Source organism: Aotus nancymaae, unplaced genomic scaffold (assembly GCF_030222135.1).
Source record: "Aotus nancymaae isolate 86718 unplaced genomic scaffold, 86718_ANA_hifiasm-v0.15.2.pri h1tg000011l, whole genome shotgun sequence".
NCBI lineage: Eukaryota > Metazoa > Chordata > Mammalia > Primates > Aotidae > Aotus > Aotus nancymaae.
In genome coordinates this window covers 66,001,350-66,145,528 of record NW_026988422.1, presented here as the reverse complement: position 1 = coordinate 66,145,528, position 144,179 = coordinate 66,001,350, and the positions used below count along the sequence as shown (strand labels likewise).

The following is a 144,179-nucleotide window of genomic DNA, read 5'->3' as shown; positions in this document are numbered from 1 at the left end:
GTATTCCTAGGTATTTTATTCTCTTTGTAGCGATTGTGAATGGCAGTTCGTTCTTGATTTGGCTCTCTTTAAGTCTGTTATTGGTGTATAGGAACGCTTGTGATTTTTGCACATTGATTTTGTATCCTGAGACTTTGCTGAAGTTGCTTATCAGTTTCAGGAGCTTTTGGGCTGAGGTGATAGGGTCTTCTAGATATACAATCATGTCGTCTGCAAATAGAGACAATTTGACTTCCTCCTTTCCTAATTGAATACCCTTTATTTCTTTTTCTTGCCTGATTGCTCTGGCTAGAACTTCCAGTACTATATTGAATAGGAGTGGTGAGAGAGGGCATCCTTGTCTAGTGCCAGATTTCAAAGGGAATGCTTCCAGTTTTTGCCCGTTCAGTATGATATTGGCTGTCGGTTTGTCGTAAATAGCTTTTATCATGTTGAGATACGTTCCATCGATACCTAGTTTATTGAGGGTTTTTAGCATAAAGGGCTGTTGAATTTTGTCGAAGGCCTTCTCTGCATCAATTGAGATAATCATGTGGTTTTTGTCTTTGGTTCTGTTTATGTGGTGAATTACATTTATAGACTTGCGTATATTGAACCAGCCTTGCATCCCCGGGATGAATCCTACTTGATCATGGTGGATAAGCTTTTTGATGTGCTGTTGTAATCGGCTTGCCATTATTTTATTGAAGATTTTTGCATCTATGTTCATCATGGATATTGGCCTGTAGTTTTCTTTTCTTGTTGAGTCTCTGCCAGGTTTTGGTATTAGGATGATGTTGGTCTCATAAAATGATTTGGGAAGGATTCCCTCTTTTTGGATTATTTGGAATAGTTTCAGTAGGAATGGTATCAGTTCCTCTTTGTATGTCTGGTAGAATTCGGCTGTGAACCCATCTGGGCCTGGGCTTTTTTTGGGTGGTAGGCTCTTAATTGCTGCCTCGACTTCAGACCTTGTTATTGGTCTATTCAGGGTTTCGACTTCTTCCTGGTTTAGGCTTGGCAGGAGGCAGCTGTCCAGGAATTTATCCATTTCCTCCAGGTTTTCTAATTTATGTGCATAGAGTTGTTTGTAATAATCTCTGATGATGGTTTGAATTTCTGTGGAATCTGTGGTGATATCGCCTTTGTCATTTTTTATTGCATCTATTTGGTTATTCTCTCTTTTCTTTTTTATTAGTCTGGCTAGTGGTCTGTCTATTTTGTTGATCTTCTCAAAAAACCAGCTCCTGGATTTATTGATTTTTTGAAGGGTTTTTCGTGTCTCTATCTCCTTCAATTCTGCTTTGATCTTAGTTATTTCTTGTCTTCTGCTAGGTTTTGAGTTTTTTTGATCTTGCTCCTCTAGCTCTTTCAATTTTGACGATAGGGTGTCAATTTTAGATCTCTCCTTTCTTCTCATGTGGGCACTTATTGCTATATATTTTCCTCTAGAGACTGCTTTAAATGTGTCCCAGAGATTCTGGTATGTGGTGTCTTCATTCTCGTTGGTTTCGAAGAACGTCTTTATTTCTGCCTTCATTTCATTGTTTATCCAGTCAACATTCAGGAGAAAGTTGTTCATTTTCCATGAGGCTGTGCGGTTCTGGGTTGGTTTCTGAATTCTGAGTTCTAACTTGATTGCACTGTGGTCTGAGAGACTGTTTGTTATGGTTTCCGTTCTTTTGCATTTGCTGAGGAGTGATTTACTTCCAATTATGTGGTCAATTTTAGAGTAGGTGTGATGTGGTGCTGAGAAGAATGTATATTCTGTGGATTTGGGGTGGAGAGTTCTGTAAATGTCTATTAGGTTTGCTTGTTCCAGGTCTGAGTTCAAGTCCTGGATATCCTTGTTAATTTTCTGTCTCGTTGATCTGTCTAATATTGACAGTGGTGTGTTGAAGTCTCCCACTATTATTGTGTGGGAGTCTAAGTCTCTTTGTAAGTCTTTAAGAACTTGCCTTATGTATCTGGGTGCTCCTGTATTAGGTGCATATATATTTAGGATCGTTAGCTCTTCTTGCTGCATTGATCCTTTTACCATTATGTAATGTCCTTCTTTGTCTCTTTTGATCTTTGTTGCTTTAAAGTCTATTTTATCAGAGATGAGAATTGCAACTCCTGCTTTTTTTTGCTCTCCATTTGCTTGGTAAATCTTCCTCCATCCCTTTATTTTGAGCCTTTGTGTATCCTTGCATGCGAGATGGGTTTCCTGGATACAGCACACTGATGGGTTTTGGCTTTTTATCCAATTCGCCAGTCTGTGTCTTTTGATTGGGGCATTTAGTCCGTTTACATTTAGGGTTAATATTGTTATGTGTGAATTCAATCCTGTCATTTTGGTGCTAGGTGGCTGTTTTGCCCTTTGGTTGATGCAGATTTTTCATTGTGTTGATGCTCTTTACCTTTTCGTGTGTTTTTGGAGTGGCTGGTACTGGTTGTTCTTTTCTATGTGTAGTGCCTCCTTCAGGAGCTCTTGTAGAGCTGGTCTGGTGGTGATGAACTCTCTGAGTTCTTGCTTGTTCACAAAGGATTTTATTTTTCCTTCACTTATGAAGCTTAGTTTGGCTGGATACGAAATTCTGGGTTGAAAGTTCTTTTCCTTAAGGATGTTGAATATCGGCCCCCACTCTCTTCTGGCCTGTAGGGTTTCTGCTGAGAGATCTGCAGTGAGTCTGATGGGCTTCCCTTTGTGGGTAACCCGACCTTTCTCTCTGGCTGCCCTTAGTATTTTCTCCTTCATTTCAACCCTGGTGAATCTGATGATTATGTGTCTTGGGGTTGCTCTTCTAGAGGAGTATCTTTGTGGTGTTCTCTGTATTTCCTGGACTTGAATCTCGGCCTGCCTTGTTAGGTTGGGGAAGTTTTCCTGGATAATATCCTGAAGAGTATTTTCCAGCTTGGATGCATTCTCTTCGTCACATTCAGGTACACCTATCAAACGTAGATTAGGTCTTTTCACATAGTCCCATATTTCTTGTTGACTTTGTTCATTCCTTTTTACCCTGTTTTCTCTAATCTTGCCTTCTCGTTTTATTTCATTGAGTTGATCTTCGACCTCTGATATCCTTTCTTCTGCTTGGTCAATTCGGCTGTTGAAACTTGTGCATGCTTCACGAAGTTCTCGTGTTGTGTTTTTCAGCTCCATCAATTCGCTCATATTCCTCTCTAAGTTGTCCATTCTTGTTAGCATTTCGTCAAGTCTTTTTTCAAGGTTCTTAGTTTCTTTGCATTGGGTTAGAACATGTTCTTTTAGCTCACGGAAGTTTCTTATTATCCACTTTCTGAAAGCTGATTCTGTCATTTCATCACACTCATTCTCCGTCCAGTCTTGTTCCCTTGCTGGTGGGGAGTTGTGATCCCTTGTAGGAGGAGAAGTGTTCTGGTTTTGGGTGTTTTCATCCTTTTTGCGCTGGTTTCTTCCCATCTTTGTGGATTTTTCCACCTGCTGACTTTGTAGTTGTTGTCTTTCTGATTTTGGTAATTTTAAGTCTGCTGTGGCAGAACTCATAAACCCCCTGCTCTTCCCCTGAGGTGTTCTGTCCCAGGGAGTTACTGTTTTCTGATGTTCCCCTGTGCGGTTGCTGTTTTCCCTGCCCACAAGGTGGCAGCCTAGTCACACTCAGGTTGCAGAGGCTTCGCTAAGCTGCTGTGGGCTCCACCCAGCTTCCGTGTGAACTTCTGGGTGTAGTTAGAACTGCTTCCGCTATGTTGGCCCGCCCCTGTAGTGACGGAGTCTCTGTAGTGGCGGATTGCCTTGGTACAGAACAGCAGGGTGCCTATGGAGAACGCCCCTCCTCCACAGAGCTGGACCGTCCCGGTTTCAGTTGTGTTTCAGGTCTTCTTGCTGGGTAAGAGGGGACACCGTCTCATCCGATCTGCCTCCGGAGCCGCTGCGTTGGCTAAAGCCGCGGCTCTGAGATTCGTGGCGCTGGCCTGGCTCCCCGTTTCAGCTCCCCTTGCTGGCTTATAGGGGACTCAGACTCTCTCACTTTATACAGTGAGCTGTTGCCTCAGGGTGCCGGCCCAGCGGCTGCGCCGTTCAAGCCAGCGGCGCCAGCGGCGCTGGCGACCCGTGTGGCTTCTCTGCGTGTGAATCTCCTGTTCTGTGGGCAGTAAAAATCAGTCTGGAAATACGGCGTCCACTCACCCTCTGTGCTTTCTCTCGGAGCTGCATTCCCGAGTTCCTCCTAAGCGGCCATCTTGGATCCTAATCAAAAATTTTATATTTTAAAGAGAATTCTGGTGGCAAAAACTTTTGAGAAAATTAAATGTTCATAGTAATATATATAGATTGCCTATTTCAATGACTATAAGGAGGAATTCCCCCCCTTGTATATGTGAGACTAAAAAAGAGATTAATTATTAATTCTAAACATCTCTCTCTTCATATTCACTTTGATCTAGGATTCAGCTGCCATTTTGTCGGCACAGGGATGTAGAGAAGAACCCGGTCTCCACTGTCTGAGTACTGAATATTGAATGAATCCTACATCTTTTCTCTCCAGCTGGAGTCCTAGATATTGGCAGGAGGGGACACGGGATAAATTTTGTTTGCTGCAGCTAATCTTACAGTTCATTAGCGCCTTAGTGACTAGTAATCTCACTTCATTAAATGTGTTTATTTGGTAGTGTCAGCTTTCCTTTTGAAATGTCCTTAAATAATAACCGTGGTCCCTTTAAGGCTGATACTTCACGCAAGTGAAGAATGGAGTTTTGCTGCAACAGGCAATGGGACCATTAGTGCTTTAATCTAAAATGAGCAGCCCAGGGTCATTTGGATATTTCAGATTGAGAGATTAAAGCTCTTATCTTGTGCTGTGAAATGTAATGTAAAACTTGCAGCCTAGTCTTTGGGAGTGCATTTCAGAAGAATTTTTATGCCTTTCCAAATCTAGAAAAAGGTCCTGTCTTGTTTTTTAAATAAATGCAGTAATAAGCCAATGACATCACTGATGATAGTAGGGTGAGAATAAACACATTAAAATAAAAGCAGTGATAAGAGATCTCTTCCAGGCATTTGTGAAGAATGATATAAAAAAGTAGACATCACACACACACAAACAAGTACTTACCTTGCAACAGCTCATAAGATGTAAAATGATGAAATTTGAACACTAAAGTATTAGTGTGGGGTTCATTGTAATATAAGTACTGTGACAGTTATTATAATTATTAATTCTTTAGCTACATTCTCAGTCAAATAAAATATCATATAACCAACTCAAGAGTGCTGTGCTTACCTCCGAAACTCAAAATGAGGTTTAAGTTCTTTTTTTTTTGAGACGGAGTTTCGCTCTTGTTACCCAGGCTGGAGTGCAATGGCGTGATCTCGGCTCACCGCAACCTCCGCCTCCTGGGTTCAGGCAATTCTCCTGCCTCAGCCTCCTAAGTAGCTGGGATTACAGGCATGCACCACCATGCCCAGCTAATTTTTTGTATTTTTAGTAGAGACATGGTTTCACCATGTTGACTGGAGGTTTATGTTCTTAAGATTTGTGTCATAGTCTGAAAGTAAACATTGCATAAGATCTTTTTTGCTCATTTGGAGAGTAATATTTCCTAGATTCCTACTCTTGATGTCACTGACCTCCAGGGAAATCAATTTAACTGATACTTTTGAAATAAAAGTATTCCAGGAAGCAATTTTCTCTCTGTTTCCTGCTGAGGTAGTTTACGCAGACAAAATACATCAAGATATTTTAATAGAAACAAGAAACTACTAAACTATTTATACATTATAATAAATTATTTTGAGAGAAAGTACATTCACTGGTATTCTGATTTTATCTTCTCACATTTGCACAAGCATCTTTTTAAAGATATCACTGAAATTTCTGGCTATATATACATGACTATTTCATGACAACTCTTTCTTTTAATTCAATATCTAAGTCAAATATTTGAAGAATCAGAAGTCTCATTTTTAATGTATATTATACAGAAAAGTTTCAGTAAGTATGTCTATGATTATAGCAGGTTTTCCCTCTTCTTGCATTTTCTCTTTTTTAATATCATCAACAACGTAAGATAGGATAGTGACGGAAGATCTTTTTAATGCTACAGAGAAAAGTTAAAGATTTTCAAGAAACTAAATATACAATGACCAACAAATTGTTAGGACACGAGAGAGTGGGAAACTATAGTTTTTGAGCATTAAACTGACATATTCAAAATAAGGCAATTAATATTTTGATGGATGCCTTTTAATTAGAAATATATTGGTCATTCATTCACTTAGTAGATAGTCAATGAGAATCTACTATGCGTGAGACACTTTTTAAGATCTGGGAATTAAAGAAAGTGTTAAAGAAGACAAAGTATCTGACAGCATTGTAAAAAACAATATTGGAGGGAATTTCTGTGGATAATGTGTAATGACTAGTAACAGAACAATATTCTTGTTAAGCACAACCACACACACAAAAAAAACACCAAACTACAGAGAATTTAAAAATACGTATATACATATATGTTTGAGGACAGCAGAAAGGTAGAGATACAGTGAGAATTAGATGGGCCAGCATTCCAGACAGAGTAAAACCTTAAAAAGGCTCTGATCATATGAAGACAGTTTTGCCCTGATGGTATTTCCTGATTATGGATATGGGTACGAAGCAGAGAATTTATCCACTAAGGGCTGCTACTGGTGTTCAGACTTTGAGCAGAGACTTTGAAGGGTAGGCACGAGAATATAACTGTTTGCCATATTGGTGCATTGTCCATACTCTCAGGCAATATAGGTTGGAAGGGTAAAATCCTAAGAAAAATGGTGGTGAAAAGAAAAGTGAGGCTGTCGAGTCTCCAGAGACAAACAGAATCCTATATCCATCAGGGGCTGAAGGCCCTAAAGAAAACTCCAGGCTCTGTTGAAAACCTGGACAGGCAGGTAATAACAAAAGGAAAACTGAGCCTGATCAAAAGAGCAACCTAGCCACTACTAAGCACAGATTAATGCAAGCGGTCCTCAATCTACAAATTTAGCAAATTGGAAGGCAAATACTTCTCTAAAAGATGATTGTATTGGCATAAAATTATTTAAGCACAATTTCAGATGTAATAAAAAATTATCTCACATGTTATAACACAGGCAGCATGCCCAAAATCTCAGAGAGGTAATAGACAATACATGCAAATTCATAAATGTTGCAGAAATTGGATACAATTATAAAGGACAATACAATTATGATAAAAAATTTTAAGAATACATAATAAACATGAAGATAAAGATGAAATATGGATAGTTTAACCAATAATTGTTATCTTCAAAATAATCAAATGGGAATTTTAGAATGCCAGTATATTTCAATATTTTTAAATCAATGTTATTCAGCACATCAATAGACTAAATGGAAGGAAGATTGTCCCAAAAGATAAAAAATAAACATATCACATTATGCAGTATCTATTCATGATAAAAATGTTCAGCAAACTAAGAATAAACCTGTTTGAGGAAGTCTATGAAAATCTGTAGCTAACATAATGTATAATGGTAAGAGGGCAATGATGTCCGCTCCCTACCTTCCTATAAAACATGATACTGGAAGTCGTATGCAGCAGAACAAGCCATTGAAAATAAATACAATGAAGATGGATTGGAGGGAAAGAAAACAACATTTTCTCCATTCATATGATGCCATGCCTATGTAGAAATTGTAAAAAATATATATTAAAAAGGAAACTAGAACTAATAAGTTATTTTCCTGGTCACAGGATACAGGTTCATTATTCAAAAATTAATTTTGTATCTCTATATTAGTAATGAATGGTTGAAAGTTGATTTCTTTTCAAAAAGTAGCACTTATAATAGCTTTACAAAAACATGAAATCTAATGAAATACATGCAAGATTTTGATGATGAAAACTATTAAGCATTGATGAAAGTAATCAAAATAAATACTAAGTAAATGGAGAGATATACTGTGTTTCTGAATTGCACCACTCCATATTGTTAAGATGCTAATTCTTCCCAAACTAACCTATAGATGTAATGCAGTCTCAATCAAACCTCAGCCCAAATTTTCATATTAGTGTACTAGCTAAGTTTAAGTTTTATAAGGAAAGGCAATAAACTAAAATAGTCAAAATGATCATGAAAAAGAAGACGAGAACTTATTACACCTAATTTTAAGACTTAGTATACTGTAACAGTGAATAAGATAGCATGATATAGTCTTATATACAGAATTAACCCAAAATGGATGATGAATCCAAATATGAGAACAAAAACCATAATTAAAAAAAAAATAACCTAGGAAAAAATCTTTACAATGTTAGATTAGTTGTACATTTCTTAGAACTATGATTCACATACACCAAAAAATGATGAATTTCAATTAATCCAAATTTAAAACCTCTGCTCTTTGGAAGATATCCTTTAAAGAGTGAAACAAAAGAAAAATAAGACAACCGACAAACTGTAAGAAAATGTTTTCAAATCATACATCTTGTAAAAAAAAAAAATTGTATCCAGAATATATAAAATGAACTCAAAAACTAAAAATTTCAAAAACCTCCAACCCATTAAAATAATGTCCATAAAATTTGGGAAGACATGTCATCAAAAATTTATATAGATGGAAAATACAATTTATGACTATTATTAACTATTTGGGAAATTGAATTTAAACCCACAATGTAATACTTATAAATACCTGTTAGAATGGTTGAAAATGGAAAACAAAAGCAACAAATACTGACATACCAGTTGTTAACAAAGATGCAGAATAAATAGAACTCTGATATATTTTTGTTTAAATGCAAAGATGCTAAAACTACTTTAAGAAACTCTTGATAATATTTTTATAACATTAGACCTATATGAACCAGCAATCCCACTCATAGATATTTATCCAAGTAAAATTAAAAATGTATGGTCACTTCCGAAACATGTATGTAAATACTTATAGAAGCATTATTCATTATTAACAGAAATTGATAACAAGTCATATGTTCCTTAGTATTGTAATACACAGGCTGTGATATATTTGAATAATGAATTACTACTCAGCAGCAAATACTGGTACATGCCACATCATGAATGAATCTCACATGCATCATGCTAAGTGCAAGAAGGTAGACTTTGAGTCTACCTACAGACTGCATACTGTATCAGATCCTTCACTTTGGAAAAGACAAAATTATTCAGACAGTAAAAATATTGGTGTTTGCCAGAGAATGAGGAGAAGGATTGACTCTGAAGAGGCATGGAAAAATTTTTTAATAGTATACAACTATTCTATACCTTGATTGTCATTGTGTTTACATGAATATATGATTTGTCAAAAGTTGCAGAATTGTAAATGAAGAAAGGTAGATTCTATTGTATATATCTTAATTTATAAAATTAAAACAAATCTGCATATTTTCTTTGTTTATATAAAATTAATTTTATCAAATAAAAGCATTTGGTAAACATCTATAAATAATTAAAAACATCTCAAAGCATACTATAATTAAAAAGGAACTTCCTTAATCCAATAAAGGGTATCTACATAATACTTTTAACAAATGGCAGACATAATGGTGAACTAGATTAACCATAAAAGAAAGAAAGAAAAAGTTTCACTACTGGAAATGTAGAAGTAAACTTATAATAATTTGCATTTAACATGATGTGTACATAGAAAATAAAGAAAAACTTTGAGTTTTCGTAAGTGATGTAGCAAGGTTTCAAGTTAAATTATAAATGTACAATAATTTTATTTTTGTATAACATTCACAAATAGTAATAAAATTTTTAAGAATTACATACAACTTACAATGTCATCAAAAAGTTTCCAATAGATACCAATAAATATAATAAAATAATTATGAAACCTCTATACTAAATAATACAAATCAACATCAGAAAATTTTAAATATCAAATAATTAGAGAAATATAGCCTATTCAGTTAATGGAGTGTGCAATATTGCTAAGAAGACAAATCTCCATTCATTAATCTATAGAATCTCACTCAAAGATCAAAGCTTTTGGTTTGTTTTTGTATTACATGTGGAAATTAGTGAATTGTAAAAGTTTACATAGAAATCTTCAAAGCCCAGATATCCCAGACCATTGAAGAGAGAAATAAACCTTGGAGAATTACATAGAAGGCATGATATTTATTTAAACTGATGTTAAGCAAAGCTGCAGAAATATAGCATGGTTTATTAAGAACAGACTGTATAGGCACCTCGCCACACATATATGATTAACTGAGATGCAGCGAAGAATGAATGGCCCTCTTAGTAAATGGTGTGGGAAAATTGAATTTCCATTCATACTGCACATCTTGTATAAAAGTCCACTTCAGGTGAATTATAAATATAAATGCACAAAGTGAAACAATATAGATTTTAGACTAAAACATAAGAAAATATTTTTATGACCCCAAGTTGTCAAAGACTTCTTACAAGGAACATGAAATGATAACAAAGGAAAAAAGTAAAAGATCAATGGGACCCTATTAAGAACATGTCATGAAAAGAGAACATTAAAAAATTCGAATGTCACAGATCGAGAGAATATATTTGTACAAAATGCAGCAGACAACTTGTGTTTAGAATATTAAAAGAAATGAATCAATACGAAAAACCAGAGTAATTAGTTGACAAATGAGGAACAATTTAATAGTTGTGTCATAAAACAGGAAATACAAAAAGCCTGTGGGCACATTAAAAAGAGTTTCTCAGTGTAATAAATCATCATGAAAATGGTAATTTAAACCAATAAAGGTACTTCAAATTTCAACCGGAATGAGAATAATTGGAACAGCCTTACTGTCCCTCTGAAACTAAGAATCTGGAAAAGGATATGGAACAACTATTCTCTACTATTGGACAACACACAGCTCAAGGATGTGATTTCTGGGAGATGAGGAAGACTCAAAGCGAGCACTAGAATCTCCTCAGCTTTCTGTTGGAAGGCAATTTCCAGACCACAGCACAGGAATAATCAAGCAGGGTTTAACATAAAGAAACTTAAACGAGGATAAAGCATCTGGGATTTGTAGGCAGGGTACCAGAAAGAGGGAAGCTATGCAGAGAAACAGCTCCCGAAATCAAAATGACTCCTTGATCCTGGAGCTGAATGGTGAGTTTGCATGTTTAGAGTGAAACTGCACAGGGATTGGCAGAAAGCTGAACTATTCCCAGACCTAATTCCAGCTTGGGAGACATACTAACTAGCAAAATTAGAGACCTCATTACATAGCTAGGGCATTCCGTATAAACCATGGGAATGTCATAGCTTCATAATAGGGTCAAATCTGGCCTTGGAGGAGTGTTTCTTGTCCCTGTTGACATATTGGCCCAGATAATATTTTGTGGGGCTTGTTCAGTGTATTATAAGACGTTCAGCATCATCTGTCTTCTACCACTAGGCACCAGTGACAGTCCTCAGTTGTTTCCAACAGTGTTTCCAGATATTGCCAAATGTACTTTGTAGGGCAAAATCAGCCCTAGTCAAGAACCACTGCCCTAGAGTAAAAGTTATCCTAGACCAATCCTATAAAATAAAACTTTCAGGGCCGGGCACGGAGCTCATGTCTGTAATCCCAGCACTTGTGGGAGGTCAAGGCGGGCGGATCGTGAGTTCAAGAGATTGAAACCATCCTGGCCAACGTGGTGAAACCGTGTCTCTACTAAAAATACAAAGCTTAACTGGTTGTGGTGGTGCCACGCCTGTAGTCCCAGCTACTCGGGAGGTGAGGCAGGAGAATCACTTGAACCCAGGAGGCAGAGGTTGCAGTGACCCGAGATCAGGCCACTGCACTCTAGCCTGGTGACAGAATGAGATTCCGTTTCAAAATAAATAAAATAAAACTTTCAACCACAGCTCAAAAAGATCAACTTATCCACAAGATAAGTTATGTCTGTCAATAAAACAAATTTAAAATTAAAAGGAAATAAACAGTATCAAGCACAATACAATATTTATGGAGTCTAGTATTCTTTCAAAATTTACTAAATATGTGAGAAGCAGGAAATTGTGACTGGTAACCAGAGAAAAAATGAGTTAACAGAAGTAGAACAAGAAATAACAGATAATTAAGTTAGCAGGTAGAATTTCAAATAGCTCTTATAAATGTGTTAAGTACTTAAATAACATAAATATAATTAAAAAATTGAAAGTAGATAAAACTCAAAACTTTGAGAGATTAAAAATAAAATACCTAAAATGACAAAAACTACGAATGGGCTTAATAGCAGATTAGACAATAAAGGGAAACTCAGACTACTTAAGGTCACAGCAATAAAATTTATATAATAAAAGCACACAGAGAAAAAATATCAGAAATTAATTAACAGAGCCTCAGTGACCTGGGGGACAATTCCAAGTAGTTATGTGGATTAAGAGTTTCCAAAAGAGGTAGCAACAGAAAAAATAAATCTCAAAATATAGTGGCCATTCTTTTTCCAAATCAAAAACTTACAAACGTCATAGATCTAAGAAGCACAGAAAATTCCAAGTAGATTAAACAAAAAGAAAACCACACCAAAGCATATCATGATCAAATTGCTGAAAACTGGTATTAAAGAGAATATCTCAAATGTATCTAGGGAAAATATGATATATTACATATAGAAGAACACAAATGAGTACAGATTTCTTATCTGAAAGAGTGAAAGAAATTAGAAGAAAATGGAGTAGCATTTTCTATAAATGGTACTGAAACAGTTGGATATCTATAAGAGAAAAAAATGAAACTTGTCTCTTACCTCATATAAAGGAATATAAAATTGTAAATGTATCACAGATCTAAAAGCATGAGCTAAAACTATAAAATTAATAAAAAAAAAAACCAGTCTTATAATTTGGGTATAGGTAAAAATTTCTTAAATAGACATAAAATATATATTTCATCAAAGGAAAAATATTTAAAAAGTTAAAGTTCACCAAAATAAAAAACTGGAAGAAAATATTTTCAATTCATTTATCTAACCAAGATCTTTTGTTCAGAATCTACAAAGAACACTTACAACTCAATATTTAGAAAATAGCTTCATAGAAAATAGGCAAAACATTTGAAGAGATTTCATAAAATATATAAATGTCAGTAAGTATATGAAAAGATGCTTAATGTTTAAGTCATTTATGACTATAATAATAATACTTAATGATTAACACCAACTGAACAAAAATTAGATGTAACTAAAAATATATTTGATAGATAAATTAAAAATACTTATCAAGTTTTAGAAAGTATGGATGCAACTCTAATTCTGACATATTGATGTTGGTGATATAAAATATTCCAATTACTTTGGAAAAGAGTTTGGCATTGTGCTATAATGCTGCATAAATATCTAATATATAACCCAAATATTCCACTTTTAGCTATTTATTAAAAAGTTAAAATAGGTAGCAAAAATATTTGTAAAAGAATGTTGAAAGAAATTTGACTACTATTGGTTCAAAACTGTAAACAACCCAAATGCCCATCAAAAATTTAAAAAATAAACCACACATTGTAGTATATGCTTACAATGGAATACACAGCCACAAAGATGAATGAACTATAGATATTTAGAACAAGAGGAATGGGTAGCAGAAATCTACTGAGTGAAAGAGAAGGAATAAGGAAGTATATACTTCAAGATTGCATTCTATATAGAACTTTAGTAAACACAAAGCTCATCTGTAATGACAGAAAATAGGGTGAAGACCTGTGGCTCAGGTTAGGTGGTGTGACTACAGTGGGTATGGAAAATTTGGGAGGATTATTAAAATATTCTATATTTTTGTTGTGATGGTGGTCATGAGGATAAATATACTCACGAAACTCTATACTAAAAATAATAAAACTGGTTTACATTATTAATAAATGTTATATCATTAACTACTTCAAGTTAATTCAAAAATAGATTATTGCCAACCCATCATAAAGGCTACACTGATGAAAATCAGAACTCTCAAGCGCTGTCGCTTGAAGTACAAATAGATACTTTAAAAATATTTCACAGTACTGTCCCAAACTGAACATATGCATAGTCCATGACCCAATACTTTTATTTCTACATGTATACTCAACACAAACATTTATGTATGTTCACCAAAAGTCATTTATAAAAATGCCAATATCAGCAAGACTTCAAATAATGCAAATATCTGTCAAGAGTAGAATGAATAATAAATTGTGATGTATTCACTAAACTAAATCTGTACAGCAGTTAGAACAAATAAACTGCAGCTATTGTATAAAAATAAGGATGAATCTCACACATATAATATGTCTACTTTCACTCTCTGGACATTTATATAAAGTGAAAAAGTGTCCTAGAAATGCAAAATATCCTACAGTTTGACAAAGTTAAGAAGTTGATTACTTTGGGAGACTAATATATTAATGTGCACAGCAAAGTTTCTGAGGTGCTATGGATTAGTTTTCTAGGCCTGCCATAACAAAGCACCACAGACTGGGTAGCTAACACAACTGAAATCTGAGTTCTCAGAACATGGGAGATAGAAGTCTGAGATCAAGATATCAACATGATTGTTTCTTCTGAGGCCTCTCTCCTTGGTTTGCACGTGATTGTCTTCTCCCTATGTCTTCACACGGTCTTCCCTCTGTATGTGTCTGTGTCCTCATCTCTTAGAAGGACAGAAGTCATATTGTAGTAGAGCCCACCTCTTAATCTCTTAAGAGGTAGTTACCTCTTTAGAGATTCTACAGTATGGTTGCTTTCTGAGATACTGGGGTTTAAGTCTTCAACATATGAAATTTAGGGGAAACATAATTCAGCCCATGACAAAGATGTAGATATCATTTTTTTTGGAGACGAGGGGATGTACGTTGTTTAGCCTACCACAGCATCCATTGTATGTATTGAAATAACCACTCTCTTATGCAGCTAGAATGGTACTAGTTATGTGTCAGAAGATTAATTTTTCATCCTCAGAAGAATTAAGAATTAAGAAAATATCATTTGAATCATTTTCTCTCTTCTGTGGTTGAAATGAGGAACTTTGGTCTGATCCCAAGACTGGAGGATGCATAAGAAATGTTACAGATATTATCACGGCAAAAAAGTTCTGCTTGTAAGAGTGAATGCAAAGTCACTTATGAAATGCCAAGTCTGTGCCAGGCACTCCTATGTACTTTCTATGCATTGACATATTTGAACTTCACAAGAACCCTAACATCATTTTAGCTTTTCACATGAGGAACTAAGAAATTCAGCTATCTACTTATGGAAACAGAATTACTAAGTGGGAGAGCCAAGGTGTGAACCCAGAAAGTGTGGCTCCAAAAATAATACTCTTAACCACCATACTGTTAACACCTGCATCTACTCAAAGTCCGCAAAGATTGGTTTGCCTTATATAATTGTCTGAAGTTGCATTTGATCAAGAATAAATTTCTCAAGCAATTCCTGTTTAATGCTTAGCGAACAGTTCTGTATTGATCACATTTTTAAAAGTAAAGTAAAGCTGCTGCCTCTTCCTGGGTATCCTAAGGATACAATGCCATTTCCACATACTCTAAGCATCTACTTGTTTGATTGGACTCATGCTTTTTTCTCTGTTATATATGACTTAAAGTAAGCTGGCATTTGGTTTGGTTTCAAATTATTTTATTTTATACAAAGATTTCATCTTCCAAAGTTACTGTATGGGGAAGGTATTTTACTTAAATGGTAGTTAGATATTATATTTATTTAAATTTTAAATGATTTTAAATTACTGCCAATTTAATTTTCACTCTACATAGTGTAATTGGTGAACTATGTTACTTTATGCTGAAATCAGTATGAGGGCATGGCCAACGCCTATGGTTTTGATAGGAATTAAACACTAAATGTATTTGTACAAAGGAATCTAATGATTAAAGTGAAAGAATCATTTTCTAAGATTTTAAGAATTAAAAAGAAGCCTCATAGAGATTGATTAAGAATGTGCTTTGCCGAAATCAGACACAGAGGTAAAATTACTACTGTTGTTCTATGGAAATTCTAGACCAGACCACAATTTTTGGTGGTGTGAATAACATTACAATGCATGTCTTGGTTTGGGGATTATTAAAAAAGCTAACTTTGTTATTCTTACTGTTCATCCTTAAGATCTATTTTAACAACTTCAAATGTAAAGCAACCAAATAATTTCAGGATTTTATTGTCACTTTAATTCAGTTTTAAAGTAGTTATTTATTCCAATTTAATGCATAATTCTTATAATTAGGACTTGAATAGGATTTTTATTCTCTACAGCTCTTCATTGCTTTGTTATGTCTAGACATACCACACATCTGCAGTAAACATGTATTTGATTTCTTAATGCTAGTTAGATGTTTACATCACTTACAATGTCTTAGTAATCCATCCATCATAACAATGTCAAGTAAAATTTACAGCCCTGGTGCCACTTCTAGTGACAGCATCATGAAAAGAAGATTAACCACAAGAAACCCATAGATGGCAAAGAAAGTAAGGCTGTTTTCTGTCCAGAACCCAGTCTGGCACATTTATGATTGTATCAGAGTCTTTCTGCAATTGGTGCCAGATAGAAATTTCTTATCTTAAAGCCATTCAAATAACAGAGAAAGGAGGTATCTTGATCTCTATTTTTCCAACACGTTTGTTTGTTTTAAAGAGTAAATAACATAAAACGCAGCTTTTAAATAACAGTTGATCAAAAATAAATCCCAAAGCTTTAGGGGAATTGTGAATTAAATATTGGCATTTGAAATTTGATATTTTAAAAGCTATGATGAAACCCCATCTCTACTAAAAATATAAAAAATTATCCAGGCATGGTGACACGTACCTGTAATCCCAGCTACTCGGGAGGCTGAGGCAGGAGAATCACTTGAACTCAGGAGGCAGAGGTTGCAGTGAGCTGAGATCGCACCACTGCACTACACTCCAGCCTGGGCAACACAGTGAGATTCCATCTAAAAAAAAAAAAAAAAAGAAAAAATCTTAAATTACTTGACAAATCTTATAGATTGTTTGAAGCATTTGTTTTTAACCTATTGACATTTCTGTAACACTATATTTTGCTATGAAAAGATATAGTCTGTACTTGTCCACACCAAGACTGAATTGCTTCTAAAGAAATAAGTGAAAAAGCCACATACTGTATTTATGTATAAACAGGACTATCTTCATCTACCCTATTGACCTTGTTTAAAATACATACATATATATATATGTATATGAGATATATATATATGTATATGAGATCTCTCTCTCTCTCTCTCTCTCTCTCTCACAGATGGTTATTGAGGGAATTTCCAAAGACTAGATTTTCATTTGCCTGTAAATCTCACAATTCTATTTATGAAAGAATTTCCATTATTGTAAATATCAATATTTGCATTTTAAAGGGATTATGCATTGGTTTGGCAATGGGAGAGAGTGACAGCAGGAAGTGAATTGGAAAGACAGTAGGAGAGGGGATACGTTATGGAGTAGAAGGCCTCTGGGATCCTTGAATATGAAATACAGTTTCTTGTTTCATAAGTTCCTCATTAAAGGGACAACATAACAGCAAGACTGGAATGCCCTAGATTGTTTTTTTTGAAACAGTGCCCACTCATAAAAGAGAGAATATTTTTGAAGTAAAATGATGTTAAGAAACTCTTTTTGTTTGAGCCAGTTTGCTACCTGATCAATTTAATCCACACTCAGATATTTGGAAAACATTGATTGAGCAGAAAAACATGTGGTTATGAACTGTGTGATACCAGGTAGAATTTGTAAGGCAAACGAGAGTAGATATTGAAGTAATGCTACAAAAAAAAAAACACCTTAAAATTGCATTGATGTTAGCATATCATGCAAACAACAGGTAATACACCTGTTTTATTCTTGGTATTCATGTACTGGATTTTCATCGGAAACCTCCCTGGAAGTTAAAAAAAAAAATAACTATATTGAAGTGGAATATACAAGCTGTTTAAATGAGTCACCTGTTTATTAGAAGGCCTGAACTGATATCTGGGTACTGCACATAGTCATCAACAAATATGCATTAATCTTACTCTAGTCGAGACCTTGCACAGACATGGTGAGAGACTCAAAGATAAATGTGACTTGGCCTCCCCTATTGCTGAACTTGCACTCTACTTTGGGCCATGAGTCATTCTAAGTGTCACATGTGAGGTATCACATTTCCTATGGGATTTTAGAAAAAAGATTGATCGCTGTGACCTCGGCTGGTGAGGAAAGGCTTTGTGGAAGAAATGAGACTTGACCCAGATGGTGAAAAAAATGGGCAATAAATAATAATAATAATAATAACTCATAAGCTATATAATGTTTTATTGGTATGAAAGCACTTAACTTTGGCATTACCTCATTCATTGCTCACAATGGAGAAACAGCAAGCAAGCAAGTCTGTCACAGACAGGATGCAATTGTGGTTCAAGAACCACAGAGACTACTAGCAGAAGGGAAAGCTAGGGTCAGATAGAAAAGAGCCTTGAATCCAGAAGCCATACATTTTGGACTGTTAGGCTATTAGTTTTTTGGTGGTGTGTGTGTATATATTTTTTTAAAATCAGGTTATATGAAATCTTTGGGTGGATTGAATTGTACAGATTTCTCTTTAAAGTTCAGAAAAATACAGACCATGCACAGTGTATGCTTGTACTCTTCTCTTATTTGGAAAGGCATCTAGGACTCTTCTCATAACTGGCAATTTCAAACTGGAAGCAGCATTTATTCATATAATCTTGTAGTTACTACACATTTTTCTGCCATATAGGAATCATGTATCTATGAAGTGTTTAGCTGTGGAAAATAAATTATTTTTAAAATCCTCTTGGGCAAACCAAGTGTGCTCCATAAACAAATGCCCAGAAAGAAAAAGTTTAGAAGATTAAGATCGTTCCATCAAATGAGAATAGTGCAGTCTTAATTAATATATTCCTTTTCAGAACTGGTTTTACTCCAAAAAAAATGCAGTGAAAAATCTGCCAGTAGAACTAGCAGAGTCAATGAGAAACTAATGAAATGAACTGCACTTAGAATAAAGCAAAGAAATACATAAGAATGAAGAAATAAATGGTACCTGTTAAGAACCAGAGATAATTACCTAAAATTTTCAACACTTGACAAGTATATATGACCCAGAATAACAATGCCTACTGATGTAAGGGAAAGCCTTTGCCTTTCTGAGACACAACAAGTCTGTGTATTTCTTACTCTACTATATATATATATTCCCTGTGGGTATCACTTTACATTGAATAGATGATAAACAATATTTTGGGTCTATATGACACAATAGTTTTCATGACCTCCAAAAACGTGAACTCTAGTCTCTAACCTCTTTATAAATGCTAATTACATCTTCCAGAAATTATCCATGTGATGCCAATACAACTTATCAAGCATATATGTATAAAAGATTAATGTACATGAAACTTAGTAACAGAAAAATTTGGCTATGAAAATCTATTTTTTAAGCTGATTTTTCATAAATGAAAACTTCTGGATAAGTTTTAAGTAAAGTCATCAGTAGGAGATGAATCTTAAGTCAACACACCCATACAATTTTGGTTGGGGAAAGGAAATCCAAAATTTTAAAGTATGTACTGTGTTGCAGGTTATAGTAAATATTTTAGTTTTAGTAAGCACTTTAGAAACCTTATACTCTTTAGTAATCTCACTTTTTTTGAAATGTATATTCATATGTCTATTTTAAAAATAGAGAAATTAAAATTCAGAGAGAGATTCAATAACTTGCTTAAGTTTACACATCCAGTCTGATACCAAATCAGGGTTCTTTTTGGAGATCATGTTTCTTTCTTCCCTATTTTATGGTTCTTCTTTGTCCTATCTCCCCATCCATCCCTCATATAAAACATCAAGTACATAATCAGACACACGGGATACTCATGCTCTTCCCACAATCCCCTGTTTTTAAAATTTATGTAAAAAAAGATGTTAGCTTCATTTTAGTAAGTTGCAAACAACTGCCAATTCCTACAGAGATGTGCATTTATGGCAAAACATAGAGGCTTTAAGCATTGATCCAAGAAAATAACTGGGTACTGGAGACATAAATAGCTACTAGCAGTTGTGAGATATTTGTAAAATGCCCTTTAAAATTATCGTGATTTCTAAGGTATTGCTGATGACTCCTCAAATCTTATTGAGAAAACTGTTTCAATTATTGAAGGATACCAGTGTGGTTTTGCTACTATATGTGACTACAGAAATTGGGGGGCTCGTTTTTAGAAAGTATCTAATTAAACTCCAGAGCTTCTGTATAGCAAAAGAAACAATCATTAGAGTGAATCGGCAGCCAACAGAATGGGAAAACATTTTTGCAATCTACCCATCTGACAAAGGGCTAATATCTAGAATTTACAAAGAACTAAAACAGATTTACAAGAAAAACAAACAAACAAATCCATTCAAAAGTGGGCAAAGGATACGAATGGGCACTTTTCAAAAGAAGACATATATGAGGCCCACAAACACGAAAAAATGTTCATCATCACTGGTCATTAGAGAAAGCAAATCAAAACCACATTGAGATACCATTTCATGCCAGTTATAATGGCAATCATTAAAAAGTCTGGAGATAACAGATGCTGGAGAGGATGTGGAGAAATAGGAACATTTTACACTGTTGGTGGGAGTGTAAATTAGTTCAACCATTGTAGAAGACAGTGTGGCGATTCCTCAAGGATCTAGAAATAGAAATTCCATTTAACAAGCAATCCCATTACTGGGTATATAGCCAAAAGATTATAATTCATTCTATTATAAAAACACATGCACACCACTGTTTACAATGGCAAAGACTTGGAACCAACCCAAATGCCCATCGATGATGGACTGGACAAGGAAAATGTGGCACATATACACTATGGAATACTATGCAGCCATAAAAAACGATGAGTTTGTGCCCTTTGTAGGGACATGGATGAATCTGGAAACCATCATTCTCAGCAAACTGACACAAGAACAGAAAATCAAATATCACATGTTCTCACTCATAAATGGGTGTTGAACAATGAGAACACATGGACACAGGGAGGGGAGCATCACATGCTGGGGTCTGTTGAGGGGGAATAGGGGAGGGACAGCAGTGGGTAGGGAGGTTGATGGGGGGATAACATGGGGAGAAATGCCAGATATAGGTGACAGAGGGATGGAGGCAGCAAACCATATTGCCGTGTATGTACCTAGACAACAATCCTCCATGATCTGCACATGTACCCCAGAACCTAAAGTGCAATAAAAAAAGTAACCCCCACAAAACATGTGTAATTTAAAAAGATAATGCCTTATACAGTGTTCTATAATTCACTGCGTGCTCTCAAGTGCCTTTTCAGATTTGAAACTCAGAAGAACCAGGTAAGTGTCCTATTTTCTCCATTTAGAGAAAACCATCAAGCAAATAAACCACCAAACCTAGATGGGGAAGAGATTGGTCCAGGTGCCCCTTTGGTGAGCGATAAAGTGAGGCTTTACTGTTCTATTTCTGAGTCTTTCTGACCAGGCACTTCTTAACTCTTCCAATCTTATCCTACAACTGAAATGAAAAATACAGAAAATATTGCCCTTGCTCTACCTTTGGAACCACTAGAACAATCCATAGATTTCCTTAGTTATAAGAAATTGTTTTGCTTTGATTTCTACCTAAGACAGGAGAGAGACCACTTTAAAATGTATTCAAGATTATTACATCTGGGTTTTATAGAGCTGTTTTTATTGTCTTTGTCTTCTATTAAATGGGCTTTTGAGAGTGATCAAATTAAATGAAATAATTTAGATTAGTTGTATACATAAAATTCCATACTGAAAATTTTGGGAGACTCAGGAGAAAAATTTTAAGCAAAACTGTAATACTGTTTCCTGATTTCAGAATAGAATTTTACAGAAAATAAATGACTTTCCAGGGTCAATTCTCCATGTTAGATAATAGGATCAATGATCATTTATGATGTGAAATTTAGGATATTTTTAAACCTTCCTTTCTGAGTCCAGTACTTGAGTCAATATTTCATTATCAATAGCAATATGTTTCATTTTTAGAATTATTGCCAAAAATAGATATTCTCTTCTCTTATTCAAATTGCTAGAAATGGAATCTGCTGTCTTTCAAGGGACAATGAGGCTATTTTGGTCCACATGATATTATGTCAAGCCGAAGGCTTCTGTCTTTACCTATTTTAACTCATTTTAATCACTTTGATGACTGTAAAGTCATTTAAAGCAGTTAACTGCAGTGCCCATGGTAAAGTTTTTGCAATCATAGCATGATGTGTAGGTTGGATTTGTGAAGTAAGGTATTAGAGATTGAAATAAAAGGAGATTAACTTTTGTATTAGAGAAAACAAAAGCTCACTGACTCTGAGAAAGAAAAAAGAAACTAGGCAAAATGAACTTCCATTTATAGATTTGTTTCTAAGACTCAGGCTTTTCCAGAATCTTTTTCTTTTCTTTCCTTTTCTTTTTCTTTGTTTTTTTTTTTTTTTTTTTGAGATGAAATCTTGCTCTGTCACCCAGGCTGGAGTGTAGTGCAGTGGCATAATCTCAGCTCACTGCAAACTCTGGCTTACTGCAAACTCCGCCTCCAGAGTTCCAAGTTCAAGCTATTCTCCTGCCTCAGCCTCCAGAATAGCTGGGATTATAGGCACGTGACACCACACCTGGCTAACTTTTGTATTTTTAGTAGAAACAAGGTTTCACCATGTTGGCCAAGCTGGTCTCGAACTCCTGACCTCAAGCTATCTGCCTGCCTCAACCTCCCAAAGTGTTGGGATTACAGGTATAAACCACCGCACCCGGCCTCAGAATTTTTTTCTATAGAAAATTGGTGGAGAAGAGACCACGTGATCCATCCCTTTAGAAAAGTAATATGTATTGAATGTTAAGTTCAATAAAGAAAAAACTAGCATAGTCAGACATATATAGCTATAATTTTAGCGTATTCTTAGTTTGAGCTTCAGTTAGTAATTTTGACATTTCTCAGATTATGAAAACAATATGTAATAATTCAAAAAATTACAAAACAAAACCAACCCACTGTCTCACCATGAGTATATAACCATTTGATATATTTAGAAATTATATACCCACTCATGGATTATGTGGCCTATGAAGATTTTATGATACTTCATTACTCAACATTTTATCATAAAACATTTTTCAAGATTAGACACTTGTTTTTTTCTTAACTTTATCATAAATTATCAAGACTTACATTTTACTTTATACATTGTTACCAGAAAGAGGGCTGGATCCAGATCTCAAGAGAGGGTTTGTGGATCTCATGCAAGGAAGAATTTGGGGAGTCCATAAAGTGAAAGTAACTTTATTAGAGAAATAAAGAAACAAAAAAAAATGGCTACTCCATAGGCATAGCAGCCTGAGGGCTATTGGTTGCTATTTTTATGATTATTTCTTGATCATATGCAAAACAAGGGGTGGATTATTCATGTATTTTCCAGGAAAGGCCTGGCAATTCTGGAACTGAGCGTTCCATTTCTATTGAGTGGCTGGTACTACAGGCAAGTATCACCATGCCAGGCTAACTTTTTTGTATTTTTAGTAGTCACAGGATTTAGCTGTTTTGGCCAGGTTGGTCTCAAACTCCTGATCTCAGGTGATCCACCCGCCTCAGCCTCCCAAAGTGCTGGGATTACAGACATGAGCTACTCTGCTCCTGGCCTTTACAGGTTTTGGTGGGCTTCTTTACAGCATCCTGTATTATCAGTGAAATCGTTGTGACCTGTATCTCGTGCTGACTTTCCGTCTCAAACTGTGCCTAGGAATACCTAGGCCCCAGGGAATGCAGTCTAGTGGATCTCATTCTAATTTTACCAACCCCCTATTTAAGATGGAGTTGCTCTTGTTCAAACAAGCTCTGACACTCTTTTAAAAATGATAAAGCAATATGTAATCACTGTAAAAATCATTCAAATATAGAAGGAAATAAAACATATATTTTTCAAAACAGTAAAGCTGTTAGCTCTGTGTGTGTGTGTTTGTGTGTGTTGTAGGATATCAAAACGAAGGTTGTATCTAAAGTACCAATCCACGGGTCATCATTCCAAAATGAAGTGAGAGATCATGATGCTGAATTTACTAGGAAGGTGTTCAAAGACCATTATGAGACTTTTAACCCCTCACCCACATCAAAGGAAATAAAGGTCAGAGGTTGAAGATTAGAGTAGGGTTATTATATTATTGGAATTGTTAAGGTTAATTTAAAAAAATATTGCAGGTATGTTATGAGTTGTATATTCCCAAATAGAAGAGATAGTTGTTTTTCTTTCCTTTCTTTCTCTTTTGACCTCAAGTCCAAAAGAGAAGTACAGTAATTTTTCTCGTGTCTGATTCCTGCCTAGAAATTCTAATTCAGAAAGATTGTTTGGTTAAGTGTCGATGGTGAAGCAAACAGAGAGGTATCTGTTTCAGGCCTACCCCTTCAGCTTGTTAGGGCAAAGACTGTGTGGACATATATTTTGGACTGAGTATTATCAAATCCAGCCAAGAAAGATATAGGTGCCCAGTAAAATTTGAATTTCAGATAAATAATGAATGTGCTTGTTATAAATATTATGTGTAATAGTTGAATGTAGTTATACTAACAATTATTTCTTGCTTTTTTAAATTTCAAATTTAAGTATTTGTCCTGAATGTATCTGTCAGCTCTACTTAGAGTACATGAGGGCCATTTGTGATAGAGATCCATAGTGAGGTGGTAATAGAGCCTGTCCGAAGAGGTTCTGAGAGGGCTAAACAGACTTAATAGAAGCAAGCCAAAAGCACTACCAGATGCCTAAGGGCTGACCCAGGAGTAAACAACTTATGAGATTTGACCTGCCATTATTATTATCAAAAGAAAGGTTCTAGAAGCCAGAGACATCCAGTACTATGGAGAGCAGTCATTGGCTCTCAGGAAAACCCATGAAGCTGCCCAGGTCAGTTCTCTGTTGTAACTCTATGAGGAAAAAAATGTAGTATGACATTTTGTTCATACAACTGATAAGAAAATAGGACACAAAACAAGAATCATGCAGTTTTTCACATTTTAAAATATTTAAAGTTTTGTTTCCAGCCCAATTTGTATACAAACATTAAAAAATATATGTATATATGCATACATATATAGTAGTCCCAAAGCCACAAAAGAAATGCTGTAGCAGTCTGTAAATGAAGATTATAATCGTACTAATGATACCTTAATCAATTGTCCTCAGGAAATCCCAGGGAAATAAGAGTTTCTTTTTAAAAGGGTAAACAGAGACACAACACATCAGGTTAATTGGAAATCATAGTTATTTATTCTTCAAGCCCTTCTTCAGTTAAAATGTCTTAGATAATTCCCTCAATAATTCCCCAATTTAGGGCAGGATCAACCACTCTGATTATATCCTTGCCTGGTCATATTGTCTATACTACTAGAACAACATTTATTAGGCTGTATTCACATTCACTTCACACAAAGGTTTTAATGGGAGTTAGAAATGACTATGAAGTTCTGATGATGTATGATTTTTATTTTAAAGGATGAGTAGGAATTATTCAGGTTAAAATGAAGGAAGAGTATTTTAAGTCAAGGGAACAGAAATTGCAGAAACACAGAGTATTAAAGGAAAACATTAATCAGAAAAAGTCAAGATGATCATTGCTGTTGAACCACAGTCTGTCTTGGCAGGGAGTTCAGAGGTATGAGATAATGTAAGATCACATTGTGAAGAGCTTCTGTGCAGGACAACTGCCTGTATATTTAATCTCAAATATGATGCAGTGCCCAGTGACAGTTTCAGAAGAGATACATGACCAAATTTGTTGTAACAATATTACACTGATTACTGCATAGAGAAAATGCCAGAAATTGATAACTAGTGGCCTTTATTCTATATTAGACCATATTCTTTTGGTCATTACTGCATTTTAAAAGATAATGTGTATGGGGGAAAGTTGAAAGCAATCCCTCTGAGAACTGGAACATGACAAGGATGCCCACTCTCACCACTCCTCTTCAACATAGGAAGTCTTAGCCAGAGAAATCGGACAAGAGAAAGAAGTAAAAGGCATCCAAGTCAGTAAAGAGGAAGTAAAACTGTCGCTGTTTGCTGATCATATGATTGTTTACCTAGAAAACTCTAAAGACCCCTCCAGAAAGCTCCTAGAACTGATAAAAAAAAATTCAGCAAAGTTTCCAGATACAAAATTAATGTACACACATTAGTAGCTCTTCTATATACCAACAGTGAGCAAGCTGAGAATCAAATCAAGAATTCAACCTCTTTTATAATGACTGCAAAAAATAAAATATAATACTTAGGAATATACATAACCAAGGAGGAAAGACCTCTACAAGGAAAACTACAAAACGCTGCTCAAAGAAATCATAGACGACACAAACAATTGGAAAAATATCACATGCTCATGGATGGGTAAAATCACTAATGTGAAAATTACCATACTGCCTAAAGCAATCTACAAATTCAATGCAATTCCCATCAAAATACCACCATCATTCTTCACAGAATTAGAAAAAAAAAATCCTAAAATTCATGTGGAACCAAAAAGAGCCTGCATAGCCAAAGCAAGACTAAGCAAAAACAAATCTGAAAGCATCACATTACCTGATTTCAAACTACACTATAAGGCCATAATCACCAAAACAGCATGGTACTGATATAAAAATAAGCACACAGACCAATGGAACAGAATAGAGAACCAATAAATAAACCCAAATATTTACAGCCAACTCATTTTCAACAAAGCAAACAAAAACATAAAGTGGAAAAATAACACTCTTTTCAACAAATGGTGCTGGGAAAATTGGCAAGCCACATGTAAGAGAATGAAACTGGATTTTCATCTCTCAAATTATACAAAAATCTACTTAAGAAGGATCAAGGACTTAAATTTAAGACCTGAAACTATAAAAATTCTAGAAGATAACATTGGAAAAACCCTTCTAGACATTGGCTTAGGCAAGAATTTCATGACTAAGAACCCAAAAGGAAATGCAATAAAAAATAAAGATAAATAGCTGGAACTTAATTAAACCAAAGAGCTTTTGCATAGAAAAAGGAACAGTCAACAGAGTAAACAGACAACCCGCAGAGTGAGAGAAAATATTCACAATCTATACATATGACAAAAAACTTATATCTAGAATCTATAAGAAACTCAACATCACTAATGATCAGGGAAATGCAAATCAGAACCAAAATACAATACCAACTTACTCCTATAAGAATGATCATAATCAAAAAATCAAAATATAATAGATGTTGGTGTGGATGCAGTGAAAAGGGAACACTTCTACACTGCTAGTGGGAATGTAAACTAGTGCAAACGATATGGAAAACAGTGTGGAGATTCCTTAAAGAACTAAAAGTAGCACTACTATTTGATCCAGCAATCCCACTACTGGGTATCTACCCAGAGGAAAAGAAGTCATTATATGAAAAAGATACTTGCACACGTATGTTTATAGCAGCACAATTAGCAATTGCAAAAATGTAGAAGCAACCTATATGCCCATCAATCAGTTATATATACCTGTGTGTATATATATACATACATACACATATATATATGGAATACTACTCAGCCATAAAAAGGAATAAATTAATGACATTTGCAGTGACCTGGACGAGATTGGAGATTACTATTCTAAGTGAAGTAACTCAGGAATGGAAAACGAAACATCGTACGTTCTCACTCATGAGTGGGATCTAAGCTATGGGAACGTAAAGGCATAAGAATGACACAATGGACTTTGGGGACCATTGTGAGGGGGGAAAGAGGGTGAGGAATAAAAGACTACAAATTGGGCGAAGTGTATACTGCTCGGGTATTGGGTGCACCAAAAGCTCCCAAATCACCACTAAAGAACTTATGTAACCAAACACCACTTGTTCCCCAATAACCTATAGAAATTTTTTTAAATTTTATAAAAAAGGAAGATGATGTGATTAGGCAGTGACTGTGGTTGAGCACAGAACAAACTCTTTAGAAACTGCTTGCACAGTCAAACACTTCTGTTACCTGCTGGCCCCTAAGCACTTACAGGATTGTGACCCTTAGTGCAGATGAACTGGAGTGATGAGGAGACTGGTTCAGAACTCAGCTCCATCACTTAATAGGTTATGTTACCTTCACAGTTTCTTCATTTGTAACTTGAGGTAAAAATATTGCCTACCTCATGGGATTGCTTTGAGGATTAAATTATTGCTTTGAGGATTAAATTTTTTATTATCATTAAAAATAATAATAATGATGATAACTGCACTCCAAACTGGGTGACAGAGAGAGACTCCATTTCAAATAATAATAATAATAAAATAAATAAAAATAATGATAACAGAGCTTGGCATATAATAAATGCTTAATAAATATTAACTATTGTACTTAACATGATGATACCAATTAGGAAGCTTGAGAAAAATCCAAGTCAGAGATAACTGAATGCTTGGACTAAAATAGAGAGGGGGTGAAGCTGATTAGTTATAGAGATACTTCTAAAATTATAATCAATGGAATTCTAATTAGATATAAAGTTATTCAAAAGCGAAAAAGAAACCATTGAAGTTTAAATTGGATTTATAATCTAATGACAACAATGGTGGATTGATAATCAGATAAGCTGATATTTTCTAGAGAAAGATCTTCCTGTGCACCATGAAATTATAGTGGATAAGCATCTGTACCTCTCTGTTTTTACATAAGGGTTCTCTGTGTGTGATATAATGAGCCACCTCTCTAGATACGCAGATCACAGATGTATTTGTGCTGACATCTTTTAGGTTCATACATTCATCTTAGAAATGTAATGTTGTAGAACCTCACATTATAGACCCAAACCATAGACACCTTGGCCACATTTCATATCCATGTTCAGGCACGCTCAGCTGCCTTTTCATTTACTTTTATAAAATGTCATTGAAATTAGAAGAAGATGACACAGGGTTTTGTGGTTTAAAAGATGGAAAAAGTTAGTGTTTTCTGCTACTTATGTCTTTGGTTAAATTTGTTGTCTTGGAGCAAAGTCAACCTAAACAAAAGCAAAATCTCTGGTATAGACCTTATCTCCCAAATGCTATTACGGTGCTAACGATGTTGGACACTGGGTTTAAGAGGTGGTGAGAAATTGACCTTCCATACCTTCAGAGGCTATTGCTTGCCCACAGGTTCCATTAGTGGTTTTTTTGAGAACTATAGCATAATTAATCTCCATTTATTATTTTCTGTATGAAACATGAGGATGTTAAAAAGAATTCCATGACCTAGATACCTGTTAAATTAGCACAGAACTCCCACCCTTATTCTATAAATAGGGAAAAATAGTGTTGAATTTGGTCTTATTCTGAGATGTAGAAAAGTAAAGTAACTGCTGTCTTTTTGATGTTCCTGTAAAATTCCTAACTGCACAGAGTACAAGGGGTAAAAAGAGCTGCACATAATGAAGGATTAATAATGTTTTAGGCCAGGAGACATGGCTCATGCCTGTAATTCCAGCACTGTGGGAGGCGGAGGCAGGCCAACCACCTGAGGTTAGAATTTCAAGACCAGCTTGGCCAACATGATGAGACACTGTCTCTTCTAAAAATACAAAAATTAGCCAGATGTGGTGGTGCACACCTGTAATTCCAGCTACTTGGGAGGCTGAGGCTGGAGAATCGCTTGAACCCAGAAGGTGAGGGTTGCTGTGAGGCAAGATCATGCCACTGCACTACAGCCTGGGCAACAGAGCGAGACTCCATCCAAAAATAATAATAAAATAAATAATAATACTGTTAATGTTTTGACTCCCCAGGCAACAACTTTTATATGTACATCCCCAGACATTGTTATATTAATCAGTTATTTTAAGATAAAGATGTGTTATCTGATTAAGAAATTACAAGATTTAGAGGATTACCCAGTTAGGAAAAATATCAGCTTTAAGATGAGAATATATTTGGGAAATTACAATTTACTTAGATGTCTGAATAAGTCTTGGGATAAAATATAATGGGAAATCTTTATGTTTGTTTATACTTGTATAAGAAAGAACAAGTATCCATTGCCTCAGATTAATCTGTGGAATAATTGAAGAAAATAAAGCTAAGAAATGAGAATTTTTTCCTCAATGACATGTTTCTGTTTCTTAAAATCTTTAACATAACTGATTCATATTTTCAATTCACCTTGTGGGTGGTAGTTGCAGTTATTTTAGGATTGTCATAGATGTAATTCATGAGAATATGATCATTTTCCTGTTCTGTGGCCATTGCAGATATTATTAGTCAATCATTGTATTCTCATATTGACATTTTACTTTAGGAATCCTCTCACTGAAGAAGGATCAGTTTCCACACCAATGAAACAGAGTTTGCTCAACAGTTGAAACCTAGCTGCTAATACATATATTTTATCAAATCTGAGAGAATATAACAAAAGTTAGCATTATTTTCTATGGACAAAATCTCTACAAAAGGTTTGCAGTGCACCTGGTTTTTAATTATTTGAGGTCCAAGATGTATTTCCCCTAGCATTTAGCATCCTGGATAACCTCAGCATTAAAATTCATAGAATAACTTTTGTTTGAGAACGTATTGATCCTACGCCTTTTTTTCTCAGAGGCATTACAGGCTGATACCATTTACACTCTCATTTGTTTACATATTATAGAACATTGAATGGTTATTTCACATATGAGAAACAGCTAAAGCAACTTGTATGCCTGAACCACAAAGTGATTATTCAAGCCTCAAGTAGTCCTTTGAATGAATCACGATGTACTGAGAAAGTAAAATAAGCTATCCAATTATCAATATTTACTAAAGAGAAAAGCATTACAGGTGTTTCCAGAGAAAAGAATTAACAGGATAAAAATATTGTGGTGATTTTGCAACAGCAAGAGTAGGTGATGTTTCAGATCAATGCTGAAGTATTTATTTAAAAAGATACTTAGAAATCTTCGTGTAATTTCAGAAAATATGTCTTTACAAAGATGGTCTATGACAATAAAACTGGGAAAAACAGACCAGTTTCTCTGTCTAGTCTAATATTTTCCTAATTCTACCTTTTCATCTCCCCATCGAACCTTATCATCACCTGGAAGAGAGGCTATTTTTGATGTGTATACTCTTGTCATCAAGTAAATAAGATGAGTATTAGTTTCCATTGCTGCCTAACAAATTACCAGAAATTTAACAGTTTAAAACAACACAGATTTACTATCTCAAGGTTTCTGTACCTTAGAAGTCTGATTATGAGTTGACCATGTCATCTGTACATTTGAAGTCTGTATATGAGTTGATGTGGAGCCTTACAAGTTTGTAATAAAGATACAAACCAGCTATAACGTGAGACTTGGAGTCTTCTGCTAAGCTCACTGGCTGTTAGAATTCATCTTCTTGCATCTGTATGGCTGAGGTCCCTGTTTTCTTGTTAGTTGTCAAAGACCACTCTCAGTTCCCAGAGGCCACCCATAATTTCTTACTACATGGGATCCACAGACAGTTCACAACATAAGTGTTTATTTACTTTCTTCTAGACCAGGAGAAATGTGTTTCTCTGACTTCTTCCTCTGCAACCAGCCAGAGAAAACTCTACTTTTAAAGAGCTTGTCTGATTTGGTCAGGCTGCAGCAGGATAATCTTTCTTTTGCCGAAAATCATAGCATGAAGACCATGTACATCAAGGGCCGGGAATAGTGAAGGGCATCTAAGAATTTTTCCTACCACAGTGACCAGGCCCATTTAAGGGATCATTAAAAGATGATATAGTAATAATATTTACTCTCAAGTGAAAGTGGCTTGGAGTTTTAGAGCTAGTTTATATTTATAGAAACTGTCAATTCCATAGGTAACTTTCAGTTTCTGGGAAAAAAAATGAGTATTGATATGCAGCAGGTCAAGCTATCATGCTTGATTGTCTCTGTGAACTTAAATTGCTTGACCTGCCTTAATCTTAATTCCCACATTTATTAACTTGGAAGTTAATAATGCTTATCTCAAAGAGTTGTTCCAAGCATACGTTATAAGATTTCCTTTAAAGATTTGTGCAAACCATAAGGAATGAAACAAATGTGAGTTATTGTTATTGTCATCATGTATTATTACTCTTCTTTGAAGCCCTAAACAGCTGTAATATTTGGGCTTGTTTTATTTCATTTATTTATGGAAAAGCATAGCTTTAATTTTCAATTTAAGAAATGTTATGATGTCTGATTTTGTGTAGGCTTTTTCATTTTCTTTTCTTCTTATTATTCTGTTTTTTAATGTAGGAGTTATAAAGGTGCTCCTGTGCTTCTGATGCCAGATTTAGCACACTTCTAGGAGCAGCATTTGTACATCAAAGGATGTTCTTCTTAAATAATCTGCTAATTAAATTAAAGCTGCTTCAGAGCATCCTTTGGAGTCTGGAACTTTTTGATACTGTGTTAGTGTTTTATAATTGAGTCTTCAGAAGGATTTCTCCAAAACACATGGTGAATAGGTGAAATATGGAGTTAAAGTTTGTGTGTATAATAATTTTTATGACAAGAAAATAAATAAGAGAAAAAGATTAGGCATAGGAATAAAGACCTTTTCTTACCTACTATCTTTATTATGAAAAATCACTGAATATGAACATGAAAAGCAAAAGAAAAACAAACTTAGCGAGCCTTTTTAGCTATTGTTTTTGTGTTAGAGGTAGGACTGATATGTATGAATAGTTTTCTAAAGGATCAGAGGAAAGAAGGAAGAATATATCCAGAACACTGCAAACTAAATAATAATCAGCAAAATGGAGTTTCACTGACTTTCCTGAGGGCAAAACATTATAGTAGGAAGGCATGTCAGTCCAATTCAAGGAGGTTTATTCATTAAAATACCAAAAGTAGAGAATTATTAAATTTTGCTAAGTGGTGATGGTCTTAAGTAGGTTTTCTGATATCTCAACTTTCAATTATTAACTTTTACCTAATTTCAATAGCAACATTTAAGTTTAGATGTAATACCCCATCAACAGAGCAAAACCTTGCCCTTAAGCTCTTTCTGGAAATAAAATCTCAGACACTACCTAGCAATTAAATTATTATCTGAGCTTTAAAATCTGCAGCAATGCCTTCTGATGTGGTTTGGATATTTGTCCAGTCTAACTCTCATTTTGAAATGTAATCCCCAATGTTGGTGGTAGGACCTAGTGGGAGGTGTTTAGATTATGAGGGTGGATTCCTCATGGCTTACTACTGTCATGAAGACAGTGAGTGAATTCCTGTGAAATCTGGATGTTTAAAAATGTGTGGTACATCCCCCAGACTCCTTTGTTCCTGCTCTCGTCATGTGACCTGCCCTCCACCATGAGGAAAATCTCCCTGAGGCCTCCCCAGAAGTTGAACAGATGTTGGTGCCATGCTTATACTGCCTATGGAATGTGAGACAATTAAACCTCTTTTCCTTATAATGTACTCAGTTTCAGGTATTCCTTTATAGCAATGCAAGAACGATCTGACACAACTTCTCACAAAAAATGCAATGCATCTAAAAATGTAGTTATTTATGGTTTTATAACCCACATCAGTTCATGTGCACTGTTGCCCTAGAATAATGGGTGATAAGGAAAGTTAGATGAATTTTTTTTTTTGCCTTTCACATGAATTCATTTCTTTCAATTATGTAAATAGTTTTAAACAAAGAACGATACATTTTTATCTAGAGCAAGCATAAAACTTAAAGCACTTAAACATTTTAGTCCCCACTGACTAACTTTGCTACTAAAATAATTTAATACTAACCAAAATAAAACAAAGGGCTGAATAATGCAAAAGGAGGAATTTCCCATTAACTTGTGCTATAGATTGCCCCTAAATATTAATAAACAGAGAAAATGAGAAGAGAGAGAATCTAAGTGGACATGGAATGACAATAAATTCTGACTAAAAATATACACTGAATGTAAGTGGTCTTATTTTTAAAAGTCAAGCACTTATGTAGTAGTTTATAAATAAAAAAGATATTGTAGAAGATAAGATCCAGAATTTGAAGAAAGAGACAGCAGGAAAAAGTATAATCAAGATGGGCAAAGGTATCTTGAGAAAAAATGATGTAAATACTTAAGAGAAATAACCTTCTTAATATGGTACTGCCAGGAAAATCTTAGGCTCTCTTTTCTTTTTGGAGATCATGATTAATGCAATATTTTCATGATGGTATTACAATTATGAGCAGTTATCATCAAATATATCTCAACAGTCTTTGAATACTAGTCAATGTATCCAGCGGATGAATTAGAAGTTGTAGCTAGTAATAGTAATCATTGTGATTTTTCACTCTAAAATCTCTGCCAGCTCATCAAGAACTGTTTGCTCAAGTATCCACATTTTAAACAGTTCTCCATAGTAGATCACAAGATGCTCTTTTATTTTATTTTGAGGTGGAGTCTTGCTCTATCACCCAGGCTGGAGTGCAGTGGCATGATTTTGGCTCATTGCAGGCTCTGCCTTCTGGGTTCAGGCAATTCCCCTGCTCAGCCTCCCAAATAGCTGGGAGTACAGGTGGGCACCAGCATGCCCAGTTAATTTTTTGTATTTTTAGTAGAGACAGGGTTTCACCATGTTGGCCAGACTGGTCTCGAACTCCTGACCTCAGGTGATCCACCTGCCTGGGCCTCCCAAAGTGCTGGAATTACAAGCATGTGCCACCACATCTGGCCACAAGATGCTCTTTTATGAGAAATGTGTGTATTCTGTTTAATGGATTGAACGTATCCAGTACTTATCAACCTATAGATAGATGACAATGAACATAGACAATCTGCTTGTCTATTAAAGCAGTCACTGCATATCAATAAAAGTGTGTGGTATTTGAAGCCATTAGCATTCCCATATTTGACTTTGCATTCATCATGCAATTCATACATCTGTATTGTCCATTCATACCTTTTATTTTCTCTAGAGAAAAATGGAATCAGTACATATGCCAAGGCAAGCAAAGGTCTCCTGACTATAATAATTAATCCCCATCAACAAAACACTTTATACAAACTGAACTGTGGACAACGGCAAATCTTAAATTATAAATTATGTTCTCCTTACTTTTCCTGTCCATGAAATCTCCACAATTCAGGAGACAATAAAGCACTATCAGCAACCAATTGAGAAAAGGGGCACAATCTCCTGAAATACACTTAAAGATGATGACCAGGAAACTAGCAATGCATGCAGATCCATTAAAAAGAGATTCCACGAAAGTTGTACATAAGAGTTAAAGCTCTGGCAATTCTCACTGATGCTGCTTTCCAACAAAATAAATTAAAGCCAAATAGTTAAATCCTGAATTAGAGAAATAATCCATCATTTTGCCAATCCTCCCAGAAAAAAAAAAAGGAATTACTTTCCAGGAATACATTCACTTGTTTGTTTACTATGGCATGGTTCACAATAGCAAAGACTTGGAACCAACCTAAATGCTCATCAATGATAGACTAGATAAACAAAATATGGCACACATACACTATGGAATACTATGCAGCCATAAGAAAGGATGTCCTTTGCAGGGACATGGATGAAGCTGGAAACTATCATTCTCAGCAAACCAACACAAGAACAGAAAATCAAATACTGCCTACGATGATCTCACTCATAAGTGAGAGTTGAACAATGAGAACACATGGACACAGGGAGGGGGAACATCACACACCAGGGCCTGTCGGCGGGTCGGGGGCTAGGGGAAGGATAGGATTAGGAGAAATACCCAATGTAGATGATAGGTTAATGGGTGCAGCAAACCACCAAGGCACATGTCTACCTATGTAACAAACCTGCACGTTCTGCACATGTACCCCAGAACTTAAAGTATAATAATTTTTTTTTAACTTTTATAAGACTATCGTATCAACTAATTTTTTCCCTGTTCATTTCCCCATTTTTTTCTGGTCATACAATAGTAGATGTAACACAAAAATAGCGACTCTCACTCTGCAATTTTTAAAATTTCTGACATATTTTGATTGATAGATTATGACTTTATTTGCACTGGTTGGAGGTCAGTTTGTTTTTCTTTTCTGTAGTACAGAATGAGTCCTGATATATTGTAAAGAAGGAAGGAGGGACGAAAGGGAGAAAGAAAATAAGGTAGAAGGAAGAAAGGAAAGAAGGAAAAAAGGAAGAGAGGAGGGATTTATATAAAAAAGAAGGAAAGAAAAGGACAAAAAGAATCATTTTAGAAAAAGCATACCTCAAGGAACAGAAGGTAAACCCTCTTAATAATTTCATGCTTTACAACTAGTTAAGAATAATATAAATTTGAAAAAAACAAGAACTATACAATAAAAATCAATATTAATTGAAAAGGGAAATCTGAGAAAAAAATAAGGGGATCGAAGGCAAACAGTCTGATTATAGTACTAATATATAAATTTGGAATAATGTGGAAGGAAATTTATTAGGAATTGAAATATACAAAAATGATCTAGTATAGGAACAATTGGTGTCATGAAATAGCTGAACAAAACTGAAACTGATGATGGATATATAATACACTTTATTTGAATTGAAGGAATATTTTAATTGTCATACTAAGAGAGCATATTATGCATCAGAAAATGTTGATGCAAATTCTTCACCAATACCAAGTTTATCATAGTTAAGTTATTGAGCTTCAATAACAAAATATATGTATGCATCTTAGTCAAATAATAGAAAAAAGAAATAAGAGCTACCATGGTGAGAAATTCAGTCTGGCTTTAGATTTCTTCTTTGCAACATTTAAAGTTAGAAGAAATCGGAACAACATCTACAGAGATTATAAAGAAAAAGTTTATTTTCCAAGAATACTGCATTCTGCTAGGAGAATGTTAAAGAACCAGCAATAGCAAGATATTATCAGCTGTTAAAAACTTAGAGTGCTTGTTAGAAAACCTTAAAAGAAGCCATAAAAGGGTCATGACACTCAACGGCAGGACAATGCAGTGAAATATAAAGTAAGATGTATTGGGGAAATAACAACAAACTCACTGGAGAGAAATAGTTATAAATGTGGTCCTCCCAAAACTCATTATCTCAAAGTTTGGAAAGGGCAATATTCCAGTAGAGGGAACCGGTGTCTGTACGGCTTTACATAGTTATAAGTCAAAGGTGAAGGAAACATCTATGCCATTAGGAAAAATGGAATCACTCTTGTCATAAAGGCAGCTTTGTATTGTTAGCCGCGTCTTATTTCTGCCAAGAAAACACAGACCTGTTTGATGATTCTGCTTTCAAGTAAGATACCACAAAGAGGAAACAGACCAGCCTCAGGAGCATCAGATTTGTCTGTTATCAAAACATTCATTTGGACTCAAAACTTCCTTCAATTTCTATTGTCTCTTATAGTAAAATTAAACTAATTATTCTTATTAAAATTGTATTTATAATATAGTCTCATTTGAAGGTATTTATATACAATGTTTATAAATATTGTATATAAATTCTACTTGTCTATTTTTTCTATTTGTCCTTCTGCCTGTATATAAATATAGAGATATGCCTAAAAAAGTTAACATAATCTAACAACAGTAATTTCTAGAATTAAATGCACTACTTTTATATTTCTTTTTATTCTGCATTAATATCATTACAAAAATGTGTATTGTGTTTTACTAATTAGTAAAGTGATTATTTCTCAAGAAATCTTGAAGCAAACATGCAAAGATGGTAGATGATAATAGCAGCTAATTTTGGATGGCTATTATATTTCTTGTTATAAGACAAGCACTAAAAAAAAAAGAATAAAGAGAAAAATCCCTGAGACATAGACGTAAAAGCTATGCAATAAAAAGGCAATCAATGTGTTTAGAAGATGGAAAACAGCAGAGCCAGGGCATGTAAAGTTCTATGTCTAAGGTAAGAATTTTTAATTTTATTTTATTTTATTTTTTTTTTTTAAAGAAAGAGGTTTAATTGACTCACAGTTCCACATGGTTAGGGAGACTTCAGGAAACTCACAATCATGGCAGAAGGCGAAGAGGAAGCAGACACCTCTTTCATGAGGTGGCAGGAGACAGAGTACAGGCAGGGGAAACTGCCACTTTCAAACCATCAGATCTCGTGAGAACTCCCTCATTATCACGAGAAGAGAATGGGAAAAAACACCCCCATGATCCAATCACCTCCCACTAGGTCCCTCCCTCCACAAGTGGGGATCACAATTCCAGATGAGATTTAGCTGGGTCACAGAGCCAAACCATATCAGGTGGGCCGATCCTCAGTGCCCCCGCCCTAATGATGTGCACAGGTGCAAGCTGTTTTGGGCAGGTTTGGGCAATCCTTAGGCACCTGGCAGATATATTCAGGCACCAGTAGCAGGCAGTCTGGGCCTGCTGCTAAGCCTCCTAATGGTTCTTATGTGCACCAACTGCAACAGATGCCTAGGTGGTGTGCTCGGGTGGTGATGCCACAGGGCAAGATGGGTCTGTCTTCAGGTCCATTAAAGGCATATGTAGCCGAATGGCATCCCTGCTTCTGGAGGAGAGGGTAAGTTTGCTTTTAGTGGGAGCTGCCCCAGGCAGGCAGCTCTCAGGCTATGGGGAGCACATATTTTTGGCTCCCTTTGTCCCTAGGGCAGCCTCCCTGGTACACCGCACTGCTCATTCCCTAAAATACAGCACCCTGTTTTGACTAAAGTGCTGGGACTAGGCTGCACAACTAGGTTCAGCCAGTATCAACACGGCAGCCTACCAGGTAGATGCAGGAGAATGTTAGTGGGGCTCCAGAAATGTGTAGATGCAGTTTCTATTTGCAGATGACATGATTGTATATTTAGAAGACCCCATTGTCTCAGCCCAAAATCTCCTGAAACTGATAAGCAACTTCAGCAAAGTCTCAGGACACAAAATCGATGTGCAAAAATAACAAGCATTTCTATACACCAATAACAGACTTAAAGAGAGCCAAATCAGGAACGAACTGCCATTCACAATTGCTAATTTGGAACGAACTGCCATTCACGACTGCTACGAAGAGAATAAAATATATAGGAATACAACTAACAAAGAACGTAAAGGACATCTTCAAGGAGAACTGCAAACCACTGCTCAACGAAATAAGACAGGACACAAACAGATGAGGAAACATTCCATGCTCATGGTTAGGAAGAATCAATATCATGAAAATGGCCATACTGCCCAAAGTAATTTACTGATTCAACGCTATCCCCGTCAAGCTACCAATGACCTTCTTTACAGAACTGGAAAAAACCACCTTAAATTTCATATGGAACCAAAAGAGAGCCTGCATAGCCAAGTCAATTCTAAGCAAAAAGAACAAGGCTGGAGGTATCACACTACTGGACTTCAAACTGTATTATAAGTCTACAGTAATCAAAACAGCATGGTACTGGTACCAAAATAGAGATAAAGACCAATGGAACAGAACAGAGGCCTCAGAGACAATGCCACACATCTACAACCATCTGATCTTTGACAAACCTGACAAAAACAAGCAATAGGGAAAGGATTACTTGTTTAATAAGTGGTGTTGGGAAACCTGGCTAGCCATGTGCGGAAAGCAGAAACTGGACCCCTTCCTGACACCTTACACTAAAATTTTTTTTTTTTTTGAGATGCAGTCTAGCTCTGTTGCTCAGGCTGGAGTGCAGTGGCAAAATCTCAGCTCACTGCAACCCCTGCCTCCCAGCTTCAGCAATTCTCCTGCCTCAGCCTCCTGACTAGCTGGGATTATAGGCATGTGCCACCATGCCCAGCTAATGTTTATATTTTTAGTAGAGACGGGGTTTCACCATGTCAGTCAGGTTGGTCTCAAACTACTGACCTTGTGATCCACCCACATTGGCCTCCTAAAGTCCTGATATCACAGGTGTGAGCCACCGTGGCTGGCCTGAATTGTATACTACGTAGAATAGAAAGTCATTGAAAATAGTGGAGTTACATGATCAAATTTTCCTTTAGAAATATTGTCCTGGCTTCTGTGTGGATAATGAACTCTGGTAATTGAGAATGCCAGATGCAAAAGTGGGGATAAAAAAACACTTAGAAGATTATATTGTAGGGAGAAATAATCCCATCATTTAGAACATGATTAGATTTAAGATATTTTTGGAGGTAGGGCCAACTAGATACAGCATAGGTAAAAATAAAGATGAATAAGGAATGAATTATATATTTTTGGTCTGAGCAACTGATTGTGTCATTTATTTTGACAGAGAAACTTGGTAGTAAGTGGATTAGATGAGAGGAATGTTTGTAACATGTTTTGGAAGTATTAAATTTGATATAACTTTAGACCCTAAGTGGAGATATCAAGAAGATATTGGGTACGTGCCTGGAGTGCAAGAAAGAGATAAGTGTTCAAGATATAAATTGAAGATTTATCCACCTGGACATGGTCTTTGAAATTATAGAATTGGACAAAATTTTCTATACAGAGTGTATAAAATTAAAAGAGAATTAATAACAGAGACCAGCAGCACTAAAATAGTTAGAGCTAATGGTGAAGAAATAGGAGCCTTTTAAAAAAAGGCTTGAAAGATTCTTCAGCAAGGAAGGAGAAAAGCATAAATATGAGCAGGGATGAAAGGCTACAGATAACATGTTTCACTAAGTGGAGGTGGGGTGATATTAAATAGCATAAAATTTTTCTGAGAATTTAATCAGATGAAAGGATATTTGGCTTTCACAAGCTTTTATTTATAGTTACATTGATAAGGTATCATGGCCTTATAATTTCAGTGTATTTTGTGAAACAGTAAACAATTCTCTAAAATAAATGCATAAAAATATGATCATATATCTCAAATTATACATATTTAATCACATATTTTCTGGAAGTTTCATAGTAACAACCTCTGGCATTGCTTATAGAAATATTACATTAATAATTAAATATATTTTTTCTGATATGTGTTTAATTTGAGGAACATCATTAGTTTCATTTTTTAAAAGACAGTAACACAAAGAAAAAGGGGATTGCTTAAATGGCACTAGCCCTAAAATCAATTTTTATAAAATTACAAAAGGTGTTTCTAAATATATCTTATGGTTAAATTTGAACAAATTCATTGAGAATCTTATTCTATTTATATAATTAACTTTTTTATTTAAAAACACTTGTTAAAATTGCCTTATGGATAGATACCAACCCAGATTGTTAGATGTTTGTCAAACAAACTATGACTTCCTTAGCCAAATTGAAATAGTTATCAAGACAGAAATCTTGTGATGCTAAATTTGTGATATTGACACCAAGGCTACATTTGCTATATTCAGGTTGAGAGGGAGACGGCAGAGAATTAACATATAAGTAACTACTCAGTATGCCAGAAACTTTGCATATACAAACTTATTTAATATTCATAGTAGTCTTAGAAAGGGAAGACATCAGCATCTCCATTTCACAGATGAAACATAGAATGTTGGAGCCACGTTTTAACAACCTCCAAACATCACCAGCACCACACTTACAATACACTGTGGAAGCTCAAAACTCTCCAAAACTCTTTGGAAGTAGATAATCTGTGCACACTGGCCCTGACAAAGGCCCAGATCTCTTCAATTTCCTCTGTATGGTTTCTGTTTCTGGTGATGTATACTCATTTTGCTTTGTAAATTTCCAAAATGTCATAGGTTGTATCTTCTCTTTCCTATAAAATTTTTGACACCTTACCATAGAAGGACCAACATATGCTGCTAATAGTCAGATAATAAGATGGGTTTTAACATAACTATTCTTTCTTTTTGCACATATGGATCAAACTTTCTGCAGCCTTATTTTAACATTCCATCTGAATTCACATGTCATTGGAAATAACCTACTGACATAATGTGGAATGTCTGTTCCTTTGTGTGGACAGACGGAGGGCCCCATTCAGACAACTGTGCAAACATTGAGCAGTAACATAAAATAAACTCTTAACATTTTATATGAACACTGAAATCAGTATATTTTGCAAAGTGGTGAGTGAAAGGGAAGTTCAAGAATGTGACTATTTAGACATTTATTAAATAAATACATGGCATAAATGTGAGACATTTCTCTGTTTTAATTAATCATTGACTAGTTGAAGGATGAGATGGGATTCTAAAAGCTGTTGGAAAGAAGGAGAGTGGATTGTGTAGTGACATGGTAATGATCTGGGAGAAGGCTAACAAAAGAGGAATGAGAATGATGGTTTAACACTAAAGGCACGTGCATGTAATGGACTGGGAGTTGGAGAAAGATAGAGCAAAGATGCTTTAGTACGTCCTGGAGTCTACAACACAGAATGTAGAATGTGTAAAGTTCAGAAGTTAAATGGAAAACAAAGCAAAATTAGAAATGCTGACAAAGAAATATACCCCTGTCTCTGCCACAAGGACCATTGATTCATCAGTTCAACAAAACCAGTTGGCACTAAAAATCAGTTAGTAAGATGAATGGAAACACCAAATTAACAGGCACAGAAACACAAGATTGTAACTATATCTACTATCCACATTGCATTTGTCCCCATGGGAGGTCTTCTCAATTAGTGTAGTACTTAAAGTTCCAGGATTGTATCCATGAAGGAAAGAAATAAAATGTTCTGGAATCTGGACGCTCAGTGATAGGTATAAACACAACGGACACATGTATGGAGATGCCATAACTAAATGTGGGTAAAAATGTAGACATCATTCACTATTTGTAAGTGCCCTATTTCATTTTGAATAACATTTGTATTTTTATCCTAAGGCTTCCAAGATGTAACATTATATATTCTCTGTTTATCCCTTCAAACTCATGTCATGCCATACACTTTTTTTATATATTATGCTGTAATCACACTGCTCTTCTTTCAGTCTCTAAAATATATCAGATTATTTAATGAAAGAGGAAGCTTCTCTATAGCATTGAGAAGAAAGGAACTTGAGAAAATACTACATATGTGATCCAGCCTCCTTACTCCTCGGTACAGAGTACCTTGACATATGACCATTGGCATTTCAGTTCTCAAGCAGATGGTGTTGATAGTTGGTTGAAGGACAACCTCACAAAAGAACATTCATGTCCAAATCCCTGGCACCTGTGAATGTGACTTTGTTTGGAAAAAATATCTTTGCAGATGTAGTTAAGCTACAAATCCCAAAATGAGATAATTTTGAATTACCTGAGTGGGCCCTAAATCCAAGATTGAGTATCTTTATAAGAGATTAAAGAGGAGAATACAGAAAGAGAAAAGAAAGAATGTAAAGAGAGAGGCAGAGATGGGAGTGATGTGGCCACCGGCCAAGGGAGCCAAGGAATACTGACCCATCAGAAGCTGGAAGAGGCCAGAGAGAATTTTCTTTTAGAGCCTAGTATCTTGGCACTGCTAACACCTTGATTTCATACTTCCAGCCTCTAGAGAAGTGAGAGAATACATTTCTGTGGTTATAAGCCACCTAGTATGTAGTAATTTTTTACAGTAGCCCTAGAAAAATAATGGTAGAGATGGATGTATCTGGCTTTTGGAATTTATCCATCAAGATTATGTAACTAAGTCTCTGCTCCAAAATGATGCTCAGTAAACAATCATTTCATTGTGTATTAACTAATTAATATTAATATTAGTTAATAGTCTTCTTAGAGGAAAATATACTAGTCAATCAGTAAAATATTATGTTGCTTTTGACATACACAGCAGAATTTGACAAATGTGACAATACTATGGATTTCTAGTTTACTTAATAATCTCCTGTGAATTTGGTTAGCTTGACTCAATGATACTGATTAATGAAAATGTCATGACGCATTAAAGTCTCGGATCTGCAAAATCAGTATGATTACCATAAGAGATGCAAGATTCTGTGTCTTTGGCAGAGATGTTTTCAGGAAGACTAAAAGGGACTATGATATTGTTCACACGGGCCAAAACTGGCATACAAGAGTTTGTGTATATGCTTACTCTTGGCTTCTCTCTACAAATCTTTAATTAGGTTAAAAAAAAAAATTATAAGAAGGTAGAATTTAAGACAAATACATATAGGGATCTGTGGATGCATTTTAACTGTAGAATTTTCTAGTAAGTACGTAATCACAGTAATGTAAAAGGAGCTTCTATCAAAACTGCGTGCAAATGCTCATTGATGTGTCAGAAAAAAACATAAATTTGATTAATTTACCAAATATAATGTCAAAAAATATGAATTTACACATATTGTATTAGCATCAATAAATCACAGAATGCTTTGAATGATTGATAAATCAATACCTACATTTATATGTCTTATATATATGTATATATGTGTGTGTGTAAATGTGTAATATATGAATGAATGTATATCTTTAAATTTCTAACTAGTGTTTTTACAGCTAAAAATGTTTAATATCTTATTAGTTTTTCAGAAAAGGTATATGCTTCAATTGTTATGAGCCTTATAAGATAACCATATTGGGTGTAGGAACCCTCATGGAATAGAGGAGAAACAAGAACTTTGGAGATGCCACAACTAGAAGACCTGCTTCCAATATTAATGACAAAAGAAACTGTATCTTTTCTATTCCATCACATTAGCATCTGATTCAGTCACAATTTGGTTTACATCACTGCTATATATAAAGGTGTAGTATAGATAACTACTTTGCAGGAAACGAAGGCCTATAGACATTTTTTATGTGTGTGTGTGTATATATATATGAATATATACTATATAAACATATATGTACTATACATCATATTTATATATTTATAAATGTATGTTTATAATGTATATACATAAAATATAAATAGATCAATGTTTATGTACATTATATAAAAATATATTTATTGTATATATTATATATTTTTTATTACATAGAATGCCCTAACACTCTTTCTTTATAGAAATTATATAACAACATTAAGAAGAAGGCATGGGAGAAATGAAGGAGAAGAAAGGATAGAAAAAGGATGAAAAAAAGAAAAAAAAAGAAATAATGCATTTGAAGCCAAAGCACCTGTGCTAAGTATTTATAGTCATTATGTCAATTATATAAAATCCTGTCTATATTATTATCATTTTGTGTTGGTAAAGATATTGAGGCCTAGAAATATTTGTGTCCAAAGTCAAAAGTGACTGAGCTGGTTCATTGTTTTGGGACTATGACGCTGCAACATTGATTGGTTTTCATTTCTCTCTTTTGATGCGGAGGAGATACAACAAGTTTAGTCATCCACGAATTAAGTGAAGGCAGTTAATTACACGATGGGATTGTTCTGTTGTTCAAATTTCCCCTTTTGCCATTCCACTAGGGAGTATCTAATATTACCAAGGGTTAATCTCCTTAATTATAGAACAATTTTCTGGACTTTCTACTATAATACAAATAATTTAACTCATGTATTCCAATTGTCATGTTTCATTAAGAAAAAAATGAAGGGCAGTTAATAATTGATACGGTGGAGACCAGGATACAAGTGGGGCAATCAAAAAAATAAATAAATCGTTGGCAGATTAGAATTGTTGCCAATGAACTATTTTGTAGTGCTTGAATACAAATGAGATCTCATTGATAGGAAACCCATTTTTCCATATAATCATTAGAAACATTTCATTCTTCCTTAAAGGATTAAGAAATGTGACTGCAATTTAGTGAATCAGAAGTAAAATAGTTGGCTTATGCCTGTAATCCTAGCACTTTGGGAGGCTGAGTTGGGCAGATCACTTTAGGTCAGGAGTTCGAGACCAACCTGGGCAACATGGTGAAACTCGATCTCTACTTAAAATACAAAAAATTAGCTGGGTGTGGTGGTAGGTGCCTGTAGTTACAGCTACTTGGGAGGCTGAGGCATGAGAATAGCTTGAGCCTGGAAGGTGGAGGTTCCAGTGAGCTAAGATTGTGTCACTGCACTCTAGCCTAGGCAACAGAACGAAACTCTGTCTCAAAAAAAATAAATAAATAAAATAAACTAGTTAATGCAACTATATTCTGTGTAGGAAAAGACATTGCAAAAGACACTATATTTTTTGTGAAGGACTTTATAATACTAATATGCTGGAGATGTTACTTAGTTAAAACGTTTTCCAGGGGAATTGGAGGAGATACATTTTTTTACAATAGCACTATCCTCTGTGGAAATACAACAAAACCAAGGAGAGAGAAAACATGTGGCACGAAGTGGTTATATGATATACACATCACCAACGGGCAAACAGGATGAGATTCTGGTGTTGTGGAATCAACCAGTTGCCTTAAATCCTAACTATGTCTCCTTGTAACTGCATCATCACAAACGGCTTACTTTTTCTCATAAGCATTTTCTGTACCTGTAAAATGGGATTGTTCTGTTGCTCAAATTTCCCCTTTTGCCATTTCACTAGGGAGTATCTAATATTACCAAGGGTTAATCTTGGGAAATATTAATGAATTAATTAACCTTGGGAAATAATCTTAAGGGAAATATTAATGAAATTATTTCAAGGTTCAATTTGACAGTATGTGTAAATCACTTATCACAGAATCAGGGACAATATGTCTTAATTAATGGTGGGCTTTATTATTATCTTAATAATTATCATCACTCCATTCTTCCCTACATGATTCACACTTACTAAATCACTCTAAAAAGTATATAAGGTTAACTATCTTTAATGAAAGAAACTTACTAGGCAAGATATGTACTTTCTGAGTATAGTATGTGAGATCCACAGGTTTCAGGAGAGATATTTCCTTTCTCCAGCTTTCCCTCAAAAAGGTCAATTACACAGAATTGTATTATCCTATGCAACTCTCTGATTGGTGTTAATGGAACAAACTCATGCCAAATTCTTAGCATCTATAACAATTTATATGCTGCCTTAAACTTAGAGCTCTGATCCTTGCTAACTTGCTCACGTTAATCTATTCTATGATTCCATTTCCCTGGATTCTGAATATAATACTTTTTTTTCTTTTACAAGTGAACACATTTGCCTGTTAACAGGGAGGTCAATTAGCTCAAAAGGTTCTATAAGAATATTTAAGTAATAGTAATATTTAAGAATAATAGTAAATATAAGAATATTTACTATTTCATTCTTGATGAATTGGGAATGTGGGTTTTTCAAGTTAAATTGTACATGAGGATGAATAGCTTTAGGCCCAGCAATGCAGGATAAAAGTTTTGTCAAGAGCAACATAAAATTGTACATGCCTGTGCAGGGCATCTTTCCTTTGCCATCCTCTCCTCTCCTCTCCTCATTCTCCATCCTTCTCCTCTTGTTCTCTACCAAGGAAGCTGACATATATGCACTATATCAATGTGTTTGCATGCCTTAAGCTGCAACAGGAAGTTTTAGGGAGGAAGGAGTGTGAAATAGGATTCACCTGTCTCCACTTTAAGGTTGCCTCAACCTGGCTGTGCCCTTAACCAAAGGTCACTAGTCTCTCAAAACAGTCGGCTGTATTTAACATTCTTTCTTTCTTTCTTTGTTTCTTTCTTTCTTTCTTTATCTTAACCAAACCCTTTGGACCTAGAAGCTGACATTTCCACAACTCTTAGTCTGGATTCCTGCAATATCTCTGCTTTCCCTACATTTTGGTCATACCTTTGCAATTTTTTTTTCTTTTGCCAAAAAAGTAAAGCAAACACATTCCTTAAATTAATTCTTTAAATTTTTTCATTTCCATAGGTTTTTGGGGAACTGGTGGTATTCGGTTACATAAGTTTAGTGGTGATTTGTGAGATTTTGGAGCACCCATCACCTGAGCAGTATACACTGAACCCAATTTGCGGTTTTTATTCCTCACTACCCTCCCACCCTTTCCCCTGAGTTCACAAAGTTCATTGTGTCATTCTTATGCCTTTGCATTCTCATAGCTTAGCTCCCACTTATGAATGGGAAGATATTATTTTATTATTTTTTTATTATGGCCATTCTTGCAGGAGTAACGTATTATTGCATTGTGGTTTTGATTTGCATTTCCCCGATCATTATTGATCTTGAGCATTTTTCACATGTTTCTTGGCCATTGCTCTACATTTACAAAATCATCTAATTAGAACAGCAACACTATGAAATAGATACTGGTTTTTGTACCTATTTATTATATGTGGAAATTGAGGCAGTGAGATGTTAAGGAATTTGCTCAAGCTCACATGTCAATAGTGGTGAGGTGGTGATTAAAGTTCAGGCAATCTGGCTCCAGAGCCCAGGTTCACAAAAGTGCTATAGATTTTCATTTGACAATATCCATTGTTATATAATAATTTGCACTCAAGAAACAGATTGTTTAAGACATTTGTTTTGATCATATGAGAAAATGTATGTGATATTGGTAAGTGAAATAAAATTTTACTTTACAAGATGTGTAAACATATAAAATTGAGATTGGAATTTTATATACAAAAGATGTTTCCAGAAAGGGAAAAATACATTATTCATATTGTCTTTGTATTTTATGTGTTTGCTAACATTTCTAAACTAAACTTACATTAATAAAACATAACAATTGTGGCAGTACATTTTGAATATTTCGTAGCACTAAGCAATATAAACAGCACTAGTGGTTCCTGGAAAAATGCCTATAGAGATTATATTAATTTGTTTTTATTGATGACTTTTTTTAGTCCAAAATTATTCTCAATCTTAATCATGGTCTCAAATAATAACAGGCTAGCTAGAGCTGAAATGAATAGGATGGAGACAAGGGGTACACAAAATAAAAAGAAGTTAAACATTCTTTCTAAAAGAAAAAAGAAATTAAAAACATCTGACAAAATTTACTTGTAACAAAGAAAATTTGTCCAGGGCTTTTAGACAAAGATTAACCTATTTAAGGAAATAACATATGTCAATTTTGCTGCTTCGATACACGTCACCAGATTTTACAGGTTTAAGATGTTTGTTAAAGTTGAGGATTGATCTCTTTGCTCTTTCTTTTGTGCCTTCCTCTTCTCTCCTCACCTCTCCCTCCCCTCCTCTCCAGCCTCCTTTACTTTACTTTCCTTCCTTTTCTGTTTCTCTTTGTCTGTTTGTTTTTGTTTTTCTCTGAGACGGAGTCTCTCTCACTCTGTCACCCAGGCTGGAGTGCAGTGGCATGATCTCAGCTCACTGCTTCTACCTCCTAGGTTCAAGCAATTCTCCTGCCTCAGCCTCCTGAGTAGCTGAGATTACAGGCACCCACCAGCATGCCCAGCTATTTTCTGTGTTTTTAATAGAGACAGGGTTTCACCATGTTGGCCAGGCTAGTCTCGAACTTCTGACTTCAAATGATCTGCCTGTCTCGGCTTCCCGAAATGCTGGGATTACAGGAGTAAGCCACCTTGCCTGGCCATTTGTTTATCTTAATGGAAGATTCAATTAGAGGGAAAGGAATAAAATCATTTGCTAGAGAGCTATAACTCTAACATTTTTCTTTCCACCCCCAGAGTAAAATCGTTTGGTTCAACAAACACAAGGACTTAATTATTGATTGAACATTTAAAAAACTAATGCAAAATTATCAAATTAATAAGTGGCAGTAAAAATGGTCCCTTTTATAATAAACCAACAAAGAAATAAAACTCACATTTGAGCTTGGTTGTTTGGTAAATGTTTAGGATTGAGAATATGTCTGTGAGTCATGAATAGATTTTAAAATGCATATTTTTAGAAGAAACATGTTAATGAGTACTTAGGGGTGAGTGGGGGAATAATAAGAGTATATTCTCTCTCTAGAGATAAAATGCTCTTATTGGGCCATCTGCCCATCTTACACTCTAACTCTCAGCCTAGGAAGTGTTCATTGCCTGAGCTATTGCTCAAAAATGCAAAGTGAATTGTATCACTGTCTGCTTAAAATCTGAGATATTCCCTTTGCTTTTTTCTGCTGAGGTTTAATTCCATGGTCATGGCATCCAAAACCATTTATAATCCAGTCTCGGCTGTACTAGTTACCACTTTTTGTGACTCCCTGTCAAGTACCAGTACCTCTTGCTAGGAAAATATCTCAACATTTCATGAAGTAAAACTCTTTACAATTTCTCCCTTTTTCTTTTTCAGATATTATTCTGCTTAGTCCATGCTCCTCACTTGGTAATGACATTTCCCTGTTTGTTTGTTTTCTATTTACAATTTGCTTCTAATTTTTATACATTAGTATCTGTGAGTTTCTCAAGGAAATAGACCACAACCTTTTCTCAGTCTGATTCTTTGCATCCACTACTGTGTGAGGCCCAAACAATTAATAGATATTGGTAGAATTAAAAATTAACAATATAGGCATTTGTTGAAAGAAAATATTTAAATGAAAGGTGCAGCTGTGCAAAATGTATATTTCTCTTCTAAATTGCTTTGAAGTAAATACATTATTTTTCTTAAATTTTTGGAAAATAAGGATTAAAAAAAACCTCTTCTTAAAACCTATTTCTGTAAATATCTATTAGCTATTATGAACAACGTGGCTGCGAGTGAGTTCTTAGCCTGACCAAGATTATTCACAGCCTAATAGGATGTCAGAGAGAACATGCAACAGCAGAGAACCCCCTGCTCATCCATCCATAGGTTATCAATTCGGATGGTGGGTGAAGTTAATCAGATAAGGTGATTTGTGGCTCTTTCTTAGCTTTGTGTTTGTGTTTCATTTCGTTTCCATAAAAATGATCCTTCATATTGAATATCTTCAGTTTTGTGTGTATGCTAATAACTCTCTCGATTTCTGTTTCCTGGACTCAGATATTTCCTACTCATGTTGTCAGTCTTCAGATTCTGGTGATGATATTTCTGGTGCCCACACTGTGACCATATTGCCCTCTCATTAGGGCCTTTGATTGTTTTCTATTTGCTAGGAAAAGGCAGAATAAATTACTTTAATTTATATGTATTTATTCATTTTTTCCTCAAGAGCATAACTCTGAGTTTCTACAGCTTCTTAGTTAATATTGTCATCACTGACTTACATTAGGTCCCTCTAATTCCATTTATTAATTTGCTCATTTCCTTTAAACCCATCTTTACTCTTTTCCTCCCCGACATGCAACCATTCTAGTGTGTTTAGTGTATTAATTTTATTTTCTGTCTTCTAATAAAATGCACATAGATTATATAATGGTGTTTTTTTCAATAAAGGTATTGCTTATTTTTCACTTAGCAGTATAATTTTAACATGTAGCTGTGTGCACATTTAGTACATTCCCTCTACTGTTATGCAGTGTTCCACAGTGAATACCCATTAAGCTTGACTTAATCAACTCCTGAGTGCTGTTTTAATTGCCTCCAATTCTTGGCTATGCAAACAACACTGTGATGAACATCCTGATATGAGTATGTTCTTAGGGTAGCATTTTTGCAGCATGTATTCCAAAAAGGAAAAACGGCACGTCTGAGGATATCTAGAGATATACATACTGATTTTAACGAAGAACTGCCAGATTGCTCTTCAGAATGGCTGCACCACTCTATACCCCCATGAGTAGTACTTGAGAGTTTCCACATGCCCAACATGCCCAGTGCTTGGCAGTATACACTTTCTAATCTTTGCCAATTTGCTGGGTGAGAGTGATACTTTGTTGTCATTTTGCTTTTTTTCCCCCAGTGAACATGGGCATTTATTGACACATTTCCTTGCTATCTTAGTTTGTTTGGGCTGCTATAAAAAATACCTTAGATTGGGCAATTTATAAATAATAGAAATTTATTTTGTAGTTCTGGAGGCTGGGAATCTAAGTTTAAGGTGCCAGCAGATCAAGTGTCTGATGAGGGCTTGCTATCTCTGCTTCAAGGACGGCATCTTGCTGCGTTTTCAAATGGTGAAAGGACAAGTCAGTTCCTTTCATCCTTTTTTAAAAGAGCACTAATCCCATTATAGAGAACCCTGTCCCTGTAACTTAATGACCTCCTAAAAACCTCACCTCTTAATAATATCATGTTGGTGATTAATTTTCAAAATAAACATTTTGGGGGACACATTCAGACCATACCACTTGCCCTTTGACTTCTCTCATCTATAAATTGCTTCTTGGTATTTCTTGCTTATTTTTCTATTTGGATTAAATTTCATCAATTACTGATTATGTAAATTAGAAATTGCAAGTATCTTCTCTTAATCTCACATTTATTTATTAAACTTTTTCCACTAAGAAAAGATGATTAATTTTGCTAATTTATTTATGTTTTTATGTATCTATTTACTTTATATTTGTACTTTTGAAGTTTTATTTTGAAAGGTATTTCCCCGGTGGTTTTCTATTGGAGCTATAGATTTATCTTGACAATTCTATGCTCATATGTAAGGGTTTAGTTTTATTTGCTCCTTAATGAAAGTGTTCCCTCAATGAAATCTACTGAACAGTTTGTCCTTTACCAGTTGTTATGTAGTGCCATTTAAATCATGGAGGATTAATTTCTCAAACATGGAACTTTTTCTAAAATACCTACTGAATTTTATATGTTTATTTAAGTTTTACTGTGTTATTGACAATGGCTTTATTAATATGACTTTGATTATGTTTTTATCACAAGTCTTTGCTTTTTGGTCATTTTTAAAATTAAATGATTTTTTCTATGGTCTTTAATTATTTCATGTAAAAATTGAATACATTTGTTAAAATCTCCCACAGTTATTTTCCCTATGACTGATTAAAGAAATAAACAATGTTAGGACCATATATAAAAGCAGAACTCTGACCTTACCACAATCTGGAGCAACCAACTCAACAAATCAACCCATTATCTCAATAATCAGCCCAGAATCCACCCAGCAATAAGTGAGACTTATGAGAAGTCAGACCCCTATCTCTAGCAAACAATCCAGGAGGGCAAACAATAACCCCTGTGACCGTAGGCCCTAAACGCATGAACTTGATTAATAACTGACAGCTTTCGTATTGTTGTTCCTACTTCTAGCATAGAACCAACTAAAAAAAAGCCAAATATACGCTCCCTAACAATCACATAGGAAGCCCTTCTTCTAGTTAGCTGCATACAGCTTCCCCACACCAACAGTCTTCAATCAGGGCACACCTGAAGCCTTCCGTTTTTTCCACTATAAAGTTTTCCCACTCCTCTTTTGTCTTTTAGCAAAACCAAAGTGATGGTGGCTGACTCCATAAGTATGACAAGCTCTGGGTCAATGTTCTTTTCTTGTTTTTATTTGGTTGGTCTGTCTTTATTTCCCCAGTTATATTAAATTTACGGATTAATTTGGGAAACACTGAAAGATTTATAATGAGTTGCTCCACCTAAGAACATGAAATACAATTTCATTTATTCAGAATATATTTCATTTGCATTGTTTTAAAGTTGTTTTGTTGGTGTAAACTTTTTTCAGTTTAATTTTTTACTTCTATTATTCACATTTTCCTTAATTTTGTTTTTCTGCTTAATTACTTCCTTAGAGGAAAGTTCTGGAACAACCACACCCTATCACTTAGTATTTATTTCTTTTCAGTTCTGGCTGCTGTCTATTTGATGGTATATATTATGTTTATATATGGTCTGGAGGGTTACATCTTCTTGCTGTACTTTTTATTTAGCAGTATACTGCCATCTCTGTTTGTCTCTCAGGATTTTTTTTTCCATGCATTTTATCTTACTTGATATGAAAATCCTACTAAAATTTTTTTCTTCCTCTCTCCCTTTCTTTTCTTCCTTCTGTCCCTTCTTTCATCCCTCTCTTCCTTCCTTTCTTCATCCTTCCTCTTTCCTTCCTTTTTCTTCCCTTTCCCTAATTGCATGGTATAAATCTCTTATTTTTTTGAGTATGCTTTTTGTAAATAATTTTTTAGATTTTATTTTAACTTAAATTGAGATTCTCTGATGTTTATGGTTAATGTGACAATTATATTGATGGTAGTTCCTTCCATCAATATAAATACTAAAAATTCTTTTAATTTTTATTAAAAAATTCTTTTAATTTTTATTCACCTTATTTCATAAATTTGATATCTTCTACTTTCTTTATAATGTTCTTTTCTCCTTTACTTCCACATGTTTGTTAGGTATCCCTCAGAATTCATGCTACTAAATACTAATGGGAGATGATAAATTATGGGTGGAATATGATCCTAGATTGCTTATTTAATTGAGATATAATAAAACATACAACCAAGGAAGTTCTGAGTGTTATGTTAAGCTTTCCTCAAATATTTCCACAGTACATATACTAGGGATATTAATTATATTCCTATAGAACAGGGTCAAGCACATAGTAAGACCTTAAGAATGAATTTATTGATGATTGTATTAGTAAGAGGAGTTTCCTTATTATTATGATCAGCAACTCAATATCACTTTCTCTGGTCAAGTAATAGAGAGAGGTTAAATATGGGCTTCCATCATTTAGCTAATATCATTTATCAAATATTTTTAAAGCCTGTAAGTTCGCTTTTATGACTACATAAAATAATAAATTCATTAGAATCATGTTATTGAATAATATTGTTACTGGTGAAGAGTCTTGACTGCAAGTTATCCAAGTTCTTGGAATTTTCCACAAAGAACTGGACAAAACACACAGAAAAGCAAGGAAAAAAAATGAAGCAACAAAAGCAGAGACTTATTAAAAATGAAAGTATACCTGGCAGGGTGGGAGGGGCCTGAACAGCTCAAAGACCCTAGTTACAGAATCTTCTGGGTTCCAAATATGCCCTAGAGGTTTCCCATTGGCCACTTGGTGAACCCCATGCAAATGAAATAGTGGCCAGCAATCAGAGGCTAAAGTGAAGGTACAAAGTTACACTCCTATGCAAATGAAGACTTTGGCCTTCAACCAGTCTGATTGGTTGTAGAAAGCAACCAATTAGAGGCTGAAGTAAAGTTACAAAGTTACACTCCTGTGAAAACATCTGACTGGTTTGCAAAGGGAGCCCTTCTCGTTCTTTTGATACTTAGGTGTGAAAAGTCAGCATTTTTTCCTTTTGATTTAGTTCTAAGAAGTCAGCATGAATCAGCCTTAGGTTTCCTGCCTCCAGACCCTATTCTCCTGCCGCAATGTCAAATTTTATTTCTGAACATATCAATTTTAAATATGCTATTCAAAAAATATTTATTTTCCAGTGTCTGTTGTTTTCATATTCACTTATTAATGACAAAAAGCTGAAATGTATGCCCAATTTAAACTTTATTTTTATGCTTTTTACATGTAAATTCTTATTTATTTTTTAAATTTAAAGATAACTCATCTATTTGTACTCAGTATGGGTACTCACATGAGCAATGTTCTTTAGCAGCCAGATACCTACAGCACCTAGAATATAGGATAGCAAGAAGTGTTAAAATTTGAGATTGAGAGTCACTTATTTAAAAGCCACATCACAGTTTGTCACAAATCATAACACCTTTTGCCTGTAGCATTTTTAGATGGATATAATATCTCACTTGTTTTAAGATTTTTCTCCTCTAAAAGTATCCTGTGGCATCAATTCACATTATGAACTAATGGCAACAATTTTGTTCTAAATCCCTAAGGGAAAAAGATGTCAGAATGTTGGCCAGGATTCACTTTCCTTTTTTTTTTTTTCTTCAGTCTTCTGCATAGGAGTCTTTTGCAAAATGGTGCTTCTAATGACATATATGTGGGTCTTGTAATGTGAAGCTAAATTTGCTGTCCTATCAAAGTGAAAGCATTTTTTGCACCCTGAAAATTCAAAGGCATTTGGAAATCTCTTGATTGGCTTGGCAATTTATTTGACTCTGCATCAAAAAAACAACCAATCAAAAAAAAAAAAAAAAAAACCAGGCATACTGGGCTGCCAATCTTCACCTTGGGGGTGAAATCTCAGTCAATAAACGGCTCATGTTGGAAACCGTGAGTGACATTTAACTAAGAAGTGCAAAGCGTATCAGTATATTTTTGACACCATTCCTTCCACACAACTGTCAGCAAGTTTAAATTAACACTGGAGGTCTATAGGTTTCAATGATGGATGAAGATGTTTAAGCCACATCCCAGAACCAAAGAAGTAATGACTTTGAAGTTTATTCAGATGCCTATATATTTGTGTTATTTTTTTGGATTTTGCTTATATATCTTCTTATGTCACTATAGACACTGTAAGATTTACATACATTTCTCAAACACAATATGCTACACATTTCCCCAAGAAAGGATTTCAAGTTATTGCTGTCATTAAGTATTATTTGTGCTAAATCATCAATTTTTATAAACCAAAAGCAAAGAATAGTCACCTGAAATGTGTTGAATTTGTATATTATTAGATTACATGACACATGCATTTTATTCTGTAAATGATTTCATAAAACTTTACGTCATTTCATGTCCTCTTCCTCCTTACTTTTCCTAGGAAAATTAGGGGTTGAAATTGTGAGAAACTAATTGTCAGGTTAATGCTGTTAAGACTCAGCAAGGACTGGTTATGTAAAGGGCATGCTCATTGTTAATCATGTCACTTGATGGATACAGTGCCGTGCAAACTACGTTAGTCTTAAAATATTTTCATGTACTGTGTTGAATTATTTTTTCTCACTAGAAATGCTACGATATACATTTTGCTTTAGATTTGAAGTCAGCAAACTTTTTTTTGGTAAAGGGTCAGATAAATATTTTAGACTTTATGGATCAAAGGGTCTCTGTTACAAATACTCAACTTTACCACTCTTGTGCAAAAGCAGCCGTAGACAATATGTAAAAGAAGGAATCTAACTATATTTTGATAAATCCTTGCTTATGAACACTGTAACATGAATTTCATATATTTCTTATGTACCGTGAAATATTTTGATTTAGATTTTTTTAAATAATAAAAATGTGAAAACTACTCTTACTCTTATTTTGTGGTACATATAAAAACAGACAGCTAGATTTGGCTCACAGCCCACAGTTTGCTGACCCCTATTTTAGACATTTATACAAACTGTGCAGTTATCACTTATGCTCATTCAACAATGAGCAGAAGTTCTACTGGTCGGTTCTTACAAAAAAACATAATGTGATTAAGCTATAACTTTATTATTATTAATACTTATAGACAAATTGATATGACAGGTGAAATCATTAACTTTATGACTTATTCTATGTATATGTAATAGGGGAAAATAATGTTTAGAAATTATGTGTGATTTGAGGAAGTCTTAAAAATGAAAAGGCAAAAATTACTTTCCATTTTAGTCCTTTCAAAAAGTCAACTTTCAGTTGTCAGTAATAATGCATTCTGTCTATTCTGAAAGAGGTGATATTATATAAATGATGAATGTTCTATTATGAAATAATTTTTGCTCATAAGGAAACATTTTCTGCTCCTCTAAGATGACATAAAGCAGGTAAAATTTGCACATATATTTGACAATGTGATAACTGATCTTCAACTAATATATAACTGTGGTTGTTGTAACTTGCCCATTGTATTTTTATTTTTTGAAGCATATTTTCAGAGGTCAGAGACAAAGATTTGAGCAGTCTTTTCATATTTAATTATCATAGATATGTTCTTGAAAATAAGTATTTCTACTGACAACTGAAGAGTGACAAGGTTCATAAATTTGAAAAGGAGAGCTTTATTTCCCATACACAGTTGCAGCCTGGAGTGTGGCCATTTTAACAGACTAGGAAGCATAGCCTTTGGCCAGAGCCAGAAGCAGACACTTTCAGGAAGGGCAAAGGGAACAGGAACTTGTACTGAGCAAGGTGGCCAAATATACATATTGAACAAGCTATAAGAAAAATCGTGAATATTTATGGAAGGAGAATCATGTCCATGTGTAATTGAGCTTCTTGCCTCTCCACGGATCCCATGCTAAAAGAAATTATGTGGCAGCCTATCAGAGTGGAGATTTTTGGCCCTCTTATGTCAAAAGGTGAGGTAAAGGATGTGAAAACCCTTACTAAGTATTCTTTATAGACAGGCCAGAACCACTCTGTGGTCAGTGGCAAAAATAAAAAAGAAGAGGCAACATCAGGAAGATGGCTGATATCAGTGGTGAAGTTCTTTTGAAAGGGCTGGTTTCTGTTTAGCCCTTAGGGAAGAAAGGCTGATGGCACTTTGCACAGGATGGGGTATAAAAGGTTTGTCTGACTTCTCCTCGGTCATGACCAAGAACTCAGTTTTCAAGGTTTCTCAAAGGTCCCCTTGGCAAAGAGAAGGTCTGTTCAACCAACTGGTGGTGAGGGAGCTTAGGACTTCATTTTTATTTCTCACTACCTACATAGACTACTGCAAACTAATGTAAAACAACTTTAACCAAAAATTCATTTAAGATTAGAAAGTTGCAAAGAGAATTATAAATTTGCTTTCTGGGGGATTAGGAAATTAAACACAATGGGGAGCTTGTTTTCCTATGGTTGTTTCATTACCATCTTCTCATGGAAAGCATGCTGTAAGAGGAAACTTACTTTGCTCTTTAATTCTGGAGTTAACCAAGCAGATGTTTGACCAAACCATATTTTTTTCTTCCAGCTCAGTAGTTCTTTTATTTGTTAAGACCCTGAGTGAGAGTCCTGTGGAGAAAGAGACATGCAGAGAGTTCCCTCAGTGTTTTATAATGTGGTAGCAGAAGTCCCTTTGAGAAAGAATGAATATCTGATCTTCTCAAAGGATGTAACACCTATGCTGTACATGTAGAAATGAATGGGTATTTTCTAGGGAAAAATGGGGAGAAAGGGCAATTAAGTCATAAGAAAGTGCATCTAAGGCACAGAGGCATGAAATAACAAGTGACATGTAGAATAAAAGCAGTTTAGTGTTTGTATGAGAGCCCACAAGTATGGTTTTATTATTTATTTTATTAAGTTAGAAAGAAGACCATAGGCAACAGTTGCACCTTTATCCTGCAGGCAGTCATTACAGTTTTAAAATGGGAAGTTATATATGACAATTGCACTTCAAGGATATCCTGCTATCTATATATATAGCAAAGATGAACAGAAGTGATGCAGGCAAACCCCAAAATTGGGGTTCAGCTCGGGAAGATTCTGGGTTTTGCTTTGGAAAGAATTCAAGAGCCAGAGACAGTGAAAGAAAGCAAGTTTATGAGAGCAACAGAGTACGGCAAAATGGTTGCTCCATAGAGCAGGGTTATCCCATAGGCAGAGAGTAGCACTGTGGCTTGCTGGCTAGCTATATGTATAGCTACTCCTCAATCATCTGCTAAATAAGGGACAGGAAAGTGGTCCTTTATTATTTTTTTAATTTATTTTTCTATTTATTTTATTTTATTTTATTTATTTTTCTAGGAAAGTGGTGGGGAATCCCCGGAACCAAGAGTTCCTCCTCTTTTAAACCATATAAAATAACTTCCAGGACCTTATAGTGCTGTGGCATTTGTAAATTGTCTTGGCACTGGGGGCGAGGAGGGGTGTCTTTAGCATGCTGATGTATTATAGTTAGTATATAATAAGCACTGAGGCAACTAGTGGTGGCTTTCCTTGTGATCTTGGTTTTCTCTAATTGCTTTATTGTTTCCTGTTTTGACTAGGTCCTGTTTTCATCAGCGGGATCGTAAGTGATGTTCAGAAAAATATCCTGCTGATTACCCACCTCAGAAGGAATCTTTTGCAATAGCAAAGATGATCAAAATTAATATGAATAACATTAGTGATAAGGCAAAAGTGATCAAATTCTAGCTTGCGTTATCAAGGAGTTATCCTGCCATTAACTAAGATAGAGAGTAGAAGAAAAAGATTTTTTTAGAAGGGAGGTGACAGTGGACCCAAATTTTGAATGTGCTAACTATGAGGAAGCTATGAGGCACTGGAGTAAAAGTTCCAGAGCATAGTTGAAATGCATATTTAGAACTCCAGAGAAGATTCTGAGCTAGAGTTATGTAATGGGAATATTAAATTCTCTATGTAACATGTATATATGGATTTATTAAATAATATTGAATATTTACTATGTGGCAGCCCACGCACCAGATACTATCTCAATAAATGAGACAGACAAGGTTCATGCTTTCTGAAGTTTTTAAGTAACTGTATTATACATTTTACAATAATCTTTGCATATACTTTACAAATGTAAACTGTAATAAATGTACACAATGAAAAAATAGTTTTCTTTCTCATCCCATATCCTCAAACACCTCTCTTGTGGGAAAATATTTGCAGTTAAAACTCTTCTTTGCAATTTATAACTATACTTATACATATCCTTATATAATTGTTTATTGAGTTAGAAACATATTTTACAGTTTTCTATACTTGCTTTTATTTTTCATTTAACAATTTAACTTGTTTCACAAAAGCACCTGTAATAGCTTTCTTATAGTTTTTAGAACATAAATTAATCTATTGAATGTATAAATATAACTTGTTATTGAACTAATGCCTTATTAATACAGGTTATTTTTGCTGTTTTCCCATAACAAATAATGCTGTGGCAAATTGTCATGCAGATATAAATTTATCAGTAATATATATTCCTAGAGATTAAATCACTGTCAAAAGGTGTGTTTATTTTTAATTTAATACCTATTTCCAAATTATTCTCCGGAGAGTTCATACTAATTTACACTTACACCAAACATGAACCTGAACTGTTGAAACTTCATCAACACAGTGTTTCCTATAAATTCTTCTATTTCCTTTTTAGGTTTCCTTTTTGAAAAGTGGAAAGATGTATCATATTGTCATTTTTATTTTTATCTTTAAATTATGAGTGACATTGAACATTCTTTCCAAATATTTATATATTGTTTGTGCTTTGTTTTCTTGGAACTACATCGTGTATCCTTTTTCCATTTTTTAAATTGGTTTTTGTTCTTAACATTTCATAAAATGCTCTAATATATTTTAAATATTAGCCTTATTTTAAATACTGTAAGTATTTTCTTGTTTTATAAATTAAAGTTCTCTTCAAAGTTAAAAAATTACTACATATATACTTTTCTTTTATGATTCCTACGTTATCTGCTTTTGGTAAAAAATAATTTCCCACTTCAACATAGTTATTTAAAAAATTTACCAAGTATTCTCTTAATTGAAACTCACAACAAGCCTGTCAGGTTTGTATTAACATTCCAATTGTGCAGTCATTAAACAGAAACTGAGAGAGATAGAGAAACTTGCTTTTGGTCACACAACTATTAAATTATTGAGCTTGAGTTTGCAACCAAACTCTGATTCAGCTCTGGGGAAGTTAACCTGATTCTAAAGAAGACCCACAATTACCTCTTTGGATGATTCTTTCCTTTCTCTTCTGAGAAGACTGCCGAGGCCCTCCATCACCATGGGGCTTGTATTAGTCTGTTTCATGCTGCTGATAAGACATACCAGAGACTGGGTAATTTATAAAGAAAAAGAGGTTTAATGGATTCACATTTCCATGTGGCTGAGAAGGCCTCAGAATCATGGAGAAAAGCAAAAGGCATGGCAGCAGGCAAGAGAGAAAGCATGTGCGGGGGAACTCCCCTTTATAAAACCATCAGATCTCGTGAGACTTATTCACTATCAGGAGAACAGCACAGGACAAACCCTCCCCCATGATTCAACTGCCTCCCACTGGGTTCCTCCCATGACACATGGGAATTATGGGAGCTAAAATTTGAGATTTGGTGAGGGACATACAGCCAAACCATATCAGGGTTGGCTTCTTATGGGAATAAGCAGTGCACTACAGAAAGGAGGCTGCAAAAGTTTCAACCAAGTAACCACAGGAGAATAATAATCTGCATATTGTTTAAAAGGCAAATGGTTTTTATTGATTTAAAAAGAGCCTAAGAATAACTAATGTATTCATTATGTCAACCAATAAGTTCTGAACATGTGTGTCAGCCTATTTTAAATGCTTTTCCTAAGGAAATGTAAATCAGACAGCAAAGTCTTTTATACCTAGAAGCTTTTATTTCAGCTTCCTGTTCATGTGCTGTGCTGCTTTTTCTTACCTTTTTTTTTTGAATAACACAACATGTCTCATTCTTATCATAGGCTTTTTGTGTTTCGTACATAAAATCAAAAGAAGGATTCTGTAGATATTATCTTTTTTCAGTAATATAAATTTTTGTGTCATGGATACTGGGAAGTGCTAACCAGATCCTCTGCAAAAACTGAGCTGTGTATTTCCTTAGCTCATGGTAGCGTGGGCTGATTGCTTTTAGCTGAATCCCCCTTTCAGGTCTTATCCTCAGCCAAACTCAATATTGTGCACCCTTCCTGGGACGGTACTAATATAATGACTGGTGGATGCAGCAGAAGTTAAAAGGCCTGGCCTCTTGGTTTTAAATAAGGACAAGTTTTGAAGGGTAATAGCAGGTCTAAAATTCATCATGGAAGCTAAGTCCTCTATCACCTCTATCACCTTTCAATTTTCCTCTATCCAATCTTGCTTTCTTCAACTCCTCAGAGTCTCTGAGAATCTTCCCCAAATAACCCCTGCACACAACTGTTTCTACCCAATCTACACTTTCATTGCATATTCTACCACAGAGGCAATCTTATTTCAGCCATATGTTCTTTTGTTTTTTGATTCATATTAAAAAAAAATTAATCTTTAGGAGAACAGCAGTATATCTGCCATTTTTTATGTTTTTGAAAACAAAGTCGTATGTATTGACTTTTAGAAGTTTTATTTGAAGGATGAACGTTACTTTAAAAAATACTTTCTTTCTTTCACTGGTGCTTTTCTATAAAAACCTTATTCAAAATGCCCACAGCTCAAGTCTCACAAACTCAGCAATAAACTTTATAATATGAGACCTTCTTGTAAAATTCCAGTTGTAAATTTTAAGATTTTGTCCAGAGCTTAAATTGGCAATTAAAAGTGAGGAAAGAAAAATAGGAACAATAGTCTAAAAATTGAGGCACCCAAAACTAATTAAACAAAGAGACACTGAATTTTTTACTTGAAAGTAACTTGCCTCAAGTTCAACAATTAAAATTCAAGTTAAACCTAACTAGCTAAACTTACTACCACCTTAATTCCTCACTGTTCTCAAAAAATCTATCTTTATAATTTTAGTAATGCTGTTTTAAAGGTAAACAAATAAATCATATAGGCTCAGAGTGTAGAGAATGTTATTCAATTAGTTTATTGGGCTGAGTTTAACCAGTGGAAAGTTGCTTCTTTTTAAGACCAGATTTTTCACAGTATGAGTCTATATAACTAATATTTTGACCAGCAATTACTGAGGCCTTCAATGTCATATAATATTTTAACCATTGGTGAAACAGTGATAAATGAAATTGGCATCATCCCATCATATAAATGTGTGCTCTCAATGAAATGGTCTAAGATCTCCAGATAAAAGGAGGCATTGTAATAAATCTTGATGTTTTATATCAATATTTTAAGGTCATATTCTTTTAAAGGCCAGAACAGTTGAGTAACTGGTATTACCAAGTGGCAATGGTAAGGTGCTCTACAACTCTTAAATGTAGAGATGGTGAAGTCCATTACACATTTACTGAGTCCCAACAGTGAGTCAGGTCCAATTTTCAGCCTCCCTTTTATAATTCAGTACTGTTCAGGCGCTTGTGTCTATTATTATCATTATTCAGCCTCTTTTTTTCAAAACAGAGAGTATGTCTGTATATACTATGCTTACCTTTGACATATTATTTTCATGATAAATAAGCATCAAAAAGTTTCTACAAATAAATTCCATTGTTTTGCCACCTAAAAGAAAGGTCCTGCAAAATAATATGATTATTAATTCAATAAATACTTATTGAGCACCTATAATGTGCCAAATACTATTCTAGATACAAAAACCAAAGTTGTTGCTAGGTGCAGTGGCTCACACCTGTAATCCCAGCACTTTGGGAGGCCAAGGGAGGTGGATCACCTGAGGTCAGGAGTTCGAGACCAACCTGACCAACATGGTAAAACCCTGTCTCTACTGAAAATACAAAACTTAGCCGGTCATGGTGGCACATGCCTGTAATCCCAACTACTCTGGAGGCTGAGGTAGGAGAATTGCTAGAACCGAGGAGGCAGAGGTTGTGGTGAGCCGAGATGGTGCCATTGCACTCCAGACTGGACAACAAGAGCGAAACTCCTTCTAAAATGAAAACCAAAGTTGTCAGAGTCTCTGTTTTCATGGATCTTTGTTCTACTCTGAAAGAAAGACAGTAAATTAAGACATTTCACAGTGATATTGCGATGAAGAGATATCTCAGGGAGATGTATAGAGAAGATTATGGGTTTGTCTGGAGAGTGGCATGAGGTGTGGGTAAGGGTTAACACTGCATTGGGGGTCAGGAGACGCTTCCTAAAGTTCTGAACAGTGTAAAGTATGGCGAAGGGGGACAACTCCTTAGCTATACCCTGTTAATAATCAGTAACATCAAACATTCACACACTTACACTTATGCATGTCTTATAACAAACAGAATTTTTCACACGCTTCTAATGAGACCTTGGTGTTCTCCTCTTTGTTTGATTTGTACCTGTATAGGCGCAACATTTAATTCCTCATATCAAATATAAACTTTGTAATCCACTTCCTTTTCAGTTTTCTTGAGCACCACTAGGTACAAGTTTGTGATAGTGAAAGCAGCCTCTAAAGAACAAAATGAACCCCAGAAGAAAACAGCAAAACATCATGGAAGTTTTTAAACCTACCAGGTCTTAGGAGAGTCCGAGCTTCAGAGAAACAAATCTGCTATATGTCAAAGCGCCATTCACCCATCTCAAGCATGAAGTTTCGGGACATTTCCAAGCTTCCAGACATAATGACCTCTAACTTTTTTAAGTGGATATGCATTTAATGCATAAAATCGGGCAGTATTTCCAGCCTGTGTATTAACTGTCTGCAGCCCAGCTTTTCTTCCACTCCTTCCATTTATCTGCCTTGGGAGTTAAAAGCAAACTTGGAGACAGCCAGATCTACTCTTCCCAGTCGTAACCATTATTGCATTCCTGGACATTTTTGCCTTTCTTGTTCTGCCCTCCCCTCCATCTCTCACCAAAACACAATCTCTGCCTAGAAAGCAATATCTGCATTTTAAGATCTGGTTAACTGTTGCTTTCCCAAAAAAATGCCTCTGACTCCTTTAGTTCATGTTGAACATTCCCTTTTCAAAACCTCTTCCAGCACAGAGAGTCACTACATAACCATGTCACGCATCACAGTTTATTCATGCATTCTCACAGCTAACGTGTATTTTTGTAGAGGAAGATATCTCTTTTCTGTATCAGCCTACCTCCCATACAGAATTCAATAAGTACTTGTTAGGGAATTATTTGATCAGCAGAACTAGACTAAGGTAAATTGTAAAGCAGGTGATGCAATACTTCAGTGTTTCTATGCTCATACTCACCCCACTCTTCTTGCTATCACAAATTGATAGGTTGGCCAAAGCTGGCCTTGCCCCTACATCAGGTACTCTCAAATTCTATCAAGACGTCAAAGTGCGCAAATATTAATAAGATAGTAAAGAGGCAATGATGCAAATGCCGGAGTTCCAGGAGGCAAAAGACAATGACTTTGAGGCAATATTTTCTTTCCCTGCAATTCAACAAAGAAGTCATAGCTCTCGGTACCAACCCAGAGTAACACTTGCAGCTATGCTTCATCATTTCATCTTTTGATGAAACCTTATGGCTGCTCCTGGCAAATCTGTTAGCTGTATGTCATCAAAATATTAAGGTAACCTAAAAACAAAAGAAGAAACCAACAACATAAAAGTTGAATCAAAGAAATGAGTGTTCTCTACCCACTATCTGGTATAAGGAGCTGCCTTGTCGAGTAGGTTAGCCTTTGAAGGGAGCCTGTTTATCTTTTTCAGTTATCAACCTCCTCAGAGGAGCTTTTGATATCTTCCTTGTTTGATGTTCTGATGCCTGCTACAACGTGGACTCTTCTATTATTTTTTTCCTTTTTGAATTTTGCTCTGCAATAAATGAACATTCCACTAACAAAATGCTGTGAGTAATTAATCAATAGAAAGGTGATTAATTAGGTAAATATGCAAGAGACTAAGGATAAGCAGAAAAGGGTCCTTTGAAGGATTCAAAGAGTCTGATTCTGGTGGGTTTCTAATTTTCCCTTCTGCACCATGAATCCCTTATGCTTCCTGAATAATAGGAGGTTAAAAGAATAAAAACATCCTCATGAGTATCAGTATAAAGTGGAAACAATAGGAAATGTCATCATCCTGCCTGGCAATATTCTGGTTGGGAAACTTCATCATCTAATGAGAAAAGCCCTTTGATGGATTAATGTAGTGGGGTTTAAGAGAAATATTCTGATCATTGCAAAATCAGTGAAGATGAAAAATGTGAGCAGGTAATTGAATAGGAAACATTTATATGGCTTTGAAGCTATGCTGGCAAAAAAATTATTATTAAAGTAACCTTTTATTTAATATATCATCACCTATAAGATGTGCTTTGTAAAATTTTAGCTTGGAAGGACTTCCTTTTGAATTGTGTAAAGTTTTGGCAACTGTTTTCATTAAAGGATTTTGTAACTAAAATTGAATATAGTTTCGGGTATATAAATTAAAATGAACCTCAGAGACCACATAGGCAAGCATTTTGTAGCATAAAGACTTTTCAATTAATCACAGAGATAGTTGGTAGATAACCTTCCTTACCACCAGGACTCACCTTCATAATTTTTATATTTTGTTTTATGCAGTATCACTGCAAAAGAAAGAAATACTGAAAAGCTAATTGAGAACACCTTACATAAAATTATATAATACTATAGTTTATAGTCATAAACTAGAAGTCTTTTAGGTATTAAAATGTAATAATTCTTTTAACACCTATTTTTTTTTTTTCATTTATATTCATACCAGGAAGTAGTAATGTCATCTTATCACTGTGGTTCCTGGGGGGCAGAGCTGGGGTAAGGACCTAAGCTCTTTTGTACCCTTTACTCTGTTCTAGACTCTTCTGTCCCCTATCCCTGTGCCATTAGTTTAGGAAGTTGATTGCATTAAATCATGCTCCTTTCCTCATTGAGTTGTTAGTGGTTACTATGTTTAGTATGTATTGCTTATTTTTAAAATTATATTAGAAATTACAGGGTAGAGAAACTCTGCACTTTGGTTTAAATGTATTTCCTAAGTCTTGTTTTTCTTTGGTCATTCTGATTGCAGAAAGGAGAGAATTTAATTTACTGTTGCTATGTTCAGTACTTCATGTTAATGCCCGTTTTTGTCAAACAGAGAAAAGTCCTGAGATACAAAACAGTATCTGGAGAGATTTTGATCTCGTAATTTTTGTCTTCAAGGAGTTTAAATTGTAGTTGCTTTTTTTTCAAGATGAGGTACTTTTCTTCATATACCTTAGTGACATTGAGTTTTATTTTCAAAGAAATTTGAGTACAAAATTAAGTAAAAAATAATACCAGTTAATTTAAAAATAGTGTACTATTTAAACAACAATACAAGTGGAGGTTGAATGGTGAAAATCATGAAAATGATACAAAAATAAATGAAGTTTGAGAAACATTGCCTTGCTTGAGACCACTTAAAATGAAAGACCTAGGCCCATAGAAAACAATAGAAAAATTAACTCAGGGCGATAGGATGCAGAAGCAAGAGATCAGAAAGAACATGGTAGAAGGCCGGGTTACACTGGTAACACAGGTGAAGAGATGCTCAACCCAAGTGAGCTGGGCTTCTGTCGATAATCCCTCCAACCTAAGGCCAAGATTAGAGCCTGGAGCTTTGAGGCTTCTGGCGAGGTCAAGTGAGGAGGGAACTGCAGAGGCTGGGGATAAAGGCCAGAAGATTGCATGTCCTGTAAATAAATAATGAATTCAGGGGGAAGAAAGCCCAAAGGTTAAAATGAAGTACATGGCAAGAAGTAGAATCAGCTACCAAACCAAACCAAATAAGCCAGATCACAGAGGAAAACGTGATTCTATTCTGCTTTTATTATTTTTAAAAAGCAAAGCAATGGCTATTTTTGTAATTTGTGGCAATCCTTTCTTTCTTATTTTGTAATTCTCATGTACTGGAGCCTCATCTTAATGTAGGGAAGTTAACTAGTTTTGAGAACTGTTTTGAAATACCAACTTAGAACTAGTAAGCATGTGTCAAAAATTATCTAAATTTAACATTGTATATGATATAATTATGTGAAGTGTTTCTGGAAAAAAACTATATTTATATTAATAACACTCTAAATAGAATGTATTTAATTTCATCAGTCATTCAAATAAATTACTTAAGATTAAAATAATCTTAAAATAATGCACATCTTAAAATAATAGCTTCAAACCTCTGAAGAAATGATTTAAATAATTTTATTTTGTTAAATGTTTAGTATTCTTTGTTAATGAGACTATAATATCTAGTAAATGGTCCTCAGTTACTAAAAAGTCTCCAAACACTTGATAATTACCTTAATGCATGGATAATTATTTATTTATTTTTAGTAATACTGTAGAAATTATCAAAATATTTAAGTCTCTTAATTAGGAATCCTAGCTACTTGTATAGCTTGTGATATTAAATATGTGACTAGCAAACTCAAGATAAAATGCATGCAGTTTGGAATACATTTCCACCTATCTTGTCACATTCTCTCTGAAATTCAGTTGGAAAAGACAACAATTTCTGTGTGAATGTGTCCATGAATAAAAGCATTTTTAAAACTGACCTTCTGCATGACTCAGAATACTCTCCTTGGCATGGATTTCTGCCATATATCTGTAAAACAGAAACACAGAAGCTCTATCCAAGATGGAACCCCCATGTACACACATTTTTTTACCACCCTCAGTCTTCACCCATGTAATAGCAATGTGTGTCTATAGATCGCTTTTCTTTTAATTTGTCGTGTCTTTTGATTTGTTCAATCATTGCATGCCTCTATGATATAAATATTATATTACCATGTTTTCTAAGGTCACTGATGAAAGGTATTTTATTCATTCTAGCTTCTATTCAGGTTTTGGCATATAGAAGACACTAGAAATAAATGTACAATCAATGAAGCAGTGCTCTGCATTTTAAACTAAAGATAGCTAGCTAAAGTCAAAGAACCCAAGTATTTCACTTGAGTTCACACTGTCCATCTGGAACCCAAACAGAAAGCTGAGTCTTTATTCTTCAAATGCCACCCGTGCTTAAGAGTTTGGGACTTGGCCTCTCCTAATCTTGTACTTAAATCCTGACATGTTTATTTTCCATTTTAAATGCCAATAGCTTTATAAAATGCTTTGACCTACTTTTTTGTTTTTTATAAGCCTCCATTTTAAAACCTATGAAATGATGTTAAAAGCAGTACCAAACTTACTGAATTATTGTGAGAATTAAATAAGATAATACAGGTCAAGCATTTATTCCAGTGCCAGTATAAGGTAATTAAAAAAAAAAAAAATCTTATGCATTGGCTACTATGATTCCACCATATTGGGCTTACTCTTTATATAATGCAATTAAAAAATAAATTGCATTTGAACTGCAAAAAAGAGAAGAAAACAAGAAAAGTTTAGATAAAATTATAAAGAAACAGATATCAAAAATAGTGTTTAAAGTGACAAGGATATTAACACTCAAGCAACTCTCATGTCTTTCAATGGAGGTTTTTTTTGGGGGAAAACAAAATGGAAATGCAGAGAACAAGATTAGTCAGTGGCACTATATACATGAATAAGAACTATATTCAGGAAACACAAAAGATAGGAGCCTTGGAATGAAGGTGAGATTCCTAGTGACACTGAACACATTTTGGCCCTTCTGAGGGCAGCATTTTTAGTTCCCACATGAATTAGGAATAATACTGCCTGAAAACTTCAGTTGTTCAGATCTGGAGTCAGACTGTCTTGATTTGAGCTTAGCCCTAGCAATGCCTAGCTGTGTAATTTTGAACAAGTTACTTAACCTTTCGGTGTTTCAGTTTCCCATCTGTAAAACTGAGATAATAACCTGTGTTTTTAATATTTGCTATAAAGATAAAATACCTGTATTAGTCTGATCTCATGCTGCTAATAATAACATACCTGGCCAGGCATGGTGGCTCACACCTGTAATCCCAACACTTTGGGAGGCCAAAGCAGGAGATGACTTGAGCTCAGGAGTTCAAGACCAGCCTGGCCAAGATGGTGAAACCCCATCTCTACTAAAAATACAAAAATTAGCTGGGCATGGTGGCATGTGCCTGTAATCCCAGCTACTCAGGAGGCTGAGGCAGAGAATTGCTTAAACCTAGGAGGCAGAGGTTGCAGTGAGCCAAGATGATGCCACTGCACTCCAGCCTGGGCAACAGAGAAGACTCTGTCTCAAAAACAAACAAACAAAAAACATACCCAAGACTGGGTAAAAGAGTGGTTTAACTGACACAGTTTAGCATGGCTAGGGAGGCCTCAGGAAATGTAAACTTCATGAGGTAAGGCACTAACTGTAATTTGTATTGTTTACCTTAGTTCTTTGCTTATTTAGCTATCATCTAATATTTGCTCAACAATTATATATTGAATAAATAATTAAATCAAAAGAGAGACACTTAATTATATGCCAAATTCCTTGTTAAACATTTGCCCTCATCCTATAAAGAGTCTCAAACTCCTTCTGCCCTTTTAACAAAAATTGTTCTGAGCTCATTCTTCTATCAGAAACTACATAATAAAGGAATTCACCTAAAGATAAAGAAAAGATAAATTCTTTAAAGAAATTTATCTCTAAGACATGCAAAACTGATATCAGCTGAAATTTCATATCTCCAATTGCACAACCTATTAATTCTTTCTATCCAAAGAAATTGTTTTGCATAAACAACTTCTCCGTGAGAAAGACATACTTATCAGTGGTATTTTTCCCAATCCTCCCAAGGTAGCCATACACACATTATTTAAGTAAAAAGACCACCCATGTTGTAATAAGCATGGATGCATTTATATAATACTTAGCTTATATGAGATACTATGCTATGAGTGGTTTCTTTATATCTCATCCCACACTCTGAATATCTTATACATAAGACATAATTAGCTCAGGAGATGTAAGTCATTTTGCCCAAAGCCTGAGACCTAGTAAATGGCAATACAAATATTCCAAACCTCAGATGTTTGGCTCCAAGTTGCAAGAAACTTGTGACGAGACAGCATCAAGTGCTTGCCTAACAAAGCATAATATCAGGGAGTCATTCTTACCATTAAGATGGAGTGTGGAGATATCTGAATAATGAATCAACCCAAACTTTAACAATGATGTAATTTAAATGTTAGCATACCTAAACTTCCAAAATACTCAATTTCACATCAAAGATATGATACAATGACCTTTTATTATTTTTGCATTAAGTATTTTAGTTAGGATTGTTATGTGTATTTAAAAATAACATGGTCACATGTGTGGTATCCTGCTAGGGTACCTCTCTGAATGAGATTGGTCATTACAACAATTTAAACATAGTTTTCTGGATCACTGAACCTGGTCTCATAGATACCTGGTTCAGCTGTTTTGCCTAAGGCCATTATACTCAGACAGTCTTTTGATGCCTCCAGGGAAGGTGTCAAATGCCAATAGCTGTCACTGCTACTATGACCTGTTTAAATTTTTTAAAAGCCAAGTTATGAAGATTTTCAGTCTTGGTCATAATAGTGACCTTTGGTAATTCTCTTAAGACCTGGAGATACAGAATGTCTGTGACTTTGCCTCACTTCTAGGGCAGGTATATAAGATTGCATTGCATTAAAATTAAAGATTTTGAATATTCAGAAAGTAAAACTTATGCAATTGAAGGTCCTTAATTGAAAATCATGATTCACTTCTCTGAGGATATTTGCCCAAGAAAAAAGTTTCACAGTTACCAACGCTATGGGTTCTGTGTCACGCATCAGACTTCCAAAACTATAATGCATATAACTATACGCAATATTGTAAAGGACAATAATTTTCTTGGCAAGGTTACAACCTAAAAGATGTGGGCTTTGGTCAGAAAGTGCAAAGATTTTTAGTTCACTTTTACAAGCATCTATCTCTGTATCTTCTGGAGCATGTATTACTATATACCAATAATCATTTATGGTATACTTGCTGCAGAGAATAAAAATTGAACTGAAAATTAGCGCTACTATTTGTTTCATAGCATTAAAACATGTTATGGATACTATAAGTCATTGTAGAGGCAGCTGGAATGATTGATGGTAAAGATACCCTCTTTAGCACCAAATTCTGATTTTGCAGAATAATGACAAAAAATAGTACTTCCATCCAGAGGACAGGGTGGGTGACATGGTAGTAAGATTGTCTTGATTTGACTTTGGCCTTAGCAGTGACTAGCTGTGTGATCTTGGACAAGTTACTTAACCTCTCTGTGCTTCAGTTTCCCATTGGTAAAACTGAAATAATAGCACTTATTTTACATGTTTGCTATGAAGAAACATAAGGGTAAGTAACATGATTGAAAAGGGTTTCTTTAGAAGCCTTATAATAAACTCGTCAAAGATCTTTCCTTGTGTCTTACCTGTTAGGCATCGGCTCTTTTAGGTGAATGCTTTGTAGGCCTGAGATAGGTATCTTTAAATATTACCTTCCCACACACCGAAGTAGGCAGCTCCGTCTATAAGTCAATGAAATGGTCAAAACGAGGAGTGAAAACTGTTGTGCTGTGGGTTTTCAGTGGTCAGATTTCTGTCCCAATTTTTGATGTCTATAATTCTCTGTTAAACCATGAAGATGAATAGCCCTACATAACAAGTGAATCATTGAAAGTATTAAGCATCAGAGATAAGCTAATCATCTGATGATTGGAATGAGCTAGTGAGGGAAAAAGCGTTCTCTGTCACAGACCAATGATCCAATAGATAGGCAGATCACTTGGTTTCCAGAGTGTTAGTTCCTTCACATGTTCACTAGAGCTGCCTCAAAGTACAGAAAAAGAGGGCAGCAGTCAGACTACATGTTCAAAGTATTTATACCTATTTAGAGATAGGAAGACAAGGAAGACAAAACAGTTTGCATAATTATTGTTGCATGGAGAAAAATGCTGACTTTTATACAGTTACTTTAAAACTTACTCAAAGAAATGAACTTGAGAAGTTATTGTTAAAAATTTATTGCCCCCCTCTTTTGTCATTCCAGAAGAATTGAGCTCTGCTGCCTCAATAATAGTGGTTCTCAAAGTGCAATGTCAAGACCAGCACTATTGGCATTGTCTAGGAGTATATTGACGCATGTTATTGTTGGGGCAGGCAGTATATGGAAAATGTGTACCTTCTCCTCAATTTTGCTATAAACCTTAAACCACTCTACGACATGTTCTATTTTTTTTTTTTTTTTAATGCATGCATTTTACCCTATCCCACATCTACTGAACCATAAACTCTTGGGCTGGACTCAACAATCTGTGATTCAGCAAGCCCTCCTGGTGATTCTGCTGCACATCAAAATTTAACAATCACGTTTGAAGAGTATGCCTGAATCCAACAAAGCAGGTAATCAGGCCCACTTTCACTCTATAGATTTTCAAGTGGAAATCAACCTCCAATCTATTATTTATTAATTTGTAAACTCTGACTTGAAAGCCCACAGGAAAAGTGTCTCTTAAAACATAGTTCTGTGCTTTAGACAAGAACACTTGTGGATCACGATCACAACAGATGATTCAGTCTCTAGCGCGGGCTAAAAACATATTCAGTGATGGAGTATGTGACTATACGAGTTACAAGTAAAATACTGACCTATTGTTACAGGAAAATCACCAGTAATGTTGGTTCAGGAACAAGGAATTCTCTCTTATGTAATCATCAGAGGTGAATGTTCATTCCATTTCAAGATTTAGGGGCCCAGGGTACTTACATCTTGTGAATATGAGGTTTGTCTTAAAAGAAGTATGTGAGACCTTCACTTATAATTTGTTGGCAAGAACCTAGTCATCTGGGCACATCTAGCTGCAAGGACAGGCTAGAAATCATAGTCACTGACTTATCAATCAATTACAACTCCATTACATAGAAATAAAGTGGGGGGTGTAGGGAGAATTTGTGCAGCTGTGTCAATGGATTTAGGCAGGCAAACAACAGACTCCATGTAAAATATAAAACAAAATGATTAATACTTTAAGCAAAACTGTGAGCAAACTTTTAGAATCCATCTAAATGATTAAACATAGGGCACAACTGGATAATATCCGATATAGCCATATGAGAGTATTATGTGCAGATATTGAACATGGTGTTTATAAAAACTTTTTATCATATATGAAATACTTAAGCAAAAGATATTGAGTAGGCATTATTTCATTAATACAGAACAATTTCAACTATCTAAAAACTGTGCAGAAGGAAACAGGGAAAGGAATTCTATTTTTAAAATTCAAAATATGTTTTTGAGTTTCTACTATGTACCTGGAACTGTGCTAGTGTTGAAGACATAATAGTCAACAAGATAAAACTGGGGACACACAAGAAATAATATATTTTAGCTTATAATAGTAGGAAATAAAACTGTTTAAAACTCATGCCTAGGTGGAGAGGTTAAATTGATTCATTTTTTATGCTCTTTTATATTTTTCGTGTTTTCTATTATAGATATGTCTTACTTTTATAGTTAACATTATAACAAATGCTTTTTTCCTTATAAAGAAAAATGCAAATAGACTTCCATAAAATTAAACTACTACATTAAAGAGTAAGAGAAAGAAAAAGAAGATTATATGAGAAAATCTTTTAAATAAATGCTTCAAATTACTTCCAAGATGCGACCTTAAGCCAATATAGATTTACTGAAGGTTTTTTTCACCTTATATCTGCAGTCTTGAATAATCACAACTGAGCATTTTGCCAGTTCTCTAGAAATTTAGTCTGAAAATAAAATAAGGACATGTTTATGTTCCAAACAGTGTATTTATTCATGAAGAAATAAATAAATGACTTTTTTTCAAAAGAAGATCTTTTGAAAAAATTAAATTTACTATGGCAAGACCCTCACTTCAAATTCAAATTACCTGGAGCGTATTTTTGTTTCCCAGTTAGTTGATTTTCGCCAATATTGCTATCAACAAATTTGTGTAAACTTTAACCATACTTTGCACACCTCTTTTTCTTGGCTTCAGAACTAGGCTTCATTTTCTAGATTGTCTTTCAAAAGATGGTGGCCATGAACTGATCTCTATCTTATGTCAAGTGAGCAGAAGGAACATGTGTTATTTTCAAATAAAACCATATGAGACGCAGAGGAGCCCTCTTTATGCCCCCTTATTTTCTTTCTTCCAGCTGGGTACAGGTAAAGATTAAGACCCTGGTGATGCCAAAGACAGACGATGGAGGAAGTTTCTGTCCCTGGATCACCAGTTGAGGAGAGTCGTCTCATGACCTGACCAGAACATCCTCTTTAGCCTGTATCAATGAGGGTAAACATCAGTCAAACTGTGTGCTTGGCATTTAATTTTCTGACAGCCTAATCTACTCTAAAGTCTCATATAGGTTGTTGAGGGCACATTTGGTATTTGTGGTCATAACTCTGAAGTGAGTCTAACACTGGATATGGGGTGGTATGATCCTCATAAGAGTCTGAAGGCAGGAGAGAATGGAATATTTGTTATGGAAAAAGTGAATTCAATGTGGTTGGAAAATTGTTAGACTGGGAGTGCTGGAGTGAGTAACTAGGATAAGTAAGGGAGCTGTATTAGTCTATTTCATGCTAATAAAGACATATACCCAGGACTGGATAGTTAATCAAGGAGAGAGGTTTAATTGACCCTCAGTTTTGCATGGTTGTGGAGGCCTCAGGAAATTTACAATCACGGCAGATGAAGAAATAAACATCCTTTTTCAAATGGTGATGGAAAGAAGTGCCAAGCAAAAGGGGGAAAGCCCCTTATAAAACCATAAGATCTCATGAGAATGAATCATTATCAGGAGAACAGCATGAGAGTAATTGCACCCATGATTAAATTACCTCCCACCATCTTCCTAGAAAACACATGAGGATTATCAGAACTACAATTCATGATGAGATTTGGGTGCGACATAGCCAACCCATATCAAGACCTATAAAAATAGGAGTTGATGATCAGGGAATGAGATTTTAGTGATTCAAGGTGTAGAGTAGAATCTTAGGGGTAGGTATCTAGGTAAGAAGGAGGAACAGATAGTAGGAGTCCAGAAGGTGATGAATCTGAAAGATCTTCTCTTCAATTAAAAAAAGAACAAACTGATATATTGCAGAGGTGAGTGGAGGCACACTCACTTTTTTGAGCCGAATTGGAATTAAGTTGTGATCGGACATAAACATTTATCTTCATTCTGCTTGGCAGTCTACTAACTTACAGCCATTTAACATCCTAGGACAGTTTCAGTTTGGTGATTCAGAAGGAAGAGTTACTGAATCACACTTCAAAATTGCCTAATTTATATTGTGCTCCCATTGTTCTTAATGATTTAGCTGAAAAGATCTAAACTGTCAAATCATAACAGAAATGCACAACAGTGTAATCAGAGAAGAGTTTTTTTTCTTTGCTTGGAAAATAAAAACCTTATTTCACATTTGTATTTTCCCCAAATCTGTTTGCTGTAAAAATGTAAAACTAAACACAAACCCAGCCTGTTGCTTCTTCCAGCGAACATTAATTGTCTCCAATCATTGTTAGAGCATCTGTTTCACATTTTGACAAGTGCACTTATCTTCTTTTTTCTCTTCATATTCCTCTGGTAAAAATAATGAATAAATTACAGGGGGATGACAAATGTGTTGATAATCAAGATGAAACACAAATGAAGTGGAAGAGGCTGTATTTCTTTACAGAGTTGTAAATTGCTTTCTTTGCTTATGCATTGGCATGCCTGACTTAGAAACTAAAAATACCAACACATGGGAAAATTAACAGAATTGCTCCAACAGAAATTATTTTCCACAGGTGAAATAAATAGGTGGAATTTTTTTCTGACATTGTGTATTAGAGCTGCCTCACAATCTTACAGTAATTTAGGAAACAGGAATTCAAAGGGGATTAAATGATAGTGAATCTAGTACCTGTTAGTTGCATCTGAAAATAATCTTTAAAGATTTGATGGAATTTGGGAGTGTCTAGTTGAAAAGAGAAATCTTTACACTATCCCCAGTGTATCAACTTGTGAAAGAAAGAGCGCTACCCTAGTTGTCAGGAGACTTCAGCTCCATCTCTAGCTCCTTCCCAGCAGATTCACTATGAAAATACACAGTGTTAATATGGCAAGCTTGCTAAGCACTGCACTCCAGGATCATATCAGTGAAAAATAAAAGGTTGGATAGATGAGCAGTGGTCCTCAGTGGTGGCCCACTGACTGAGACTTGCAGAAGTGCTTTTCTGTTTTTTAATGTTTCTTTTCATTGCCTTTAGAAAGGACTGGCTCTCTTTAGTATGCCCATTACTTACTTTCCAACACCTGGACAGTAAGCTAACTGAAGTCTAGAGGTATTTCGTTTGCAGGAATCTAGATTAGATAATCTTTTCACACTCTTAGTGCTCACATATTCTATATCTTCTTTTTTGTCTGTCTGTATTCAGATTATTAATATCCTGACCCCTTTTCTTTCATTAACATTATACTTCTAAATTCGAAACCAGAAAAATGGTTCAGAACATACAGAGTCTACATGATCCATTTCAGCAAGTGCAAACTCACTGACAAGTTATTCCATAGTTATAAAAGAAATATATAAGTTATAAAAGAAATATGTATGTGTGTGTGTGTGTGTATATATATATACCTATATATCTATATGGTCAGGCATGGTAGTTCACTTCAATTGCTTGAAGCCAGGAGTTCAAGACCAACTTTCCAACATGCCGATACCTCATCTCTACTAAAAATACAAAAAGTAGCCAGGCGTGGTGGTGCACACATGTAATCCCAGCTACTCGAGAGGCTGAGGCAGGACAATTGCTTGAACCCTGGAGGCAGAGGTTGCAGTGAACCAAGATCACACCACTGCACTCCAGTGAGAGAGCAAAACCCTGTGAGAAAGAAAGAAGCAAGGAAGGAAGGAGGGAAGGAGAAAGAAAAAAAGAAAAGAAAGAAGAAAAGAATGAGAGAAGTAAGGAAGGAAAGAAGGAGGAAGGGAGAGAGGGAAAGAAAAAGAAAGAGAGAGAAAGAAGGAAAGAAAGAAAGAAAAAGGAAGGAAGAGAGAAAGGAATAGGAAGGAAGAGAGAAAGGAAGAAGAAAAGAAACAACACATACATACATATAACAAATTCTAAGAGGGACAATTCTGTTTAAATATTGAAGCATAATAAAGCCTTGGCATATACTTTATATTAAATGAATATTTAAAAAATACAGTAACCTCTGTTGCAGAGAAAGGCTGTCCATGTACCTGCAATTTCTGTACATATACTTGAAAAATATGCTTTATGAATGGATTTCCATGAGACTGCTAGGCTAAATGTAACAAGCATTGTGCAAACATGAGTTCCACTTTACATATGCAAATATGTGTTGAAACTCAAGTTGCTGTCTTGCATGGATAAACTATGTCCCAGTAGATTTGAATTGAGAAGCAAACGTCTGAAGTAGCGATAAGGAACAACCACAGTAATTAAGAAACTTCTCTGTTCTTAGGAAATTGACACATCCTGTATATGGAAAATTGCCACTTCATAAATATATTATGCAGCTGCTACCATATGGGCTGTTTTGCTACAGCCATTAAGATGCAATTTAGTAAAGATTTGAACTGAAGAAATGAATGTGATATTTGGCCCAAAACATAAACTGAATGTTATTTTTGAATTTATGTAAGAATTTGACTCACTTTCTCTATTGTTTAATATCATTTTACCTTTCTTTGTATATAAAATATTAAAATATTAGTTTGAGTCAGAAGTGAAATGTGTTAAGTTCTATATATTTCATGGTAGATACCTTAAAACTCACAAATTTAATTCTTCCAAAAATGGTCTTGCCTGGAAATAAAGTTTTCAATTTACATGAATTTCTCTCTATATTCATCAAATAGGAACAATATTAAAATAAAATTCTTAAAACATTCTTCATTCTGATTTTTTAGAAAAAATGTTTAATCTGGTTTATTTATATGATGCACTAGTTATTTCCTAAGGAAATAATTTCAGTGTCCAGAAGAAATAATTGTTATCATTGATGCCATTTACTGCATGCTGCACTTTGGTTTCACCAGAAAGCAGACTCTGGGAGAGTTTATTGTTCATAAAGATCATTACGAAATGACCTTAAGATCATCACTAAGGGAGGTAAGGAAGCAAAATTGGGTAGAGAGAGAAGTGTAGCCTTGATAGAAACCCAAGGGCTTCATTTGAAACCACAAGATGGTAGAAAACTGAAATGGCTCTTTGGAGATGTTCCACAGTGAACCAAATGGACCAGGCATTTATAATTCTTCCCCTAGCATATATAAAATATGAGCTGCCACAGAAAGCTGTGCCCAGGGATATTGGAAGTCCTCTGCAGCCCATGTCATCCCTGAAGGAGCTGCAAACTGAAGACTGTTTTGCTGGCCACACTCTCAGCAGCTAGGCAACATAAACCGAGTACTGCCTCTCTATGCCTACCATAGTTCATTCCTTGTGCTGCTGAAATCCAGTGTCTCATAGATGTCCTGGAAGTAACTCTTTAAGTTTTTCATTGATCCTTTCTGCTAGGAGAAATTGAGAGGAGAAAGATTACTAAAACAAGCCATAGTCCCCACAGTCATATCTAGTCTGATAGTCACATGGATACTCATCGCTGTCCTCCTTCATTATTCATTAGATTCTTCTTATGCTCAGTGGAAAAATCTGCTTTGCTTAATGGCTTAGCTGTTGATGTTACCCAGACCCTCTCTGGACTCATGGTCATCATACCTTCCAAAGTCTGTGATTGCTGAAAGTGACTATTGACCATGACAATTTAGGTAAGGCAGCAAAAAGTGCTATGCAGTGGGATTATTTAAATATTCAACATATTCCTCTGCACTATGTAATAGCAGTACTCTCTTATTTTTGATGATTAATATTTATTAATCCCTCCAAGAAGGTGACATGTTTTCCTTATCTGGCAGTTCTTAAACACAGGGACCCCAAAATGTCCAGTTAGAAGTCAAGTTTACCATTCAAAGAGACAGTTGCCATATCCTCTATCTTAGATGTCCACCATTAGAGACCAGGATCTCTAACCCTGCTCGATCTGGTGTTGTGAGAACAGGAACCACATATTTCCCAAGTAGGCCATTAGACCTGATGGTGACTGGGAGCATTGGAGATTGTTGAACCTATACAGTCTTCCTATTGGAGAAAAAGCAGTATATAAAGCTCTTTGATCCAAGATGTACATTGTCTTCTAGAGGATGACATTCTATTCCTAAAAAGCATTCCCTCTAATCTGGAGTTTTGCTTCTGCCTTCAGTAGACTATATTCCAGGGCTCTAATGACAGGCAATGTCTTTTTGCATTATGTGACACGATCAGTTGACATTCTGGCTATGAGTCCTTTTTACATACCATTTTTGCTATAAAGTAAGTTCCTTAGTGTGTTATGACATTATGAAGAATGCCATGTCCACAGATCAAAATGACATAAGCCCTTGAATGTCATGCTGGTTAAGGGTCTGATCACTCCTGGAATTTTGTTCAGACACGTTGAAATGATTTCCTTAGGAAAGAAGTAGTACTTCATATAAATAAACCAGATTAACATATACTCAATTTGTTTTTAGATGGAATGGTGTCATATTATGGGCTCAGTGTTGATCTCTTTTGCTGGCAGGTTAAGCATTCAGAAACACCAATATTCTCTATATGCCACTTAAAGTAGTAAAAGAAATGGTATTAAAATAACGACAGACTTCAATAGTGAATGAGGATTTAAAGTTGACTTTTATTCTTCTGCCATGGTTTGAATATACAGAAGGATAAATGCACCTTCCAAAATTCAGATATTGCCAATGTGATAGCATTAGAGGTGGGACCTTTAAGAGGTGCTTAGGCCATTAGCACTTCTCCTTCATAAATGAGATTAGGTGTCTTTATAAAGGTGATCCATGGAGGCATTTTGTACCTCTTTGTCCTTTCAATTTCTGCCATGTGGAAATGCAACAAGAAGGCCCTCACCAGACACTAGATGTTGGCATCTTGATATGGGACTTTACAATCTCTAAAATCATGAAAAACAAATTTCTGTTTTTTATAAATTATTCATTCTAAGGTATTCTGTTACAGCAGCACAAAACAAACTAAGGCACTTTTCTTTCTTATCTTTCTCCATGTTTCCTCTGAATAAGTGAACTTTTATGTACCAGACCCAAGGTACATTCAGAGTGGACACAAAAACTGTTTGATGAATAAGTGCGTAAATGATAAATTAATCAAATATTTAATAATATAATTGGTATCATGTATTCAACCAATGTTTACTGAATATGTAACATATGTCCCAGTGATAAATACCTTGGATACCACTTTTGGGTATTCAATGCATTTATCATTGTAAGTCTGTACCCTAAGTATACAATCTAATAGTTTACATAGGTTTAGGTATATAAAATATAACTACAATATAAAAATTAATAGAAAATATATACTGTAAATAGATAGCATTATTAATACTCAGTTGTTGCAAGGTTTAACTTGCTTAATGGAATTCAAGAAAGATTTGCTTCACAGAGCATATTTTATTTCATTAGTGTCTGTAAGGAATAGGAGAAAGTAGCTTGCACCTCTGCATGGTCAGCAAGAAGCAGCAACCCATGCAAATGGAGGATGGAAAAGCTTGAGAGGAGTAGGCTAGAAGAGATAATGGAAAAGGTTGAGAGGAGTAGGCTAGAAGAGATAATGAAGAAAGGTTGAGAAAAGTAGGCTACAAGGGATAACCTCAGATATAAAACCCCGTTTATAATTTGAGTTTACTGAAGACCTAGGTTTTGTCTATTTTGATCTCTTTTAGAAAGATTTCTAAACCATAATCCATGGTCAGTAAATATTTGTGCAATGAAGAGCTATTTTCAGAGAGGAGTTTCCTAAAAACGGTCTTACAGGATATTAAGTGTATGGTTTGAATGATGGTGTCCTTTACAAAATTCATTTTGAAACTTTATCCCTGTCATAGTAGTATTAAGAAGTTAGGCCTTTCAGGGAAGTGATTAAGTCACGAGAATGAAGCCCTCAGAAATGGGTTAGTGCCTCACAAAGGGATAGATACAACTAGCTTAAGCCCTTCCTGACCTTTCAGCTTCTACAATGTAAGGACACAGCAGTCACTTCTGATGCCTCACGCCATGTGAGCATGCAGCAAGAATGCCCTCACCAGACACTGAACCTGCTTGCACCTTGATCTTGAACTTCCCAGCCTCCAGAACTGTCAAGAAATAAATTTTATTCTTCATCAATTACCCAGTCTCAGGTATTTTGGTAAGAAACACAAATGGACTGAGACACCAAAAAAACAACCTCATCTGTTAAATTAGTAAGTGTATAGGTTAACTGCCATAGCAAAGAAACTCCAAACTACAGACACTAAAACACAGCAGAAATTTATAATTTTATTACATTCAACAGTCCATAAGTTGGCAGTCCTGGGCCGGTAATTGGCACAGTTCTCCACAACATAAATATTCCACCTCTGGGTTCAAGTTAGCTGAGCCAGTTGTCTCCATTTCCCAGCAAAAAACTGAGAAATGGAGAAGGAAGACAAAGAGTGCAAAGAACAAGCACCTCTTTCCTAAAATATTTGACCCTAACATTGCACATTCCAGTTACATATCACTTGCCAGGACTTAGTTACATGACTTCACTTAGATAGAAAATTGACTGCAAAATGTGGTCTCTAGCTGGTGGTCCTGCTCCCAGTGAATGCTATGTGGGGACAGCACTATTAAAGGATGAACACTGGGGAGAAAAGCAAACTCTGAAATTCAAGATAATCTTATTTTTGAAATATTTAGTTATTTTGATTTTTATATTTCAAGTCATCTATTTCCACCTCATTAAAATATATTAGTATATGCCCACTTGCTCTGATTAATAAGTGAAAAATCGTTCTTGATTCCTGTCTCTCCAATCCCATATTCAAAACATTAATTTTTAAAAAATAAATAGTTCTACTGCTAAGTTATATTCTAAATCTGACCACTTGTTACCTGTATTGCTTCAACTCTAATCTAAGTCACCATCACTTCTCACTTGTAAACAGCTTACTCTGGCCTGGACTCTCGTCGCTAGTTCCTCCCACTGGCTTTACACCCTCCACATAGCAGCCAGATTAATCTTTTTAAAGTTTAAATTAGGTAATTGTTCCTCCTTATTTAAAAACCTCCAATAGCTTTTCATTGCTCCTTGAATAAAATCTACATATATATGTCTTGACTGTACTAAATCAAAAGTGGTATTCAATGTATTTATCACTGGGACAGCATGAACACTAGTCAGACCCCACACAGGTGAGGAGACTACCTGTTGTGGATCTCACCTGCCTCTTAGTTGTTGAATCACAGGGAGGATTGTGGGGTTTCAGGAGTATGGACTGCAGTCACAAAAGTAGGCATTTGGAAGGTTTTGTTTAATGCTTATTATCAAGCAGTATAGGAATATTTCAATGTTTTAACAACTAGCAACCCTAAATACATGCCAGTGAATAGTATTCTACCTCTGAAATTTCCTAAGATCTATTTTCTTTCTTTCTTTTCAATTGATCACCCACTCTATGCCTCGTTTGACAAACTCATCCACAGTGGCATTTTTTCCCTGCCTTTTGAACGTATGAAACTTCTTCTCATGTTAGACATTTTCATTTGCTTACTCTTCTTTCCAAAACTTCTCTCTATCTTCCTATGACTGCCTCCTTCTCATTTTTCAGTCTTCAAATTAAATGCCACCTCTTGGGAGAGCATTTCTCAGGCACATTAGCCTCTACTCCTCTTCACCCACTCTTATCCTCTTCATAGCAATTATCAGTATCAATTTCCTTGCTTATTTAGGTACTGGCAATAAGCTAACAATTTATCTTCCCCTCTCAAAAAACAATTCTTTGATGACTGACTTTCTCAATATTCTATTGCGACTGCTTAAATGTCCTTCACTAAGAAATTTTCAAATATTAATCAGGAATAAATATCTGAATGAACAGATGCTAACCTCAAAGCATCTCTTTTCCTTCCAGCACTGCCTCATATATTTCACTCTCAGTCTCATCACCTTGTTTTTCTTCATCTTGTCTCCCAATTAAACATTTCTAAAAATTTATATTGAAAATTAACCACAGATATTCATGACTAATTAAAAGAAACGAGACAACATACCACATTCCACCCTTAACTTAAAATTCCAACTATTTAAAATCACTTATTTATTTAGAAAACGTTATTGAGCTCCACTTGGAGCCAGTACTCTGCTACATGCTGGGGATACAGAGCTGAATAAGAAATGGTCTTTACCCTTAAGAAATTCACAATGCAGTGGAATGACTGATCTTTAAGCCGATCAATTCAAATAAGCATAGTCAGTACACGGCCCCATTACGCATAAGGTGCTGGGTAAGCCATTGGGGGAAGCAAGTGGTATAAGGAATCAATAAAATTTCATTGATTCTCAGAAGTCATGAGTCACCCCAAGGATATGGAAGGCCAAAAGCACAAGATAAACATGCCTCTCCAAATCCCTCCTTCAACTGGACTGGACTATAGGTGGAAATTTTAAATTAATAAATATTTTCTTATAAGCTATCAAAGATTCTACCTCTAAATTTAAAAAGAAAAAAGAAAAAAACAGGAAAAAAACTACACAAACTGAAACTTTGCACATTTCCAAGGGTGTCTGGTTTAAGCTTCTATGATGGTATTTCCTTTTTTTTTTTGAGACGGGGTCTCGCTCTTGTTACCCAGGCTGGAGTGCAATGGCGCGATCTCGGCTCACCGCAACCTCCGCCTCCTGGGTTCAGGCAATTCTCCTGCCTCAGCCTCCTGAGTAGCTGGGATTACAGGCACGCGCCACCGTGCCCAGCTAATTTTTTTTGTATTAATAGAGACGGGGTTTCACAATGTTGACCAGGATGGTCTTGATCTCTCGACCTCGTGATCCACCCGCCTCGGCCTCCCAAAGTGCTGGGATTACAGGCTTGAGCCACCGCGCCCGGCCGATGGTATTTCTTTTATATCCAACTTCCTGAGAAAAGGAGTTTATTGCTGTGATTTGAGATTTTCACCTTCATATATTTCTGTCTCTTCCTTCTATCATTAATATATGTACTGACCTCTTGTTGCCACCATCAAATCCAAGAGCATTATTTGAAAGACATGTCCTTTAAAATTATTGCAAAGACAGGGCATAAGAATAGACTCAATCCTCCTGACTACAATTTTCTCTTCAAGATCAGAGTTCCGTTGTGAGGCAATGAGAGCTCTGTGCTAGAGGGGAAACAGGTATCTATAAAATTGGGCCCCCTAGAACCATCCACCCAGATAATTTATCATTCTACTCTCACAGAATTGTGGTGTTCCTTTTCCCTGTCACTGCCACCTTGTTACTTTTGTTTTATATATCCTTTCATATTTTCACATGGTCACAACCTTACTGCAACCTTCAAATATTCCAGTCAGCAAAAATATTCAAATATGAACAAAAATGCCTGTTATGAATTAAGCTGGGGGGCAAAAATACCTGCTTTGGATGATGTTATTCTACATTTTATATAGCTTGCTTTTTATTCGTCTATTTTTGTTCTTTCAAATCAAAGTAATGCATTTCAACAGTGCTAAATTATAGGCAAAGACTTGAATTTTTTATTTAGCTGGTAGAACAGATATGGCATCAGCAGCAATAAGTGATCATATCAATGTTACTTAAATAAACATTTATTGACTACTATGAACAGAACAAGATTCCAGTGGCTCTATCTACAATCCATGCCAACCCAAATAGTAGATCTATGAATAACCTAAATTAAAAAGAGAAAAGATCAATGAAGTGGGGAGGGAGGGAGGGGGAGGGGGAGGGGGAGGGGAGAGAGAGAGAGAGAGAGAGAGAGAGAGAGAGAGAGAGAACCACAATACAGTAATATTTTGGGACTATGTATACTATTAAAGAAAATTTTATTTCTTCATCTTCATAAAACCAACTGGCAAAAACTAACACTATCTCTTTCCTAAAGGTCATCCTGTTAGGCCTCAAAGTATTGAAAAAACTTCTCATTAAAAGGAAAGGTGTAATAAGTTTCTTAATTTAGATTGGGTAAAGAAAGTTGTCTCTCTGTTAAATTATCTTTGGACAGACCATCGATTAATGTCGATCAAGTTATCTCCTTCTTTTCTGATAACTCTTTTAAGAACTCTAAATAAAGGCAATGACTAAATCTGCATTGTCAAATAAAGTCTACAAGAAAGAATGTCACCCCTTGTCACCACTGTGAAATCAGTTAGGGTAGCATGGTGGGTGTCAACCCAAGTATGGATAAGTTTGTGTTCTGGACTTGATTGCTGAGAATAAGAAATACATCCACGCTGGGTGTGTGAATTGGAACATTTTAGTTTGCCCTTTATGCCTTGATGGATGTGATTTTTTTTTAGTAAACTATTTAAAAATAAAACGTAATCAGATTTGCAGTGTGTGATGGAATATCTCTCCCAGGTCACAGTTAAAATGACTAAGAGAAAGGGAACAAAAATAATAGCAATTGTATTAATGATGAAAACCAAAGAAAATTACCAATCATAGGCCATAAACTGAACATTTTTAGTAATTATTTCAGCATGATGCACAAGGGTCTCTCATAGTAGCAGCTTTTCTACCTCAGTCTGGTTCCTAGAAGTTTAATCAGGTACAATGACTCTTGAGTGTGAAACTTAGGAGTAGTGGGTATTAACATGCATGCTGTCAAAATGTTCAGTTCTTACCTACCATTGTATGGAAAACGAGAGAGATGCGGCTGAGTGATACTTCTGAGTTCTGTAAGTTGGAAATCAATTATTATGTGTCCCTTGGTAACTTCAGGATACAGAATAAATATAAAACCCACTTCTCAGCTCAGAAACTTAGCTTCTACAGTGTTACTGCAATTATTGAACACATATTTTCTGCTTACCTGAACCACTAATATGAAGAAAAATTAAAGCTCTAAATAATATAAATTGTCTCCTTTATTTTTGTTCTAGAATTAAAATAATTCATGAAAGACCAGTACAGTCTCTGAGAGAAAAAACAAATGCCCATTCCAAATATTGAACAAGTGTGTAGACCTAGTCCTTAAGGATACATATAGTGTACATTTGGAGAGCTTGCCTGTCTTGCATTCATTCACCTTTATCCTAATAAAGGTATTGTGCTTTACCTTTGGTGAAACCATGCTACCTCCACCCTTTGTTTCATTGTCTGGATGAGACAGATCATAGTAATTAATTACTCTTGGGGTTCGCATATAACTCAAGACTATGCTAACTGATATGTCCATTTCTTAGAACACATTGATAGCCCTGATCATCTTTGTGCCCATAAATACCAGGCCTTGACTTTTAAGAAATGGTTGCAGCGAGAAACTTCCCTTTATAAAAAGCAGTTAAACTCTGAGAATGACAGTGCAACACCCGTGGCAGCCACATTTCTATTACTTAGACATAGCCAGCCTGAAAATGGAGTCAATGAGAGGCAATCTAAGAAATCACACTAAATTTTCCTAAATGAGAATAACCGAATATAAAAATGCTTTTTTTTGTTTTGTTTGAGATGGAGCTGTTGCCCAGGCTGGAGTGCAGTGATGCGATCTCAGCATGCAGTGGCAGGATCTCAGCTCACTGCAACCTCTGCCTCCTGAATGCAAGCAGTTCTCCTGCCTCAGACTACTGAGTAGCTGTGTTTACAGGCACGCGCCACCACACCCAGCTATTTTTATTTTTATTTTTTTTTTTTAGTAGAGATGGGGTTTCACCATGTTGGCCAGGATGCTCTCGATCTCCTGACCTCGTGATCCGCCCACCTCGACCTCTCAAAGTGTTGGGATTACAGGGGTGAGCTACGATGCCCGGCCAAAAGCGCTTTTAAAATGTAATTTGTATTCTAGAAATAATCATTAACAACCTTATATGTATTAATAAAAATAATTTGAGGTTCCAGAAAGGTGACTTCCAAAAGAAAAATGTGAAAAAAATATATTTAAGATTGAAAAATACTTCTGGATGGCAAAACCTGCATCTATAAATTAGAAGGGAAGCTTAAGAAATGTTCATATAATACAAAAGAATTATTTATTTTTTATTTATTTATTTTTTTGAGACAGAGTCTCGCACTGTCACCCAGGCTGTAGTGCAGTGGCATGATCTCGGCTCACTGCAATCTCTGCCTCCTGGGTTCAAGCAATTCTCCTGCTCAGCCTCCCTAGTAGTTGGGACTACAGGCACCAGCCACCACGCCCAGCTAATTTTTTTGTATTTTTAGTAGAGACGGGGTTTCAGCATGTTGGCCAGGATGGTCTCAATCTCCTGACCTCGTGATCCACCAGCCACAGCCTCCCAAAATGCTGGGATTACAGGCGTGAGCCACCACGCCCAACCCAATACAAAAGAATTCTTAGAGAAGTAGCCAAAACAGTCCAACTGAAAAATGGGAAAAAAGGTTCACACCAGCTCTTCACAAAAGAGAGTATCCAAACGGCCCGCAGCATATGAAAAAGTGTTCAACATCATTACTTACGAAGAAAACATTCCAACTTCACAACCACTGGAGTGACTAAAATATTAATAAAACAAACACAAAATAAATGCTTTTATAAACTAAAATTATCAAACATTTGTGAAAATATGTATCAACTGGAGGTCTCATATACTTCCTGATGGAGTATAAACTGGGCATCCCTTTGGACATGTACTTGGTGGCTTTTATTACAGCCATATATATATTTACTCCATGCTTTCCTTTTCTAGATTTATACCCAAGAAAATTAAGTGCATATATCCATCAAAAGACATGTGCAAAAATGTGGATAGATTTCTCTATTCATTAAAAAACTTGAAAAAAACTCAAATATCCCATCAACAAAAAAGACATATATTTACATCTTAATAGTAATAACAATTTTAAAAATTGAGCTATTGCTGCACTTAATAACAGATAAATTGCAAAAACATACAGTTTTAATCAAAATAAACCTAACACAAATGAGGACTATATATTGTATTCAAGACAATATTTTATATGGAGGATATAGCTCATAAAGAAGTAAGAGGGAAACTTCTAGCATAATGATATTATGTATCTAATTTGAATTGTCATAATCAAGTATATGTATATGTAAAAGTTGATCAATTTGTGCATTTAGTGTATACTTTGATGAATGTTAATTATATCTCAATTAAAAATAACTAATAAATTATGTACACAAACACAGAGGACATATCTAGAAATGTACATATAATTTCACATGGGGAGAATGAAGCAGGAAAGATATAAACCACAATCAAATCAACAATATCCATTTTATATTTACAATATAACTAGAAATTAATATCAACTCTAAAGAATAATCAAACTATTGGAATTAAAAATAAATCAGTTTTCAGTCACTCAAAAAGAAATCTAACACTGTAATCATAGCATTTTTTTAAAAAAAGGATAACAAGAAGTATAGAATGTGGCCAGAATGAATCAAAGACAAAAGTTATTGTTTCCAAACTTTAAGAAAGACTGAAAATTAAGAATTAAGTACTCAGATAAAACCTTAGAAAAGTGCGATTAAATAAATTTAAGTAAAATCACAGTTAAAAGGCAGGAATCAATTTATTAAAAACATAAATGAAGTTGAAATTAAAAATAAACATTTACTGATTTAAAAATTAGCCAGTAGACACTGCTATGCAATGTCAAAGTGAAGACAAAAAGAATTCTCATCAGATTCAAAAATAGTTAAAAATTACAAAATAATAAAGTGATTTGTCATTATATAAGAACATTTTGATGAAAATGCTCATATCCTAGACATTTAAGTTGTCAAAATGCACACAAGTGTAAATTAAGTTACTTCCAGTCAGATACTTGACATCCTCATCATCCTCAGCAAATTGTTTTGTTTCTTGTTCATCTTCCACCAGTAACTAAGTTTTGGTAATTCTACCCTGTCGTTATAATTTGAGTCTTAAGTCAGTCACCCCATTTTTACTACCACTACCCTAGTTCAGCCTACAGATTTCTCTCACTTAAGCAGCAACAGGCATTTTTCCATCTTCTGATTTGTTCCACATTCCCCCCGCTCTTGAAATCCTCCCTCTCTGTAAATCTTTTAAAACTTACTGACCATTGGTTTCCTAAAATATCAGTCTGGTCATCTTGTTATCCTGAATAAAATTATTTTGTGCTCCCATATACATTTTTACCCTGGACGACATTTAAAACCACTGTCTGTTGTTTCAAGGTACTCTAGGTTTTATGCAACACAGTCACTTGTTCAAGTCCGTCTGAGCCAACTTGATCATTTGTAACTACTATTGATAGCAGGTTTTGATAGATTCCAATATTTAGAAATGAACAATATCTACATAGGCTTTTTCCCCAATAATCTCACTGTCAAACTCCGTGTTACAATGAAAGCAAGTCTCAGAACGAATTCTGTCACATCAACACACCGTTATTAAGGAATAGGAACAAAAAAAAAACGTTATTAAGCTCATTCTGAAAGCTTAGATGAATTATCTGTTCCCTAAGAACCTTGCATGAAAGATTTGAGGCAGATGCAACAAGTAACAAACTTCAGATAACATTTTATTAGGTTCAGCAGAGAGAATCTGCCTTCATCCAAGTAAACAGACTTAAAAGAGTCTCCTGGTCACTCTGAAGGTACTTGCAGGGTATTGATCTTGATGGAGTCTTTCACTGAATCCAAGCAAAGGTACATTGTATCTGCACAATATCTTGAACAACACAAATTTAACCAATGAAAATTTATTTCTATTATTTGTTATGCTAATTAACAGGCTTGTTAGTACTGATGAAAAATAAAACTCATTCTAACACATGTAATAACTGCCTCTGAAATGTGGCTTCTGATTAAAAATTTTCAAATGTGTGTTCCTGATTAGGCTACTTCAAATGCTAACTACCCTCCTGACACTAACTCAATGATTAGAAATCAAACACACATGTATAGCACATTGCTTATACTTAAATATTTAAAATAGACAAGACACTTCTCTTTCCACCGGCACTTCAGATTTTAATTCCTGTGAACACATTATAATTTCTAGGCCTTTTTATGTTCTCAGCCTCAGTAACACTTGCATTCCTCCATGTTTTCCTATAGGGAATTTATAATCAGATTTGCTCTTTTAGGAAGTTTACTTCAATCTGCCAAATTTGGACTAGAAATCCTCATTGCTTTTATTAGCAACCTGCACATGATCATTACAGCACCCTTTGCCAGTATTATATTGTACATATTTGCTTAATTGTATGTGATGTTTCTCTACACTTTTAGGATGGACAAATAGTGTATTCTGGTTCATGCCCAGATTCCTTGTGTATACACCTGTGGGTAATAGCAGGCAATCTACAAGTCTAGTCTATTTCTTTTCATTTATCCTAAATTTATTGTAGGATATTTCAAACTCATTTCTTTTCAACTCAGTGGACAAGTCATGGATCTTAGGATATTTTAACTTTATTTATCCCTAATCCTAATACCAATTTTTATATTATTGCATTATATGAGATAGATAGGTAGATGATGGAGAGATATAGATATAGATATAGGTATGTGTGTATGTATGTGTTTGTATTGAAACCCTATATTAGGCCTAGCAGAGAGAATCTGCCTTCATCCAAGTAAACAGACTTAAAAGAGTCTTCTGGTCACTCTGAAGGTTTTGCAGGATATTGATCTTGATGGAGTCTTGCACTGAATTCAAGCAAAGGCAGATCATATCTGTACAATATCTTGAACATCATGAATTGGTATTTTGTACCAGTATTTATTATTATAATTTTACCACCAATATTCATATATTAACTTTTTTTCCAGTGTTCTTCATTTCCATTTTTTTATCTAGTATGATTTTCTCCCTGTCTGAAGAACTGTCTACAAAATGTTTTTAGGGAAATTTGCCAGTGAAGATCTCAAAAGTTTTGTTTGTTTGAAATGTCCTTGTTTTGCTTGCATTTTTGAAAGATATTTTCAGTGAGTATAAAATTCTAGAATTTTTAGCACTTTAAATAAGTCATTTTTTGTTTCCTGTCATTCATTTTTGCTGAGAAGTTAGCTATCAGTTTTATTAATTTCCTGGAGGCTTTCAAGATTTTTCTCTTGTTTGATTTTCAACAGTGATACATCAATGTATCCAGATGTGATGTTCTTTATATTTATCCTGATTTGTTTGCAGTTTTTAAATTCTGTGGCTTAATATCTGTCTTAGTCTGTTTGGTGTTGCTGCAAAGAAATACCTGAGACTGGTTAATTTATAAAGAAAAGGGTTTATTTACCTCATAGTTCTGTTGGCTAAAAGATTGGGCACCTGGTGAGGGGCTAAGGCTGCTTTCACTCATGGCAGAAGGTAAAGGGAAGGCCGTGTGGGCAGGGATCACACGATGAGAGAGAAACCAAGAAGGGGAGGAATGAGACTTAAAAAAATTAGTGCTAACTATAGTCACCTTTCCCTGCTATCAAACATTAGAACTTACACCTTTTATCTGACTGTATGTTTTGTGCCAGGCTCTTTTTAATAACCAGCTCCTGTGGGAAGTAATAAGAGTTAGAACGCATTCACCTTCCACCTTTCACCAACGGAGGGCATTAATTTATTCATGAGGAATTTGCCCCCATGACCCAAACACCTCCTATTAGGCTCCACCTCCAACACTGGGGGTCAAATTTCAACATGAGGTTTGGAGGGAACAAATGCCCAAACCATAGAATGTTTTTCTTCAGTTGTGAAAAATTCTTGTGTACAATTCTTTTGAATATTGCTTAAAGTCCTTTTCTCTTTCTCCTTTTGGGAGTCTCTTTTTTCCACATTTATCTTATGTTTTGTTCTTTTCTTTTTTTTTTTGGCATATGAAAATTTATTACTACAGTGTTTTCAACATTAAAATTTATGATCTTGGCCTTTCCTTCTTGCCTTTGTATAGGGCCAAAGAGAGACATTACCTACTTTGACAACCTTAAAGCGAACTCCAGGAATATCACCAACAAAACGACCTTTGCGACCAAATCCAGCAACCAGAACTTCATCGTTTTCAATAAAGTTCAAGCAACTATCATTGGGTACAAAGGCTGTGATTTTCTTGCCATTCTTGATCAGCTGGACCCTGACACACTTCCTAATGGCAGAATTTGGCTGCTTGGCTCTTATGTTTTTTTCTAAAATGTTCCATCCATTTTTTCTTCATACTTTATTCTGGGTCTTTTCTACTGACTTGTCATTCTTTTTATTTTGTAAGTGTAAGGTGTATGATATGATATTTTGATATACACAGTGAAATAGTTACAATAGGTAAGAATTTAACATATTCACTATCTCATAGAATTATATTTTTCTTTTTGTGATAGCACCACCTCAAATCTCCTCAGAAAATTTCTAGTGTACTATAGAGTATCATTAACTATATTACTCATGCTGTGTTCCTATTTCTTGATTTATTCATCTGACATAACTGCAACTTTGTATCCCTTGATCTACATCTCACCCCATTCCCATCCCCACCCCTCACCAGTGGTAATCATCATTTTATTTTCTGTTGCTATTTATTCAGTTCATTTTGTTTGTTTGTTTTAGATTCCACATATAACTGGCCTATTTCATTTAGCATAATATCTAATGTCATTCATGCTGTCAATAATGTAGGCTCCTCTTCTTAAAAGATGAATAATGTTCTATTCTAATATATATATGTATAATATATATACTTAATGTTTATATGCTTCAATTTTTTATTACTATGGTTTTTTTTTTTTTTTTTTTTTTTTTTTTTTTTTGAGACAGAGTTTCACTCTTGTTACCCAGGCTGGAGTGCAATGGCGCGATCTCGGCTCACTGCAACCTCCGCCTCCTGGGTTCAGGCAATTCTCCTGCCTCAGCCTCCTGAGTAGCTGGGATTACAGGCACGCGCCACCATGCCCAGCTAATTTTTTGTATTAGTAGAGACGGGGTTTCACCATGTTGACCACGATGGTCTTGATCTCTTGACCTCGTGATCCACCGACCTCGGCCTCCCAAAGTGCTGGGATTACAGGCTTGAGCCACCACGCCCGGCCCTATTACTATGGTTTTAATTAATTCTTTTTCTCTTTCAAATCTGCTCTTAACGTATTTATTAAGCTCATAATTAAAATTATTTCATTATTGTTAATTTTAAAAGATTTTGAGATTTACATAAGTGTTGCAAAGATAGGACTACAGGCTCTCGTATGCCCTACATTCAGTTTCCCTATTGTTAATTACCATAGTATGGTACTTTTATCAGAACTAATGAACCAATATTAATATGTCAATCATTCAATTTTTAAGGTTTTATCATTTCATTATATTTTCTCTTATGTTTTCTGGAACTCTGGTGAAATGCACCTTATAATCTACTTTCCTCAAATGTTAATCATAGTTACGTGAATATCCTTGTCCAATAACTTCAACAATGGGGTTATCTGTAAGTTGATTTCTGTAGCTGTTTTCCGTTTTGTTTGTTTGTTTTTTGTTTTTGTTTTTTTGTATAGCTGGTGTGTTTTTTTAATAATGTCAATCATTTATAAAAGATTTTGGAAGTTCTGGAAAATGTGTTTTTTATCCAGAGAATGTTCATTTGACCCTCCAATATAGTGAAAACTATATTAAACCCAACAATAATTGGACTAATTTCAAGGCAAGGTTCTTTCTGCCTACTTCTGGTACATTTGCACTTTCCAGTGAGTACTGCCTGAAAGTCTTGAGCAATAACTAGGGCTTCTATTATTTGGTGGTTTGGGTACTCGTTGCATTTTTGCAGTTATGTGAGATTGCAGATACTCTTGGTCTGCTTTTGGACGGCTTTCTGTTTGTCTCTTTAGTTCTCTGCCTTGAATCACTTAATTTGCAAATACCTTAAAGAGAAAACTATGGGGCGTTTAGGATTGATCCTTCTTGATCTTGGCCTTTTAACACTTAGCTGCTCTCACTGCACTGAATATCTCATTAGCTTTTTTTAGAGTTAAGCCATTTCTCAAAGCTCTTCTGGCTTCTTTACCTTTTAGCCAAAGCCCTTTGCCTGGATTTCTCCACCACTTGTGCTTCGTGAATTTGCAATCAGTACTAAGAAAAATAGCTCACAGAATGCACAAGTCTTGGCTCTTCAAGTCCTAATTGCCTTGGAAGCTCATTGATATCCTGAAGCAAATTGTTTTCTCTAATATTATACGATCTATCTAATTTTCTCAGTGGGATCATTTATCTACCATAAGCCACCGTATGGGTAAAATGAAAGTCTTTCTTCATCATTCTTTTACTATTGTAATTTGTTTTACTCAGTTAAGGTAAAACAGATGCAGTAAATTGTGCAAAGTCTAAGTACAGAGAAAAAGGTCTTTATAAAAATGTATTTTTATGCAAGCAATAATCAATATTTTAATGTTTTGACCTGGGAGGTACATGTATTTGATGGGAGGGGAGGTACACATATTTAATCTGGAAGTACTTGTACCTCTCAGATCAAAGTATTAAAATATTGATTATTGCTTACATCACAAAAGGCCCCTAGACACCATTCACCATTGTGCTGAGAACGGCTATTTTAACCATAATCTCTAGCTCCATCGATCAATGTTAACTGTTTTTGAATTTCATATAAATGGAATCATACAATATGTCTTTTGTGTCAGTTTTTGTCACATAACAATTTACTTTGAAATTTGTCAATGTAGTTGCATATATCAGTATTTTGCTGTTATTTTTTCTGATGTGTGTTTTTTTCACTATATGAACATACCACAATTTATTTATCCATTCTATCCACGATAGATAATTTGGTTATTTCTGGTTTAAGACTCATGCATGTATCTGCTATTTATAGTCTCACACAAGTCTATTTGTAATCATCAGGCATTCAATTTTGAGGAGTATGTGCCTAACAATGAACATTTTAAAATATGAAGCAGTACATTCATTCTTACTGCAGTAAGATAAAGCCAAAAAGCTATTTATAAGTACCACTGTTTACTATTTTTCTGGAACTGCTAGTCAATATAACTAGGAATGAAACCAAATCAAATATAAAAATATTTCAATAGTGAAGACAAAATGATTATCATTAGTAAGAATAAGATTCCCTAACTGAAACCACAAGAACAAAAAGCAAAAACATCAAAATAATGAATGAACCAAATAAACGAAAGTTTATTCATTAAACGAATAAACAAAAACCTAAAGTAAGCCATCCTGCTTAGAAAACATAAAAACTATCCTAGACACCCAAATTGCATTTGACTATAAAAGAGCAGGAAGAGTTGCCAAAGACCAACTAAAATGAGTGAATAAAACAAATGAAATTGTTCAAATATTACAGTCTACAAACTTAATCTTTTAAAAAGTCAATAGACTTAAGGGCCAGGCACAGTGGCTCATGTCTGTAATCCCAGCACTTTCGGAGGCTGAGGAGGCTGACAGCAGCCTGTGCAACATGGCAAAAACCTGTCTTGACAGAAAAATGGGAAAATTAGGTGTGGCGATGCACACCTCCTAGCTATTCAGGAGGCTGAGTTGGGAGAATTACCAGAGCCTGGGGAAGTCGAAGCTACAGTGAGCCATGATTGTGCCAGTGTACTCCAGCCTCCAGCCTGGGCAGCAGAGGAAGACCCTGTCTAAAAATAGCTTAATTGAATTTACAACATAGAATCTAGACATTCAGATAAATAACTGTGTTATAAGTTGTCATTAAATAATTGGCATAAGTAATTTGAATTCTGCCCTTCTTGATGCCTACAAACACAGATAATTGTTTTTACAAAAAAACAAAACAAAACAAAACAATTTTTCCAAGGATAGCATATGATATATACCTTATCAACAAGAAGAAAACAATTTAGATATTTTTCTGTTTCTACAGGAGAATTAATCCAACTGATAGGGAGAGTATGGGATTTCTGTTCAATAGAAGTAACATTATTTTAAATCAAATCACTACTTCCATATGAACAACTAAAGAAAGAAAGAAGACTTATGATAGATTTTATTTCTATATTTCTGTTTTTTAGTCATAGTATATTCCACCAGTAGTGACCATCCAGGGAGACTAGCAACTGCATTTACTAATTAACACAGTCTCTAAACTTTAATATTATCTACCTAGGTATGAGTCATTGTGAAAACATAATACAGGTTCACAAAAAAACAAGAAGAAAAACTGCTAGGAGCCTAAAACATATACAAACATATACAGGATATTCAATTAATTTTATTTCAGTATATTTGAAGATAAAGTTAAATTGTGCCTTCATTAACTAAAAAAATCAATCAAATATATACGTCCAGAAAAACATTCAATACATATTTGTGGATAGAAGCTTGCACATTTAATTTCTTATTATAATATTCTCATTAAACCTTGATTAGATCAGTAATATAGTGCTAGGCACATAGTACACAACTCATAATTGTTGAACTTGAATTTGAAGCAGTATTTAGGTTAATGGTCTGTAACTCTATTTTACTCTCTGGCCTGGCAACAAGAAGGGGTTTCTATTCCATGCCCATGACCCCTAAACTTTTCTGGATGGTTAGAGATGAGAGGCAAAAACATAAACATTCTCTTTGGGCAAGGCTTTCTCAATTTTCCTGTTTGGGAATAATAAAGCATGAGTTTTAATTACGTTTGTAGACTTACCATCTGTGAGCATCTGGAGTTTCATTCTGTTGCAGTGTTGAAGCAAGTGCACCAATTCCAATTCTGAAAGTATAGAATATGTAGATCAAATAGCAAGGTAATGGACAGCAGTTATTTTATTTTCCTTAAGGTCACTTTTCATTCTGTCTGTGAGTCTACAAAAGAATTTATCACCGTTCAAGGTCATTTATATTCTATTATCATATGCACAAAAGTTCATAATAAAACTATCCTTTTTCTCTTTTAATGACTTGCTAAATTTCAGATTTTCTATTCTAAGCTAACCACTCTTGAACTACAGTTTCCTGGGACCACTGTTTTTCTACTAGATAAGACAAAAGCATTCATTTTGTTTAGAAAGCTAGTAGGGTTTTTTTTTTTTTTTAGGTATTGCTATAAAAAGTAATTCTGAAATGTGCTGTTTTTCGCCTAAATGAAAGTCTGGAAAACAGAAAGTTCTGGTTGTAACAACATTTTCAAAATGATAGAATAATTTATCTATAAGGTTAAATAAGATGATATCTAGACCATTTTTAGGTTACAAAGCAGGAGAACAACGTCAACTGAAGCTAAATCATCCAGAGTATGGTTAAAATCGTAGCATAAAATTACCATCATTAATATGTAATTTAATTATCAGTTCTAGATAGTATATGTTGTTGGAAATGCATTTAAATTAATTTTTTGTTATAATTGTTGTCAAAAACATTGATCAAATAACAAGTATTTCTGCAAATGGAGACAACGTGATATTGTAGAAAAGCGTAATCACTAGACCTAAACCTTAGCTCCAAAGAAATATCAATAATTTACATGTACTTTCAGAAGAAGAATCTTAGCAGGCTATAAAATAGCAACCTTCTGTCATTTAAATGGAAATCTAAATTTAAAACATAAATTGGTGTCTTGAGATTTTTAAAAAAGCATTTTCAATGGAAAGTATAGTATATGTTTTAGTTATCTATTGCTGTGCACAAAACTACCCCAAACCTTCTTAATCAGCAGTTATTTTAACATATACTATAATTTCTGAGGGATAGAATTTTGCAAAGGAGTCAGCTGAATGATTTTTTTTTAACCTGACCTTAACTGAGTCAGTTGGTGATAATTATCTGACAGATGGTTTGGTCTGAAAAATCTTAAACAGCTTTATTTACATGTTTTTTGCCTTACTAGTGATGACTAGAAAATAGTCAACCAGAGTGCCTACTCAGGCTGCTTCTACTGGCTTGGGATTCCTCACAGTGTGGCAGTCTCAAGATAATCAGACTTATGGAGTGGCTCAGGGCTCCAGTGAATTGTTTTCAACAGATCTAGGCAAACGCTGCAAAGCTTTTCACTACTTAGCCTTAAAAGTCCCAGACTATCACGTGCTCTTAATTTTATTGATTTCCACTAACACTAATCCAAATTCAAGAGGGGTAGAAATAAACATTGACCCTCAGTGAGAGAAGTAACAAAGCATTTATGTCCACCTTCAATCTAACACAATATACAAACAAAATAGTATATATTTCATGACTGACGAGTTGACATATTTTCACACATTGGATATGTCTGAATAACCACTACTCAGATTAAAAAAAAAACAGAACACTACCTGCTCTCTAGTAGTTCCACTTTATTCTCTCCCTTTTCAGTTATTAGCCACTCCCTGAAAACCAACCAATACCCTAACTTTATTTTTATTTATTTATTATTATTATTTTTCTTTTAGATGGAGTCTCACTCTGTCGCCCAGGCTAGAGTGTAGTGGCACAATCTTGGCTCACTGCAACCTCCATCTCCTGGGTTCAAGCGATTCTCCTGTCTCAGCGTCCCGAGTAGCTGGGATTACAGGTGCACACCACCACGCCTGGCTAATTTTTGTATTTTTAATAGGGACAGGGTTTCACCATGTTGGCCAAGCTGGTCTTGAACTCCTAACCTCATGATCCACTCGCCTCAGCCTCCCAAAGTGCTGGGATTACAGGTGTGAGCCACCGTGCCCAGCCCAATATCCTAACTTGTAAAAGCATAGATTAGTTATTGTGCTTTATGATAGTGGAGTCAGAAATTTATTTCTTTTAAATCTAGCTTCTTTTGTCCAACATTATATATGGGAGAATTCATCTGTATTGTTGAGTATAGTTTCAGTGTTTATTTTCATTGTTATAAAGTATCTACTGCGAGAATTGTAGGGGAGGCAAAACTTTATCTCTACCCTCTTAGGGTTCTAGCTGGTCTTGAGAATTAAATTTAAAAAAAGATAGAATAGCAGGAAAAAAAATTACAGCTTAAGTTTTACATGACACCAGAGCCGTCTTAAGGAATTGGAAACCCAAAGAAGTGGCAAAACCCCGATGCTTTTATATTAGGTTGACAAAAGAGAGGCCATTGTGGAAAAATAACAAATCATGTACAAAGCATAAGAAATGTAAGAATCATTTTTAAAAGGTGTGTTTGTATAGAATTCTCTTGGCTATGACTCCACACTGCAGAATGTTTCTTTTCTCCTGGTACAGGGAGGATATCTTTCACATGGGAGTTTTTATCACCAATTTTCAGAAGCAAAAGGGAGTTTAAAATGTTTTTCTTGCATCCGTTGTTTCTTGAGTTTGTTTAGATCAAAATAATCTTTATACCAAAGTGGCAAAATTTGGGGAACATATTCTTTCACCCTTCAGAATAGAACAAAATTAGTTTACCCATTCTATTTCAGAGCACATAGATACTTAAATCGTTTCCAGTTTTGGCTGTGTCTTAAAAGTACAGATGTCTTCTCATTTGTAGTCTTTTTCTTTCTAGATATAAGAAACAACTTTTCCACAGTATCACGTGGAACAATAGAAGGTTTTTTTTCATACAGAAAAAAAGTGGGACAGGGACTATTGATAATTTTCTGCTAACATATATTCCATACATATTTGTTGGAGATGATGTTGAAAATCCATAACAGCCCAAATCAATAATTTTTAAGGAGAAAGACACTTTTGTCCCTAGAAAAAGTTACTTTGAGGTATCACTATTTCTTTTTTTAATAAACTTTTTTATTGTGAGTATTTAAGACATACAATATGATGTTATGGGATACATACAGACAGTAAAAAGACTATAGTGAAACAAGTTAAAATATTCATCATCTCTCATAGTTACCTTTTTTTTTGTTTCTGTAGCAAGAGCAGCTAAAATCTACTCATTTAGCATAAATCCAAAATGCAGTATAATTTAGTTACCTATAGCCTTGATGTTATAATATCTCTAGACTTGTTCATCCTCTATAGTTGCTACTTTGTATCCTCTGACCCTATTTCCTCCTCACCTCCTCCTCATACCCTTGCTAACCACTGTTTTGTTCTGTCTATATGTATATTTGAATATTTTTTAGTTTCCACATATAAGCAAGATCATACTACCCAAAGGATTATAAATCATTCTACTATAAAGACACATGCAAACATGTTTATTGCAGCACTATTTACAATAGCAAAGACTTGGAACCAACCCAAATGCCCATCAGTGATAGACTGGATAAAGAAAATGTGGCACATATACACCATGGAATACTATGCGACCATAAAAAGAATGAGTTCATGTCCTTTACAGGGACAGGATGAAACTGGAAGCCATCATTTTCAGCAAACTAACACAGGAACAGAAAACCAAACACCGTGTGTTCTCACTGGTAAGTGGGAGTTGAACAATGAGAACACGTGGCTACAGAGAGGGGAACATCACAGACTTGGGCCTGTTGGGGGCAGGGCAAGGGGAGGGAGAGCATTAGGACAAATACCTAATGCATGTAGGGCTTAAAACCTAGATGACAGGTTGATAGATGCAGGAAACCACCATGGCATATGTATACCTACGTAACAAACATGCACATTTGAGACATGTATCCCAGCACTTAAAGTAAAAAAAAAGAGAGAGAGAGAGAGATTATGTAATATTTTTCCTTCCATATCTGGCTTATTTCACTTTTTCCCCCCCAATTTTTATGTTCAAGGGTACATGTGCAGGATGTGCAGGTTTGTTACATAGGTAAACATGTGCCATGGTGGTTTGACACACAGATCATCCCACCACCTAGGTATTAAGCCCGGCATCCATTAGCTATTTTTCTGATGCTCTCTCTCTCCCTCTGACAGGCCCCAGTGTGTGTTGTTCCACTCATCATTCAACTCCCACTTATTAGTGAGAACATGTGGTGTTTAGTTTCCTACTCCTGTGTTAGCTTGCTGATGATAACAACTTCCAGCCCCATCCATGTCCCTGCAAAAGATATGATCTTGTTTCCTTTTTTGGCTGCATGGTATTCCATGGTATATATGGGAAATATACCACATTTTCTTTGTCAAGTCTATCATTGATGGGCATTTAGGTTGATTCCATGTCTTTACTATTGTGAGTAGTTCTGCAATGAGCATACATGTGCATGGGTCTTTAGAATAGAATAATTTGTATTCGTTTGGGTACATACCCAGTAATGGGGTTGCTGGGTCAAATGGTAGTTCTGCTTCCAGGTCTTTGAGGAATCATCCTATTGTCTTCCACATGGTTGAACTAATGTATACTCCCATCAACTGTGTAAAATATTCATTTTTCTTTGCAACTTTGCCAGCATCTGTAGTTTTTTGACTTTTAATAATCACCGTTCTGACTAGTATGAGATGGTATCTCAGTGTGGTGTTGATTTGCATTTCTCTGATGATCAGTGATGTTGAACTTTTTTTTCATGTTTGTTGGCTGCATGTATCTCTTATTTTGAGAATGTCACTTCTTATTCTTTTTTTTTTTTCTCTACATCAGATAGGTAATGTGCCAATATCTTAAGGTTTAAGGAAGGCACATCTCACATATGAGCGTGAAAACCCAGTCCCTATTCTTATGAACCACAACAGGATCCTTATCCATTTTGAGTTGATTTTGTGTACAGTATAAGATAATCATATAATTTCATTCTGTTGCTTGTGAAAATCCAGTTTTTCCAGCACCATTTATTGAGGAGACAATCCTTTCCCTGTTGTGTCCTCTTGGTACTTTTCTCAAAAATTATTTGACTGCATATATTTGAATTTATTTATGGGCTACTGTTTCACTGGTCTATGTGTCTGTTTTAATGCCAGTACCATAATGTTTGATGTACTACTATACCTCTCTAATATAATTTTAAATCAGGAAGTGTGTAAGGTATCATTATTTATAATCACTAAACAAACACCCAGTATATATTTCAAATAGCTGAAAACAAGGATTTATTGCATTTATTTTAGGCTATGGTCTCCGAGATTAAGAATTATTTTTGGTAATATTTTCATTACCATGTTTTTCCTAATCCTATAAATATTTTTGTTTTTTCAATTTAAATCACGATCCCTACGGCTAAGATTATAGAATAATGAAATTTTCCCTTGAAGAGTCTTAGAATAATGTATTGCTAGTCCAGGGTATAATACATAGAAACTTATAACTTTTGGAAAAAATATAACTCTTGAAAAATAAATTCAAGAAAAATATTCTCATCAATTATAGAGAAAAATAAACTTCCTCATTCATGAAACAGAGCATCAATCATTTTTTTTCAAACTAAAATAAATACAACCTGAAAGCAGATGACAATGGATTCTCTTTGCCTTTTCATGGGATTACTTCCTCACTGATGTGAATTATTTGGAACACAAATAAATAAGACAAAATATAACCTTGTTTGAAATTTGAAATTTCAGATTGAGCAGGAGAGAGGAATGATATTGAGCAGGAGAGAGGAATGATAGTTTGTTTCACCATTAGCTGTCAATCAACAAAGTATGCTAAATTGTAGACCATGTTCACTAACTACATTTTACAGAAATATATAATGTACACTTTTAATTAACAATTGCTTTGATGCTTGGTAGATGTTTCTGAGGATTCTTCATTTTCTCATTTTACTATTTATACACTATCTCTTGAGAAGGTTGATAATAATTTTGTTCTTTTTCTTTAATCAACTTTGTACTTATGGTAATCTCTATTATGTTTAAAGTTAGTCTTTTTATTCACATCATATCCTAACTGACATTTTTCTGATCACATGCCAAGAGCAAAAAGAAGAAAGAATTGGTTTTAAGACTATTACAGGGTAAGTTCCTATGACTTTAAAATGCCTAGAAGAAAAAAGAAAATCTGCAGAAGAAATAAATTTGCCCCAAATTTTCATATAATGACATATTGACAAATATGTGTAAGTTAAAATTTTTAAAGGGGTTCAGATATTGTTTGTTATATATTTGTTTGTTACTTAATAATATTTTCATTCTTGATTTTTTATTTTTGAGACAGGGTCTTTCTCTGTCTCCCAAATTGGAGGGCAGTGGCACAATCTTGGCTCACTGCAGGCTTTACCTCCACGCTCAAGGAATCCTCCAGGCTCAGCTTCCCAAGTAGATGGAACAATAGGCACCCACCACCACATCCAGATAATTTTTGTATGTTTCGTAGATACAGGAGTTTTGTCCTGTTGCCCAGGCTGGTCTTGAACTCCTGAGCTGAAACGACTCTCCTGCCTCAGCCTCCCAAATTGCTGAGATTACAGGTGTGAGCCACTACACCCAGCCCATTAATCTTTAAAAGCTATCTTTGTCACAACAAGCGTGACTGACTTTATCCCTATTCATAGATCAAATATTGGGAATTTGGAGAGTCCCTTGTTCATTTTTCTTGACTGGAAATTGAACCAGCAGCCCTAGTGGATGTGACTATGCAAAGATAAATGTGAGGGCTCACCATATTTATTCAATTCTCTTCTACGGTCAGGACACCCCTGCACATACTTTGTGTTGACTTCACTTTTTTAGCCCATCTATTGAATCTAAAGGTTATATTAGAAGGATCACAAATGATGCAGAAAAAGACAAACCAGGGGAGAGAGGTTTCATTGAGCAAAATGACTGGATTTCAGCCAAGCCAATCCCTCATGGACATCAATGTACATGAGAATGACTGAAGTCAAGTATGAAAATTGTTACCTATGGCTCATTACCCTCATTTGGTCATGTCACCCTTTTAGGTTAAGTTCCACAGCAAGGCCAGAATTTCCAAAATGTCAAAGGCAAAGCTGTTGCCATAAACCTCATTAAAATAGAAAACCTCCTTATTAAAAAGATGTTTTATATAATAAATGCCAACTTCTTATAAACACTGAAAAAAGCAGCAATAGCAAATTTTTAGCACAGCTTAGTGATTCTCAGACTGAAGTTTGAATTTTAGTCCAGAGCCTGACTGTTGTTTAATGGATTATGCTACATTTCTGAGAGCAGGACCACAGGGTGGCTAAAAATGTGGGGAGAGAGAGAAAGAGAGAGAGTGCGTGTGTGTGTGTGTGTGTGTGTGTGTGTGTGTGTTTCAAACATATTTTGGGGGTTCAGACAAGTCAGGTAATTTTGCTAAATGTTTATCCTCTTACGTCTTATCTTTATTAAAAACAATAATTATTGGGCAGACCAAGATTTTCTTTTCTTTTAACATAATAATTTGGACGTACTTCCCTATTTTGTCACAATTTTCTGTTTAGTTTATCAGTCTATTTCTGTGACTTTACAAAGTTAGATGTTTATTCCTTTAATTTTATTGTTCATATTCACTCTAACTTTTTTGATGAATATAAAAATATCCCTGTTGTTACAGGGCTCCTCCCATGGTGCTCAAAAGTATCTTCATAACTAATATTTGAAAGAATGAATGAAGAAATGAATGCCTGAGGTTATAGTGGAAGGGGCAAAACAGAAGGCAAAGAAACTGTATGACTACAAAAAAGTACAAGACAGGGGCAGCTTAACTAGGCCACCAGTCAAATGTGACTACATTTACATGACTTCCAGAAAAAAATGGTAACATCTAAAAATGCATGTTCATTATGTTGGCAATGGTTGAGTGTGTGTGTGTGTCTGTGTGTGTGTGTGTGTGCGTGCATGCATGTGTGTACATAAAATGATACAGTAATTCAGTTAGCTTAATTCAATAACTTTTACATTCTCAGGAAATAAATAGGAGATAAAACTCATTAACAAGATTTTCTAGTGAGATTATTTTAATGACTTCTTTTAATAGTTTTACTTTAGGTATGTGGTCAATCAAATGCTGTAGACTACTTAGATTTCTCTAACAGATTGCCCTAGAGGAAATCATGGCACTACAGTATCATACAAAAAGATAAGGGTGTGGCAGTGACTGCTAGATGTTAACAGGTGCCTTCTTTAAGGGACAGGGGGATAACAATATTGAACTTCTGTGCAATTAGATGTAGCCATATGACTAAATAATCTAATGGAATACGGGATAAAGTGATAGGACACACTTCCCACAAGGCCCATGGAAAACTTCCTGTGTGATCTTTGCTCTCTTTCGTGTCTGTCACCAGCTGATGGGCAGGGCCCTGTGACATCACTTGCAGGTAAGCTGTCCAGGAGACCTTTCAGATCAAAAGGTCTGTTCCATGGAATGTTCCATGATAGAGATATAAAATTTCCTTTGGTTCAGCAATTAAAATGTAGGAGTTTTGAGTTATGGCAATACAACTATTACGATGATATTCTGGTTAACGAACGTTTTTGAGTTATGGCAATACAACTAGTACAATGATATTCTGGTTAATGAACATTTTTAAACTAACTTTTAAATACTTTACAGAATGCATTGTTGTTAAAGAATAATTTCTATAATAAAAATTCTTATTAAGAATAAACATACGCTAAAAATAAAAGATTTGTGCAATGAATCTACCTACATCATCCACTTTAAAAAATTATATACTTTCTGTTATATTGACTTTTTCTTTCTTTCCATATATGTGCATTGCTTTTTTATTTTTTATTTTTCTTAATTTGAAAGTAAGGTACAGCCAGGCACGGTGGCTCATACCTGTAATCCCAGCATTTTGGGAGGCTGAGGCAGGTGGATCACTTGAAATGAGCAGTTTAAGACCAGCCTCACCAACATGGTAAAGCCCCACCTCTACTAAAAATACAAAAATTAGGTGGGCATGGCAGTGGGCACCTGTATCCCAGCTACTTGGAAGGCTGAGGCAGGAGAATTGCTTGAACCTGGGAGGCAGAGGTTGCAGTGAGCTGCAGTAGTGCCGCTGCATGCCAGCCCAAGCAATAAACTGAGACTTTGTCTCAAAAAAAAAAAAAAAAAAAGAAAAAAAGGAAGTAAGAAAGTAAGGTACAGAAATCATCATACTTTTCTCCATAATACTTCAGAATGCATTTTTTAAGATAGAAAATAATAATGGTTTTCTATTGTCATCTAATATCTAATCCACACTCAAATTCTCAATGATTTCAACAATGCATTTTATAACTGCTTCTTGTAATTTGGAATCTGAGTCAGAATTCAGGTTCTACCTTTAGTTACTATATCTCCTTAATCTCTGAGACCAAAGGAGCGCTGCTTTCTCTTACTTGTTCATCATTATTATCTTCTCCTTTTCTGTGTGCTTTCCTTTCTTATTAGCAGTGCAACAAATTACCACAAATATGGTGGCTTAAAACAATACAAATATTTCTCTGAACTAGAAGTCCAAAAGGAGTCTCAAGAGTCTAAATTCAAAGTGTAATCAGAGCTGGGTCCTTCAGAGAGTCCATGAGAGTCTGGTCCTTTCCTCTTCCACTTATAGACTTCCAGCAATCCTTGGCCCCTGGACACATTCCTCTAAGCTCTGCTTCTATAGGCACATCACCTTTTTTTCTGCTGTAGCCAAGTATCCCTCTGTATTCCTCTCATAGGGACACTTGTAACTACACTGATGGCTTACTATGTAAACACCAGGATAATCTCCCCTTCTTAAGGGCCCTAAACTGGGCAAGGTGACTCATGCCTGCAATCCCAGCACTTTGGGAAGCTGGGGCAGGCGGATGACTTGAGGTCAGGAGTTCAAGATCAGCCTGGCCACGATGGTGAAACCCAATCTCTACCAAAAATACAAAAATTAGCCGGGCATGGTGGTATGCATCTGTAATCCCAGCTATTCAGGGAGCTGAGGCAGGAGAATCACTTGAACCCAGGAGGTGGAGGTTGCAGTGAGCTGAGATCATGCCAATGTACTTCAGCCCGTGTGACAGAGTGAGACTGTCTCAAAAAAAAAAAAAAAAAAAAAACCCACAATCAAACCTAAACACATGTTTAAAGTCTGTTTTGCCATAAAATGTGACATTCACTGGCAATGGTTGAGTGTGTGTGTGGTTCCAAGGTTTATGATATGGACATCTTAGTGAGCCATTCTGCAGCCTACCATAGTATGTGTAATGTTGTTTATTTGGGAAAACCAGGCCAGTTGCCTCACAGAGTGCCCTACATTCTAGATTCACCTATTACTTACCTTCGTTATTTAACTTGTTCCTCTATGTTTTATATTTCTTAAATGATAGAGATTCAGTCTTAAGCTTGAAGAAATCTGGACTAAATCTTCTTGGTGAAAATAATTTACAGGAGACGCTGTGACCTTCAAGACACATAATGTTGGAGAATGTGACCTGTGGGGTTGTTTCATTATCAGTGAAACTAATTTTGGTGATATTATTAAAGTGACCACTGCCAGGTATTGCATTATAAAGATATATTTTTTTTCTTTTGCAATTTCAAGTAATCTACTAAGTTACATTTTAACACCATGTGACCATCATATTCCATAATATTTTACCTAGGTTTTAGCTTCCATTGATGATCCCACTATCTCGTGTTACCTACTTTTATTTCTGCCTCTTCTGCAAAATCTCTGAAAGTTTTGCTAATCCCGTCTTTCTTCCTTTACAGACGCAGTTCTATGAAGGTAATTTAATCTCTCTTTGATACTAAAAAATCTTATAAACTCTGGGGTCATCACAAGAACATTAGTTTTCTTTGAACAGTTATAGAATAACAGGGAAGAAAATTCTGATGATTTAAGAGCTCCTGTTACAATGATCCTGTTTTAAAAGGTTTTGAAACAAAAACAATTTCCTATATCTTACAGTAATTTCAAAAAAAAAAAAAACCCAAACAATTTATTGGACCAGAACTAGGAACAGTAATGATATCATAGCCATATCAAAAGTGAAGCTGAAACATTGTATTCTGTCCTTTGCATTATAGTAAGAGGGTACCACCTTCTGGAGGTTGGAGTGCTTTGATATCATGGTTTATGTTGGCTCACATGAAATTTGCCTTGATGTGGAAGGCCCTCTCAGTAGGGGTTATCAGACCTGTTTTTCTCAAAGGGAGTTGCTTATGTCCAGATGGAGCTCACTGTGAGAATGTGGTCATGATCACCTTTCCATTTGATTTTCATTCTCAAAAGATTATAATCATCTCGCCAGCAGGAAACTGATCAAAATTCCCCTGGAAGTTTTATTTGATTGAAATTTGGTGTCATTTTCTGTAGTGCCCATTTCTGAAACCTTCTGCACAGTTAATAATGAAACAATTCTGTTGCCAAAAGGAAGTCAGAATGCCAAAGCCCATGGCATGTAAGATGCTGACCAGCTGTTTCCTTTCTCCTGTAAGTACTGATTCTGAGGATAAACAGGAAAACTGTTAGGATCAGGACTTTAGGTTGGATGGGATTAACTTCCTGACTGAGATGTGTAATGATGGCAAGCTCTGTAATTTTATTTCCTGAATATATTCATGAGGAATGACAGCCAGCTCTTCAAATACACCAAAATAAGATAGAGGAAAATATATTTTTTAAGTTCAAACATTTGAATTCTTTTTGTTTTTCCTACTAGAAACTTTTCCCACATCAGAGAGTAAGTTAACACTTAATTTTGCTTCAGATTATTTTTTGTATTTCTTTAATTTTTCTATAGAAGGATCAGCTACTTAATAATATAGTATTAACAGAGACAAAATACCATCGTGAAATCCCTAAAAGCTGCTGAAGAGGAGCTTTTCAGACAGAAGGTGCAAAATTACAAGTTACTTGGGTTTATGAACTTAAAAAACAGAAGCTGTGCTATTTTAGAAAGGAAAGGATTGGCCAGGCATGGTGGCTTACACCTGCAATCCCAGCATTTTGGGAGCCTGAGGCGGGTGGATAACCTGAGGTCAGGAATTCAAGACTAGCCTGACAAATATGGTGAAACCCTGTCTCTACTAAAAATACAAAAATTAGCCGGGCATGGTGGTGGGCGCCATAGTCCCAGCTACCTGGGAGGCTGAGACAGGAGAATTGCTTGAACCCAGGAGGTGGAGGTAAGTGGCATGGTGCCACTGCACTCCAGCCTGGGTGACAGAGAAAGATTCTGACTCAAAAAGAAAGAATGAAAGAAAAAGAAAGAAAGAGAAAGAAAGAAAAAAGAAAGAGAGAAAGAGAGAGAGAGAAAGAAGGAAGGAAAGAAAAGGAAAGAAGGCAGGCAGGAAGGAACAAAGGAAGGAAGGAACAAAGGAAGGAAGGAAGGAAGGAAAGAAGGGAGGAGAGGATCATTGTGAAGTCAGGGCAGGTGGTGCTTTTCAATTCTCAATGTGTCAGGTGCTGGAATAAATCCTGATCCAAAGCTCTTGGCACCAGCTGGAGTCCTGGCAAAGTTGTGCCTCAATACCAGAAAATCTCATCATCTGAAGATTTTCCTCTCTGAGCTCAGTCTTGGAAGACCTTGGGTAGCTGATGATTCTAAGTGTAGTGCTAGGAAATGGTCTCCACTCAAGGATATACCTTAAAATGATTCTCTTATTGCATGGCGGAGCAGGAGCAGGACCCAGCCTCCATTACTGAGCTCTGATTCCAAGATCCAGTGAAGGCAGGGATATGATATCATTTCCCTTTCCTCTAGTCCAGTGATCTTCAAACTTTAATGTGCCTCAGAATCCCATGGGTGACGTGCTCAAACCCACATTTCTGGACTCCACCTACAGAATCATAAGAATTTGCATTTGTAACAGATTCTCCAGTGATGCTTCTGCTGTCCACCTTGGGGACCACACCTTCCCATTTTTTGTTGGGAATCATGTCAGAGATTCAAACCTAGCTCTTCCACTTAATCTGCTGCTTTTCTCCAATCCCGACTGACAAGAACATTACCTCTTTCTTCAAAGCAGTGCTTGAGAACCCAATTGTGCTTAGTTCCTCCAGCCAGGGCCTTCATACCTCCCTCCCTGCGACCACGGAAAAGAGAATAGCTCAAAACCCAAAGAACACTGGCAGGTGTGGCTGAGAACATTTCCGTTTGGCATAATACTGGGTTGGGGTGCAATATATTCCTGAATAATTAGTCATTTTGAAAGACCACATGCCCCTAGCACCATGGAAATTCCATGGATCAGAGAGCACGCTGTCTTGCCTCAGACTTGACTCTCCAAGACTAACATTTATAAAGCTTCTACCCAATGGGTATTCTGCTTCTACCCATTGGCTAGCTGGATTTCATTGTAGTTCAGGCCACTAAAATAGTTTTAAGCCAGACTTATTTCTCCCATTGAGGCACTCCACACATCAGTGAGGCCTTAGAGTGGCTAATACAGATGGGGTATTAGCCCATAGGAGAGGGATAACCTACCCATATGTATGTCCTTTTAGTTCTTGATCTGCTTAAGTATTTCTGTGGCACATAATTGTGTGTAGTCAAAATTGTGTAGAGTGATATGCAAGTCCATAAGAATATGCCATTCCTTCCTATAATATTTTTTAATTCTTTCATTAAAACAATATGCTCTTGAAGTTCAAAATATTAAGAGATAGGAAATGGTACCAAGAAGAAAGAAATGATGTCTTGCTGTCACAGTCTATGCAATTACTTGCAGGAGGCAAATATTAAATAATAATAACAGAAATAATGACTAATCACAACTGTTATGAATGATATGAAGGAGAAACATAGCAGGCAATAAGGGCTTGTTACATAGGACCTGCTCCAATCTGATCTCTAAGAAGATGACATTTGAGCAGTATTCATTACATTTGTTCAACACTCATTCCATGGATCTACTAAACCTCTACTCTGTGAAAAGCAGGTTAAACCAGCTCCCTGTCTTTCTAGAGCAGAATTGTCCAAAAATAAACTTTCTGCAATGATACACATTGTCTATAATTTCTGCACTGTCCACTAAGCAGCTTCTAGCCATGTGAGACCATTGAGCACATGAAATACTATTCCTGTGACTGAGAAATTCTTTGCATTTGCATATAAAATGTTTTCATAAATCACATGTGGCTAATGACTACCATATTACACAGTCCTTGCAAACTCTATCATATCTAAAAAAAAATCCATATTTTTGTAAGAAAAAGATATCAAGGCATAAAGATTATTGAGAATGTGCAGTTTGGGCAATAGATGAAGACCTGATATGGCAGAAAGCCATTTAGTTCAAACCCAGTAATTTCCAGCCTTGCTTATTGTAACCTTCTGTTTCCTAGCTACGTTACTTACATTTGTTTGAATCAAGCCAACATACTTCTGTCAAACTCACTGCTCTCCTTCGGCATTTTGTCTGTCTCTTCAATTTCTTGCCCCAGTGTGTTATTTATCTTTTTCCCCCTCAATTTTAAATCTATGTCTCTCTCTTTCTCTCTCTCTCCCTGTGTTTCTCTTTGTCTCTGTCTTTCTCTCTGTCTCTTTCTGTCTTTTTTACCATTGAAAATATTCACAGTCCTATATTGGCCTCCTTTTGGCTTTAATGTAGTCACTGAATTTTATTTACTTCTTACATTTTCTTCTCAAGTTCCTGCACAAGAAAATTTCCTCAAGCCAACAACTTTGATTCAATATTGACCATACTGACAATATTTTGAACCAGTATAAATGTTTAATTTTTATCTATTAAGTAAACAACCTAGTGAAGTTTGGAGGGTTCATTAGCCAACATTACACAGCCTGTGTTTATTTGTTTGTTCAAGTATTTGTTCTGTGTATCCTTCATAAAAATGTAAGTTCATTTAGGAAAAAAAAAATCTTTGTTTATTCACTATTATCTTTCCATTGCCTAGCACAGTGTCTGTCTTAGACTAAATGCTCAATAAAAAATATTTATTGCATAAATAAATCACAAAATATATGTGTCCTCTTGCTTTTTAGCAAAGAGCACAATGAATTGCACTTTCTAAGTCTCTTTGTGAAAACAATGCCTATGCTTAACTTTTTACTCCTTATCACTAGCTTTTTGTAAATAATTTACTAAGAATCCCAATGTTAAATTAAATAAGCAGGAAGTCATTGGTCTGATGCTATCTCCTAACTTTATGTTCCTACCTAAGGAATTGCAATGTAAATTAATATGCAAACAAACTGAAAACCTAACCTAGAAATGTAACAAACAGTATAGCAAACAGCTCAGCCAATCACAAGTAGCCAAGCTTCAGCCAATCACAGGCTTCCAACTCATCAGACCATGTATAAACAAAGGAAATACTGAGCTGTAACCAATCAAGCTACAGTGATCACTCCGTTAGCCTCAAGGGATGCGATCTAAGATCCCCAGTAGATGCCTGAAACTTTGCATAGTACTGAACCCTCATTTGGAACATGTTTTGTTCATGTCTTCCACTCACAAATTTAATGCCTTTTCCATCTCACCTAAGCACTTTTTACATACCAGGCTGTAACTTTTACACTTTGAGGTGACAGCAAAACTAGCATAGATTTCTTTTTCCTTCTTCACAATTTCATGGATGGAAAATTCATTCTTATCGTAGATCTTAGTAACCTCAGCATATAATTTTTTTCCTTCCTTATTAAGTCAAGAACTTTCATCTTTTCACTTAAAGGAGGTGCTTTACCACTTCTTTGGCGTATCTGAATTGTCCCACTCTTGCACTTTGGGGCCAATATAAAGTAAAATAAGGATGACTTGAACCCAAGCATTACAATATCGCGACAGTAAATCTGAACATCGAAAGGGCTACTAGTGACTAACGAGAAAATAGTGTCGACAGCATGGATACACTGGAAAGAGGGATGATTCACATTCAGGTGAGATGGAGCTGTATAGCACAGGAGTTTGTCACGCTACCCAGAACAATGGGCAATTTAAAAATTATGAGTCCTTTATTTTTGTAACAGTCTATTTAATATTTTCAAAAGTTGATTGTGGATACCTTGGGGAAAAAAACTGCAGACAAGGGGGGACTGCTGTATTTTAGTAGTTGGCTTCCATTTTCTGTCTATAAATACGTCCTGTCTGCATTGTGGCAGGGAGCTCGCTAAATCTCTCCTGGTTCTGGTTGCTGCCTAATTTGTGAAACATTCTTTGCTCAAATAAATTCTGCTAAATTTAAATAGTCGACTTTTTTCTTTTAACACCAGCGTAAATCTCCTTTTCCAATAGAAGAACGATAGTGATATTTCAGCCACATAATCAATTATTTATTTACATTTATTTGATGCATTTCAGAACTTTTTATTGCTGGTCACATTGGAGCAATAATGCAGTGGAGGGAATGGAATATAGAATGAAATATTATGATACCAGCTGATAAAAATGCTACACACATTATGTCTTGATAAAATGAATTTGAATCAAAAGGCAATTAAATATTTTTGGCACCTTTAGAAATTTTTGAAAAAGGGATTCTGCAATAAATTGGTTGCATTTACTCCAAACTAAGAGTATGTTTACAACAACAAGAAAAATAGCAAAAGTGAGAGATAACTTCCTGTTTGCAGAATTGGGGCATGAGCAGTTTTAGTGATACTGGTGTTAGGCTAGCCTAGATATGCTGGTATGTCTCTCTCCATAAATTAAATCCAGAAAATAAAATCAGTATCTTTTCTCTATGTTAAAATTTGATTTTACTTTACAATAATGCTTGATTCATTCAAGCATTTGTGAGATGGATCATCCAAAAATGATCATGCATCTCAAAAAAGCAAAGCAAAGGGGAGGGTGGGAAGTTTCCCTGTGCCAGTGCCCCTGCTATCCATCACTACCAGGAACAGAGAGGAGATGGCCTTTAATAGAAACTGGCTAATTTCTTCAGAAATATCTCATTAAGCCCGCCCTTCCTGAGTGGCTTCTCCATTAAAATTTGATAAATGAAGTCTGCCATTGCCAATTCCAGCCTGTCCTTCTTTCCCTTAATGAAATGAAGACGCGTCATGCTGGCAAGCACTCCAGACAGAGATAATTATTCATGGGATGCTAGAAGTGCTGTAATCACCCAGCCCATCACTGCTCCACAGACACTGGAGATGGGACCTTCAGAAACCTGATTGGTCTTTGAATAGAGATTTATTTATATCTTACTCAGGGGGAAACAAATCCCATGGGTTTACATACTCTTCCTTTTAGCTTTTCCCACACATTGGGTTTTCCACCTCAGATCACAGTGTATGTGTGGGAGTAAGTGTGCATATCATATATATTTGGCACTTTTACTTACTGGTTTAAAATATAAATCAGTTTGATTAAAATTAATATTATTTTCAAGTTGAAACTGATTTTAATAATATGCCTTTAGGAGAGGCTATATTTCATGAGGCTATTTTCTTTACAAACATTAGTTTTAAGACATACATAGACAAAGTATGTAGTACCAAACTATATAATTTATTTCTTCAAAGCCTCTGTTACTGCTGACTAGCCTTAACTAGCTTTTAACCGGTGTTTTTCCATTGATTTGAACTTATGTTTCCTATTACTGAGCATTTCCCTGCTATTAGCTAAAGTTAAAAGGTTTACTCTTGTTTTAAAGTCTGTAGTCTTTTATGTCTTCTCTTTTCTCAAACTATGCATAACTGAACTTGCTATTGTAAAAGGATCTGAAATTCACTGATACTAATATACAAACGGATATCATCTCAAAATACTACCTCTATAAAAGGAATTTCCTACTTGCCAAAAAGCCAGCATTTATTTTAATTTCTTAGGGTAAAATTATACACATACGTGCTCTCTCTCTCTCTCTCTCTCTCTCTCTCTCGCTCTCGCAGAAATTTTGTTTGTTTATTTTGGTTTATTTGCAGGGCTGCATGCAGCTATCTTCTCTTTTTAAAACATATCTCTCACCCATCTCACATGGTGCTTTTAGCCCATGTAACAGCAGTAAAATGTATAGATCCCAGAATGGCATTGGGAGAGATCAAACCCCCAATTTTTAAGAAACTTATCATCAAGCAAAAGAAAACATTTACAAAATAATATTTTGATTGCTTGTTATATGCAGTTATTACTAATGGGATTACCATCTTAATAGATATTTTATTCATTTTTATTCCTGAGAGTAAGGTAAATCATTATTTTGTTTTGATAAGAGAACTAACTAATTTTGAACTATCAAAATTTCAGATCCACTGTCATTTTGTATCTTCATACCAAATCTCAGGGGTAGGCAGGGATTGTTATTTCTAAAATAAATATTTAGAAACTGAGAAACGGAATGGCCAATTTCTCACACTGCTGAAAACTGGCAGAGTGAGATGAGACTCCAAATCATGCTCTCAATTTCTTCAGAATTAGCAAGAAGCATATTGCCAGAATGCAGGTCTTAATATCTCCATACTTTATTTAAAAATCTAAAATAACTTAATACTGATGAAGACAAACCAAGTTTGGATGAGAGATTAAGAGGTCAGATAAGAGTTGATAGCATAGTAAGTAAACAGTTTTTGAATCATTTCTGGTACTTTATTTAGATAATTACACACATAATCAAAAATTTTTCCATATATACAATTCACAGACTGCATGATGATCTCAAGCCATCATTTTTCCTGTCATTTGGTACTTTAATAGCAGTAGTCATGAATAATATTTAGGACAATGTTAGAAAACTAAAAATTTTGAGCAATTATTATTGATCTGTCACTATGCTAGCAATTTTATGTGATGCATTTCAGAGCTTCTTATTGCTGGTCACATTGGAGCAATAATTCGGTGGGAGGGAATGGAATACAGAATGAAAGATTCTGATACCAGCTGATATGAATGCTAGACACATTATGTCTTGATAAATTTAATTCGAATCAAAAGGCAATTAAATATTTTTGGCATTGTCTCATTTCATTCTTGTAACACTGTGAAGTAACTTGCCCAAATTTACAAACAGCTCAATTCTGGAGAAGCCAGGTACCTGGATCAGATCTCTCTGCCTTCTGCAACTGAGTTCTGAACCATTTGACTGCATGTGCACGTAGAGTTTTTCTTCTGACTAATCATGCAGTGTTTCATTTATATTTCATCTGTTAACCTCCTGCCTGAGGATCCTGTGTTTCTCCAGTGACCTTCTAATAAACCAAGAAGATTCACTCTAAATATTTCTCAGCAATAGAGTGCTATATGAGTCAAAAATATATCTGAGAATTTGAAAGACTCTTCTGGTAGCACTTCGTTCTTTAAAACCTTGAGTGTCAATGAGTGCATTTGCCATCCTCCACAGCTGGCTTAGCTGGGAACTGATGATAACTCAAGCTACAGGACACCTCTGCTCAGTTTTGTGCAAGAGGGGAGCATCTGCTGGCTGATCAGCATGTCTGCACAAAAGGAAAAAGAAAAAAAAAAAAGAAAGAAAAATGCCTTTAAAAAAAAAATCAGTAACCTAGACAAAAGACAAATGAAAAGGCCCAAGAACAGAGGGCAGCTACCAAGATTAGAATGTGGACAGCCAACTGAAAAAGTCCCATTTATTGTGTGAAAAGTGCTTTGCATGGAAATAGTTATAATCCATGCTCTCCGGAAAATGAGCACCATTGATTGCAGGCTGAGCGTTTCAAATTTAGTAGCAGCAAAGGAGCAGTGAATCAGGTCCGCATGACTGTGTGTCCCTGTGATGCCCATATCTTTCACATAATATAGAAAAGACATTTTGTCTATGCCTAAAAGGTTGGGGCCTAGAGATTTCTGGCATTCTCCAATGAAACTGGTCCAATTAAAGCCAAAAGGGAAGCTTCTGATCTGAAATCATTTCTCTTTCCCTCTTGCCTCAGGTATCTTTGTGATAGGCTTGGGCCTTTCTGACCTTTAACCTTGCAAAGGTCCTTATTCTATTATTAGTAGTATTTTTATCCCTGGCTAACTCTTTCTTTCAGTTGCTGTGTGTCATAAGTTGCTGACTCGTTTGTGTTCTGTCTTTCCCACAGGAATGTACAGCTCTGACACTTTCTGTATTTTATTTTCCCAAGTGTATCCTAGTCCTGAGCATATATTGCCTGGCACATGCCAGGCTCAGTAAATATCTATAGAATCAGCTTTAAATTATGACTTAATTGACAATAAGTCAGACTCTATCCTCTCTGACCTGCACATTCTTTACTGTAAAATGAGAATACTAGATCACAGGTTTTTGTGAGGAATAAATGTATGTCGGAAAGTTTGCTCATCCAATAGCATAAAACAAATACTTGATAAATAGTAAATAGTAGTCATAAGAGCACTATTTTGGAAATAATTCTTAAACTTCCCTATACTGATCTTTGCCATTCTAGACTCTGTCTACTGCAAGAAACATTCTCAATATGGCACAAGAAAGGAGAAAAACTGGTATTAGATAACAACTAACATTTACAAACATTATATTATTTATTCTTTACAACTACACTGTAAGGTAAATAATTTTATATATGTTTAAAGACTTGTGATGAGGAAAACTGAAGTTCAGAGAAGTTAATTGATTTGTGGTAGATCACATAAAAAAAAAAAAACAGCAGATCTGGATTTTAACTCTAGACTCTCAGCCTCTGAAGTACTCATCCTTCTGCTGCACTTTATTGCCTGTACTGGATCAGAGAAACAGACTTCCTTATTTATAAGCTAACGGAGATATTTTGGGGTGATACTCTGTCAGCTTGCAGGGGAGTGTTTCCTCCTACACTCAGGGCTAATTTATGCGCTGGCATTTGTGACCATGCTGTTCTTGAGTAGGAAGGGAAATTGGCTCAATACATCAGCCAGAAGCAGGTCTTCTTTTAAGACCTGATTCCATGACTTGTCACATTTTCAAACTCCTCTGGGTGTCATGAAGGGGGTGGAGGAGGATTTTATTTAAATATATGAAGAAGAGGGCTGTTATTTCTGCAGCCTCACAAGATTATAGTTTACTGGAGGGTAACATTTACTTCCCCTAATTTTGTACCAAACAGAATTGACTAAATTTATACATTTAAGGGGAATGAAGTATCTAAGACTGACACTTAAAAGGAATAATTTGGCATATGAGTAGGAATGGCAGTGAATCATTTTGGACACATATTGCAGCTATTAGCCTCATGAGAAATGTCTGTCACCACAATCACGAACACATTTATGCCATTAGTATGGGGGGAAATGGGACATGTTTCTTCACTAATGCTTTTAACTCTGATTCATAATGCCCATCCTTTCTCTTCTTCCAGATTACTCTCTGAAGAATGGCTGACTACACTGTATTTCTGCTTCTAACAAATAACTTCATTGTTGAAATTTATTCTTTTAGGATTTGATTTAAGAAAGTAAAATAAATAGCATTGAATTGTGTTCATATTTATTATCAGCAAAAAATAATATTGAACTTCTCCAAAGACAAAATAAAATTAAATAATAAAATAAAGCAAAACTTAGTTTCAGGTATTGAGTGGGAAGATAAAAATGGAAACCATGAAATAAACTCTTTGTTCTCTCAAATATCATGTACCTTAAAATATAAGTTACACAATAGTTTATCATTAGTAATACATCCAGAAGTGAAGATTCTGTTGTTTGTTGATGCCAGAGGACAATCTTAAATAACTTTAAATTCTAAGAACAACTGATAATTCAGAAGACATAGCTCATTTGTTCCACTATAAGAATTTATAGAAATTATGTGGGAATTACATGTTGTTTATTATTTTTAAAATAGCAGATTATCTACCTCAGTGGTTTCAAGATGACATGAATTAGCACAGTGAACACCTGAATCTCAGTCTTACCTCAGTTTCTAAAACGTATGACTTTGGACAAATCATGTAATGCCTTGAAGAAGAAAAATTATCAAAGTCCCCTTCTATCCATCAAGTGGTGAATTGTGATTTTAAAGTTATTAATTTAAATTTACTTTTTAGTCATTGAAAAGATGGAGAATTCATTGCCTCAGATAATTGAACACTTTGTCAAGGTGTTCAATGTATTTATCTTTCATGAAAAGGGCAGAGATACAACAATAAATATTTTTGTATCATCAGTAATTCCCCATCCCAGTTCCCAAGCTAAGACCTTCCGTTGTGGTATATTAAACACAAGACATAGTAATATACAGTAAAAGTTTCTTTCATCATAATATTAATATTAGCTATTAAAGCCACCATGAAACCTACAGCTGAACACATTGTTACTTTTTTATTCTAAATAATACTATACATTCAGTTTAACTCCTTCTATGTTATGAATTTATTGATGGTGGGGAGGCTTTTATATACACTCAGGTTTTAGAAGACTTCTATAAATGAGAGATTAAGAGTATCTCCTGGAATTCAGGATAACAAGTAAGTTGCAATGATACTGTTCCTGCAAAAGGAATTGGAAACCTGACATTATTCACCTAATCTGAATTTCCTTTAAAAAATCAAATACTTTCAAAAGGGAGAAAACATACTAGCTGCCAATCTTCTGGATTTGCCTTCATCAAATCAATTTACCTCATTTGAGATAACATCATAATAGAATATTATCGAAGATTCATGTCTTTTGCTTGGAAAATAAATGGTTCCCATGTGAGGTAGCAACAGGAAACATCCTCTGATGAGGTGCCAATCCACTGACATTATATCTGGGGGTGAACTTGCTGGAGATTAATATGAGTCTTTGTCATGTTAAAATTTTCTCTGGGATGGCTAAAGGGAGTTGAGGTGCATAACTTGTAATATGCAGTACTGAATCCCAAAGCTCAAGTAAATGACATGCACAAAACATTATACATATGGGATGAAGTAAACATTGTCATAAAAATCCCATCCAAACCACAAACCCAGAAATTGATAACAAAGGGAGCAATGAGATGTGTTGTGCTGTCTGCTAGCCCTTAGATATATTTCTTATGGATACAGTTGTCTCTCTCCTGCAAGAAATCAGATTTAACCCTATCACACAATACTTTTAGTTTTACTGAGAAATTTTGTTGAATATTTCCTTTCCACATATCCCTAGGCTGAGACACAGCAACATGAGAAAATGTAAATTCTTTCCAGATTTGAAAATGCAGTTCATGTTTCAGCTTCTATGCTTCCTAGCTTAGTGACATTTGACAGAGTCCCTTTACCAACCTTGAGGTTCAGTTTCTTGATCTGTAAAATGGGGATAATCAGATAATCATGCCTTATCTACTTCATTTAATTGTTTGTTAAAGAATAAAATAGTTATGAATGTGAAAGCTCTTTGTAAGTTGTAAAGCAGTATTTAAATGTTATTGGTAAAAGGAAATAATTTTACTAAAAAGAGTAAGCTTGGTGTAGTGGTATGCACCTATAGCCTCAGCTATGTAGGAGCAGAGGATTGCTCAAGCCTGGAAGTTCAAATCCAGCCTGGGCAACATAGTGAGACCCCCATCTCTTAAAAAAAAAAAAAAAAAGAGGAAGAATGGTAAGGTTTAGAAAGGTCAAGCAGAATACCTACTATGAAATCAATTCTTTCTCAATTAATAAATTTGTAGATGACATCCAAAGATCAGAACTGGGGTATGAGAGTTGGGAATAGAAATATTTGAGTATCTAGATGATGCTAAATACAGGTTAAAAAATACTAAAATTATGGTACAATGTTTTCTATGTATCTAGACCATTGAACTTGGAATGAATAGCCTCAATTGGAAAACTTGGGTCAAGGTGTTCCTTGAAGGGAAGGGAAGGGAAGTGTGAAGATTCTGGAGAGTTTGGGGCAGTTGATAACATAAAGGATAACTATAAGATAGTGGAGACTTGAAAAAGAGGGAGAGGAGACATTGCTAGCACTTTTAAGTCTCCAGGACTACAATAAAAAATAAACAAATAAAAGAGTTATCTTGTTGGCTCTAGGTTGAGGAGATGCAGGAACTCCAGATCCCACACCCAGAATAATGGTAAAGCACAACTAAGCAGATTTGATGAAGCCTCTGATCTTTCACCAATCTCATACCTGGATCAATACTGAAGCAATTTTGAAAGGGGATTCTACAGAACCCAAAGCATGGATGTAGCTATCAATTTGCAAAAGACCTCACCTCCAACCCCTGCTATATTCATCTAGCTCTTGTGAAAAACAGCTCACCTGAGATTCAACCTTAGCAGCAATGACAGTGACCAGAGTGAGGGAGACTCATGGTGTTGGAGCTGGGCCCCAGCCGGAGGCACTTTGGGTTCAGCAAGATGACAGTAGCCCAGGTTTTATTATCTGAGGAAACCTGTAATGTCTACTGGCAGGCAGACATGGTAAGAATGAGAACATTTTGGAAAGTCTGAGTTTCCTGTAATCAAGATGATCATAACTTGGTTATACAACTATTTTTGGAGAACAGAGGCAATTTCATAGTAGATATCTAAATATCTGTATGTACCAATCTTCACACATTCTTTACTCATCAAAAAAAAAATGCTAAATAGATTCCTAGATTCCTAAAGCCTACATCTTACTCAGTATATACAGAACATAACTCATCATTTTCCTTTCTTCAAGTGCAATCAGGATCATTTTGCTTCACTCCTTAAACCCCTCTGTCATATAATAACCCAAGCTCCTTAGAAGGTTTTCTCTCTATCTCTATCCTTTATCAACATCAAATTGTTTCTAATCTCTCATATAAACCCATTGACCAATTTTCTCAGCATTATTTCCACTACTGCAAATGCCCTCATTAGCTCTAAACTTCACATAGAATATCAATTCCATTTTGCCACTTACTGATTTTATGATCATTAGAAAGTTACTCAACCTCCATAAGCCTTAGTTTTCCCATATTTAAACTGAAGGTTCACTCTTAAATTTTGAATGAATATAAAATATTTGTTGTGCTTATACGGCAGTGAACAAAACAGATGAATAGCCCTGCCCTTATGAGGTTTTCATTTTAGTGGAAGATATAATTAGCAATAAAAAAAAAATACAAAAAAAAAGGTCAGATAGTGATAAGCACTTCAAAATAAAATAATTCAATACAGATGGCTAAAAGTATTAGGAAGGAGAATCAAAAAAAATCTTTACTTACACATTTGAATAAAAGTCTGAATGAGATGAGGGGTTGAGTTACACATCTAATACCTTGGAGTGAACATTTCTAGCTTGAACATGAACATATCTGAGAAAATGAGTGTTGTAGAAGCAGAATGAGTAAGGCAGGAAAGGAAGAGAAGGTAATGGGAGTCAGTTCATGTAGAGTCTTATAACATAACAGTGAGGACTTGAATTTTACTTTGAGTGAGGTGAGATTGTATTGGAAGGCTTTGATCCAATATACATCTAAGAGGATCTTGATGACTGCTAAACTGAAGAAACTAAGCGGGGAAGGAAGACGACAACTTATGAGAACAATGCAATAATCAGGAGTGTGGTGATGGTGACATAGACCAGGAGTGTAGTAATGAAGGTGAGAGAAAATGGTCAAATTAGGCTAGATATGGAAAGCCAAAAAGGTCAGATTTATTAAAGAAGTAGATTTGTGTATGAGAAAAAAGAAGAGTTTAGGACAATGGCTTTGGTTCCAATAAATGACAATAAAGAAAGACAATTAAGTGAGAGAAAGAAAATTGAAAGAACAGCACTTTTAAGAGGAGATACTTGGATTCCTATTAGCCTAATTAATATATCAAGCAGTAGGTCCAATACATGAGTCTAGAGTTCATGGGAGAGGTCAGGGCTGCATATATAATTTGGAGGGTCAGCAGCATGTTCAAAGCCATGAGATTACAAGTGACCATTAAGAGAACAAGTATAGATCAAAAAGTGAAAAGATGCAATGATTTATCCAAGGCCCCTCCAACATTTAGAAACAAGAAATTGTAACTTTGGTATAAATCAAATATATGACAACAATAGAAAAAGGGACAAAACTAGGGTTAAATGACATTACACTATGGTAAGATTCATTTTTATTGGGGAGATTTCATTGCATTGGTTCAGAGTAGAAGGTGGTGAGTTAAGAATGCATATTATATTTTAAAGCAAGCACAAAAATAAAACTAATACAAAGACACATCTAAAAAGACAATAGAATAGATCAAATTCAATACTAAACAGTACTCAACTGATTGAAACACATACAGAAAAGGAGAAATAAACAAACAAACATATGGAACACTTAAACACAAAACGGTTGCCTAAAAAAGCAAACTGAATCACAAATTACATTAAGTGTAAGGTGAATAAGTCCACCAATTAAAAGACAATACCAGACTAGATAAAAACAAAGGGATAAAAATTAAATGCTGTTTATAAGAAACAAATTTTAAATGTGAGGACACAGAGAGTTTGATAGGAAGATAAAATAAATGGAAGTTTGTATGACTATGTTAATATGAGACAGAGCAGACTTCATAACAAGGACAATACCTTTCAAATTTGCTTGTTGGAGTTTACATGGTACAATCATTTTGAAACACTGGCAACTTTTTATGAAGTTAAACATACAACTATCCAATAGCCGAGCAAATCCACCCTTAGATATCTACCTAAGAAAAATGAAAACAAATGACCATATAAAAACTTCCACAATAATACTTATAGCTGCTGCAGTTATCAGAGTCAAAAGCAGAAAACAACTCAAAAGCCAGTGTATAAAGAATACAGCATTTCATGAAATATTAAAGAATAAGAAAGATTCTTATTCTTTCTTATTACATGCACTAATGTAGATAGATCACAAATACATTATGTTGAGCAAAAGAAATCAGACATACTAAAATACATCATTTTTATATGATGGTAAAAAACAGGCAAAACTATGTATAGTTACAGAAACCAGTATAGTTGTTTTTTCAGTAGCATATGAGAAATAACCAAGGTGAATGAAATGGTATGTCTCTATTGGGTGAAAGTTATATAGAGTATACATTTGTTGAAATTTATTCAATTACATAATTACTTTGTGTATAAAAATTATATGTAAATAAATTATAGTTTTAAAAGTTATTTTTAAAAAAGGAATTAGAAAAAAGACCTAGAGAAATTAGTCAATAATGTAGGATTAAAATCATATCCTGATGACCTCTGAGACAAGTGTTCCAATAGATGGTATTCAGTAGATGTCAGAATCTTCAGAATTCACCTACTACGACAAATGTTAGGGACTTTAAGCTAACTATTGAATGTGGTACAATAGAAATTATTGATGACCGATAAGAACAATTTAGGTAGAGTGGGTGGCCCTCAATATTTAGCAAAAGTTCAAAAGAAGAATTGGCAAACAAGATAGATTCAGTAGTTGTTATAGAGCAAAACAGAGACTTGAGTCAGTTACCAGAGATTGTCCAAAAAGAGATTTCTTTTCCCAGATGGGAGGAATGATAGCAAGTACCTCTGCTGATGAAAGTAATCTAATTAATAGAAAGAGAAAAAACTGATAGTAGAACAAAGACTAAAGAGGCTTCTGAGCCATGTCTTTGAGTAAGTGTGGGTAAAATCTAGTACAACAATCAAAGGTGGATAATATTTAACTCTAAAGATGTCTGTGTGTATGTATGCCTGTATTAGTTCATTTTGCACTGCTATAAAGACACACCCAAGACTGGGTAATTTATAAAGGAAAGAGGTTTAATTGACTCATGGTTTCGTGTTGCTTGGGAGACCTCAGAAAACTTACAATAATGGTAGAAGGCAAAGGGGAAGCAAGGGCCTTCCTCACAAGGGAGGCAGGAGAGAGAAGCATGAAGGAGGAACTTCCAAACACTTATAAAGCCATCAGATCTTGTGAGAACGCACTCACTATCATGAAAACAGTATGGGAGAATCACCACCATGATATAATCACCTCCCTTTCTGGACACTTGGGGATTACAGATCCCTCCCTCAACACTTGGGAATTACTATATGAGATGAGATTTGTGTGGGGACACATAACCAAACTCTATCAATGTTAAATTAAATAAGGCAGTGAATTGTTCTTACTATAGCATTTAAACACATGTTTCTCTAGGCATTAGCTACTTTACTGAAAGTTAATAATCAGCTCATGGGCCATACCTCCCTTGATAGTTTTGGTAACTCCAACTTTGTCTTTCTTGACCACAATGTATTCACTTCTATCTACAAATACTTTATTCATATATTGCATATGTGAATCATAATATAATTTCACATTATATTTTGTTGTTTGTGTTCCTTTTTCTCTGATTGGGATAATGACTTGTTATTTTATATCCGTGATGTCCGACATAGAGCTTGGCCACAATAAAGTCTCTAGCAAATGACTGGAAAATGAATAAGCCACTACCATTTCCCCAGGCATGTCTGTATTTACAACCTTACCTCTCAGCATGCCCTGGAAGGCTCTAAATCCCACCAGAGTCATGCTAGTCATTGTGAAATATCCGGAGCCTTTTCAGTACCCAAGTAGTTCTCAAAGTGTGGTTCCAAGAACAGTAACAGCAGCATCTCGTGGAAAATTGTTAGAAATAGAAATTTCTTGCCTTGCCCCAAGACTACTGAATCAGAAATTGTAGTTGTGCAGCCCAGCAAGCTGTAACCTAACAGTCCTTCCATGTCAGGATGATGTACACTAAGGTTCAAGATCTACTTATGTAACATATTCTTGGTTTTTCATTCCTAGGACTGGAAAGATGCAAGAAAACACCAGATTATACTTTTTATTATTAACCAGAGATTTCAATAAGCCTGGTCTTACAGTTTTTCCATTAACAATTTTTTTCTATTATTAGAAACGTAACATAATTTATTTCTCTTGTGTTCTTTAAATGTGTTTTTCATTCTAAGACAAATGTGCATTACTTTAGAAGTCTTTTATTACTCTTGGGAGATGGGAAGCCAAAAGTGAGCTCTCTGTTTCCAAAGGCATAGAAGCATCTATTCTAAATAATCTCAAACTGCTTGACTTTGGGAAGATAAAAGGAGTGATGCAGACACTAATGGCTTCTATAAGCAAGTCTTAGATGTATTCAATTCTAGGGAATCTCCATTGCCCCAGAATTCAAAATGTGACACACTGACTCTAGAGCATCTGAGATGCTTGGGAAAGACCGGTGATATGAAAGCGTAATTTGAAAGAAATTCTCACCCTTAAAATTTGTTCTACCCCTGTTGTTACAGTATAACATTGTGCAGGTTACTTAGCCTTCCTGGATTTGTTTCCATGTCTGGAAAACAAAGAGCTTTGACTATTTAGTGTTTATCCAATGAGGACATAAATTATAAAATGTTATTTAAAATGCAAATGTTTCCTCTCGACTAATTCTTCCCAAGGTATAGATGTTCCATTCTAAGGATTCTTCTCCTTTCACCCAGGCTAAGAAACCCTGAATCCTGTGTCTTTAATATCCCTTCATCTCTAGGATCATATAACTACTGCATGGCTGAGGAAACCTAGTAACAAAAGTCGTAATGATGAGTATGCTGATTGTATTAGCCTGCTATCACACTGCTAATAAAGACATACCTGAGACTGGGCAATTTGTAAAGGAAAGACGTTTAATTGACTCACAGTTCAGCATGGCTGGGAGTCTCAGGAAACTTATAATCATGGCAGAAAGGGAAACAAACAAGTCCTTGCAACAACAAAGAGAAATGACAAGCAAAAGGGGAAGAAGCCTCTTTATAAAACCATCAGATCTTGTGAGAACTCATTCACTATCATGAGAATGGCAGCATGGGGGTAACTATCTCCATGATTCAATTATCTCCCACTGTGTCCCTCCCACCCATAATATGTGGGGCTTTTGGGAACTACAATTCAAGATGAGATTTGGGATGGGAAAACAGCCAACCATATCACTGATATTTAATAATAATTTCAACACCAGCACATTTTTCAATGTCCATCATATCTATTGGTACAAGCAAATACAGACCTGCTCTTTGCAGAAAATAATTGTTTTATTTTTATTTATTTTTTATTAATTTTTTTTTAGACAGAGTCTCACTCTGTCACCAGGCATCAGGCTGGAGTGCAGTGGCGCAACCTCGGCTCTCTGCAACCTCCGCCTCCCAGGTTCAAGCAATTCTCCTGCCTCAACCTCCCGAGTAGCTGGGACTACAGTTGCGTGCCACCATGCTCAGCTAATTTTTTTGTATTTTTAGTAGAGACAGGGCTTCACCATGTTGGCCAGGATGGTCTCGATCTCTTGACCTCGTGATTCACCTGCCTTGGCCTCCCAAAGTGCTGGGATTACAGGCATGAGCCACCGCGCCCGGCCTAATTGTTTTATTTTTAAAAAAAGTTTTCTGGATAAGTTGAAAAATAAAAATTATTTGTAATCAAAACTAAACAGATCACAATCAAATTGCAAAACATCAACAAGAAAATTATAGAAGATGCAATGTCTTTCAATAGCTAAGGACCTGGCTTTGTGAATTGCAGTATGAATTGGTAAACATTTCTATGCGTAAGGGGATAGATTGCTATGTATATTAGTATAACAAATTATCAGAAATTTGGCAGCATAAAACCAAATTCCATTTGTTGTCTCACAGTTCTGTAGGTCATGAGTCCAGGTAGGCTCAACTGGATTTCCTGCTTAGGATCTCACAGCCTGAAACCAAAGGGTTAACTAGACTGGAATCGTATCTGTAGAATTTGGGGAAGAATCTTCTTACAAGTTCAAGTTGTTGGCAGAATCTAGTTTCTTGTAGTTATGGGAATGAGGAGCCCATTTCCTTGCTGGTAGCATCTCTAAGCCACTGTGTGCTTCAAAAGGACACCAGCATTTTTTGTCATGTGACCCTCTCCATCTTCAAAGCCAGCAAGGGTATATTAGATTCCTCTTGTACTTTGAATCTCTTACTTCACTTTTTACCATAAGCTGGGTAAAACTCTGCTTCTAAAGGGCTCCTGTGATTAGATTTGGCTCACCCAGATAATTACCCCTTTATCATATAAGGCAATGTAATCATGGGAATGGTATGTCAACCTATTTGCAGGATTCACCTACACTCAAATAGAAGCATCACTGGGGGGTCATTCTTAGAATGCTGCCCATCACATCACCTCTTTTGAGTGAATAACAAGCCCAACTTCGAAGCCCTACTCCAAAACTCTATTCACTGTAAAAGAGAGTTTGAGGAGAGATGATGCAGTGATCAAAGAACAAAGGGAAGAAGAACAGTGAGAGACAGATGAGAGAGAACAGGGGTAGCTCTTAGAAAAAGTCTATACTATCAGTTTTGTCTTTAGTGTGCCAGCTTTTCCCTTTTCTTCTATCAGACAGTCAGGGTCCTAATGTTCTTTCACTCTGACCCTATCGCAGTTTATAGGGACAGATATATTATAATTACATACGTCCAAACATAAATGTAGGTTAAGGCACTACTTGTCTGGGGTTATTTACAACCTAATCACTAATCATGAAGAATATTTCCATGTTGAATTTCTGGGATTTGGGAATAAACCAGAGGAGTTTTGGGAGGACAGGATGTTTCCAAGTGCTCCTAAACGTCATCAATCTGCTTAGATATAATGCTGGCTCTAAATATGAGCTAGTATCAAAACTCTTTTTTCTAAACTTGACAAACTACTTGGACTTTCTGTTTCTGGTGAAATATATTAAGTTGGAACCTTTGGATAAGTATCCATGTGTATTCTTAATTGCTTCTAGGAGCTTTCAACCAATCAGACACAAATGTCAGGTTGTACTTGGAAAGGCACAGAGCTAAAGCCACAGAGCTGAAGTTTAGAAAAAATTGACTTTTTGCAGCTCCCAGACTCACTATTCTGGTCTATGAGCTCATTCCAATATTAGTGAGTCCTAGAATTCATCACCCTCCAAATGCTAAAATAAAATCAGGGAAATGTCATCAAGTTGTTAACCATTATTATCTATTAAAGTAGCCCTACAAAGGAAGGGGAAATCACCTAATAAAACCAATCTTTCTTTTTTATATCACCTAGAACTGTCAGGACTACAATAAATTATAATGGACCCAACTTAAAGCCAATGACCTGCATATTATACACTGGAAATCTCTCTTATCTCAGCAAGTAACCAACACCAAACCTGTCAATTAAGATTGGAGAATGTCAAGGTTAAATGTTTCTCAAAGCTTCTGATGTATATCTTTCAAGTTTGAACCACTTGAGATGTCTGTTTATTGACTCTTGGCAAATGTGCTTTCCTATTTCTTAAAAAATGATGAATTTTACAAAGAGTTCTTACAGAGAGCACAGCTATGCAATGATTTTAGGCTAAATGATTTATAAAGAGAATTATATTGGGGAAAAATAAATAAAACCTTTAGCGAACCTCCAAGTGGCCCCATGATAAACAGTGAAATTTCTGGCAAGCTTTCTTTCCAAGTCCTATTTTCTATAACTAAAAATATATATAATAACAACTCTTACAAATGATTACATTAAAATCAAATTAAAATGAGATGGTATATTTAAAGTACATGAGCATAATAAATGGTAAATAAATCAATGATATTACTATTTATATTATTTTACCAAATGTTCCTTTATTTATTCAACAAATGTTTAATGAGCATGTATTTTATATAGGTATTTTATAGAGGTATAAGGTAGACACCAGGCATTTAATAAAAAATAAGATGGACATGATATCTACTTGCAAGAAATTTGCAGTCCAGTGGTGGATAGAGACAGTTAAACAAGCAATTTTAATACAGAGTTATTTGATAGGAGAAATATGAAGTTTTATGGATGCATAAAGCAGAGACACCTAGTATTTAATGGTCTGGAAGGTCTGGAAATTCAGGAAAAGCTACCCAAAGAAATTAATATCAAAATTCCATTCTCAATAGTAAGACGAAATGTTAGGCTAAGTAGTGATGGAAAATACTCAAGGCAGAAGGCACCAGGTATGAAAAATCTTGGAGAAGAGAAAGCATGGTGCATGATGATGTGTGAGAACAATTTGTAGTATATAGAACAAAGAGATTCAGTGAGAACAGCCTTTCCTGCCCCCATCTCAGTACATTCCTGGAAAGACTAGGAACAGCACAGTGAGGAGAAGCAGATCAAAATCCCAACTTCTTTCATGTTCATGTTATCTCTAGAACATGGTAAGTCAGGGACAGCAAATGTTTGAGAAAGTGGTGTGATGATGTCTTTGGCTATTTGGAACATGCAGAGGAACCAGAACAGTCTAACAAGTGATTAAAGAGAAAAGCAGAGCTTGGACTAAATAAAGAGTTAAAATATGGGTGATGAATACTAGAAACAGAATTGTACTAAGAATTTCAAACAGAGTAGTCTTTGCTCCATCTGTAGTCTTTGCTCGTGCCCGGATATCCTTTCCCTGTCTTCCTGCTGGTAGACTCCCACTAATATTTGAACACCTGACAACTGACTCCTCCTCTACTGAGCTTTCTTCAACACCACCTGGAAGAACTGATCCCTCTTCAGTATAATCCCTCACATAACAAACTTATTCATCTTCGTTGAGGTACTTTCCTTCTCTTCTTTTATTATTGTGTATTGATGTGCACTTCTTCCCTGCAAAATGAACTCTCTGAGGGAAGAGCTGAAATTCTTGTCACATATATACCTCTGTTATGGTTACAAAACTAGATTTTGGTTATATTTAACCAAGAATATGTCCTTTCAACTTCCAAACTGTTTAGTATACATACATGACACAGGTATATATATATATCATCAATGTAAGGACTGTGGAATTCTTATAAGCAGTCTACAGTCAATAATTAGGCTAAATTGCAAAAGGTGTTAGATAAGTTATTACTTGAAATTTGAAACATTTACTCATAGAAATTATTGTATAGGGAACATTAGCTTACTCTTTAGAGTTTATATGAGCCTCTATAATCCTATGTAACCAAAAACAATTTAATTATGATTTCTGTAGCAAAATATAGCCCAGGTTCCAACAGGGGATGTCAGGAACAACTCTCATGAATCCTTGTCTCTTGTTGTTAGCACTAACAAGAAAAGCTACAACCTTTCCAGTACAGAATATGAATATGTTTTTCTCTTCATCCATATTGACAAGATTCTAGAAATGGAGTAAACAGAGTTCCTGAATAAAAAATCAGGATACATGGTATTCCCCATGGCATGATAAATAGAATATTTTAAATTCTATGGTTTCTGTTTACAATGGAGCTTTAGAGGAGTTATGAAGTGATGCATTATATGAAGAAAAGTAATAGCACTGTATCAGTGAGATCTGGAGCAGTAGGGACTACGTGTTATGAAATGAGAAGGATTGGTTAGTGAGGCAGAGGTTCCTAACAAGTCTAAGGAGAATTTGGTGATGGTTGGTATCTAGAACGGAAATGATGGTTGTGGCTCCTGGCAGGGAAAGCAACATAGTGAGTATCTGTACCCAGGTCCAAAGTCATTGGCTTCCTCGGGCAAGCAACATCACTTCAGTAGCTCTCTACGTCTCTTGGTAGTAATGCCACAGACTCCACTGCAGGACAGCTGGGTCCTTCTGTGTGAGCCACAGAAAATGGCAGCAGTTGCTTGCTCATTGAAAGCTCACAGATCAGGCGCTATTAAGAGAATGTCTAGCATTTCTTTTTATATATTCCTAATTATTTTTCTCTCTTAAAGTTGCCTATTCCACTTTTTTTTCTAATTGCTTAGAAAGTGCTTAATTAGTAGTAGAATATTTTGGTGAAAAATTCATGTTACAGGCTTTGTAACAGTAAACTTTTGTTAAAGAGTTAATCTGCATGTAAAAGAAAACCACAACTGGCCAGTTTATGCCGGGTCTACTTAAAGGGACAAAAATAACTTGAAAAGAAATGCAAATAATGATCATTTAGACTGAGGATAAATATCCCAACTTTAACATTTCAGCTTTGATGAAAACCCAAAAGCCTAACACAAAGAACATTAAATAGCCTAACATTGCTCTCCTTAGCTTGCACTGCCAGGGATTCCTGGGATGCATACTTGGTTGGCTAAGCAATTGCTACAATTGAATGAAAGATGAATGCAAATGCTATGAAAGCTTCACACAAACTTTTGTTTGAAAACAGAATTGGTAGCTTAATAAAACAGCTGCTCTAGTTTTAAAGTCAACACCTAGGCAGGTACTCCTAAGCACAACTTAATAGTGACCACTGTGGATAAATCAATTAATCAATTATTTTTCTCAATGCAGTAGGCTTCATCTAAATAGGATACAGAGGCATAAAGGTATGATATCTTTCTTCACCCATCATGAGGATTACAGCCTACACTCCTATTGATATGGACAGGAGACAGGGAAATACTGGGTAGAAGGAGGTGGTTCCCTGGCAAAGGCCCCACCCTCAAGTCTGGAGACCCACGATCCTAAATGGGGACAGGATTTCCTATTTTCTGCCCCAAAAGTTCTCTTTTGGCCTGTCACATCCCCTATCCTGTACCCTATAAACCCCAAACCCCAGGATCCAGAAGCAGACAAGCAGATGAATTGCAGAATGATGCAGCAGAGAAAGGGAGAAGAGAAGGAGCAACTGAAAGCCACAAGGATTTCAGCTGGGGGTGGCTGAAGAGGAGTTCAGCCACTGCATGGCCAAACTCCCGGGGAAAATCACCTTTCCACTCCATCCCCCTCTGGCTTCCCATCCATCCCACTGAGATCCACCTCGACTATTCAATAAAACCCCCACATTCATCCTTCAAGTTCGTGAGTGACCCAATTCTTCTGGGACACTGGACAAGAGCTCACGCGATACAGAAATCTGTCACACTCACCCTCTGTCCTTGCAGAAAGGCAGAGGAGGAACTAACCTGGTCAATACTTAAGCCATCTGTGGACAGCAGGGCTAAGAGAGCATTGTAATGTGCGGGTCACAGGCATCTACCCCTAGAAAATACTGCGGGGCTGGAGTGCAAAGCACTTGCCCTGGCTCCTGCACCTGCCTGTCTGTGTGCTCTTTCTCCTGAAAGGCATTTGAGCTCACAGAGATCTAACAGGGAACCACACCCCTGTCACACACACTGTGAGGGGGGCCAGGGAACTCTCTTGTCTCACTATAACAAAAGGCATGTTGGTTAATGAGAGAAAAGTATAACAAATTTATTTGTTTTACATGACATGGGATACTTCAGGGATAAAGACACAAAGACTTAGGGAAGAGTCCATTTTTATGCTTGTATTTGGTAAAAAATGGACAGCAGTGTAAAATGTGATCAGATAAAGGGGTGTATAATCTATTAGTAATAGACAGAGGAGGGAAACTCAGTAAGTCAACGCCTGTGTGTTAAGATCCTTCTTAGTTAATCTGTAGCATACCTTCCTCCTGGGTAGGGGCCAAGACTCCGCTGGAATGAGGGTCTTCAAGGGAGAAGGTAGAGAGAGATCTTTCTAGGTTTTATGGCTTGCTTTGAGGGAGGGGTTCTAGTTTCTATGACCCAACTAGGGAAAGAGGAATTCTGGTTTCTATGAATTGTTTCAAAGGAGAAAGAGGGATGGAAGACAGGAGAATGGGAGATCAGAGAGACCTTGCTCCTGAGGCTTTCTATCTCCAATTCAAAGTAATCAGAATGCCAAAGTGCCACACTTTGGAGTATCATGTTCTGAGTCCCAGGCAGATGATCTATAGACTCCTTTAACCACTGTACTTTTTAACTCACCTGTGTCATCTGCTGCTCTATTTTGTCCACGTTCACTTACTCATTAACAGTGAGGCTCTATCACTCTAGATCCTTTTCAGAAATTATTGTTTCTGAACTTTAAGAAAGAGACAGGATTCAGGAAAGCTTCTCAAGCTTCAGCCTTTTCTGTGGTGTGTGCATAGTTTTTAAAAATAGGGTGGCTTTTCTTTCTGAGATGTCCTGAATCTGTTCCCCACCCTTATTGTGGTCTAAACCTTCAGCTTCCTTAGTCTTTGATTGAAACTATACTGTTTGATTTTTATTTCACTCCTAGAGCAGTCTCTCCGCTGTATGAGACTCTGGCCTAGAAAGGAGCTCTGGAAAGGCAATAAAAAGACAGAATATTCTAGCATCTTCAGTCCTTAATGCATGCCCTTGCACTCACCCAGCAGTGGAGAAGACAAACCCTTTTTTTCAGAGCTGCTGCTCTAAAATTCCATCCCATTGCTTCCCTCTACTCCCTTAGCCCAAACATACCACTAGCATACATGTGAATTATCTCCACTTTCTTCCTTTATATTTCCTATTTACTTATGTTTTTAAGGGTCATTACCTCATCATGTTGCCCAGGATGGAGTGCACTGGCTATTCACAGGTGCAGTCCCTGCATTGATCAGTATGGTGGTTCTGACCTGCTCTGTTTTCTATGTAGGCCAATTTCCCATTCTTCAGGAAACCTGGGGTATCCTCACTTCCAGGAAGTCACCATTTTGATGGCAATCCTAGTGGAGACATCTGATCTGCAGAGTGTACTACAGCCCAGATGATCTCTAAGGCTCAAGCCATCCTTCTCCCTCAGTCTCCTGAGCAGCCATGACTATAGGGAAGTGGGGAGGAAGGGAAAAGGGGACACCTCACCCAATTCCACTTTCTTATATGTGTGAATTCTCAGGGATGCTAAGAAAAATTCTTTGCTTTATCAAACTTGAATCAGGTTCCTTGGTGTATCTGTGAACTCCCTTGCGGAATCCAGTTTTAAAGAATCCTGTTAGGTGTATTTAGCCAGAATTCCCCTAGTGAGAACTCCACCCTGGATACCCCATCAGGTTCCTCATGTTCCACGAACCCCAGATGATTCTGATCACTTAGGCCTATCTTGCAACAGCCAAAATTCTGTTAGGTAGGCTTAGCTAAAATCCTCCTTCCTCATGATGTTTCCTCTTAGTAATTTCTTTTTATGTGCTGATTCCCACTTATTAATTGAGTATAAATTCTCACTTGCCTGTGCTGTATTTGGAACTGAACCCAATCTGTCTTCACTCTGACAAAAATTACTTGTGGTGGTACCTATGCCTATCACAGGGGTCCTGAATTAAGTCTGCCTTGCCATGCATTAGCAAATGTCATTGAATATTTTTTTTCTCATAAGTAACTCACCACCATATTTTGTTCTAAATATTGTCCATGCTTTTTTTCTGTTTTGTTTTGACATCTATAATTGCTGTGCTGGTTCTTATGAGGCAATTCTAAGTGACTGAAAAAAACAGTTCTGTGACTGTTGTCATTGCCATGGCTAAGGGACAACTGCCCATTTGCCCACTGAAGGTTCACTGAAAATCACTGACAAAGAGGCAGATTAACAGGAGAAAAAGCACACACAAATGTGTGCACTTAGGTTTATGTGACATGGGGGCCTTCAGAATAAATACCCAAAAATACAGGGGAAATTGTCCATTTTTACATTTAGGTTCAACAAACTATAGACAGCCATGTAGCAAGCAATACAATTGAACAAAAAGGGTGTGATCTAAGGTCAATAGACTGAGTGGGGAAACCCAGCAAGGCCCATTTGTGTAGATGCTTTTTAGGCATCTCTGAGCCTAGATTTCTTCTTTTTGGGTGTGGGATAGGATCCTCTCTAGAATGGAGGTATTATGACTGACAATCAAATAAGGTAGGTCAGATAACTTCTTTATGGCCAGTTGTTTACACAGAAAGGTGAGGGAAAAATTAGAGAAATATTTTTAGGTTTTGTGACTGGCTTTGGGGAAAAGGAACTCAGTTTTTGTGGCTAGCCTTGGAGGAGAATTGAACTGAGAGACAGGAGTGCAGGAAAATATCAGAGAAAAACTTTTGCTTCTGAGGCTTTTATTGTGGGGTGTTGTTTTCTGAGTCCCAACAGCATCTTCCCAGAATCTTTGCCTTCCTTTTATTTTTTGTCTCCTGGCCTTCATTCTCCTCCGAACAGCCAGTGTGATGTCTTAACAAATAAATCAAATAAGGTTTATGTCATTTTCTTGCTTAGCTTTTTCAACTTTCTTCTCACATTGAGACCAACATAAATAAATGAGCATGTTTTTCAAAAACCCAATCATTATTCCATAAGCTATAAAGCAATCCATGATCTAGCCCTTATCTACTTTTCAAACCTCACTTATTTTACTTCTTTCTACTTAAATATGCTAAGTGTGCTCCTCACTCAGGAGCTATGTACTTATTTCTTTTGGGGAATGTTTTCCCGCTTTGGGAAAAGAAAAAAAAAATTCTCTACCATCTTAGGTTTTGAAATTGTAGCCTGTGGATTAAATCAACAGAAGACAAATTAACAAGAGAAAAGTCATACACATCTAAATGCTTTTATTTTACACACATGGGGGTTAAACAGAAAGAAAGGCAAAACCCAAGGAAGCAGTTGGACTGGGAGCTTATATACCATTCTAACAAAGGGATATAAATTGTGGACAAATGACTAGACAAAGAAGGATGGGACTGGGCTTCCAGGGATGGTAAATTGTGGGCAGATGACCATAAAATATATGATAGAAAAAGGTTAATAAAGTTTGTTATGCCAACTGATTTTGGTGTCTTATCCTGTGATAAGAGTCCTCTTTAGTTATTAAGAATATTCTTCTCACAGCACTGGAGATGGGAATATGTCTGCAAATGGAAATTTGTCACCTTTACACAGGTAAATGTGTGCCTTTTGAGACAAAAAGTGAGAGGGCCAAGCATTTTGTGTCGGCTCTTTCTCAATTGCTCTTCACACAAAATAATCCTTATGCCAAAGTAGCATATTTTAGGATGGCATATTCTGATCCCCTTCAACCACCCCAGCATTTTCAGGTCTGACTCCTTGCTATTCAAAAATCATTGTAAATGTTGTCTTTTGATCCTCTGAAGGAGCATTCCATGTCACCCTCTTCACCATAGGAGACTCCCTCACTCTTTTTACAGGAATTTTCACTATCGGTAACTGTCTTAGTTGTATCAGGTTGGTGCAAAAGTAATTGGGGTCCTTGCTGTTGCTTTTAAAGGTAAAAACCACAATTACTTTTGCACCAACCTGATATTTTGGTGTCATTATGTATTGTTTAGCTGGCTGTGCAAGCAAGGAAATTTTGTGTATGATTCATAACCTCATCTTCCACATCTAGGAAAATATTGGACACATAATGGGGCTCAAAAATATAGTTTAATTAATAACAAATATTATTATGACAACACTGGTTGCTTAATTATTCTGATCTCTCATTGAAATGCTTAGGGCCAAACACTGCTCTTCTTTCATTATAATAAAAAGTAATCCCTATTCTTATCCCTAGTTCTCCTTTTAGTTTTTTAAATCAACTTTGTTTAGACTATCACAAGGTTGTAATAAAGAACCAAAGGAAGGCCAAAGGACACAATCTATGATGACTTTAGCTCCATAGGGGTAAAAATAAAAATGGGCTGTCTTCAGAATTGCTGAACAGATGTCAAACCCATTTGCTACTTCACAAATCATTGTAAAGGATAATTAGATTCCATTGCTCCTCCAACAAGGTGACACAAAGAAAGATGATACTAGTTTCCAAAGAGGGGACTTTTTCATAACCAAACAGCTGAGATTTACTACTTGAGAGGTCACTATCAGATTAAGGATCATAATATCAAGGCTGAATCTAGAAGAGAATTTGGGACATCTCCACGGCCTGGCCAGAACAAAAAGGGATAGTGGGAAAAATAAACAAATATATATAAATAAAACTATCTGCATCTGCCAAGTAATTTGTATCATAAATATAAAGAAAATAAAAGCAGCTCTCTACTTTATTACAAAACATGTTCCTGAAAATGTATCTGACAGTGGAGTATCTGAAAGGCTAAATAGAAATGTAATTTTATAAGAAAATAGATGATAGAAATGGAGGCTTTTTTGCAAGATTTCCTAGCAGTGTACAAAATACTTGTTTACTCCTCTTAATGGCCCTTTCTACCTTTTTGTTTTCTAGAAGCTCCTAGCATAGAGAGAAGGATGTTTGCAAAGGCCAGGGGCCACATCCAGGTCAACATCTACATGATCCCAAAGATATGGTCATTCTGACACCTGAGAGCATCCATTCAACCACAAACAGCTGCTACTTCAACGAAGACTTACCCTGTGCAATTGTAAAATATCTCATAATCACCATTATTCTGCTAAAGTATGTATATATGTGTGTGTGTGTGTGTATACAGACACACACACACACATATATGTTATGTGAAACAAATTTTAATTGTGAAAATGCATAAAAGGAAAATTTGAACCATGCAAAAGTTGAACATTTATAGTAAAACAAGCTAGTAAATTAATAAACTATAATCATTGTTCCTGCAAACAGAAAACATATTGCACATATATACAAAAAAGAATACAATGTTATTTCTCAAAACAACATGATATCACCAATGGGTCTTGCAAACTAAGCATGAGCCCTACCATGGGTTTTTTTTTTTTCTGTTAACTTTGGGAAGCTATTTTCCTAGAAGCATTAATCACATGCTTTATTATGTTCAATAAGTTACCATTTATAGAATAAATGCAACTACACCTATTTTCTCATCTGAAAGCAATGTCTGCAGACATTTTAGGATTTAGTTATGGGTGGGAGGGTTCTAGCATCTAGTGGGTATTGGCCAGGGATGCTTTTCCATTGTATAGGACAGCCGCACAACAAAGAATTTTCTTTTCCAATATGCTGAGAGAGCCCAAATTAACAAACTTTGCTGTACACTTAAGAGAGGTAGATGATAATAAATTGATTGACAGATAATATTCTTCTGTTAAATAGTGAAAACAAAAACTCTCTTTAAAACCTCAAACAGAATGCCAAATAATATATTATTAGAATATTAACACTGTCAGTTTGAAACAAAAATACTCAGAAATGCACAACTTGGCATTATTTTACTCTGGAGAAGTTCTCCACATTCATATGCTAAAAGCAATTACCATATTCCTGATTGCTAATTAGACTGGCACTGGTTTCAACTTTATCTACAGATGGCATCTTAAATAATAGTTAATTTTTAAGCTACACTCTAAATTTTGTACATTTCAGTTTAAATATTTAAAGCTATGACATCATCTGTTAATGTATTCACTATAACAATGAGCACAATTCTATCATATACCAGGCTTGGACATATGGAAGAACAAGACTGGTTTCCCAAGCCACATGTAAAAATCATTTACATTTCTGGAAAGCCTACCCTCCACTGAGACTCACATTGAATTGACAGAAGTATATATCTAAGAAATATTTCACTCACTCCTCACACCTCCCTCCCCACATACGTGTTCTAGTGATAAGAACAAGAACCCCTGAACCCTTTCTGACTAGGAGTCAGATATCTTTCATTTTGGTCTTCTTATTAGTATAGTTAGGTGATAATTATCAGTACCAGAGTCATTGATGCCTCGGTTTATCCATCTGTAGAATGAATGCTTTAAAACCGTTTTGTACCCTTATTCATCAAGGGTCCCTCTGAGCATGTTATCGAAGCTTGGACTCTCCACCCCTAGAATGCACATATTCATTGCATATATTTTCAAGATATTTCTTAAAGCCTGTTTAGGAACTCACTAGGAATCAACTGACCACTCACTGGTTAACAACCTCACTATTAGACTAGGTTCTTATGCCATCAGCAATTTTGAAAATAAGTTTTAGCTAGAGAATATAAAGAAGTAGTAAGACAGAGCCTTCTTACCTGTGGGTATCCTGGCTATAGGTCATTGTTAGACACAAAGCCACATGCAAGCATCAGCAAAGGATACTGTAAAAAGAATGGAGACAGGCTATCTCTACTTCAAATTTCAAGGAACAATAACAAAACAACCATCACAATTCTACTCCTTAAAACCTCTCTCATTAGAATTGAAAGCATTTCCTTAGTCTCAGAATAAAGCATTTGGGAACTTTAGGGATTTGTATATTAAAAACATAAAAATAAAACCGGTATCATAGCTGAATAACTTCTAATTATTTTAACAGTTTATAAATACCTTTATTAGGTTAAAAAGGGAAGAGTTACACAGGGAATTTTTCTAAGTATGAAAGACTTACTCTTAACATAAAGAAAGAGATAATAAAAAGCTCTGATTCGATAAGAATTATTCTGATGTTAAGCAAACTTCTCATGTGGCCGCAGTTGCAACAGAAAGTCAACTCTCTCAACAGGTTTCAGTTTCTAAGATTTCATTTGTATAGTCTGAGCCAAAAAAAAAAGAGAGAGAGAAAAGAAAAAAAGAAAAGCCTATTTCACAGATGATGTAGAGACAGAGAAAGAAACTCCCTTGATGTATCAACTTTTTAAACTTAAGCACAGGTGCAATCTCCAGGTGCATGCTCCAGGTGCACATACATCTTTGTTAATAGCCACAGAATGTCAAGCCTTTCTTTCAGTTTGATTGGGAGAATTTAGAACACATGTTTTTCTCTTCACTATAAAAGGTTTGTTGGTTCAAACTAATCATCTATAGCATATAGATATTGGGACATCATTCACCGTGTGTATTGGAAAACTGTTAACCACATATGTGCAGAGGCTATGCTTTGGTTATTATTGTTAATTTTAATTGAAAGCAACTTTACAAAATTCTGTGATATTTCTGCTCCAAATACACTGCTTGTCTTTGTCTTCAAAATAATAAACAACATATTAACAATTAAAGGAATGGTGTGACAGTCATCCCTAAAACCTGCTTTCAATAATCTTAAAGATAACTATTTTCTCCCTGCATCTCGTTAGTAAAAAAGACTGGTTAAGAATCCCAAATCTTGCTGCATTACAAAGGAAGAAGTTTAATCCATGGATTAGCAAAGTTTTTCTGTAATGGACCAGAGAGTTAATGTTTTTCACCTCGCAGGCCACATGGTCTCTTATATTCATTTTATTTAAAGTCAACTCTTAACGTTGAAAAAAACTGCTTAGGTCATAGGTCATACTAAAACAGGTCTGAGGCTAAATATAATTGATGGGCTATTATTTATCCATCTGGTTGGAAACACAAGATTAAGTTCAATTGGAAGAATGAATAAAGCAAAGTATGACGTAACATTCATTTAATATTCCTCAGTTGATAAGTCTGAAGTAGGGTGATCAACCTTCTAGGCTTGTCCAGGACTGGGGTTTTTCCAGAATGTTGGGCTTCTAATAACAAATCCAAAAAAGTCCCTGACTGATCTGGATGATTGGTCACTGATATGGTTTGGCCGTGTCCCCACCAAAATCTCATCTTGAATTGTAATCTCCATAATCCCCATGTTTTGTGGGAGGGAGTTGGTGTGATGTAGTTGAATCATGGAGGCAGATTTCTCCATCACAAGACTGTTCTTGTGATAGTGAGTGAGTCTCAAGAGATTTTATGGTTTTCTAAGCACCTGGCATTTCCCCTACTGGTACTCATTCTCTCTTCTGCTGTCCTGTGAAGAGGTGCCTTCCCCATGATTGTAAGTTTCCTAAGGCCTTCCTAGCCATGAAAATGTGAGTTAATTAAACCTCTTTTCTTTACAAATTACCCAGGCTCAGGTATCTCTTCATAGCAACGCGAGAACAGACTAATGCGGTCATCCTAATAAATTATGCAAATGAGAGAAGTAAAATTCTTACACAAGGAGGCCAAAAGAAAGCAGTCACTTCATGGCTTGACCATCTAACTGAAAATTAGAAAGAAGACTGAGGCAGTGGGGTTAGAAGGCCAGTGGAGTCAATCTTTATAACCAAATAAAGCTTAACTTGGAACAAACTACTGCAGTCCCTGGTTGTTAAAATCTTTCATTTTTCTATATTTAGTAAAAGCTGAGAAAATAAGGGGTAGAGAAGTCATACACAAAGTAGTGACAGTCAAAAGAAACCAAACAGGTGATGTTAAGACTGGAAAACAACAACACAAACATTTATTCAGAAGAGCAACTTGAAATTCCCGTTTAAACTTGTCAACAAACAAGAAAGGTTGTGCAAGCACATCAACATTATCCCCAGGTGCTGCTCGTTCCATTTTGCTCTACAATCTCTTTTGTTATTTTTTTCTTCCTCTTGAATGTCACTGGCAAGAAGTCAGAGTCCATTCCAGGTTTCAGTTGCTGAAGCAGTGAAGCAGATGGTATCAGAAGCCAATGCAGAAGGGAAATACAGATCACACACAGCTTAGTTTGTTTGAGACTTGCAAAAGATCTCATTGGGTTGGTGGTTAGAGCAGGGTGACAGAGAGAGAGTTATTAGAAACCCCATGTCTCATTCTGAGGAGACCATTTCAAGACTTAGTTATGATAATTTCTTTCTCTTTTTTTTGAGATGGAGTTTCTCTCTTGTTTCCCAGGCTGGAGTGCCATGGCCTAATCTCATGTCACTGCAACAACTGCCTCCTGGGTTCAAGAGATCCTCCTGCCTCAGCCACTTGAGTAGCTGGGATTACAGGCATGTACCACCATGCCTGGCTTATTTTTGTATTATTAGTAGAGACGGGGTTTTACCATGTTGGCCAGGCTGGTCTTGAACTCCTGACCTCAGGTGATCTACCCACCTTGGCCTCCCAAAGTGCTGGGATTACAGGCATGAAAAGCCACTGCCCCATCCAGTTATGATAATTTCAGTACAATATTAAAGCAAAGTCAATGGATTTGAAAAGATCAACATTGGAAACAACAGTAAGTGGCAGAACAGGGATCTCACCTCGCATAAAAGCAGCAAATGACTTATAGGAGTGGTCATGAGAGGCAGCAAGTTGCATTGGAATATACAAGTAGAGAAGAAACTATGAGGGAAAAAAGAACTTTGTATAAATCTCAAAATGGCATTTCTGTATTTCCATGTATGCATTATATTATTCAGGAAGTATAAAACATCTCACATGGTCTCACTTATTTGCACAATTTCCTCAAGAGACCTATTGGAAAGAAATCTTGACACCCATTTCACAGACAGCAGTATTTAATTATTTCCCCAAAGTCACATCTTGAAAAGTGCTGACATTGGGACATAATCTGTTTCCATGAACTCCAAAACAATCCACACTAGAAGAGCATGGAATAAAGAGAAGTACAAATCAGTTACTAGCCTGGGAAATATATTAATAGACCTTATGTTAAACATTGGAATTATTATTACAAACAGAATGAGAAATAAAAAGATGCCAGATGTCACTGAAGATAGAACTGTAAGGGTAGAATTAAAATGTGATTGTAGCTAAGTAAAATTCCCTAAGGAATTATAGGAGAGAAGCCACCAATCCAATAGCACATTCTTTGAAAACCTCCATCAAACCAGGGAACAAGGTGCATGTTGTCCAACACACCTAGTACATGAAATGCATTAAAACCATTCTGAGTTGAGGAAACAGCATCAGCAGGATAGTTATGCACCCTGTGGGCCTCTGGCCTACATTTAGCATGTGTGCTGCCAACTCGATTCCCCCAGATGTCAGTGGGGAGTGCTGAGCATGAAGCAGCAGGCAATAGCCTAGGAAAGCAGCCAGAGACCAGCCCAAAGGGTCAACCACTCTGGAAAAACTTTCAAAGGCCTATCTTCTCTTGGGAATGCTTGAAGAAACTGGTGACCAAGTAAAAGCAGAAAGTGTCTTTCCTTTATTTATCTATCTAGGCTAAACTCTGTAATACTTATCATGGAACCAAGCAGCACAAAAAAAAGCATTATTTAGGAACTATTTAGGGAGTGGTTACTAAATTTAGGGAGTAACCGGTCCCTAAATACTGCTAAATAGTGGTTACTCCCTAAATACTCCCTAAGTACTGCCTTTTAGTGCTGCTTGATGCCATGATAAGTATTACAAGTGCCAAAGAAAAGAAGAAAGAGAGAACCTTCCTGATGCTTAGAGTCTAATGTGATGTGCTGGTAAAAACTTAACTGGCTCCCTGGAGGACAAGTTCTGAATTGTTCCATTTGTGGATTAGCCATCTGTAAATAATCCTACCATGGCCAATTTCAACCTATCAACATGATGCCAAGTTCCTTACAAAATTTCTGAAAATACCGTAATTATTCACTAGTAGGAGCAGTA

The 144,179-nt window shown here is 35.6% G+C and overlaps 1 long non-coding RNA gene and 1 other non-coding gene across 2 annotated transcripts; both read right to left on the bottom strand.

Moving 5' to 3' along the window:
- Positions 1-58,092: 58,092 nt before the first annotated feature.
- On the bottom strand, positions 58,093-139,931 carry LOC135274183 (uncharacterized). The gene is made up of 5 exons (XR_010341966.1): positions 139,871-139,931; positions 97,333-97,395; positions 68,245-68,294; positions 60,858-60,945; positions 58,093-58,187 (listed from the first exon to the last, which is right to left on the bottom strand). It is a non-coding gene; the product is annotated as an uncharacterized LOC135274183 (long non-coding RNA).
- LOC135274494 (small nucleolar RNA U13) lies at positions 102,115-102,215 on the bottom strand. The gene has a single exon (XR_010342316.1). It is a non-coding gene; the product is annotated as a small nucleolar RNA U13 (small nucleolar RNA).
- Positions 139,932-144,179: the final 4,248 nt, after the last annotated feature.